The sequence below is a fragment of the Xyrauchen texanus genome, chromosome 4, assembly GCF_025860055.1.
Source record: "Xyrauchen texanus isolate HMW12.3.18 chromosome 4, RBS_HiC_50CHRs, whole genome shotgun sequence".
Taxonomy (NCBI): Eukaryota; Metazoa; Chordata; class Actinopteri; order Cypriniformes; family Catostomidae; genus Xyrauchen; species Xyrauchen texanus.
This window is the reverse complement of record NC_068279.1, coordinates 37,433,187-37,568,358: the sequence shown is the minus strand read 5'-3', so window position 1 is coordinate 37,568,358 and position 135,172 is coordinate 37,433,187. Positions and strand designations below refer to the sequence as shown.

Genomic DNA, 135,172 nt, shown 5'->3' with positions numbered 1-135,172 from the left:
CCCAATCCCACCATGCCCCATCAACATCCCAGTGGTCGTAAATGATATAGACACACACACACACAAATACATTAAAATACAATAAAAATATTTTAAAATATAAATACAAAATAAATAAAAAATAATAAATCGCACATCCATAAATGACATACTCCCGCCCCATTTCTCCACGAACAAGCTATACTTCCCCATTCTTCTAAACGACCCCTCTTCTTCTTCCCAACTCCAAGCACCACTCCTGAAAAGAGGGTGCTCCAGCCAATATCCAACCCCTTAAAATTATCTGTCTGGCGGTCATGACACTGGTTAAGACCCAACTCTTTATGTGTCTATTTTCAATATCGATGACCACTCCATCGCCCCAAAATACAGAGTCTGGGGCAAAATTATACCAGAGTGCCCAATACATCGCACACCAAACTTTGAACCTTCAACCAAAACTCCTGGATTTTAACACACCCCCAAAAGTCATGGGTTATGTCTTCATCCTCTGATTGGCATCGCCAGCATGTGGATGTGTCTTTAAGACCAAGCTTATACAATCTAGAGGGGGTCCAATAGAACCAATGTAAAATCTTGAATTGCTTTTGCTTCTCTAGATGCAGCATTGAGGTTTTTTTTTTTTTAGAATTCTAGCCTACTGTCCCTCCTCCAATTCCAAGTTTACATATTTCTCACATGATCTCTTGAGAGTGATTGATGCTCTGTCCCCCAGACTCTGAATACACAGGGAGTAATACACTGATGCCTCATGACCTTTTCCAAAAGTATCAAAGTATCTGCTGCTTTATGGGGTGTAGGCTATTTCCAAAAATAGTGCAGAGCAAGTGGCGCAGCTGTAGATACCTAAAAAACTGAGATTTGTGGATCATAAAATGTTGAACAAAATTTTCAAAGGATCTCTACACACTACTCTCATATACATCACCGAGACAATCCACTCTGACCAGCAGAAAGGAGACTTATTAACAAGTTATATGGTTTTCAGACAAAAGCTCGAGGCAACATTTAGATACATATCCGAATTAAACACTCTGGACACATTTGTCCATACCGAGTGCAAATGTGAGATAACAGGGTGTAATTTAACTTCTCCGGTTAGATTGATATAAAGGCTTTGCAATGGCAAAATAGGAGCAAGAACGTCCTGTTCAATACAAAACCAGGGAGGGGTTCTGTGACGAGGCAGGTGAGGAATGAGGATCTAAATGCAGCTTTTAATGAAACAAAGATAAACAAAGAACTCAGAATAAAATGAAACAAAACACAGGGAACCAGAATGTGACAACACATGTGAAGATTGACAAATAAACCAGCTAAAATATACAAGGAAAACAAGGAACACCTGGGGAAACAATCAGGGAATGAGGGAAACCTGGGGAGACAATCAGGGTAAACCAATAATTAAATAAATCTACAAAAGACTACAAAACAAACACAGGAAACAGGAACGAGGAACAAAACAAGAATTTCAACATAGAAGTCTAGACAAAAACAGGGAATACATGACACAGCCCCCCTTTAAGGTGTGAAGCGATTCCAGACACTTCACAAAAATAAAAAATTGTCCATGGGATGTGAGGGGAAGGGGGAAACAGGCAGTTCAGGGGGCACAATGGGTAAGGGGAGCAGAGGAACAAGGCAAAGTCAGAGAGGATTGAGACCAAGGTGGAGCCAGAGGGATGGAGAACAAGGGCGACACTTCAGGCTCGGAGGACCAAGCTGGAGCCAGAGGTTCAGAGGTGGAACTGGAGACCAAACAGGCCAGATCATATCAGGCAGATGGCCAGGAGACCAAGGTGACAAGAGCAGGTAAGGAGGAAGGCCATGAGACCAAGGATATCAGAGCAGATTATGTGGGCGGCCAGGAGACCAGAGCAGATCACCTGGACAGCCAGGAGGCCAAGGAGACCAGAGCAGATCAGGCAAATACTAGGAGACCAAGGAAACTAGAGTAGATCAGGCTCCGATATGTTCTCAGATTGCTTGAAACAAGAGAGGGGTACATCTATAGGGAGTGACAGTAGCAGGTAGTTACATTTTGGAATACAATTCATTTTAATAACATTAACCTTCCCAATTATCGATAAATGTAACGGAGCCCACCTGCCCACATCACTCAAAAACCTTTTTATTAAAGGGTCAAAATTAACTGTAACAGAATGCATAATAATTGCAGCAATATGAATTGGATCTAGAAAATCCAACCTTTTAATCCTGGAATTCATCAATGTCATAAATTAAAAGACTAAAGGCTGTAACAGTCTTAGCTGTTACCCTTGTATTTTGTATCATACTCATCACTAGGGGGCTTGAGCGCTAAAACCCCAGGTATTTAATCTGGTAGTATGATAGAAGAAGTCAGTTTGTTTGGAAGAGGGAAGCATGGGATTATCCTTGCACCTCCAGCAAAACTCAATGGAGTCTTGGTTGAGAAACTTTGTTTCCAGTTCAATCATGTAAGTTTGTTTCTTCTTGTGTTGTTTATTTGTTTTCACTTGATGTATATAGTTTATCTGTGAGCTCCCTAGCTAATGGTAGATTCTTTTTCTAGATGGACTCTTTAAATCTTGTTTTATATTTTGTCATCTTGAAACTTTATATGTAGTTGCAAAGGCAATACATATGTGGATATCAAGTGGTTTCTCCCCAATGGATTGTTCTCACTGCATTGCCTTGTGGATTATCAAATATCCAGAGTACAAGGATTTAACTCTGTGAACTATCTTGTTTTTTTATTTTATTTGAAAAGCACTTGAAGGGTGATTTTCTATTTTTTGTATGAGTGGATTTTCTTCAACATCAAAGGGATTTGGACATAATCCTAAACATTGACCATTTCAATCTTTCATTGTAGTGATTCCATACTTACCTAAAGAATCACTCATCTACAACTTGAACTGATCTGATGAGCCTTTTTTTGTTTTTATTGTCATTGCCATTCTTTTTCTATTGGTTACTTTACATTACAGACCGTATTTTGATATATTGTTTTGACTGTACTGGTTTCATATTCAATTCATTCTCTTTCTCATGTACATGCATTGTTCTGTTTATTTCTTCTGATTTACCCAAAACCACAATTCATATAAAGGTATAAAAGTTATTTCTTGTCTTTTAGTGTTTGTGACAACACACTGGAAAATATAATAAGATATAGCTGCGTGCCACTATTGTGGCTGGTGGTTATAAGGCACCAACAAGTCTCACATCTGGCCAGTAAAACTAACAAAGGGACTTGTGCAGATCGCACATGACTTGAACCTCTTGAGAACCAGCTTCCCTTGTGAGATCCTCATTTCAGTCCCAGATTTAACACTATAAAATTTACACCATACCTAGCCTTGCTAGATAATTCTGAAAATGACTCTATGACCTATGATCTCAAATTAATGATTATAGCAGATGAACCTTTTAAAATATGTGTAGTGATTGGTAATCACTTCTAACTAACAAATCGATGATTATAATCTTTAAATGGTAAACTTTTGTATGGTAACTTCAAGGTTCAACTGGATATTATACCCTGACAATCAGGTTTCTCATATTGTGTAATGTATTATCCATGTTACTAATGTACTGTATGATTTGTAACCAGGGATTTTCATGTTTTGTTACATACAATGTATAATATTCATGAAAGAATGTCATATTTAGTATGTATATGCTTGCTTGTTTACGTAGAGAATGTTGATGACAATGACTGTCATGTCTTTTGTACCGTTTCCAAGATATAACATTTAATGATTAAACATGCACTATTTTTGAGCAGGAGTTTGTAAGAATCCTTCACAAAGGATCATAAATCTTCTTTTGAAAAGGACAGCCAAGTCGACCATGTGACTCTGGAAATTCACTTCTGATTGGCTCAGGACAACTTTTGGGGTTCGGACAATTTCAGTTCAAAACTTTCCTACCCAAGGAAGAACCTCTTCTTCTGCTTCTCTTGATCTTCCTCTTCTGCTGAACTTCGCTCCTGCAACGCTCTATTTGGAAGCATCTCTTGCTGCTACCATGTCCTCAGTACCATGTAGAGTCAAAGGAAATCTCGGGACACCAAAAGTCCAGAGGAAGCCTCTCACTCTCTGCTCTACATTTCATACACCCAACGGGAGTTGCGAGTCCTCCTTGCAGAAGAACATGCTTCATCTGGACAATAACTATCCACGATCATAACAGAGTCTAAAACATTGGTGGAACGAGCTTTTGACAAAGAGGCAAAGAACCAAGCAACACAAAGAACATAATGCAAGGAAACGCAACGACACTCAAGTACATCTCCAATACTTTTGCTCAAAGTGCTGGTGTATTAGTTAAATACTTTGGGTAATTCGATTACAAATCGATTTAGACTCAAAGAAGGATAAATGGTTCTTAATGTATTGTCAAAAGACTAAAGTAAATTTTCTCTGTATTGATAATTTACTTCACATTCTGTCACTACTCACCAACCTGTTTCATGTTGTATGTGTTAGATTAGTTTTATGTTTAGAGTAGCATTAAAGTTTGTCTGTATTCAAAGATAATTTGACAGTGGTATATTTTTATAAATAATCTCATACCTGTTTTTAAAAGATTTAGCTTCAAAGCTGTACCTAAATGTGTAATATTATTTTCAATAATTCATGAGAATAATATTACTCCAATAAGTCAATTAATCATAATTCCTTTCTAAAGCTAATTCCTTCCAATATAAATTGTGAGAGGATAAAACGAGACGTTGCGTTTTAATGATGGATAATTCTATTCAGACAAATAATCTAGTCATTTGTCATTTATCTAATTTATAATGGTTGTTGAATGCGACTAATGCCATTATAAATGTCCTTACATAATAATTTAGAATAAGGACAGTTTAATTTAATTCCTAGCTCACACATACCGTTCCTACATATAATGGTGGAGGTACGCGGGCACTTTAATCCATACCGATTACATTTATACCACCAAATGTTCTACATAAATCAGACAAATTTGCCTGGAATAAAATACCCAAAGACTTATTGCACTGTTTGTGCTACTGGATGGTGCTTGGCTGGACAGCCGTCACTGGGCAGTATGCCATCTGTGACAAAGCCTTGGATTTAGACCCATTGACTCTCTATCCAGAGAATTTAGAAAAGGAATTAATAATTCTGTGGAGGCAAGGCATAAATCTAGTAGGGTCTGAGATGAATAATATATTATCATCTGCATAAAGCAGAAGTTATGCACCATACCTCCCACCATCACCCCTGGAAACTGTTTCCCCTGGATCATCCTCCTTTCTTATTGCAGCTGCTAATGGTTCCAGGGCAAGATAGAACAATAATGGAGAAAGAGGGCAGAGTAAAATACGGCGGGAAAAAATGGCGGACTGTTTGTAGATCACTTAGGGGAAGATCTATGAAAATAGGGTGGAGTCCGTCACCAGTCGTGGGTGAGGCCCGAAACCATTTATTTTGACACTGTTTTTGATTAACAGAAATATAAGAAAAAGGAGTGGGTGGACTTTTAACATTGTAGGGTGGTTGTGTACGCACACTGCCGATTCACATTTATGTACAAACACCATGTAAAAGTGAATTTTGCATAATAGGTCACCTTTAATCTGTTTGAGATGTTTGAATTGTAGATGCTTACTTATCAGTGTAATGACTTCCCTACTATTACTTAAGCAAGAACTAAAGTAAACATGCACACTCATATCTTAACACATTTTTCAGCTTCCTGCAGGGAAAGATGCATTTCTTGAAGCAACTCTATATCATATTTCTTGTTTAAGATGGGATGCCCCAGCCCATTCACATTCCACGTGGAGAGACACAGTCCACTCATATTAACATTTTACATTTTGACATATTTGAAAAAATAGATTGTGTGTCAAAAACAAGATTATAAAGACCACATTCCAACATTAGTGCAACAACCAAACCCTGAACTTTCCCCTGAAGCAAACAAACAGAAAAAAGAAAAACGTACACATTAACCCCGTGCATGACAATGCCAACTGGCGTCCATCCCTCTAAACTCAAACAGTCCATGTACGCCTACGAGAGCCCCAGCAACAACTTTGCCTTGAATTGCTCATAAATAATAGATTAATGAAGAAATAAATAAAAGACACAAACACACACATGATGGTCATTACTGTCCGCAAACGATCTCAATCTGTCACACCACCATCCGCAGTCGGCCTTTATCCCTCTCAGAGGCTTAATTAGCCTGATAAGAGACAGGGTGTGCAGAATCACCACCCTGCCCTGCCCTCCACCTTGTCACAGGCCTGTTATGTCGAGCAGACTCAGGTAGAGCTCGTCTAGGAATTTCACCTTCCTCATGCTCAGGAATTCCAACAATTCGGATGTTGTTTCATTGATTACGATTCTCTAGGTTTTCCCAAACGCATTTCAAATCTCCTTTTGGACGCTATCGGATTATCAGCTAATTTCCTCTTCGATGATTCCAAATAATCGATTATTTCTCAAAGTTCCCGATTCTTGTAACCAACTCCAACACAGAGTGTATCGAATCTCACCGGTTTATGATGCAAAAAGTATTAAAAGCTAGCAAAGTGCGCAGACTTTATCGCTCACACATCCGACCCCCGCATGGCACCATGCGACTCCCTGCATGCCAAGTATTAAGATATTTCTTAAAAAAATTAAAAGACTGGAAGAAAATTTAGACTTTTCTCAAAGACTTCCTCAGTAACATTGCTTTGTTTAGTTAAAGTGAATTTGTCTGTTCAATTAAAGCAAACAATTTTTGTTGAGAGAACTACTAATTTCTTGTTCAGACAATGATCATTTTATCGCCATTTAATTTACTTATACTTGCCTCTGAAGAGAGGTATGTCATGCAAGGAAAGGCAGTATGTGACAAAAGCACACAAATGACCTCAACCCCTGAACAAACAAACCTCAATAACAGAGACAATCAACAAACCTCATTCAGTTTGTTCAAGACTAATTCCTTACATCACCACACAACAATTGACAAAATGTGGCAATAAAAAACTAACAATAACACCAAAAATAAAGTCAGCAAAAAACAAAAATAAGACTATAACACTAACCACATAATTTGATTAATGTTGCAATGCTGGAAACTCACAAATCAGCAATATTGTTCATTTTTAAAAATGAAATTGTTTGTTTAAACAAGTCTGTTGCTATTTGGGACAACATTTGGGGGAATTTTGTTGGTCTAATATGTCTTTTTGTGTAGATGCAAATAATTCACATTTCATAGTATTTTTGACTAAAAAAAAAAAAAAAAAAGCTGGATAAAATGCTATTATTTTTTTTACATTGCAGTCAGAAAAACTAATACAGAGTGTGTCTGGTTATTGTGGTTAAATGTCCTAAATGTTTAGGAATGTAACCGTGGGTGGTGCTAGGGGTGGGCTACCAGAGCTTTAGCCCCAAATGATTTTAGTAAAGCTACAAAGGTCTTGTCATCGATATGGATGTCAAAAGTAGCAGTACTTTGTTCGAAACTAAAATACATTTCAATGTTGCAAATTTTATAAAAGTAATTATACCAGTCGTTCTACTACATTGGTAACTGCAAATACCGACTTATTGCTTTCCAGCACTCGTGACTCATGGTTGTGGCTGTGTGAGTCAATGGTCAAAATATGAGATAATTGAAACTCTGTAAAGAGTATTATTTTGCAATATTTAATCAACGAATGGCCCCATATGTATCCAGAGAGGTCAGGGCTAAGCCCTGAATATCCACTGACCCTAGAGCCACCACTGAATGTTACTTCCATCAAAGAAGAAGTAATTCAAGTCTTAATTTTGGCCCTAGAGCTATTAAGTAGTTGCATTGTTTAGAGCTGCTGAAAGATGTTCAAATTAAGATGCATAAATAAAAAATAAATGAGGAATGAAACAAGGCTAAAATAAACAAAAATGCATGAGCTGTTTTTTGTGGATATTTCCCTTTGGACATCAGACATACAGTATACTGTATATTCTGATCACAGACTAAATAAAAGAAATTGGTTCCAATGGGGCTAAACTTGAATCTAATACAAAACAAGCCTCTATTGTTCATCTGGGTTTTTACTGACTAGTTCACCATCAAAATCACTTAAACAGAAGATTATCTTTTCACTTTGCAAAATGCTCTCTTAGTCTTCATTGGATTGTACCTAAACTCTGTCATGAAACCAACCATAAGTCATTCTGTAACTTGGGGACATTGGGTTTAACAGCAGTTGAGAAAATTTATCTGATGGGGTTAGTGCACAAAACCACAGATGTGTTTATCAAAGTCAAAGGAAGTGGGCGTCTTCATAAGAACAGAGCTTGTGCTAACCACTTCCTGTTGAGATGGGAAACTTCTTATGGCGATAGAAAGGCATACAGTAAACACGTCAAACAAAAGGTATCAAAAGGGAAATGTTTCAAAAGAATAATTATGTAATAATTGCCCCTTTCATTAAATTAACCTGACACATATCAGGAGTAAGAAGATCCTGTAGGCCTGACAAACATTCTTGCAGTGACAGTCAATAATGATTGTGTCTTCTGAATGCCAATAAAAGGGTCACTAGACAGAATATTTACCATGAACTGAAATATATTATATGTTGTGCCTGTTGCCAACATTCTGATTTGGTGGTTGTGGGGATATTAATGTTTTGCATCTTAAATGGCAATATGTGCTTGTAATGAATGTGTAATAACACTAATGTTCAGTTATCCATCCACTATGTGTACATCTTCAGGAAGAAAGTATTTTATCTGTTAAAACTGGTTTGCACTGTTTTGACAGAAGAGAGAGCTTTCATGAATCTATAGATGGGAAACTAATGTCTCGATGGGATCATCAGAAACAGTCATTGAAATGTGTAATTTGGCCATCAAATTTTGTGATAATGGATAAGAGGTGGCAAAAATGTATAAATGACTCATTATTTTCCCATAGTGGGAGATTATGTTGGGGCAGGTTAGACTGTGTTTTAAAGTCACAATCTATAGTTGCGATTACAATCACAGTGACAGTCGATAACCAGAATAAGAAGCATGTGTGTTTAGAAGCTGAAACAACAATAAGTTTTGTATTTGACAGTCCCTGAAGTACAGAGTGACTTATCAAATATGCATGTGCAAAGGAACGTAGATTGAAAGGCCTGTCTTTGCATTGACAACAGTGTCCTCTGCTGGCATCAGGCATCTACAGGCAAAATCTGCAACATTTTGCTTTACTGCAAACATTTCAAAAATAATTAAATAAGGCACCAAAACATTACGATAAACATCTCAGCTGAGCTGAGCAGACATCAGCGTAATGGTAAATGGGGAAAAAAACGTCGAAAAAAATCAATCAATCAATACATATATATAAGATTAAATACAATACATTTTATGTAAAGGTAATTCCAAAGCATTCCAATAAATAAAAGAATAAAGTGTCATTCTTCTTCTTCATAGACCTCAATGAACTAAAAACATATGTACTTCATTAAAAAAATATATAATATTGAAAACTGATTGGGGCTTCGTAAATATTGCTTTGTTAGCAAAGAATGTATAATTATGCAATTGTAGTCCTTGTCTTTGTTTCCCCATGATAATCCCAAACAGTATGAGTTTATACTGTAGGACAGGCATCTCAATATAAACCTAAATCCACTCCAAAACATTCTTTATAACAACCTGAACATTTCAACATGAATATACAGTATATTTAGCCTACTGTATATACGTTCCGTTGTTTCAATGTCATTAGCACAGGAAGAACAATTGCTTTGCTCAAAATTAAAAACGTAACTGTAAAAATTCATCAGAAGGGTACAGTTTTGGCAAAAATATTGGTACCCTTGGTATATATGAGCAAAGAATGAGCAAACTTTCGTTCAAAACGTAACCTTCAATTGAAGTATAACAATTGAAACAGGGGAAATATCTAATTATTAAATAAATATTTTTCTCCAAAACGCATTGTCCACAATTATTGGCACCCTTTTATTCAATATTTTTTGCAACCTCTCTTTGCCTATGAGGTTGAAGAACACCTGGCAACAGATCTGAGACCAGTCGTCCATACAAAATCTCTTCAGATCTTTCAAATTCAGAGGTCCATGTTGGTGGTCTCCCCTTTTCAGTCCACCCCTCTATGGGGTTCAGGTCAGGGGACTGGGATGAACCTTGATTTTGTGGTCAGTGAACCAGTTTGTTTTGGATCATTGTCTTGCTGGAAGATCCAATCAGGGCCCATTGTAAGCTTTCTGTCAGAGGCAGCCTGGTTTTTATTTTTTATCTATTGGTATATGATAGAGTTTGTGATGCCATCTGAACAAGATGTCTAGGACCTCTAGCAGAAAGGCCCACAACATTAAAGATCCAGCACCACATTTAAACATGGGCATTGGGTAATGCTTCATCTCTGTGTGCAACAAACCCATTTCTGGTGTTTACTGCCAAAAATGTCTTTCTTTTTTATTATCTGACCATAAAACCTGGTCACATTTGAAGTTCCAGTAGTGTCTGGCAAACTGAAGATGCATGCATTTGTTGCTGGATGAGAGCAAAGGTTTTTTTCTTGAAACCCTCCCAAACAACTTGTATGGTGATGTATGTGGTCTGACTTTTTTAGACTTTCTGAAACTAAGACCCAACTAATTGCTGCAATTCTCCAGCTGTGATCCTGGGACATTGGCCACTTGAACATCCTCCTCACTGTGTGTGGAGACAATATAGACACACGTCATTTTCCAGGCTGATTCTTAAGATCTCCAGTTGATTGGAACATGTTAATTATTGCCCTGATGGTGGAAATGGGCATTTACAATGCTTTGGCTATTTTCTTAGCCACTTCCCATTTTGTGAATCTCTTTCCTTCTTTTCTTTTCTTTTTCTTTTTTATTGAATAATATAATGTACAAACAACATGGCAACAATCATACATCACTGCAATATAACAATGAGATCATGTGTAAAAGTGTATTACGTGAATAAATTTTTTTTTAAATAAAACCAAAAAGTTAGGGTTTGTTTTTCAAATCATATTCTTCTATTCTATCAAAATGTTTTTTGTTTTATTTGCATTTTTACTTTTCATCATTATAAGGGCATTTGTATAAGAAAGATACATGTTAAGAAATACAGAAAACCTGGGTTTCAATTTCAAATATTTAGATTTGTGTATATAAAATTTCCCAAAAATAAGGATGTTATTAAACAGAAAATTGCCTTTGTTGCTGTTCATAACAAGTCCAAAGACAATGTCCTTATGAGAGGAGACTCAAAGAAGAGGAAACTTTGGGTAAAGCCACTCATGAATATCAAGCCACAAAGCATCTTCATACATACAATGGAAAAAAAAATGATCAGTAGTTTCAATATTATCACAAAATACACAATTACAAGTTTCAATTCCAAATCTTTTTCGTACAAATTCACTGGAAGAATAAACATCATTTACATTTTGAAATGGATTTCCTTAGCTTTGGAGTTAATGGGATTTTTAAATCATTTGTAACCTGTAAATTGTTTCTTTTGAGAAAATCTGTGAAATCAAATTTCTTTAAATTATAATAGGGAATAAAATGTTATCAAACATATTTCTGATAGTTTTGTTTTGAAATGTAGTTTCTTTGAAATCGTAGCCTCCAATTAAAAGTGATTGGAGACACAGGGTGATGGGATTAGAATTTGAAAAGAATCCTTTGATTAGACATATAATAGAGTTGAGGATAGCTTTATTTTAAATGTATTTTGATTACAGGTTATATAATAACCTGTAATCAATAAGACAAACATTTAAGACTAAAATTCTCATATGATATAAAACATCCTCTGCTATTGACTAAATGAAGCACCGACCAGAAACCTTTCTCCATCCAGTCTCATCTATTATTCCATATTTTGGCCTTATGTGGCATGCAATTATGATTTTATAAATGCTCCAAGGAAGTGAGCTTTCACAAAGAACAGTTTCACAGGTGATATAATGGCATTAGATGTGAAGTCCAGAGCAAAGTGCTATTAAAAAACTTCTAGGTGAAGGAGATGTAAACGACATTACTAGGTTATTTCCGGGCTGCAGTTTTGTTTTACGGCGCTTAATTCAGTGGATTTTTCGGTGCTGTAGTGTCGATGTGATGCTGCAGTGTCTTATGCAGCACACATTAAACTTAATTTTTTTAAATGTGTTATTGTTATTGCATAGTGCATTCCAAAGAGATAATGTTATGCCACTCTTTTGCAGTACAAGTCTGGGCAAAACCAAAACAACACTGTTGCTATCAAAAATGTAAGTGAATCATTGAGAAGACGTTCAGCAGACTGCAGTATTTTGCTACAGGTATTGTCTGGTTTGTTATCATACTTCAGTACCTTATAACAGTTACAGTAACTAGCTTGTTTGCAGATTAAAGTGGGACACAGAACTTACTCAACAAGCCATGTGATAAGATGTGCAGATTGACGGTCTCAGAAGCTGAGGCAACTGAGATTTGTCCTCCGCCACCCGGATTAAGAGTCACTATGCCACCACGAGGATTTAGAGCGCATTGGGAATTGAGCCTTCCAAATTGGGGAGGAAAAAAGGCAAGTTTAATACAACCTTTTAAGTCGGGGAACAAGTCGGTTAAGAGCTAATGAGTAATCATGGCAATAATCATGACTAGTCAAATAATCATTCTAATAACCGTTAGATTAATCGATTATCAAAATAATCGTTAGTTGCAGCCCTAATTCCTAGACTAATTAACCTTTAAGAATCACACTGTGGCAGTGGGGGCGTGGTCAAGCGCCCGTCCGGGAGAGAAAAGCGGTAAGGGCGCTTACACCTGAGCTAAATTATGTCTAACACCTGTCTCTAATTTCAGTGAGCATGGGGAGAGCGCCAGAAAAGGCAACCAGTGGGCCTCCAAGAGAGAGAGAGACTGACGACAGAACTACTGTGTGTGTATTTGAATAGCGCCTGTCTTTGTTAAAGTGCTGTGTGCACGTCTAAGTGTGGAAAATAAAGAACCTCACCTCCGAGCAAGTGCTGCAAGTGTCATCCCTTGGAGGAAATCCTTTACACACACTTATTCTCAAGCTTTAAGAATTGGTCTCAGCTCCTAAATTTTTTAAGAGTGCTAGAGAGGGGGAGTCACGTGACGCCATGTAGATATTGATATTGCTAATGGCTTTAATGATTTCTTTATATCGGTTGGTTCTGATCTAGCATCTAACATTAATGATTCGAATATACATCCATGTTCTTTAATCAAAGGTCAATATTCTCCATTTTATAATTTTGACCCACCAACTGTTCAAGAGGTTCGGAATATTATTTTATCACTTAAAAATGCAGCCCATGGTCATGACGGCATTAAAAGTGTTCTTATTAAAGAGACAATTGACTACATTATTAAACCTCTCACTCATATTCTCTCACTGTCTCTGAGAACTGGAATTGTCCCTCAGAATTTGAAAGTTGCTAGGGTTATACCAATTTTCAAGACCGGTGACTCCAAGGAACTTAGTAATTATAGGCCAATATCAATTCTCCCGTGTATATCGAAAATCTTAGAAAGACTTGTCTATTCGAGATTATTTAATCACCTGGATGCCAATAATATTTTATACAAACATCAATATGGTTTTCGGAAGCGACACTCTACTGAGCATGCCCTTATTCAACTTGTGAATTATATTTCTTCAGCTCTTGATAATAAAAAAATTGCTCTTGGAGTCTTCCTGGACTTGAGTAAGGCATTTGATACGGTCAGTCACAATATTTTGATTGCCAAACTTAGTAGATACGGAGTGGAGGATATTGCCTTGAGATGGTTTAGAAGCTACTTAGCTAATAGAGAGCAATATGTTTACCTGGAAGGCTATACCTCAATGAAGTCACAAATTATGATTGGGGTCCTTCAAGGATCAATTTTGGGGCCTCTTTTATTTTTAATTTATATTAATGATATGGCTACGACTTGTACCAAACTCCTCCCAGTTCTATTCGCAGATGATACAAATCTTGTAGCTTCTCACCAAGACTTCAATACTTTAATAAAAATGGTCAATGAGGAACTATCATATATTATGGAATGGTTTCAATGGAACAAACTTACTCTTAATATAAAAAAATGCAACTTTATGATTTTTTGTAATATTAACAAACATTACCCTATAGAATTATCTAAGATCTTTATTAACAATACTCAAATCGAATTGGTTCAGCATACCAGATTTTTGGGAGTCATAATAGATAGTGGTCTTAATTGGTCTAACCACATCAACTTTGTATCTAAGAGGTCAGCTAAAATGTTGGGTATATTGAGGAGGGTTTGTCCTTTAGTTCATTCTTCAGCATTTCTAACCTTATATTATAGTTTTTTGTTTCCATTCATTAATTATTAAAATATTGTCTGGGCAGCTACCTACCTGAAGAAATTAATAGTCATACAGAAGAAATATCTCAGATTTATTTCTCATTCAAATAGATATGCACCCTCGGCACCCCTTTATAATACATTTAAAGTTCTCCCTATTGATAAGGTAAATATTTATCAAACATGTTTACTTATGCATAAGTTTATATATAGGAAACAAGTTCTACCAGACTCTTTTCAGAGTTTGTTTATCCCTATCTCACATGTACACTCATTTCAAACTAGACATAGCAATAATAATTTAGTCTTACCATACACACGAACTACAAGACATCAATTTAATATTTCTTTTAGAGGTCCTAAGCTCTGGAGTGATTTAAGTCCATCGTTGCGATCAATGTCCTCTTATTCAGCTTTTAAAAAGCATTTGAAGAGACAACTATTGCTAGCTTGACGCCTTTTATGTAGTTTTTTCTAGTTATTGTTTGCTTGTATTGAATTGCTTTCTATCGTTTGTTGTTTGTTTTTTTATTGTGTGTTTTGTTTTTTGTTTTTTTCTTCTTTTTTTGATGTTTAGTCTGCATGTCTTATGAGTTAATAGGAGTAGGAGTGGAACTCTGTACAAGTCTTCGTTCCCTCCTTGCATTGTTCTGTACTTGTACTAAACATGCTAAACAAATAAACTAAACTAAACTAAGCCATGCGAGGAGCGGACGTGTGAACGCGAGCGCTGCACACTTTGCTAGTTTTAATATTATTTCTGTCAGTAACCGGTGAGATTCGATACACCCTGATTCTTAACTGTTCAAAGAAGACAATATGTCAAAGAATTCAAAATCCTCAGGCTCTGGAGATATTAAAAGACACTTACGTGCTGAAGCTGATTCCCTCAGTGGCAGACCGAAAGCCCCGGCCTCAATTCAGACAGTAGACTGATAGAAATCCAGCGTTAATTGATGAATGTGTCAGCAATGCTGACGAACGTTGTTGCAGACTTGGAGGATTTAGCTGTAAAGCGTCGATCAATCACTTCCATGGTTGTTTACAAGAGTTGTGGATGTCGAGAGATGGATTGATTTATCTGGAGTCATCGGAAAGGGAATTAGCTGCTAACATGCTAGTGACCAAGGGAGATTTGGAACGTGCTTTGGAAAAATTGGAAGACCTTGAATCCGATCCGTAATCGGCGAAACAACGTCCGAATTGTTGGAATTCCTGAGCATGAAGAAGATATGGTGAAATTCATAGACGGGCTCTTCCTGAGTCTGCTTGACATAGGCTATAAGCTGGAAATCGAGGGAGCTCACAGGGTCCCGGCTCAGAGATCCGCAGAGGGAGACAGGCCTCGATCAATTCTGGGCAAATTCGTGGCCTTGTGTTATGCAAGGCGAGGAGAAAAGGAAACCTCTCTTGGAAAACCCACACCATTTTCTTGTTCCCAGACATTGCTTATTCGACGAGAGATATGTGAAAGTTTCAGGGAATGCAAAGATCTCTTACATCAACAGAAGATCACTTTTGCTCTGATGGTTCCACTAGCGGCTGAAGCTTGTTTTGTGGAGACACACATCTTCAAGACAATTAAGTGGATGAATCCACACATTTTTCTGGATTACAGGGCACCTGTAATGTCGAGCAGACTCGGGAGGAGCTCATCTAGGAATTTCACCATATCTCTGCCCTCCTCGTGCTCTGGAATTCCAACATCTGAGGCTGTATCACATATATACTCTATAGACCAGTGATTGTGTGCACATGTATAACATGCATGAATGAAGTGATATTCTCGTTTCAGACACTGAAGACTAAATATTTCAGCAATAGACCAGGACCAACCCCTGGACCTCAGCTTCCCAGGCGAAACTCTTCAGCAGAGGCTCTGAAGGAGAAAGAATATCTGTTGATAGGAATCAAAAGAAAACGTAACCACTTTATTATTATTTTTATTTATTGCCGCCTACTGCATTCCTGTGATTTTAGCGACATGTACTGTAAGCATTTCAGCTGTGTTGCGAACTTCCGACGATTTGCTAACTTCAACCACATGCCATCATTCAAAAATAAATAAATAAATGCTTGCAGCACCTTTTAAAATGTTTACAATTCTGAGAAGTTTTGAAAGGATGAAGAAGGTCTATACAGAATAGAGGACTATCTTAGTCCATTCGTCAAATAAATGGCCACACTACGAACATTTAAATGTGAACATGCAGTTACCTCTGGAGTCAAAAAATGTGTTCTGATCAGAAAGTGAAGGAACAGATTGGCCTTACAACTTTAACTGGAGAGTTCAAAGATCACAGAAAGCAAAACTCATGAATTTCTCTAAGAGCACTGCATTATTAAGGGCCAAATGACTCCAAATGACATCATTAAATAAATATTTAAATACACAATGAAATTGTAAAAAAAAAAAATATAAAAAAAAAAGTTATATATACTGTATATATATATATATATATATATATATATATATATATATATATATATATATATATATATATATATATAATTATTAAATGTATAATTAAATCACAAAATAATCAATAAGTAAATGCCCTTTATATATCATTTTAGCATATATTTGGTAACCCTGAAAATTAAAAGACATGTAGCTTGCGCTTAAATGCAAAATTACGTTCACGTCAGGGTATAGACCTAGCGTATGCGCTTAGGTGTATTTTGGGGGAATCCCAGAGTTTGAGGTAAGAGGGAAAAGCCCACTATTTCGGTGCAATTCCCTTGCAGATCGTTACAGAAAGTGAAGGAAATACAGCAACAGCTCTGTAATATATGTAAATGAAGCTAATCAACAGAGAATAAAATAGCAAAGTCTTCATCAGATGCCATGTTTGTTATTTACACAAGAGTTGCGGGGAAATAACTTTGCTGTGAAGAAAGCTGCTTACTGACTGAGCCGCATGTATACGGAAGTAAAGAGGAAGCCGCTTCCACAGCTCATGTAAACGTATATGCAGATTTTGAACCTTAAAGGGATAGTTCACCCAAAGTGTGTGTCTTTTAATTTTCAAGGATAAGGTTATCGGCACATCACTCAATGACAGTGTGAGTCTAAGTCTATTTCTTTGGACTTTCAGATTAGTGAGCTTATGTTTTCTTTAGTTTTTTTCACAGATTTATTTTAAACAAAGAAATTGTTAAAAACTATTGCATTATTTCATTGTTGTTGAGTGACAGTGACTTGCCAATAGTTTTAAGAATGAAAGGAAAATTAAAAAACACGAAGCTCATGCATAAATAAAAAATCAACCCAAAGATAAAGCTAAAATCAAAATAGACACAAACTAGTGCTAAAATAAAATACAGGGATACATATTTATATATTTAGTGATTTAATAATTTTGTATATTTATGCATTTTTTGATTCTTAAATATTTATGTAATTATTAAATTAAGTAATTGAGTAATTGTTACAGTTTCATTATGCATTTAATGAAAAATTAAATTATTTGTTTAATGTATATATTATATTTATTAAATGCATTATATTATTTAGAGTAATTTGGCCCTCTTTACTGCAGGGGCCTAAATGGCTTAAGCTTGAATCTTGTGGTATTTGATTTAAGTAGTCAAGCCACAGTTTACAACTCCCACAAAATTAAAAACTGTACATGCACAGAACTGATTACTGACTTGCACTCTTTTATTTTGCACCACGACAACACAGAGTACACTACAGCAAGCTCATGTTACTATGTTGCAATTGATGCATATATATTTGATCTTTTTCCTTCTTCCATTTCTCAGGCACCCTTAAAAATAAGTTGCTGTTCTGAGTGGTATGGGTGGTGTTTTCTACCACTGGTGCTGCTGTGGTCCTCCATGAATTGCAAATGCTCTCTGATCAACAGCATATTTAACAGAGTTACAGAATTGAGTGTATGTATTTATGTATCTCATTGTAGAATTGTCATTTCATTTTTTTAAGTACTTAAAATAAATTCAGTTATAGAGAGCCGTAGATTTGCCTGTTGTTTTATTTTGCACATCATCATATTAGCATGCACTAAACAAGTCATCTTGATAGTGCATAGACAATACATAATGTGCCCTTTTTATACAGGCAATTAGCTCGCAGGAATTTGTATGTAATGTATTGTATTTTCAGGCAGTTTGATTTGTTGTGAGGACATCCAATTGTCCTGAGAGAGGTGCTGTTTCCACATTTTTGTCAGCAGCTTCTCTCAGGCAGTTCAAGGTTTGTCAGTGAGCTTCCTATGCTTCACAAACATGTCACATAACACATGCACAACATTGAAATAACGAAATAAGTTTAAGTAATAATGTACAGATACTTTATTGAGCCCAGTCAATTGCTCATAGAAACTGATGTTCTCTGCAATGCTTTTCACATGGTATCGGACACAAGTTGTAGGAGAGGCATTCATTTGCTGTGTCATCCAACCAAATCTCCACCTATCAACCAATGTACAACATGTAATAAAACAAGCTAAACCACATTTTCTAAATAGCAATTGTATGTTCTTTTCAGATTTCCATACTGGTGAAAAACAAAAGCCTGAATTAAAGTATATATGTCCCTGTATCGTGGAAAGACGATACTGGGGCTATAATATTGGATTTAGTATCTTCCTGATGCATCATCTTTGTGGACAAGGCACAAGGGAAATTTGAAACCCAGCATCATGACGACAACGGAAGTGACATGCAGTGAGCGTTTATTGGATTTCGAAGTGATATCAATACGAAGTGTCCTGAAACATGTATCATGCATTCTTGTAGCCCAACACAGCTTTGCGAAAGATTGATCTATTCCACCAGCTCCGCCATCGACCGAAGCATCTCTCAGACTGTATTGCATATTTTTTAATATCAAACATAGAAATAAAGGTAATAATATAGAGAGACTTCTCTTGTATTGTATAAACCAGAAACATGTACATGAGACTGTGTGGCCTACATGGCTATGCTATGGGAAATACACATGTGCTGTCCTTACTTATCTAAAAAGTACACTCAGCAATATAGTATTTAGTATGGTACACAGTGAAGAAAGCTTTCCCCAGACACTGGATTGTACAGCCAATAGCCAATTTATCTTATTATGCTTAGACTGTTATCTATTTACTTAAAATATATACTTTCATAATAAATGTGTTTAAAAGTTATTTAAAAAAAAAAAAAAAAAAGCTAATCATTAAGATTCCACCATTAAAAGAAAAGTCAGATGGTCTGTAAATAATGGTGGCAAACAGAGGCAGATGGGGAAGTGAGCCCATTGGTTAAGAAAACATACATTTATAAAAATGATAGTCTGGTACTGGGAAGTCAGATGAACAGCTGTTTCACTCAATAACTACCTTTACATCTGGAACCACTGACTTCGAGAGTTTTCTTGCATAGAGGGAAAGAGACTCCACAACAACTGCTGCTCGCGCACGTCTATTGTGAGATCAGCGGCGCGCGCACGTGGCAGATCGGGGCGCGCGAGAGGAGAGGATACACGCGAAGCGCTCTCTCGTTTACGAACCACAAGTACAACATTTTAACTGGATCAGATTGTGTAAAGGAGGATTTATCCCGCTGCCAGAATGTGTACCCCGTGTTGTGTGTCTCAGGTGAGTGATGCATTTGAATGTTAACTGTACATTATGTAAACACGTCAACATCTTTTTCTATTAAGAACCGAGGAGCGCGCTGAGTGATTCACAGGATATTAATGTTCCCCCGTCCGTTACTGTAGTGTTGCTGAAAGACTGTAGACACGAAAGCGAATGTTGTCATCACTAAAACTGACCATCTCCTCTGGGTCAGACTAGAAATGTCCCTGACTGTCCTTGTTTTTAACTGATCTGTATAAGTAAACTCAATAAATCAAAGCAGGCAATATTGCAAACTGGATCAAGAAATATAGGAACTTAAAGGTCCAGGTTCAATAGAAGTTTAGCTCAATCAACATCATTTGTGGCATAATGTTGATTAGGCCTACCACACAAATTAATTTCGACTTATTTTGTTAGTCATTATCAATGTAAGTCAATGGGGCCATTCAATAAACATTATAAACACAACACACAAGTATACATTTCAAAGTATAGCTACGAGAAGTAAACATACGTTATCATGATTTTAACGTGTGTTACAATCATGAATTTACTGGCGTTACAGCATTAGTCGGGTTAAAAGGTTTTATAAGCGTTCTAAATAAAAAATGACGTTGAAATATTGAGTATAACTGTACACAGATAAGGTTAGTTATAAATTTGATCACACTCAAATCACGTTAACATATATAATATGTGTGTCTTGTGACTATACTTTTAAACAGTGTGTATTTTAAAGGGTAACTAAACCCTAAACCAACTTTTTTTAGTTAATGATCTGTAAGAATGGGGCTTTATTAGTACTGGTCATTGATTCAAGTAATTTTTTTGACATTTGTGTATAAAGTGTTTTAATTCTACAATATATGGTGTAAAAACGTCTGAGTGCTGCCCTCTTCAGGTTGAACGGTGGCTACTGCAGTTGAATTTTCCTATTGGCTGTTTGCGGTACTTCATGACATAACCGGTGACAGCTGACGTAAGCAGGTTCCAGCTCACCACGCCCTTGGTACGAGCTACCACGCCCATGGCAGTATAAAAACCATCTCGTTTCGTCAAAACCACTGTAGCGAGTCAGGAGTTGGAATTGCGAGTATTGAAAATGATCAGGATAGAGTATTTTAGCATCTATTTAGCATAGCATTTATATAGTTATTTAGATTATTTAGTGTAGTCTAGGTAGTTAATTAGCATATTTGTTAGTGTAGTATTGTTAGAAGCATAGTTAGTTAGTAGCATAGTATTGCGTCCGTTAGGATAGCTTCAAGTTAGCGTAGATTATCTGTATTTAGTACAGTGGTCAGGATGGTACATAGGTGTAGTGTTTCTGGTTGCAACAGCACTGCTGGACTGTATAGCTTTCCAGCAGACTTGGAAATTAGGCACCAGTGGTTCCATGTCCTTGGCCTGGAAGACCACGAGTTCCTGCCTAGAGCTGTAGGAGTGTGCAAACTGCATTTTACGCGGGATTGCTTCTCCAACGCAATGGAGGTGGAAATGGGCTTCTCCAAACAGCTTGCTCTGAAAAGCGACGCAGTGCCAAACGCTGCTCCTCCTGCATGGACTCCACCACCGCAGCGGCGTCTTGAGGTGAGTGATCATATATGTTTGAATCACAATTTATGGTTAGGCTAAAGTTAATCCTCTGGGGTAGACAAACGCGCCGGCGCATTTGCTGGATTTTTTCACATAGCGGCAAAATATGAATATGCCAACAGAGCGCGCGTTATTGACATCAACTCGATAAAACTCATCAGATTCATGTACATGTCCTCTTGCGACCGTGTGAGGAATAATAATAACATAATAGTAATACTCCTGGAGAAAATTACCACTCCAGTCACTCTCCATTTTAGAGTCTGACAGCAGCTGTCAATTAATCCGTCACTACGGGTCTCAGGTGCACGCCCCCCCGCTCAGCCCAGCCCTCGTTTCGTCCCCTCTATCCCCGCTGGTGTCTGCCCACTTTTCCAGCATTTTTCAAATATTGCTAGTGGGTGGAGTCAGACTCTGAGCAGGGGTTTAGTTACCCTTTAATGTTTATGGACTGCCCCTATTCACTCCCATTGCAAGTGCTTCACTGTAACAGCGATTTGTGGTTATTTTTTAATAAACAAGGGACAAATCAAAATAATTTTTTGGTTACATTATGCTCAAATGCTGTTGATTGAGCTCAACTTGTATTAAATATTACTTTTAGGGCTGGACGAAAAGGAAGAACAGTGTAATTGGAAACAATGTCTGTTTACATGCACTTAATAAAGAGGTTTATTCCAGGGTTTTTTGCAGAAAGCAAAAATCTTGTTTAAGGGAATATGTGCCGTTTAAGGGAAAATGAGAATTCGGTTTAACACACCTGGGGAACAAATTATCAATTAACCAAGTCAGTATTGCGTAAACAATTTAACATTTCTTGTAGTACAGTGGGTAAAGCACATACACTATAAACTATACCCGTTTATACCGACCAATTTAAATTATTGACCATCCCTCACGTCTGGGTGTAGACCTACAGTATGTGGTCCAGTGTATTGCGGGAATACCAGAGTTTGAGGTAAGAGGGAAAAGCCCACTATTTCAGTACAATTCCCTTGCAGAACGTTACAGAAAGTGAAGGAAACACAGCAACAGCTCTGTAATATATGTAAATGAAGCTAATCAACAGAGAATAAAATAGCAAAGTCTTCATCAGATGCCATGTTTGTTATTTTACACAAGAGTTGCGGGGAAATAACTTTGCTGTGAAGAAAGCTGCTTACTGACTGAGCCGCATGTATATGGGAGTAAAGAGAAAGCCGCTAACACAGCTCATGTAAACGTATATGCAGATTTTGAACCATAAAGGGATAGTCCACCCGAAAATGACAAATCTCTGATTGTTTACTCACCCTCATAATATACTAGGTGTGTGTGACTTTCTTTCTTCACCAGAACACATTTGAAGAAAAATATAAAAATATCTCAGCTCAGTAGGTAGTTAAAATGCTAGTTAATGGTGATCCGATTTTTGAAGCTCTGAAAATCACAGGCATTCTTCTTAAATGTCATCCATACAACACCAGCTGTCTTCTAAAGCGATACGATTGCATTTGATGTGAAAAACATAAATGTTTAAGAACTTTTTTTTTTACTGTTTTTAAAGGCCAGCTCTGTGTTGTAGCCCTTTTGTATGTGGGGAGGTCTACGGGTGGTCTTTTCATTTCCTGGTTGGATGGATGTGGCCACTTGTTTGCATAAGATTAGCAGTGGAAAGAGAGAGCTTGGTGTCAGTGTTGCAGCATCAATAGTGTTGTCTCATTAGCACTAAGCTTGTCAGCAGCTAGTGGCCCCTCAAACGTGTGGCTTCAGTTGGGTATTGGTATTGCACTGCATATTCTCTGTGTTTGTTGACTAATTGCTACCATTAGAAAACCTGCTTTGTTTAACTGTTGATTGCAGTTTGACAGTAATTTGTTCTCCCTGTACGCCACTGACAACACAACATTATATATTAACATTTGTAGATTTTGTTCCAACAGGCCTTTACTGGACAACAAAATATCAAATCTACATTCACTTAATTGGTACAAATATACTGATACTATTATAATGGAAAATCGATGAAAGTGTCAAAACATAATTCATTTACCGGAACTGTCCATTAGCACAGATTGTCATAAAGCCGTTACACATTCCTGCTATTGTTTTCATTCATCATTTGTGATTAATACAGCTTGGTATTGGTCAAACTTGTTGTCACCTCTTGTTTGCTTATAGTGTTGTAGTTATATTGTACATGTGTTTGTCTATTAAGAACTCTTCTGCTTTTCTTTCCCATTTGTGAATTACTGCCGCTGATCTGTCCATTCTAGAAGAAGGGACATTGTTTCTCATTATCGCTTACTGTTGGTAATTAATTAAGTGGCATAACATTCTTGAACAGACCTTGAGCCACATCCCTGTGCTTACCTTGAAGTAACCTTGTTTGTAAGATTTGATTTGTCTAGAAACCCACATGAGTAAAAGCTCTCAGAGCTGCATCAACTCAGCATGTGTCTCCAATGTTGCTTATTTTGTTACTGTCTGTAAGTTTAGCGTGTTCTGCTGATAATGATATCTACGGTGGTGGGAAAGGCAGATAACCAATTAATCACCTGCTAGTTTTTAAATCTACCAGTCTGTGACGGGAGATGAGGCTGGGCATCCTCATGGCACATCACATACGCTTGATCGTGGGTGTGTGTGTGTGTGTGTCACAGGATGTACAAAGGTGGGGGACTCACGTGAGCAGTACCCCAGCTGTGAGTGTGTGACCAAGAGAATGAGGAAGCCAATCGTTTTTTTGAAAATGAAAGTGTTGGAGCCCCTTCGGCATGTGGCAAATCATAACAAAAGGGAACAAAAGATTCTCCTCCTGGCCCTCCATAGGGGGATGGAGTGGTCTGTGTACCACCTCCTGGTTTACAGCGGGTCTCCTCACCCCTGGGTCACCCGTCCCAGGGACGCTTCAAATCCCTCCTAAGGTTCTTGGCGTCAGACCGAGGAACGGGGGTGTCAACTTCCTGCAGGAGGCACTGCACTGAGGCCGAGTCGTTGGCTAGGGCTGTGGCGGAGCCGATGTTGCTGGCAAAGGTGGACTCCCTCGACGACGAGGAGATGAGGTATGCGACCTCGGTGGCCTGTATGGGGAATCATGCAGGGGCAGAATGTACTGGATGGCCTCCATCTACTTCTTGACTGCCAAAGTCCTCGACAGTGTTGCCGAACATGCCACCTTGAGAGATGGGGGAATCGAGAAAGCAAACCTTGTCGGCATCCCTTATCTCTGCAAGGTTCAGCCACAAGTGGCGCTCCTGGAACACCATAGTGGACATCGCCTGCCCGAGAGCCCACGCCGCAACCTTCAACCGAGATCGGTCGCCGAGTGCAGCTCCTGCATCAATCCTGGGTCAGGAGTACCCAAGTGCAGCTCTTTCAGTGCCTTGGCCTGGTGGACTTGTAGGAGAGCCATGGCATGCAAGGTGGAGGTGGCCTGTCCAGCAGTACTGTAAGCCTTGGCCATCAGGGCCATTCTTACAAGCCTTGGACAGGAGCCTTGGACGATTCTGCTTGGTAGTGGCGTTTTGCAGGCAAAGGTGCACTGCAATCGCCTGCTCCACCTGAGGAACCTTCGTGTACCCCCTGGCCACCCCACCATCAAGGGTAGTGAGAGCAGAGGAACTTGTGGGACGGGACTGGGCAGTAAAAGGTGCCCACCATGACTTTGTGAGCTTCTCATGCACTTCTGGGAAGAAAGGAACTGCAGCAGAGCGCAACTGTGTGCGGCAGTCTGAGCCCAGGAACCAGTCGTCCAGCTGCAAACGCTCAGGGCAGGGTGGAGGGTTCCACTCCAACCCGATGCTTGTGGCTGCCCGGGCAAGAATGGCCGTCAGCTCCACATCGGCCTCTGTCTGGGTGAATGCACCAGATGGTGGGAGACTGGCTGAGTCCTCAGCATCAGACTGTAACAGCCCTCTCTCTGATGCTGTGATCGATACCTCATCCTCCTCTTGAGCCCCAAACAGTACATTAAGCCTGCCCTGGGGTGAGCCACCTGACTTGTCCATGAACTTTGCAAGTGGGAACGAGCGTGCTGGGGAATGGGAGATCTGTGGGGATTCACCCGGCAGAAATGCTCCCATTGAAGCCCCCAAATTGGACCAGGGTGGGGAGCGGCTGGAGTGGGTTTCTCTCTATGAAAGAAAAAATGCTGCGATTGCAATGTCCCATGGTAATGTTCTCATAGTGAGAACATGAACCATCCTTGTGAGAAAGTGATCGTGACCATCAGAGGCAGAGAGATAACGGCCGCACCCAGGAACTGCACATTAATGGAAAGGCATCTTTTCTCTTTTAGTGTGGCTGCTGAAGTACCCAGGGACTTTCTCTGCACTTATCTGTGAGGAAAGGGGAGAACCCACTGTAATGCACCATTTATTCAACAGCCCTTTACACTCTTGTAGAGGTGAATGGAAAGCCAGTGGATTATACAAACTGATCGGCTCCGAAGAACAAACCTGAATGAGTGGATGCAAGCCATCTCCTTTTATGAATTCTCATTGGCCTTTTCTCAAATATCAGAGGTGTTTGGGGCTCCCAAGTTCGACCCTTAGTTTCACTACATCGACAGAACTTCGAGTGAGTGGCATATAGCGAACCTGCTTTATGTGGGCACAGTACCATTTAAACAGAGGGAAAATTAAAAAGTATTTTCTGCCATCTTCTGTTAAAATGAGAGCTGTAATTGAGTGCAGTCTGTGACTGACTGATTTTCAGAAACCATTTGCTTACCACAGATTGTTTTTCTCACTTTAAAGCTTATTGTACGTGTTAAGTTTCATGCTAAATAATAAAGTCTTAAGTAAAACAAAATATATTACTCTTCAGTAATGATCCGACCATCCATATAGAGTTCATGTCTCAGTGTTTTAGGCGGTCTCAAAGGGGCTGTGATTGACGCTCTCCACACAAGCTCCATGTCAAATGTGATCTGAATTTTCTTTTCTTTTCCACCATCATAACTTTATTTCACACAGATGTGGAATGAGAATAACAACAACACTCAACTACTCACTGAAAATCTAAATGCTACTGCTTTCCTCAAAAAATAAGCTTTAAAAGTTTAAACTGGGCCACAAATGGCACATCAAATTATATAAACTACAACAGAAATGTCTATTGCAGGGTACATTTTTAAATTCAATGAAAACACTTAATCATAGGCTCCTGGCAGAAGACAATGGGATTAACTAGAGATGTAATTGCTACCATGAAACCATAGAGATGATGAAATCATTTTAATTATGCAAAATATAATAAAAGGTACTGTGTGTGTATAAAACGTGTGACTGGAGAGTGAACCACATGAAAATTCGGCTTGCATTCAGATGCTTTCATCAGGTGATGTCAGATGGTCTACCTAACTCACGTTAAAATTTCAGAATAATGATTGCAGTTTGCTCTAACAAGGTATTCAATATTCACCGCTCATTGTATGAAATTCAGGATGACAGTCTTTCTCTTCTGACGGTCTTTATTCATTCATAACTTCAGACTTCGGCACCACTCGTTCTTTCCACCCAGCACCGGACTCCACGGACCGCACACACCTTTTCCAACATACTAATGTTGTTTTCTCAGGCACATGCATAGTCCTTTTTACTCATTCTATGATTTGCTCGACCAAAACACATTTTTCAGTCCGACTTGACATTAACTGTACACATTTAAATGTTTACTGTGAATAAATATGTTTCAGTTTAATAGAAAACTTTCAGCTGCAATCACAATTATTTCTGTTTTGGGGCAATTATTTTCTTGTCTTTTATTGAGCCTACATTTCATTATTAACTTTCTAAATTTACCAAAATATATATATATATATATATATATATATATATATATATATATATATATTTTTTTTTTTTTTTTTTACAGTGAAACCACAACCAGATACCAGTATATTTGACTGTGATCATTCAACTGTTTTACCTACTATTAATGTTTGTATTGTACTACACTTGTCAATTTAAGTGGAGAAATTTGTGAAATGTCTGATATGAGTTTAATGGAAGTCTTAATTATTTTTTTTATATATTGCACAGCCTCTGTTGATAATGCAAATAAAATGTAATACTACTATTGTACATTTATACACTACACAGACTAACACTGTAAACTAAAAACATGAAACGAGGATTCAATAATGATGGGGATAAAATATACTTCATTAAAATTGAAAATAATATGCAGAAATATGCAGCATAACAATGACAATAATATGTTTTGTTTAATCATTTCTTTAACAGTAAAATTATAATAGATAGATGGTTACAAACAAAATAATATATACATTACTATGTTATGAAATTGGCACATTTTAAATAAATTGAGGTGATAATATATTGTAAACAGACAGACTGTCTGCTAAAAGGAATATTTTCTGCCCCTGGGGCAAAACTGGGGCAAAATAAATGACAAAACAGTGGCACACACACACTTAGAGAACCTGGAAACTTCAGCACTGTTATAAAATACTCAGAAGTCATGAATATTTGTAAACATGTTACAGTAACATCTCCAGACAATGTAGATACATTGCGATCAGTTAACACATGAGTATTGTTCGATGCATACAAGCATGGCAAGCTATATAAGCTTTTACAACCTTGCCAGACAACATATTCAAACATACTAGAATCTAGCAAGAAAAAAACGCCAAACAGGTAACAGATCTGAACTGTTTGACAGTGACTGACCAAACAGCATGGTTTCCAGGAACACGTGACAGCCGCTTGTACTTCTATCCTATGTTTACGGACATGACGTAATGATATAAATATGAACGAAATAAGCCTGCTATTTCGTGCCAAATCTGGCCGGACGGCGCTAAGTACAAATCATTTTTGTTGGCTTACCTTAGTGAATTGCATAGGAAAAAAAAGAGAAAGCATCTCTATTGAAAATACTAAACCAGTACACTTTAAATCAACTTAATGTTTGAGCTGAGAACATAATTATATTGCATAAAGTCCTAATGAAATTCAGCACAGTCATCAAAATGTGATATGATCACATTGTTTTTTTTTTGTTTGTTTGTTTTTTCTTTCCCTTTTTCTCCCCAATCCCCATTGCTCTCATGGTGACATAGTGACTCGCCTCAATCTGGGTTGCAGAGGACGAATCTCGGTTACCTCCGCATCTGAGACCATCAACCCACGTATCTTATTGCGTGGCTTGTTTAGCGCGTTACCACGGAGATGTAGCACGTGTGGTAGCTTCACGCTATTCTCACAACTCACTACACGCCTCACCGAGAGCGAGAACCACACATTATAGCGACCACGAGGAGGTTTACTCATGTGGCTCTACCACCCTTGCAACTGGACTAATTTGGTTGCATAGGAGACCTGGCTGGAGTCACTCAGCATGCCCTGGATTCAAACTCACAATACTCAATTCTTGCTGAGCTACCAGGCCCCCTATATGATCACATTCTTATGAAATGTTCAAATGGATTCAGACTTCTAACAGATGGTGTTCACTTCACTCAGCATTATTTTACTGCTTGCTCAATTAACTTAATTAAAATAGGTTAATGTAACACATTTCTTTAGCATTTGGTATCAACTTAATTTCATTGCGTACAATCCATATACGTTTATGTAATCCAATTTTGTTGGGACTATGCAAATACAATTTATTGCATCAATATATGGCTGAAACTGAGCAGGGGATTTCCATTTCCCAGCATGCATTGCATTAGACTAAACTGGGAGAAAACATTTTAAAAATAAAGTGTTATATTAATGTATTTTTATGCAAAATGAGAAAAGTAGCAGACATTACATTGTTTTATATTATGTTATTTTGGAATTTAGAGGAGTTTCTGTCATGTTGGATATTTTTGGAGGTTACCATTGTGGAGAAGAGTGCTGCTAATGATTAATTTCGAGGTTGGTTATACCACTACTGAAATATCAGTGTATTGCTTTTCTCATAAAGCAAATTTTGAGGGATCATTCCAAATCAGTCATTATACTGACTGACTTGGGATCTGTAAACCCTCAGCAATGCCATTGTCATGCAGTACAAAGTGATATAATATGTGTCTGATGTAGTTAGCAACAAGCTGCACATTCCATAGACTTATTTGAACAGATCAATTTTAAGTTATGTGAACTCATTCATTTATGTTTAAGTATTTGAGCAAAGCCTACATTTTAATATAATGTTAAGGCAACTCAATTTCATTGTGTGGAACCAATGTCCACAATTTAAGTTAAACCAATGAAAAAATATGAAATCAGTGTGGGGTAAGTTAATGATATTGTTTTGAACACTGTTTTTTAATGTACTCAATCAATGGCAATTTGTTAATTTTTACCAAAAAATATTTTGTAGTGCAAATTTAAAATAGACTTATTGAATTTCAAAAATGTTTCTTATTCTTTACTTACTGTGATAGGCACATAGAGGCTATAAGTGTCCAAAATGAGTAAAATCTCAAATGCGTGTTTATTGTGCAACCAAAATCCCAGTAATAACCAGAAAAATATAACACATGGCTTTAAACTATAAACAAGCCTGAAATATATTTTGAAATGCATGTGCTTCCAGCTCACACAAACACAAAAGGGAAACAAAACAAGCACTCTTGCAATAATCTACAATTTATTACAATAGAAACACTTTAAAGTAAACATTATCAAATGGGCTATAGATACTGTATGAGCATTAATTAATCAACAGTAGGTCATCAGTGATCACTTGTCAATAGGTCCGGTAATATAAAAACAATCAACAAACTCAACAATCAATAAAGGTTGTTTAAATAAACATTTAATAATATCAATGCTTCATGTGTCTTTTTTATACAATTTCATAATAATTGTGAATTAGTAACTTAATCTAAATGCGCCACATGTAAATATTTACCAAATTAATTAAGCTTTTTGTAGGCTGTAATATATAAAATTTGGCCACAGAAGAACACAGAGGAATTAAGGGAGAAAAAAAAACTATCGGCTATTATCTGCAAAAATCAAGAGCAATTCCAAAAAGCGGCTGTCGCACAGATTAATCATTAAATATATACAGTTGACCTTTAATGTAAATGCTTTAATCCGGATTAAATTGTACCAGTACTTTTTCTGTGAAGTTGGTCTAACAAACCTAGATAATCCAGCTCGGCTTCATCCAGTATGTATACATGTTATTTGGAGGACTATTGGCTAAGGTGCTGTGTGTATGCTCTGAAAGACAGACAACATCAACAAACATCCATCCTTGAAAATATTTGATTACCCATTGTGCATGTATATGGTATAATAGATTATAACTGTGCATTTAAACATACTGAGTTGTTGTGACTGCAGTGGACTGATGAAACGCCATGAAACTTGTAAATGGCTGAAGAAGTTTCTGCTCTTCAATCACAGTAGGCTAAAAATATTTCTACCCATGTTTTGTCCTTCTACATGGGCCTGTGTGTGTGTGTGTGTGTGTGTGTGTGTGTGTGTGTGTGTGTGTGTGTGTGTGTGTGTGTGTTTACTGCTTAACTAAATGTTTTTTTCTTTTCCCTACACTGTTGGTAGGTCCGGTGGTAGCCGTGTGCGGCCAACAGCTGATACACTTCCTGAGAGACTTTTTTGTTTCGCTCATCGCTAACGAGTGGACCGTCTGTACCTTGTTTATCGACCATGGCGTGGTTTTGTGCACAGCCATTTCTTTTTTCACATTTCGAAAGTCACGTGAACAAATTATACTGTTATCGCTGTTGCTAACTTTAAAACTAGTGGGTTGATGTCACGTGTCAGAAATCCAGTGACGCTGGTAGTGACGATTCTGTCTGACCAATCAGTGATCTGCAGGATTTTGACGTCACATTTAGTATCGGCTAGGATCGCTTGGAACCTCGACCGAGGTGGTATTAAAAAAAGTATCAGGTACCAGGTACTATCCACAGTGGAAAAGCCCAAAGAAGCGAGCAGAGTCGAGTTGAGTCGAGCTGTATCGTGCAGTGGAAAAGACCCTTTTGTGGGCAACAATGAGACATTCTCACCCTTGTGAATTTCACACGCATCTCTTTCACTCTCTATGGCTTCTGCCTTTACCATCTAAGAGGGCATTTACTCTTGTCCCTTGAGCCTTTGGATTGCTCTGTATTTGGGACTGAAAGAGCTATCAAGCAATTGCATACAACTCATCCCCATCCATCAATTTAGCATTTTCATCTTTTAAGACCAATTTTAGAAGAGAAGGTTTGACTCTTAAGTTACTATGGGTACTCTCGATGCACCAGACAAAAGAGCTCTTTTTTATATACCCTTCAAACATTGAAGTAATACATTTTTGTCCAAGCTGTTCCATTGCCTGGCTAACAGACTCACAAAGCTGCTATTCCATCCATCCATCCATCCATCTTCAACCGCTTATCCGAAGTCGGGTCGCGGGGGCAGCTGCTCCAGCAGGGGGCCCCAAACTTCCCTATCCCGAGCCACATTAACCAACTCTGACTGGGGGACCCCGAGGCGTTCCCAGGCCAGTGTGGAGATGTAATCTCTCCACCTAGTCCTGGGTCTTCCCCGAGGCCTCCTCCCAGCTGGACGTGCCTGAAACACCTCCCTAGGGAGGCGGCCAGGGGGCACCCTTACCAGATGCCCAAACCACCTCAACTGACTCCTTTCAACGCAAAGGAGCAGTGACTCTACTCCGAGCTCCTCACGGATGACTGAGCTCCTCACCCTATCTCTAAGGGAGAAGCCCGCCACCCTTCTGAGGAAGCCCATTTTGGCCGCTTGTACTCGCGACCTAGTTCTTTCGGTCATGACCCAACCTTCATGACCATAGGTGAGGGTAGGAACAAAAATTGACCGGTAGATCGAGAGCTTTGCCTTTCGGCTCAGCTCTCTTTTCGTGATAACGGTGCGATAGAGCGAGTGCAATACCGCCCCGCTGCCCCGATTCTCCGGCCAACCTCCCGCTCCATTGTCCCTCACTGCGTGAACAAGACCCTGAGGTACTTGAACTCCTTCACATGGGGCAAAACCTCATTCCCTACCTGGAGTACGCACTCCATCGGTTTCCTGCTGAGAACCATGGCCTCAGATTTAGAGGTGCTAATCCTCATCCCAGCTGCTTCACACTCGACTGCCAAGCTGATCCAGTGAGAGCTGAAGGTCACGGACCGATGATGACATGAAGACAACATCATCTGCAAAAAGCAGCGATGAGATCCCCAGCCCACCGAACCGCACACCTTCCCCACCCGACTACGCCTCGATATCCTGTCCATGAATATCACAAACTAGGATTGGTGACAAAGCGCAGCCTTGGCGGAGACCAACCCCACATGGAATGAACTCGACTTCGTGCCGAGGACCCGGACACAGCTCTCGCTTTGGACGTACAGGGATTGGATCAGCCCTAAGAAGGGATCCCCCACCCCGTACTCCAGCAGCACCTCCCACAGTATCTCCCGGGGACCCGGTCATACGCCTTCTCCAGATCCACAAAACACATGTAGACCAGATGGGCATACTCCCAGGCCCCTCCAGGATCCTTGCGAGAGTAAAGATCTGGTCCGTCGCTCCACGGCCAGGACCGAAAACCGCATTGTTCCTCTTCAATCCGAGGTTCAACAATCGGCCGAACCCTCCTCTCCAGCACCTTGGAGTAAACTTTACCAGGGAGGCTGAGAAGTGTGATACCCCTGTAGTTGGCACACACTCTCTGATTCCCCTTTTGAAGAGGGAACCACCACCCTGTTCTGCCACTCCTTAGGCACTGTCCCAGATTTCCACGCTAATGTTGAAGAGGCGTGTCATCCATGACACCCCTCCACATCCAAAGCTTTCAGCATTTCTGGTCGGATCTCATCAATCCCCGGGCTTTGCCACTGCGGAGTTGTTTGACTACCTCAGTGACCTCCCCAGGGAAATAGAATCTGATCCCCATCATCCTCCGGCTCTGCCTCTACCATAGAGGGCGTGTTGGGATTTAGGAGTTCTTCAAAGTGTTCCTTCCACCGCCCAATAACCTCCTCAGTTGAGGTCAACAGCGTCCCATCTTTGCTGTATACAGCTTGAATGGTTCCTCGTTTCCCCCTCCTAAGGTGGCGGACGGTTTTCCAGAAGCACTTTGGTGTGGACCGAAAGTCCTTCTCCATGGCTTCTCCGAACTTTTCCCACACCCACTGCTTTGCCTCCCTCACGGCCGAGGCCGCAGCCCTTCGGGCCTGTCGGTACCTTGCAACTGCCTCCGGAGACCTCCGGGACAACAAATCCCGGAAGGCCTCTTTCTTCAGTCGGACGGCTTCCCTGACCACCAGTGTCCACCATGGTGTTCGAGGATTACCACCCCTTGCGGCACCTAAAACCTTGAGGCCGCAGCTTTCCACCACGGCTTCGGCAATGGAAGCTTTGAACATTGCCCACTCCGGTTCAATGTCCCCAACCTCCGCAGGGATGCCTGTAAAGCTCCGCCAGAGGTGTGAGTTGAAGATCTCGCGGACAGGGATCTCCTCCAAATGTTCCCAGTTCACCCGCACTACTCGCTTGGGCTTCCCAGGTCTGTCCAGAGTCTTTCCCCACCCCCTGACCCAACTCACCACCAGATGGTGATCGGTTGACAGCTCTGCCCCTCTCTTTACCCGAGTGTCCAAAACATATGGCCTCAGATCCGACGACACGATTACAAAATCGATCATCGACCTTCGGCCTAGGGTGCTCTGGTACCACGTACACTTATGAGCATCCTTATGTTCGAACATGGTGTTTGTTATAGATAATCCATGACTAGCACAGAAGTCTAATAACAAACATCCACTTGAGTTCAGATCAGGGAGGCCGTTCCTCCCAATCACGCCTTTCCAGGTGTCCCTGTCATTTCCCACGTGTGCGTTGAAGTCACTCAGCATCACTATGGAGTCCCCTACTGGGGCCCTATTCAGGACTCCATTCAGGGTCTCCAAGAAGGCCGAATACTCTGAACTGCTGTTCGGTGCATATGCACAGACAACGGTCAGAGTTTTCCCCCACAACCCGTGAGGCGTAGGGAGGCGACCCTCTCGATCCACCGGGTAAACTCCAATGTAGTGGCGCCAGCCGGGGACTCGTGAGTATCCCCACACCCGCTCGTCGCCTCACACCCTGGGAAACTCCAGAGAAGAATAGAGTCCATCCCCTATCCAGGAGTACGGATCCAGAGCCAAAACTGTGCGTCGATGTAAGCCCCACCAGATCCAACTGGTAACGCTCCACCTCCCTCACTAGTTCGGCTCCTTCCCCCAGTGAGGTGACATTCCACGTCCCCAGAGCAAGCCTTTGCTGCCCGGGTCTGGTCCGTCGTGGCCCATGGCCTTCACTGCCGCCCATATGACAGCGCACCCGACTCCTGCGGTTCCTCCAATGGGTGGTGGGCCCAAGGGATGTAGAGGGGGGTTCCACGTCACTTCTTCGGGCTGTGCCCGGCCGGGCTCCGTGACAAGCCCGGCCACCAGGCGCTCGCCGACGAGCCCTCCATCTGGGCCTGGCTCCAGACGGGGGCCCCGGGCTTCCTCCGGGCAGGGTAACTCCTCCTCTTACCGTTTTATCCATGAGTCATTTGTGAACCATTCTTAGTCTGGCCCCTCACCTGAGACCACTTTGCCTTGGTACACTTTGCCACCAGCTGCTATTCATGACAATTAATTGCCTTCTTAGTTTTGCTACTGATGGTACTTGAGCTAAGTGAGAAGACTTAGACTTATCAGTCTTAATGGTGTCTAAATTTGTTTGGGCTGGTAAGTGTCTTATCAAGTCACCTGATCAGTACTTGAGTTTGTAATTTCCCCAAAAGTCCATGTCTTCGTGGGCTTTCTGAATTTCAGTCTCTTATTGCTTAACTTGGATAGACTGACTAGTGACTGCAGTTTTTATTTTTGTTTTTTTTAATCAACTGAAAATAACTGTTTAACACCAAACCGTTATCTAAAAGGCAGCATGTACTTTATCTGGTTTTGGTCTTCCTTTCAGCTAGGTGTTTTAGCTCAGAGGATCAAAAATCCTAAATCCATTGCGGATTGCACAGGAACTCATTGTTCCTCCAACTTGGGGATAGTATTTTCAAAGAAACTCCTCCTCAACTAAAATTCTGAAGTGCTTGGGAAATTCTTGACCTTAAGTGTGAGGAAAACAATGTCCAGGTTATTGTCCTTTAATTATGTGTCACCTTTCACCCAGACCCCTGCTGGTTGCAGGGGTGCATAAGAAAAGGGTTCATTGTAGGGGGATGAGAACTGTCTCCGGAGCAGGAGATGTGGGGGTTGGTTTGTTTGCGAGTGGATGCTAACTCACTTTACTAATGTTGACCACTGTTTGGAAATCCATGGTGCTGTGGAGGAATGGGGTTTGGGTTGGGTTGGGGTCTGCAGGCTGACCACCTGTTGTCTGGGAAGGGGGATACATCTTCAGGCTGGCTCCTACAAGCGTTCCAACAAGTGTTTAGATGGCTGAAATTAAGTATATAAAGTATATTAAATAGTGTATAGAATATATATATATATATATATATAATTTCTATGTTAATTTCAACAAATCACACTATAATGAAATTATTAAATTCTTTCTAATTATTTACAATTTATGGCATTAAGATGAAGTAAAAAATAAATAAATATATAGATACCTGGTCTAGGTATTTATCCATTAGATATACAGCACCTCTCTTTTGATTATACACATGAACATTGACAAAGGCTTATTTTTTACACTGATGTTGAAGTGTGTTTATGTATGTGTTTGAGATCATTTGACATTCTTCACTTGAGAATTGTTTTTGTTTTTTTTAAGTCTAAATGGGTCAAGAATAACAGGAGGGTTAAGATTGTTTTATACATTAAAAGCTTGTTATAATCATTATTTGTCATATCAAATATTTTTGTTGTGATTTGTCTCATAAAGACATAAATGGAATCTAGAAACCTACATAAGCTTACATTTTACAAAACATCTTAGAGGAACATATTTAACAAAGACTTTAAAGGGATAGTTCACCCTCAGTTACCTTTGAACTTGAGAAAAGGCCAATGAGAAATTGGCAGACAGAATTTGCATGTCCCTCCCCTGGACATACGGTTATAAAAGGAGGGAATCGTGAGTCTGTCCATTCAGATTTTTTCTTCGGAGCCGAGCGGTTGTGTGTTCAGCAAGCTGGTGTTCCACTACCGTTTCACTTGCCTCTAAGAGCATTGCTGTTGGATCCTACGGTGCATTACCTGTGGCTTTCTCCCTTCTCTGCATGCCAGTGAAGTCCACACCCCTGAGCGCTTCGTCATTGTTTCCTTAAAGAGCAAATAGACCTGTAAAAGAGTACATTTCCTCTAAAAGAGTATACACATTGGCGTTGAACATCTTTTTAAAGACGCGTCTTTTTAAAGATGTCTTTCTGCCTTTTTATAATTCCTGGGTGTGGAAGATATCTCTCCGCTTCTCACAGTCATAAGAGCTGCTTCGCGTGGCTGGGCTGCGATCACAAGCAGGGAGCGTTTTATGAATGGTTCATGTTCTCATTGAGAGTACATAACCATTTCTACGTTGCAGTCGTTGCTTTCTTTCCTCCGAGGAAAGAAAAAAAAAAAGCCACTTCAGCCGTCACCCGCTCCATGCTTCCTTCCTGGCTGACGTTGAAGGCGATTTGGGGAGTGCAGCGGGCTCAGTTTCGCCAGGTAAATCCCCACGAAGCACCCGCCCCCGCACGCTCGTTTGCTTCCATCTGGGTCCGACGCAAGACCTGCTCGCCCCACGGCCATTCTTCCCCCCCTGGTTCCTTTCTTCCCAGAGGTTCATGACGAGTCGACGAAGCCATAGAAGGCACCTTTTACTGCCTGAAACCGGTTTCCTTGCTCCTTCGCTCTCACTACCCTCGACGGCAGAGCGGCCCCTCACGCATGCCGTCTCCACCCTGCATGCCATGGCCCATGGCCCTCCTGTAAGTCCACCAGGCCAAGGCACTTAAAGATCTGCACTTGCCCCTCCTCCTGTCCTTTTCTGGAAGAGAAGGGGGAATACTCGGGGGTTCCCGTTACTCGCGCGAATGCTAGTTTAAACACGAATTTAATCCAGCATTCAAAGCAATGCATGGCAAATAATTTTTGCACGTTGTATGTGAATGCACCATAAGTTCGCTCAGACAAGGCACAGTGGTTCCACTGCGGTGGTTCCAGAGGCTCCTGGGGCATATGACATCCTCAGCGGTGGCCGTGCCGCTCGGGTTGATGCGTATGAGGCCGCTTCAGACTCGAGTCCTGAGATGGGCATGGTGCTGCGGCAGAATTTATCATTCGAGTAAGCATTGCCTCAAGTTTTTAAGTAATTATTCAAGTAAACAGTCGTTTATAAAGAACAAATAAATTAATAGCAATGTTTTCTCATTTTCCCAGGAATATTGTTGTTTGAATACTGTTAAAAACATAAATAGACAGTGGAAGATCTGTTAACCTGCTTTTACTGCCATACACACATTCAATATTTTGGCACATAACTTACTGTTTTGTCCCATCTGTTTATGTTGACTTAAAACATAACTGACAGTTTGGCCAAAATGTGCATTGAGCCATTCATGCTTATAGCCACATCAATGAAAAGCAAATACGCATGAGTGTTGGCATGTCAGTCAGACAGTGCACGCATGCACGTGTTCACAACTGAGTTAGTACTCTGTACTATTGGTATTGCAGAACAGCTGGTGTTGTTACAATTTCTTTTAAATAATTTTTTATATCGACTTAATTTTAAATACTGGTACTTTTGACATCACTCCATTCTACCAAATTTCTATTTGATTATCAATGTATATGTATTTTCAGACAGATTTGACCTTTTATCAGTTATAGGCACATTGTAATGTATTTATGATAGACCATTAAAAGCATGTCATGTCAACCATGCCATTACCTTTCTTTCATGTTCATCTGCTTGCACTGCAAACAGAAGACGAAAAAGATAAAAGGATTCCCACAGATGTTTTACAGATTCTACAATCACTCAATCTGATCTCATTGCCTTATGTTATGTCTGAACCTTGAGTCATGTGTTTTGAGCTGCTTCATAGCAACAGCCCAGCTCTACTATTGCTTCTAGCCAATAGGAATGAGCTGTTTTTGTGGCTAAAGGTGAAAAGAGCCAATAAGATTTTCTTTTTCCCCCCAATGCATTTCCTAAGCTTAACAATATGTTAAACTTTTATATTTATTTATCTTAGTTGTAATTGTTACGTTACTTGTACATGTAGTGTTTTGCACATACTTATTTTATACTGATGAACGTGTATAGATATAAATTTGCAAATGTGTTTAAGCTATTTTTAAATCATCATAATGGTTTGTGAACTGTTGTAATTGGCCTGTCTTTAAATATTAAAAGCCAGAATGTTTCCATCTCTCTCTTGTGTTGTTCTCCTGCAGCTGGCCTGCTGCTGCGGCTCGGATGCATGCTCCCTGTGCTGTGGCTGCTGTCCGAAGATCAAACAGTCCACGTCGACGCGCTGTATGTACGCCCTCTTCTTCATGTTGATCACGGTGACCTGTGTCATCATGATGTCTCCCACTGTGGAGAAGGGAATGCGAGATCATGTGAGTCTTTGTTTAGAGCTTCTCCATTTGCATTTATCAGTATCAGGTTCCCTAATATGCAGAGATCATTAAAGCTGCCCTCAGGTAAGCACTAGTGGGTAAGATCATTTACATCAGGGGAGCTCAGACATGCCCCTGAAGATCTGCCTTCCTTCATCTACTAGATGCTTGCCATTTTGCAGATGTCTTTAAACAGTTTAGGAAACTTGTTTGGAAACAGTCATGACACAATTAATCTTTAGGAGGTAAATGCATAGGGCTGTCATGATTATGATATTTGGCTGACAATTAATTGTCAAACAAATAATAGCTATGATGATTAATTGTCTCTTTAAGGGCTTTCACGATTAATTGTCAAATAAATTGTAAAATTTTTAAGGTGTGCTTTTTTCTGCATGCGTGCTTCATATACATTTAGAAGTCAGTTTTACTTTAAATATATAAATTAAATCATAAAATAGGGATTTGATTTTATTTCCTTTTAAGGCTTTACAAACTTGTGAATTACATTAAAAATTTTGTTTTAAATATAAAATATTTCTGAATACTTAAAATATGTCTCTCTTTTTGGTCAACTTTAGTTTTGGTCAGTTTTAAACTGTTGCTTTTTTATTTTACATTATATATAATATATTATATATAATAAATATATTTACATTATATAATATTTTATTTTATTATATATATAAAAAATGTTTGTATATATGTATGTATATATATATATATATATATATATATATATATATATATATATATACATACACACATATATGTTAATGTATAATATTGTATTATATTATGCAATAGTAAAATATTTCTGTTATAGTTTCCTCACGTTCACACGTTATTTTAATAATGCTGATTAAGCACACAAACCCTTATTTGTCATGAAGCAAAACCTTTGAGATTTAGTTTAATCATCTCATCACTCCACAGAAATAGAGTAATTGTGCATCTCCTTTGTGTCACTGCGTGTATGAACCAGGAACATTTGCCATTACACGATCATTTAAAGTGAAACCGGAACGCTTTGCGTTCACTATCATTTATATTTTTGCGGGAGTTGGTGCGAGCACCACGCACATCAGAACAGTTCACGCCCTCTTCCATACAGAAGCTGTTTGACGTCCGTAGTGCGGCTCTGTGACGCTCTGAGTTCAACTGAAGGACACACAAATGTGCCGTTCATGGCATTTATATAGTATATTCACTTAAAAATTCCCTGATCACTTTAAAATGTGATTGGAATTAGAATGCCCAATTTGATCTTATTTGAGATAACTGCGGTTAGATCAAATAACTGCAATCAGACGGTTGTTTATTAATCGTGACAGGCCTACAAATATGCATTTAATAGTTACAGTCTTTCTCTTCTGGTAAAATGGACCAAGAATATTGATGACTCACCTTGCACTTCACAGATTTTCCTCCAATCAAATGCTCTTTAGAATGAGAATGTCCCCCTAACACACCTGTAGCCGACTAGCAAGGAGATGTAATTAAACCCTGTTGGCTTTTTAAAAATAGGACCTTTGATATTTCAAGACCAACATCCCGATTTTATTACCCAAGGTTTTAAACCACTGGACCTTACCACACTTGTTACCAAAATCTGTTTCTTTTGTTTTTATTTTCCTCACTCAAAGAAAAAAATATGTTCCTTACCTAGTAGAAGAATATTATGTCTTCTGTTACACTGAAAAATCTTTTTAAAACCACAGATGACAGTACAATTATTTGTTGTGACAGTATTCAAGCCACTCCTTCATTAAAGAAAAGTCTTATTGAGGCATCAAGAGAGGGTTTATATACGGTCAGCCCATGCTAATATAAAAAAACCCACACAAGAGCTACTCAACGTCAAAGCATTTAAAGAATGTAAAAAAAATTATAAATGGTCCATTGTAACATTTAGCACAGCAATTGTTATACACAGTATTTTCTCTTTCAGTGAAGTTGAATGTTAGCCTATTTTGTTTACCAAAACAGTAACTGAAAATGGTTCAAATGCACTTAAACGCACTGGGCGTGTAACATGAGCCCAACCTTTCTTTTTGTTCGCGGCAACTCTTATGAGGCCTTACTGTGTAAATGCCATGAGTATAAAACAACCAAAGCACTGAAAAAGAACAGCCCAGTTACAAAAGCGGTGCCTCTTGGTGAGCCACAAAAGAAATGCCACTCAGGTGTCCAAGCCATGAAGATTTACAGCTGCAACTGAAGGTTTTTTCAAATAGCTGCAGCCAAATTTAAGAGAGACCATAAAATCACCTTCCTTGTGGTCTTTCATGGTTACAGCACAGGAACAGAGCAAATGAGAGACAGTCAGTTTCCTGTACCAAATACATTTTCTTGCACTGTTGGCACATGAACAGCTAAATAACAGTGTTTTTAATATTATAGTAGCAGTGACAACATGATAGGTATTGCAGAGTGGCATTATATAGACCATGTGGAACCTAAACACATTTTAGGAATTGCCCTTTAGTTTGTACCAGCTTGCTCTTCACTAACCACAAAGCAGAACTATAAATATTTCAACCCTTTTGACTTTTTATATGCAGAAGACAATGTGCACCAACTACTGTATAACTCATACTCAGCATTCAAATACGGTAGTATTTTGTGTTGTATTCTGTTGAATCAAGAAAACAAAATCAAAGACATCATTATTTATACATTTTCAGTTTTTTTGTTTGCATTATCAAATGTCTGTGGATGGTAGCTTATCTTCTTCCTTCCATAACACTGTACCATTGTACTGCCACAGTACCTTTTTAAAAGTCATGATAACAGCTCTTTTATCAATATATTTTAGATCCATTCAGTGTTTTTGCAGATATTTTTTAAACTGAGCTTTATGGCTTTTTCCACTTATGTAAAAGCCATCAGTCTTTGATGGAAAACAATGTTATTAAAAAGTGTCTAGTTTATTGTTTAACCTTTCCCAGCTTAAAGGATTAGTTCATTGAAAAATAAAAATGTTGTCATCATTTATGCACCCTCATGTCATTCCAAACTTGTATGATTTTCTTTCTATGCAGGGCACAAAAGGGGATGCTTTAATCAATATATCGGTCCATCTTTTAAATACAATTGCAGTGGATAGTGCCTTACTTTAAAGTTTTAAAAAGTTCCAAGAATTTTCATAAAAGTTGTCTATTCAATTTGTGTGTCATATTCCAAGTCTTCTGAAGGCATACAATAGGTTTTGGTGAGAAACACCTTGAATTTAAGTCCTTTTTCAGTAAAAAACTTGACATCAGTTTCACATTCTTAAAGTGGATGAAAGATGCTATTTCACAGTGATTCGCGAGTTACGTTGTTTAGCACTAAAAATAATGCTTGCACGAGCACGTATAGATGATAAGCTATTTGCATGCTTATTTCTGTGAAAACTGTTTACAATGAGCGCGTTTACATGCATGTTCTTACACTGATTTTGCATAATAAGCCAACCATGTTTGTGTGGTCACGTAAACGCTTTCAATGGCTTTTCTTTATCGGTGTATGGTAATAAATAGCTTACGAATAAAACAATCTTTGCCAATTACCCCGTTTTCGTGTTGCACGTAAACACCTTAACCAACATTACTAGCTTATCCCATGTTTGGGAAACCTGTTTGAAATCTGTCATTATATTTGAAAATGTCATTATATTCGCTAAACCATTTTGGCTGGTAGCCCAGAAATCACACTCTTCACTTATAAAGAACAAAAACAACTCAAACGGATGTTTCTGAGGTATTTGTTGAATTAAAGCTGAGCTCCAGATGGTTTCAGTTAACTTTAGCTCCAAGGCCACTGTGAGTATTCTGTTACTCAAAATGTATATTCATTCCTCAATTGTTTTTTGTACTATTCACAGATTCCATTCTACTCTGAAATGTGCAATCAGCTCAATGCAGGGGAGAACTGCAGCACTCTAGTGGGCTATTCAGCAGTGTACAAAGTCTGTTTCGGCATGGCCTGCTTTTTCTTATTATTTGCTGTGTTCACTATTCGGGTGCAATCCAGCACAGGATGCCGGGCAGCTGTTCACAACGGGTAAGTGATCCACCCACTTTTGAAGTGGTATTTAATCTGGAAACATTGCTTGTTCCTCCCCTGCTTTGCTCCTGGCCCCTCCTGGCCCAGGTTCACAGGACATATAGGGACCACCATATATTGTTTTACCCACTGCACCCATCTGTATAGAGACAGAGCGCAACGTGTCATAATCTGACGCCCACCGGGGGAACAATCCAACCTTCTCCATTGACTTTGCATTGCGAGAGGCTGACTCCTTGTCATTTATGGCATATAACAAAAGACAAAAAAATGCCTAGAAGCTGCTGTGTGACAAGGTGTACAGCAAACAAGTGAAAAAAAAAAATTGGGCGTGGCCTAAATACGCTCTGTCTCTATGGCGCTCCTAGTGCCCATTATTCACCTACAACAAATGCACCAAATTGAGTATTAATTTAAAGCTCATTTTAGAGGAAATGGCACTTTTAGGAGAGCTATACCCCTATGAATGGAATGGTTTAGGCCCAGATGAGAGCTCTTCATGTTGCAATAATCAGATCTTTGTGTTGTATGCAAATGCAGGAAAAGGGAAGAGAGTGGCTTAATTCAGTGTTATAGAAATTTACAGACTCAAATCCCTAAATAAAACCATCAGTTGGAACTTCCACTCATTTAGAAACCACCCCATGATGAAATACCATCAAGGGTAAACAGGAAATCCTAAACAAGATAGAAAGGAGCTGGGTTTGGGGTTCAAACAGCCAAATTCCCAGAACAAAAAATGCGTTGGGACTATAAGACTGTGCTGATACAAAGCAGAAATTGCAATACTTTTTCTCACAGTATTGTACCAATTATTTACTGATAAGATTAGATCCTTGGATCAGAATTTGTATTTATTTATTTGTGCATTATTATCATGTCCTTCAGTTTAATAATGAAGAAGCAGTTTGTCTAAATACGTGTAAACTTTGAAACCAGAGTTTCTTAGTGCAGTCAGTTTAATTTCTATGAGGCGTAGATTAACTTTCTCTTTCTCTGACATGGCGAGTCTCTATCCCACAGTTTATCTGTCTCTCATGAACACGCCAGTGCAGTTTTAATCACAACTATTATAGGTCGACCGATAGTGGATTTTACCCATACCAATAACTAAGTTGGGCAGTACCTGCCGATAACCGATTAATCAACCGATAGTTTTTAAAATTGATTCTGAATGAAAAAACAACACTTCGAAATAAATAGTGCTGAACTTTATTACAAAAATAAACAGTACTGACTGAACCATGAAAATGTATTGTACTTAAATTAAGTAAATACATAAATATTAATTTATATATATCTATATATATATATATATATATATATGTGAACTAAAATTAACATTTTAAAGTTAGCCGATTTTTAAATTGACGTTGATTCCTTAGTCCACATGAGGGCGCAATAAATACATAAACCACACAGCACCATTATATTATTGCATAGAACATTCTTATACTGGCTGTTAAAAAAAAGAGCAGTTCATTTTCAACGAATGTGCATTAAATAAATAAAAAGTTAAAGTTGGTCCATATTCTTAAATATGAAGTCAAAAGTAAAATAAATTTGGGGGGCGCTTCAATAGACAGTTCACATGGTGTTACACTTGCACTGATTCCTACTACTCCTTACTCAAGCTATAAAAATAGCGAGATACCACATTGTTTTTTATTCATTACAGTTGTATGTAGAGTAGCAATATTCACAGATAGCAGTGGCTCAGACTATGAGCCCAGGCCAGGGGCTGTTCAAACAGATGGAACACAACAGACTAGAACTGAACGCGAGTATCTTGAGACACATATTTCCAGTTTCCAGTGTAGTCTCACATGTCAAAACAAACACCACAAGGCATCAGTGAAGTGATAGTTTTGATTTCGCCTATAGAGGGCACTCTCATATTGTATAATGACAGAGGACACTTCCTAGCCTCTCCAGCACTGGACTCAATGGGGAAACTGTCAGTGTGGATTTTTACTGATAACCAATAGTTTGAGAAATCTGTTATTGTGCTCATTAATCAGCAAAACTGTTATATCAGTCAACCTCTAACAACGATATTGTAATACATTGCAATGTATTGGATTGTGACATTTGTATCAAGATATGGATTGCATCATTTGGTAGTTGCCAATGCCCAGCCCAAGGCAGAACTGTCAACATAGTTTTATTCAAAATATGTTTTTAAATTATATTTATTCAAACAAAATTTGAATATATTGTATTGTAATGCCAAGCTTCCAGTTTGTTAGTTTTATGTTAGCTGAGACATTTGCCTTCAAATGGTGTGCCAAATCACTGGGTTGTATTTAAATGTATGCTTCTTGTCTCTTTAATTTATGTTTTCTACTCTTGCTTTGCAGATTCTGGTTCTTTAAATTTGTGGCTTTGCTGGCCTGCTGTGCAGGAGGATTTTTTCTCCCAAATGAGGAGAAATTTTTAGAAGGTAACACATCGTCTGTTTTCCCATATTTGTTCTGTTTTTGTCTTCCTGTCGTAACATTTTTAAGCTATGGTTTTGTGCGCCCTAACCAGGCCTGTTAGGACTTCTTATTGTGATATTTTTTTGAGAGAATTGAGATGCAGGACAGTTTTATTATTTCTACTTTAAAGCGGTATCTTCTCTTATATGTCCAAGAGAAACAGAATTGATTACAGTGGGGTTTTCAAACTCTCTCAAAATAATCTTCCGCTGGCTGAAACTGTGGTCAAAATGCACTGTATCAACAACCTCATCACACCAAGCATATTAAAAAATTACCCAAAAAGAACAATTCTCTCATCATTTACACACCTTCATGCCATCCCAGATTTGTATGCCTTACTTTCTTCTGCTGAACACAAATTAAGAATTTTTTTAATATCTCAGGTCTGTAAGTCTATACAGTGCAAGTAAATGATGACCAGAACTTTTAAGTAGAGGTCTGCATTCCCGTGGAACTCCCATAGGACCCACGTGACCCAATTCGATTTCTTGTGATACAGGATTACATTTCCGAATTGATGGCGGGAGCGGACAGTACTTACATGAGATGTGGACAGGAGTGGGCGGTCAGAGAATAGCCTGAAACATCCGATGTGGATCTCTTTTTCTATTTTATTAATTAATGAATAGAAAAAAAAATAAAAAACGATAATAGTTGGAGTTTATAACAAAAAATAAATGTGTTAAATTATCCAATATTAAGAGTAGGCAGCCAGGTAGTCAATGGGGATTTAATAGAAGTGTAGAGCACAGCACACATTGTGACATCAAAGCATGTGAAACTTGAACTAGAAAATAGTAAATTTAGTGTTAAGAAAAAGTCAAATTAGTGTCATTTTCACACATCATCTGAAAATAGCAATAACAAAAAAATTAAATGTTCTTTGTATACACTTGTTGTCTATTTGTATGGCTTTTGGTATGTGAGGAAATCAAAGGCGGGGTTGTGGGAATGGGAGCGGTCGGGAAGAAAATCAGTGCGGGCAGAGAGCGAGTGAACATTGATTTAAATTCAGCTGGAGATTTCGGGTGCGGGATAGAAACTTGCAGGAGCGTGATAGAAAAAACATTCCCATGCAGACCTCTACTTTGCTCCAAAAAGGCAGCATAAAAGTAATCCATAAGACTCCAGTTGTTTAATCCATGTCTTCAGAAGTGATATGATTATGGTGTGGGTGAGAAACAGATCAATATTTAAGACCTTTTTTCTATCAATTTTCATTTCTGCCCAGTAGGTGGCAATATGCATGAAAAATGTGAATCACTAAAAACAAAAGAAGTACTTTTAGGAGAGAAGAGTAGAGAGGGCTGGTGAAAGTGGAGATTTATAGTAAAAAAGTTTCTCACCCACACCATAATCATATCACTTCTAAAGACATGGATTTAACCTCTGGAGTCATATGGAATACATTTATGCTGCCCTTACGTGCATTTTGGACCTTCTGAGTTCTGGTCACCAATAACTTGCATTGAATGGACCAACAAAGTTGTGTGTTTTCTGCAGAAGAAAGAAAGTCATACACATCTGGGATGCATGAGTGTTAGTAAATGATGAGAGAATTTTCATTTTAGGGTGAACTATCCCTTAAAGAGGAATGTTTCGCCAGTTCTGCAGTGTCACTTACATTATGCTCATAACATTTTATTTATTATGAATATCATATGTCTAGTATAGATGTTATAATTGTAGAAATGTCTGTTAAAAAAATACTGTGGCAGTACCAAGGTTCAGTGATGGTATCAGAACGTAATACTTCAATAAATAAGATACAGTTGTATTCAGATGTGAATTCAGAATATACACTTAGGTTGAAGACATTAAAACACATTTTTTAACCACTCCACAGATTTAATATTAGCAAACTATAGTTTTGGCAAGTCGTTTAGGCATTATGTGCATACATGCATGTGCATGACATGAGTAATTTTTCCAACAATTGATTACAGACAGATTGTTCCACTTTTAATTAACTATATCACAATTCCAATGGGTCAGAAGTTTACATACACTATGTTAACTGTACCTTTAATGGCACAAATGGCAGTACACATAGACGCAGCAGTTCAGTGCTTTCCTTTTCAAGGCAAGTGTTGCAGGGGATCCAGCACATCACCAGTTACAAATCCGAAAACCTCTCAGTTGCGGTCGATGGTCCTTCACTGGCAGAGGAGTTGAACCACTGCATTGCTCGCTTCAAGGTGAAGCAACCGGAGGCCACATCACATCCACCGGTTCACAGCAGCCACATCCTTACTGTGTAAAAGCAAGAGGTGAGATGCATACTGAGGGCGGTGAAAGCTGCGGGACCTGATGCCATTTCGGGATGGGTGTTGATGGATTGTGCGGACCAGCTGGCTGGGGTCTTTAACTGGTCCCTATCCCAGTCCAACATCCCACCCTGCCTGAAGTCCTCTATCATAGTTACACTGCCAAATAAGACCAACATCATCTGCCTGAATGATTACCGTCCAGTGGCACTTACTTCCATCCTGATAAAGTGCTTCGAGAAACTGGTCTGGATTTACATAATCTCAAACCTCCCACCCACGCTTGACACACACCGGTTTGCTTACAGAGCTAACAGGTCCACAGAGGATGCCATAGCTACAAATCTCCACACTGCCCTGACCCACCTAGAGCAGCGGGGGAGCTACACTTGGTTGCTCTTTGTGGACTTTATCTCTGCATTTAACACCATATCCCTCACAGATTGATAAACTGGTAAACCTGGGACTACCTCACTCAATCTGCCTTTGGATTAAGGACTTCCTGTCAGATCGCTCCCAGAGGGTGGCCCCACATCTCCTCAGCCCTCAGTCTCAGCACTGGCTCCCCAAAGGCGTGTGTGCTGAGACCCCTACTCTACACCCTGTACACAAATGACTGCACCCCGCCCACTCCAGCAACAGCATCATTAAATTTGAGGCTGAGACCACCGTAGTGGGGCTCATGTCTGGGGGGGATGAGTCCGCTTATCGGGACGTGGTAGAGTGGCTGTCTGTACGGATAACAACCTGGTCCTCAATACCACCAAAACCAAGGAGCTGATAATAGACTACAGGAAAAATAAAATGGACATTCAGCCCCTTTTTATCAGCAGGGAATGTATGGAGAGGGTCCCGGATTTCCGGTTCCTGGGCGTGCACATAGAGGAGGACCTAACCTGGAGCACTAACACCACAGTGCTGGTAAAGAAATCACAGCAGAGACTTTACTTCCTGAGGATCCTTAGGAAGAACCACCTCACCCAAAAAGTGCTTCTGTCCTTCTAACTCTGCTCCATAGAGAGCATACTGACTTATTGTATCTCTGTGTGGTTTGCCAGCTGCATAGAAATAGAGAGGAAAGCGAGACCTACAAACCTGACTCAGTTACACCAGTTCTGTCTAGAGGAATGGACCAAAATTCCAGCTACTTATTTTGAGAAGCTTGTGGAAGGCTACCCAAAACATTTGACCCAAGTTAAACAATTTAAAGGCAATGCTACCAAATACTATCAATGTGTATGTAAACTTCGGACCCACTGGGAATGTAATGAAAGAAATAAAAGATTAAATAAATCATTCTCTCTGCTATTATTCTGACATTTCACATTCTTAAATTAAAGTAGTGATCCTACCTGACCTAATACAGGGAATTTTTTCTATGATTAAAAGTCAGGAATTGTGAAAAAATTTGTTTAAATGTATTTGTTTAAGGTGTATGTAAACTTCTGACTTCAACTGTAAATGAATAAAATAAAATGCAATGGTGCCATCTTTTCTTAGTGAAAAGGAGTGGTGGTGGTATAGTGGTCTAAGCACATAACTGGTAATCTGGTAATCAGAATGACGTTGGTTCAAAGCCACCACCATTGTGTCCTTGAGCAAGACACTTAACTCCAGGTTGCTCCAGGGGGATTGTCCCTGTAATAAGCGCACTGTAAGTCGCTTTGGATAAAAGCGTCTGCCAAATGCATAAATAAATGTAAATGTCAGATGTCCCATACCACAGAAGTTTAAAATTCATTGTGCCTTTTGAATGAAGGTCAACATGACAGGGGGGGTTCCTGTATAGTCATTTTGTATTTTAACTGAAATCAAAAGGAGTGACACATTGAATGGTGCATGTTTTATTTGATGTGTTGTTGGTGTTGTGGCTCCTGGCAGTGAACTTCTCATTAGCAGAAAACATTGTATTGCCATATCAGAGGAAAGACAGTGACTCATGTCTCTTTCTCTGTGTCACAGTCTGGCGTTATGTGGGAGCCGCTGGAGGTTTTCTCTTCATCCTTATTCAGCTAATGCTGCTCGTACAGTTTGCCCACAGATGGAATCAAAACTGGTGAGTTTTGTCCAAAAACTGTCCATTTCTGTCACTCCTTCCATTCGCACAGTAGAAAACGTATCAGGCACTTGGATAAATTCTCAGATACTTTCCATCATCATGTCCAACTGTTTTTTTGTAACTTGAATCCCCACAACTGGAAATCATTAGTTCTGGGAATGGAGACTATAGCGTAATCAGGCCGCCTCTAATTTCCACTGTCAGCGAAGGTTACGTAGTTGCCAGACAGGGTGGTCTGACTCTGAACATTGTTCTACTAAAACAAAAATCCAAGGACTTTTTAATACAAAGTTGAAAGATTTAGGTGAAAGTGTTAGCACATATGCAGCTCATTTTAGTCACTGCCGCTGTGGTGGACAAGGTGTGAAGTACAAACTGCATGGATATTTGGAGCATTCAGTGAGCTGATATACTAGTTACTCTATAAATTTACCACAGTCTCCAGTTTCAAAAACGTGCTTTACGGTATTCAGTACCATTCTAATTCTAAGAATGAAAGTGCTTATGTTTTAGTGGGAGTTTTCAAAACATAAAGCCTTCCAACTTTAAGACTGGGTCATAGCACTGATTTTCTCCATATTTTCTCTTCATCTTGCACAGAGCTCTCTCAAGGGTGTGTTCATAAATAATGTGTGTTGCGGTGGTAGAGCATGGCCTTGTGTAGTGCTATTGACATTATAGGGAGGACAAAGAGACATTAAGAAAGATGTTGTTGGCTGCTCTCCAGACTGAGACAGGAAATCCCATCATAGTTTCCACTCTACTCTCAGTAAAAAAAAATAGGAACTTAATAGATGAGCAGAAACAGTTCCTATAAAAATAGAAATAGGAACTAAATAGAAGAGCAGAAACAGGTGAGCTAATCACACTGGAATAAGTGTGTAAATGTAGGAGAGTCTGTAATGCAAGCATTACAATTTATAGTTTTTCAAGCGATGCGTTGTAGTAAATATTTCAAAATCATAACATGGCAGTGTGTGAGTAATAGTGCAAAGAAATGTATGTTTATTAAGTCATAAACAGCCATTGTACTAGTGATTTGTGTGATAGTGTAACACAATTTTGCAATCTTTACATTCAATGTGTCAAAGTTGTTGTTTATACAGTGTGTGTTTGTGTGTGTGTGTGTGTGTGTGTGTGTGTGTGTGTGTGTGTGTGTGTGTGTGTGTGTGTGTGTGTGTGCGTGTTTTTGTGATTTACGAGGACAATTTTGTAAGTTACAAACTGGTAATTACAAGGTTATTATGCTATAAATGTGATTTATGAGGACATTTCTAGTGTCCCCATAATTCAAATCGCTTAAAAATCATACTAAACAATGTTTTATTGAAAATGTAAAAATGCAGAAGGTTTTCTGTGAGGGTTAGGTTTAGGGGTAGGGTTAGGTTTAGGGGATAGAATATAAAGTTTGTACAGTATAAAAGTCATTATGCTATGGAAAGTCCTCATAATGATAGGTAGACCAACATGTGTGTGTGTGTGTGTGTGTGCGTGTGTGTGTGTGTGCTTTATAACAATTAGCTTTAAATTAAACAATAGAAGTCTATGGTATGTCCTCATTTAGCTAGATACACGTGTGTTTTGAAATGAAGCAGACACTGGATGGTTCACCAGACAACCCACACCTTCATGTATCTTCACCGCTCACTCAGACTTGTTAGTCAAGCACTGATATGGTACCAACACTTTAGCTTGTTAACTTATCATTAAACAGTCCCTTGGGCCTCTGGGTTCAAGAACCTTTGTAAAGGGTCACAACAGTAATAAGCAAAGGACAATGTTTGCAACTCCCCACATACCCAAAACTTTTCACAAAAAAGTTTTTTGGTTTAAATCAATAATATAAACATATATATATTATTTGTTCACTTTCTGGTTGTCAAACTTTGTGGAACAATTAAATAGTTAAAGGGTTCATTAAAAAATGAAAATTCTCTCATCATTTACTCACCCTTATGTAATTTCAAACTCCTATGACTTTCTTTCTTCTGGGGAACACAAACAAAGATATTTTGAAGGATGTATGATGTGTTTATCTCCATACAATGCAAGTCAATTGGTCCAACATTTTCATACTCCATAAAGGCTGCATTAAAGTAATGCATACTCCAGTGGTTAAATCCATGTCTTCTGAAGCGATAACATTATTGGAGATAATGGCGATCATTGTGCACTTCAATTTTAAGGAATATACAGTATAAATGCTGTGAACGGCGCATTTGTGTGTCTGAGAGTAGCTTGTGAAGATTATCTGCTTTGGAAGCACATGTGCCATCTGCGGAGGTTTGTGCTATACTCCCACGTAAATATAAACAAGGATTTTGATAGAGAACAGAAAGCACTCTGGTTTCACTATTTCACTATTGTGGAATGAAAGATATTCTTTATCATTGCTGGTTCATCCACACAGTGAAAATAATGACATGCAGTGAGTCAGTGATACTGAGGATAAGATGCCTGAATACTCTTTCTGTAGAGATGATATAATGAAGAAACACAGAATCTTAAAGGTCTTCCTTCATGTAAAATAAGACCTTGTGGGTTTAATCAGAGAACCTTAAAATAATGAGTAAAAGACTTGAGAATAGAATTATTTATGTAATATAATATAATAATAAATGAATAAATGTGAAATTGACTAAGACTAAAGTTGACCAAAAAGAGAGACTTATTTTAAGTATTTGTGAATATTTTAATATTTTTTACTATTATTATATTTATTATTATTATTTTACTATAATATTTATTATACTATTATTTTTCATGTCATTAATACATTATTTAAGCCTATTTTATTATATGAATGCAAGTTATATGAATAAATGACTAAAAGTGTATTAAGCACACATACATACAAATTTTTATGGCAATTAATTGTCATAATTTGGAAAGCCCTAAAACAGACAATGAATTGTCATTATCGCAATTATGTGTTTGACAATTATTCTTCAGCTAGATTTCATAATCATGACAGCCCTTAAAGAGTGCTTACATTTTAAGTTTAATTGAATGAAAGTTTCTCACCCAAATTGTAACGCTATTGTAGCACTTCAGAACACATGGATTAAACCACATGAGTTGTAGGGATTAATTTTATGTTGCTTTGATGTCCTTTTTGGTGCTTGAAAGTGTTGTACCCCAATGATTTGTATTGTATGGACAAAAACGCATCTTGTATCCTTCAAAAAATATTTGTGTTCTGCAGAAAAAGTCATAAGAGTTTGAGACTGCATATGGGTGAGTAAATGATGAGAAAATAATAATTTTGGGGTGAAATTCTCAGCCTGGTCTCATGAACATTACGTCACTGTGACAAGATTTTTGCAAAAACTAAGTTATTCATTCATTACATGTTTGGCTGCAGTTTCCAGTGAAATGTCCAGTGGGGGGCGCCAAAAGAAATTATGACGTAATCAGAAGCGGTTAAATGGTGGCTTAAATTAGTAAAGCTGTTAGGAATATTTTTGGAATATCGTGGTGGTCCCAAAATTCCCTGGTCCCTCTAATTTATGTCTCATGTGCCCGGTCAGGTTACAGCCTTGAGTCTGTGCCTCTGAAGTCTTCCGGAAGGGAGGAGAAAGAACAACAACACACAGAGTGTCTATATTCAATCTGCTCAGAGTTTATTACAGCAAGCATAATATTTATACCTTTCATAGAACAAAGAACAACCAATAGAAAAGTGACAGCAAGGCTCGCATGCTCAAGGACAAGAAATTGTTGATACGGAATAGTACAGGAACAAAATCATATACGGCAGTCCTAGATATTTGTTTGTCTATAACTGAGATATTTTGCTCACGAAAAAGGAGTTTGTGCTCGTTGGAGCACAGACCATTCCAAAAGAGAAACTAACAGCATCTATGGAAGGTCATGGACTCTTCGGGCGTGTGGTGTGCTTCTGTGGTTAGCACACATACATACAGAGTTAGATATCAAACTAAACACAGCATGTACAATTTATGTTTCTCAATAAAGCGTACCTCCCTTACCTAAAACTTTAACCTAAACATAACCAATAGTGATCTAAAATAAAATGAGAGTTACACAAAACAGACAAAAAGACAAACCAATTCCTAAACCTATGTCCAAAATAATGTCCAAAAACAAAGCGAGAAATGATAAGCGCATTTTCTGAACCAAACATGTCATTTTGTGTTGCTTCTATGACACATTCGTATCACATGTTATCTTGTGTGTTTGGCTGGGCTTGAACCGTGGTCTTCTGAGGTTGAAGTCCTATAATTTAATCAGGTGAGCTAATCACACTGGATTAATGTGTGTAAATGTAGGTGAGTTTTTCAAATGATGCGTTGTAGTATGTGAGTAATTCTGCAAAAAAAAGAAAATTTTATAAAGTCATAATTAGCCATTGTACTAGACAGTTGTTGTTGCGCCTCTAGTGTTAATTTCACTAGGAAACTGAAGCTAAATGTAGAACGCAGCACATAAATAATAAGACAAAATATACAATGATTTATTTTCAGGTGCCACTTGGTGTAATGTTTTAGTTGGAGTCTAAAATTCACACATTTGAAATGCAGTAAAAGTGTATAAAGTTTTATTTGAGACATTTAGTAGCAATTAAACCATATAGGTTTTTATTCTAGTTTGGTCTCAAGAGTTATATCCAATTTCAGATTTACCAACCCCTTAACATCACAAAAAAAATTGTATTGGTTGTGTAAGCTGTCAGTCAGATGACCCCTTCTGGCCTAATTAGGTGATTCTTGTCAGATCAGGCTAAAATATGGACCAGACTTTATTTTAATAGTCAAAAGTCTGGCTACACAAGACTATCCCTACCTGGATCTGAGATCTAGATCTGCAAAAATGTCTACATTTGTAAAGCATTTGTCTTAAACTGCCCCTCTGTGTCCGCAGGAGCTCAGGAGCCAAGTATAATAAAATGTGGTATGCAGCACTGGCTCTGGTCACACTGGTGCTGTTCTCTGTGGCAGTGGGAGCCATGGTGTTCATGATCATATTCTACACGCACCCAGAGGCCTGCTTCCTCAACAAGCTCTTTCTGGGAGTCAACTGCGGCCTCTGTTTCATCGTGTCTCTGCTGGCCATCTCGCCCTGCATTCAGACCTGTGAGTTTACAGAGCTGAAGTTCATTCCTCACTGACCTACTTTTTGTACTAACAAGCAGATGTTTGCTTGATGTCAGGCAAACAAGTTTAATCACTGTGCCGTGAGCAAACACTGAGATTTGATGAGCAGTGATTTGTTCTACAATAGGTGATCATGGATTCATGCAAAAAAATTAAAAAGCCAGGTGTTTCGAACAAGTCAGTATTGTTACCGTTTAAAAATGTATGTTGTAACAGGGTTCACAAGATGGGCAAGGAGGAGGCGGTAACCGGCAGAACAGTCAACATGGCTTTAATGACATAAATCAACTTAAACAAACATAAACACACAGACACACACACAGTGGCCGCATGTGTCTCTCTCGAACTGGCGCCTCTGGCTTGTCTTTACCCCCTCGCGGCTGATTAGGACAATTCAGCATGGTGCGTGCATCCTCGCGGCCCAGCCATGCCCTCCTCCTCATCACATATGTAAAGTGATGTGATTTTCTGTCTTTAACTGACGGTGATGGGGTTCATTCTAGAATTCTCTGAAACAACATGCTGTCTTCCCATTTGATCATGCTGGTTGAGACCTTATGTGGAAAAATTCTTGGGTTTAAAACAAGTAAGGGGCAAGGCATTCTGCAGCGTTTAAGAGCAAAACTGTTTTACTCATATTTTGATAAGAACCTATGTTAATTCTTCCATACAAAATGTTTGTTATTTGAGCTGTTAAGTCGTTCTTTTAGTTGTTAAATGGTCTGCACTTATATAGCTCAGCTTATTTTCTAAGCTCAGAGGTTACCAAAGCGCTTTACACTGTGTCCCAATCACCCATTCACACACACATTCATACACCAATGGCGGCAGAGCTGCCATGCAAGGCACTAACCTGCCATTGGGAGCAACTTGGGGTTCAGTGTCTTGCCCAAGGACACTTCAGCATGTGGAGTCATGTGGGCCGGGATTCAAACCACCAACCCTGCGATTAGCAGCCGACCCGCTCTACCACCTGAGCCACAGCCGCCCCAGACTGTTAGACTACTGTTTTACCAGACTGATCTCGCAGTGAAATCAAAACAGTAGGTTGAGTTTTCCAAAGCTGTAATAGGCACGTGTGATCTCCATTTTCCGGTTAAATGTCCACAGAGGGGCTTCAAAAGCGAGTTGTGAAGCAAGTTGTTTTCAGCTGTACAGGCTGTAATACAGTGAAGAGGAATGCATATTTTAGAAACTGAATCCCCAAACCTAAACATCAGTGGAGTAAACATGTAATGTTAGAGGAAAAAATGCAACCTCCGAAACGAAATTAAAACGTGATTATTTCCTGGTTTCAACGTGGGATCCGAACCCTGGTCTCCCACACTGCTTGTGCAACATGCTTCGTATTGTCTCACAGGGAAAGGTAAACACACTGGAGCCGATGCAAAAATGGCTTATAGGAGATGCCGTTTGTCATTGAGTCGATATAATGTGGCAGATCCTAGGGTACTGGAATTCTCGGAAACAACATGCCGACTTCCCGTGTGATCATGCTTGATATACTACCATTATTTCTTTACCAATACAGACATAATGGATTTATCTCTTTGTAAATAGTCTCTTTATGGTATCCTTGTGCATATCAAGCAAAAATAACAGTCTTTACTGGCTTGACATCGTCATTACAGTAGACTAATGATTGGATATAAATGGATATAAGCATTGTAACTATACATTTGAAACTGTATTTTAACGTTCCCTGTGCAATGCCTTGCCCCATATACTTCTATTTTAACTGCACTGCTTTTTTTTTTTTTTTTTTTTTTTTTTTTTACAATCTGAAGGATGAATCAAAATTGTTTTTCGTGGAATTGTTTTATGGTGTCCTTAGATTAGGTTGAACAAATTCCTTTAACCCCTCCTTGTCCTTTTGTCTTTTAGACTTTTGACACAGATTTTCAGCAACTTTACATTCTTGTTGCCCTCCACACATGTGATTTGAAGATGCCAATGTAAAATGAACAATGACATGTTTTTATAAACAAAGATACAAAAATTTAACAAACATGGTCTTGTGGGTCCATTTGACCCGGTTAACAATAGAACTATGGAGAAAGCAGTATTATGCCTGAATAATAATGCTGGTATAATAATAGTAACAATAGTACACTCTTATAATCATAATTACATAGCCACAAACACAAAACCAGAGAATTCATCATTCACACTATGTAAAAATAATGGAAGTCAAAGGAAAGTCCCACCATCATAGAAACAGTGGGGGTGGGGGTGGGTGGGGGGTGCATTGTGATTGATGAACTGTGATTTACCTTGTCATGGCCAATTGTACCTGGTAAGTACTGTGGGGAAACATCAATGTCAGTGACAAGGAAGGGGTTAAGAAGAAATGTTGAGATTTGAAATCTGCATGTGGTGCTATTTACTAACAAAATCTGGTGTTTCCTCCTCCTACAGTCCAGCCCACCTCGGATCTGCTGCAGCCTGCGGTCATCACCGTCTACGTCATGTACCTCACTTTCTCAGCCCTCGCCAGCAAACCCATCGAAAGTGAGTGTCTCTCACTCTAACACTTAATCACGCAGTGGTTTCTCTCCACTTCAGTCTTTCACACTGTCTCTATCCTGGGTGTGTTCCTGAGTGTGGTCTGTGGGGCCTCTTAGGGTGTGTTCACACTTGGCAGGTTTGGTTCGATTAAAACAAACTGTGGTGTGATTGCTCTGTTAGTGCGGTTCTTTTGAACAAGTGTGAATGCTGTCACCCAAACTTGGTGTGCACTAAACAAGCGAACCGAAACTCAGTCCACTTCCAAATGAACTCTGGTGCGGTTCGATTGATATACGAACACAACATGGACCATCTAAATGGACCAAAAACAGGAAGTTATTTGCCTAATACTGACCTCAAGCATACCTGGTTCTTGTCATCATAGAAGCTATGTTTCCCATTACAGTTCGGTACTGGAGTCGGAACTGCCCGTTAGCTGTCATTGCAGCATATCTTCATTATACGGAGGAATTCCTGGCGTTATTTTGACTCCTTTACACATTTTATTAACTCTTCGTTTGTACTCAGCTGGTAAAAATACCACCATATATACATCCAGAAAGCGCATTTCGGCAGCATTTTTTTGGATGTTCGGTAAATTCCATAAAAAAATATACGTCAAAAAAGCAGTACAATCAGGTCATGACTTTTCACTGATGCCTTTGGTTTTGTATCGTTAGGTTCGGAGTTAAAAATGCCAGCGTGAACGCTAAATGAACCAGGACTAAATGTATAATTTTCATTTATGGTCCGGACCAAGAAAACCAAACTACAAGTGTGAACACACCCTTACAGTTTGTGTTTCGAAAGAATTGTAAACTCAGGCTACTTCATTGCATTAAATCCATGACACTGATTAACACCCCTAACCTACACCCTTATGAAAAACTGTCCTGTGCTCTCTCTCTTTCTTTCAGCCGTGGCCAATGTCACTGTCTGCATCTTTCCCTTCAACTCGGGTCTGAAAAGTGACACTAACATAGTGACTGGTGTCGGAACGGCTATACTGTTTGGCTGCATACTCTACTCTTGGTAGGAGCAATACAAATTTGGTTTATGGACTTCATATGGACTTCATATGGACTTTGGTTTATGAAAGCAGTAGTTCACCCAAAAATGACAATACTGTGATCATTTACTCCTTCAATAACTCACCTTCATGTCGTTCCAAACCCATATGACTTTCATGAGTCACATAAGGAGATTTTTGATCAAAGCTTTCATATCTCATATTGCAAAATACCTCCATGGGTTTGGAACAACATGAATGTGAGTAAATGTTCACAGAATTTATTTTTTGTGCACTATCCTTTCAAAGAAGCTCAGATATTCTTGCTGTAGGTTCAAATCCCTATAACATGTTATTTAAATTGGTGATCCCAAAAAAAGATCTGTGCAGCAATGTAAACATGTAATTATCTGGCTTGACAAGATGTTCATTTAGATTTAAAAGCAGGTAGTGTGGTAGGAAAGGGAGTGAAGATTAGAAGCTTGCAAACAGTACTGTGAAGAAATGGCCTCACATGTGTTTCTCATTAACTGCAAACATCTCCTCCAAGGCCATATTTGCACACATATGTGATTCACTGTGATGTGCATTAGTTGCCAGCTTTGTGATTTACTGTGGTGCCTTGAGTCAAAATTATTTTGCCATATATTCAGTAACTTCAAGCTCAAAAATGTGACTTGTTTTTTTTTTTACTCTTGCTGAGTTCTAGGAATTGTTCTGCCTTTACAGTTTATGATTAAAAAAAGAATGCTGCCCCATGCTTTTTCATGCCTTTTGAGTTCAACTAAAAATACTCTTTCTCTGCAGCTTGATCTCCACCACCAAGAGGAGCTCTGCAGCTTTGCGAGTGTACAGAAACGATATGCCAGAAAATGAGGTGGAGACTTGCTATGACTTTTCAGACTTTGCATTTAACTAAATATTCTTTCCAGCCAAATAGTCAATCACTTGTGTTTGCTTCTTTTCAGAGAGCACGCTGCTGTTTCTGCTGGACTGATGAAACCGGTATCAATATTTTTATTTTTACCTGTCTATATCAATGCCTTTTAGGTGTTTGTGTGCGTGTGTGTGTGTGTGTGTGTGTGTGTGTGTATGTATGTGTGTGTTGTAGAACCAGGGGTGTCAACCAGGGTCTTTAAATGTATTATGGGGGGGTCTATGGAAGATTTATTAAACATAATTTATAACAAATTAATTAATCTGTTAAGCATCATATGAGTGTTATTTAATGTACTTAAAGTTCTGAGAAAATCTAGCTTTATATTTTGTGGGTCCCTGGGTTTGCTGAGAGTCTGAGTGGGGGCCCTAGGTGTGAAGTAATTGAAAACACAATTTTACAAGAAACAAGTGATGAACACAACACCTAAATTATATAATAATCAGAGAGTAAGACATAAGGAAAGTAGCTCAACAGGTAGAGCCTGTCACTATCAGTGCTGAGGTCATGGTTTCAATTCTCAAGGAATGCAATTATTTCCTAGGTATTCCGATGATATGTGTATCTTGAATCCAGTGGATAAAAATGTTTACTAAATGCAGAATTCCTAATGTAATGCAAATGGAAATGCAGAAAAGGGTAAACAGAGCCTCCTGGTGGTCAAAACAAAGTACTACAGTTTTCTCGTAGTAACATTTGTCCCCCTTTCAGACAATTATGATGATGAAAAGACAGCAGGAGGACAGAACGTGATGTATGACGAGAAAGAGGGCACTATCTACAGCTACTGCTATTTCCATTTTGTCTTCTTCCTCGGCTCCCTCTATGTCATGATGACCGTAACAAACTGGTTTCAGTAAGTCTATACACATTGTTTCACCTAATTAAAAGTTAACTTTTTAAGACACTGTTTGTGTTATATGAACAGGTATGACTTCAGCATATACTCTTTTTTAATGCAAGTGAATGTTTCCCTCTCAGGGAAACTCATGTCTAATGTCTGTTTTAGATTTATTTACTGTGAGAGGTTTCTGTTACTCAGATGAAGCTTTGTCAAAAGTAATCATCAAGAATTGATTTTAATTAAGTAAAGGCATTATATGTGTACTATGTACACTGTGTATTATATAAGGTATTATATGGAACAACAAGAAAAATGTGTTGCTGATATAAATCATAAAAAGTCAGTTTGTTTGTTTTTAATTGGCCGATTTTGATTCTTCAGAGATATATGAACAATTTAAAGTTAAAATATGAAAACTGGTATAACATTTGAAGTCAAATTTGAATAAGAAGTTTTTTTTTAATTATTTTACATAGGATGGTCAGAGGTCACCATGCAATATGTATAATGGACACATCATCTTGTCTCTGTGCAGTTATGATAATGCAAAGATCGAGAGGCTGCTGGAGGGGAGCTGGTCTGTGTTCTGGATCAAGATGGCATCCTGTTGGGTCTGTCTCTTTCTGTACATGTCGACCCTGGTGGCCCCTATGCTCTGCCCAAAGAGATTTGTAGCCTAAAAACCTTTGATCCAATACCACCACTGTCCAGTTACTACTACTGTGTGTGTGTGTGTGTGTGTGTGTGTGTGTGTGTGTGTGTGTGTGTGTGTGTGTGTGTGTGTGTGTGTGTGTGTGTGTGTATTTTTATTTTGTTTTTGTAATTTGATATTTCATTTTTTATTTGTTTAGTATTTTCAAGCAAAAGCTTTGAATGCCTCAAAGTCACTTGTATTTTTGGTTTTGATCACTGTCTGATTGAACTTTGATACAGAAATCATGTTGAGGTTGTTAAAGTGTTGGTGTAGAGTTCTTTTATTTTCACCCTCAGAACGGTACTAAAACAAAAGCGTTACTCAGGCTCACACATCACCAGAATGTTTCTTTGCTTGTCACAGTTTTGTCTTATGGTAGCTGAAGAATTCTATGCAAATCAACAAACCATCTGTGATTTTTCACTCCACTGCATATTTGTCTGCTTTTTTGTAATGTTTTTGTGTTGTGTAAGGCGCTGTTGTGTTTTAACATGAAGGTGTTTCAGTAAACAAGGTAAAGGCCTCTCATGTGGCTAAATATACCTATTAAAAGGTCAGAGTGCTATTTCCTTGCATGGCCACAAGTGTCAAGATGGCTGGACTCGTGGAAACATTGTTAGAAGTCGAGGTGCACAGTGTGTTCCGATTTCTATGTGTAAAGCGCACAACACCAGCTTAGAAATGAATAGTATTAATGGTTATACCTATACATACTGTTTATATGTATAATCATCAGCAGATCATGTATAATCAAAGGTTTTGCACAACATTTGCCTGTTTCCCAAAAGTCCTACACAGTCACCAAGCCCCAAGTCTTTGTTACAATTGCAAAGGAAATGGTGCTTTAGACTTTGGCTGTCCTATTATTTTTTTAGATTAGATTAGATTCAAGCTCATGCACTAGGCTTGCAAGAATGCCATTTGTCAAAAAAGAAAAATCTAAAAGAACACATTTATACCATATTTTATACTTACAAAGCATTTTACAGTATACTGCTAAGAACATATGTTTAATCTTGAAGTCAGAGGCTTTTGTTGATATAAATGCGTGCCTATAGTTTTTGTATTGATTATTGGTCATTATAAAATCTTTATTTGCAGTGTTCAGTTTACATTACATTATGTTATAAGAGCTGTCTGGGTTTTCTCTTATTACATGTAATCTAGCATTCCTGATGCTCTCCCCAGTAGATGACATTATTGTCTGCATTACTGTCTATGAAGGACAGATTCTAGAACTGGAATTGTTTGACATTGTAAGGTTATTCCTGTGTAGCAGTTGTAAATGTCTTGGCAGGCTTACTGTGAGATAGGATTGTGTAATTGACCAAACAACACAAGAACCAAAATCCCATTAGGGTTTTGAATGTGTTGTACAATTGGTGCAGGTATCTTTTTAATTTGTGTAAATATATAAGAACTACAGTATCTGTTAGATTCTTTTTTTAAGAATTGGCCAAGTTTGTAACAATCGAAATGAGCAAAGGATTTGTGATTGCCTTAAATGCTACAACTGCATAAAGCTATTGACATAGTATTTTTCATTAAAAGAAGTCAAATGTTTGTCAACAAACTATAAGCTCTGTTCTCTGTTTATCAGATTACATGTTTTCAGTAATATTGTAATTACATGGCAAAGTCTTTAATTTGTCATTTTTTTGTGAGGGTTAGGTTTAGGGTTAGGGGATGGAATCTATAGTACAGTATAAAAATAATTATATCTATGGAGAGTCCTCATAAGGGTGGGTGTGGGTGTGTGTGTGTGTGTGTGTGTGTGTGTGTTTTCAATATTGCTTTATTGTTTTCTAGATATGCTCATACTATTGGAAATATTTGTTATCTTGCACTTTTTTGTTCTCGCTAATTTTGCATGAATACATCTTATCCCAAAAATATGTACAGTAAGTTAACAAAGTACTTTCCTCATTGATATTCCTTATTTTTGTTTTATTTTCATTGTTCCCATCAATTCAACACATTCCATAGTCATATGAGCATATGAACTATAATGGGACCATGTTCTTTGTAGTGTTTTTATTGGTATTGCCGGTTCTTTAAATAAAAAGAAAAATTGATCAAATGGTGCATTTTCCTCCTGAAAAAAAAAGATTTTATTGGGTGTTTATGTCTATGCAAATTGAGTAAAATTTTTAATTGTCCATTTAAAAGGAAACAGCACTAATAAAACTTACTCTCTCCCCCTACTTCAGACATCCATTATCTAATAAAACATATTTACTTTGCAAATGAATGTTACCCTATTGTGCTTAATGCAGGAATAGGATAGGAGTAAATACAGCATACAGCAGCTATAAGAAGAAAGAAATACTAGAAGAAATAGAATGCAAATGTCAGTAAATGTTCCAGGTTTTAATGGAGAAAGGTTTATGTATTTGTACAAGCTCTGATTGTGCTTTTGTTTCTTCTTAGTTTAGTTTCTTTACAGCCGGGTTCTATACTCATTAAAGTCTTCAGGGATTGTGTCTGTAAATGTTAAAAGATGTACATAAATTAATATATGCACTGAAATAACTTCAAGTTAATTGCTCCTCAAACATTTAAAGGGATAGTTCACCCAAAAACTAAAACCTGTACTACTTAAATTTTTCTGTGGAACACCAAATGTAAAGTTTAGTAGAATGTCTGAGCTGTTCATTTTCATGCAATGAAAGTGGATGGGAGCTTTAAGGCTCCAAAATTGACAAAAAGCATCATAAATGTACAGTATGTCCAAATGATTCATGCACTATATTCCAAGTCTTACGAAGCCTTATGATAGCATTGTGTGTGGAACAGACTAACATTGTTGCTTTATTCACTGAAAACATTTCTTGACAGCCATGGTCACCATTTACTTTCACTTTATTTATTTATTTGGGATTCCCAAAAGTCCTCTTGGTTGCGTTGTGACTCAACTCAATCCGGGTAGCGGAGGACGAATCTCAGTTGCCTCCGCGTCTGAGACCATCAATCCGCGCATCTTATCATGTGGCTTGCAGCGCGTGTGGAGACTTCACGCTATTCTCCACGGCATCCATGCAACACACCATACGCCCCACCGAGAGTGACAACCACATTTTAGCGACCACGAGGCGGTGACTACCCTCCCTAGCAACCGGGCCAATTTGGTTCCTTAGTTGACCTGGCTAGAGTCACTCGGCACTCCCTGGATTCGAACTTGTGATTCCAGGGGTGGTAGTCAGCGTCTTTACTCGCTGAGCTACCTAGGAACAAATAGAACCTTTTGTGTGCCAAGGAATAAAAAAAGTCATGGGTTTGGAACAAGGGTGATTCAATTATGACAGTATTTTCATTTTTGGGTGAACAATTCTTTTAAGAAGCGTACTCACCGTTACAGCGATATCTCAGGTTGGACCATATGATGTTTTCCTGTGAAAAGCAGAACACCCCAAGACGGCCGCCTCTCATACTGGTGTCAATAACAACCCCAGAGTCCGCAACCAAATCAGTACCTTCATAGAACTTTACCCTGTGACATAAAACAAGAACTTAACTCTCTTTGCAAACTCATGCAAATTCAGTTAAAGGCATAGTTCAACAAACAAACATTTAATTCACCCTCGTGCCAACCCAGATGTGACTTTATTTCTTCTTAAGAACCCAAATGGAGATTTTTGGTTGGTCAATAGAATGGAATGATTGGGGACCAAAACTTTGAAGCTCCAAAAAGCACATAAAGGTAATCCATAAGACTCCAATGGGTTAATCCAATGTCTTCTGAAGTGATCCAATTAGTTTTGGGTGAGAAAAGACCAAAATATACCTTATTTTTCACTATAAATCTCAATGAAACATCAGCAGTCTCCTTGGCGATCATGATTTCAAGCTTTATTAAACTTGCAAGTGCTCTGTGCATGCGTCAAGTACTAGGAAGTGTAACTGAGCTTGAAATCATGATTGTTCATAGAGACTGCAATGGCAATATGTACAGTGAAAAAGGAGTTTCATTTTGGTCAAAACCGATTGGATTCCTTTAGAAGAGTTCTTACTTTTATGAAGACGTTATGTGCTTTTTGGAGCTTAAAATGTTGTTACCCATTCACTTGCATTGTATGGACCTACAGAGCTGAAATCTTCTAATAATCTTTATTTTTGTTCTGCAGAAGAAAGTCAAACACATCTGGGATGGTATTCAGGTTAATGAGAGATTTTTCATTTTTGGGTGAACTATCCCTTTAAGTGTGATGTTTCCAGTGTTTATGCCTTTGTGATAAGCACTTTAGGTCTATAACCTGATGTATCCCTCCTGAGGTCTGTGCTTCAGATTCCAGCGGTAAGACACCTTGTCCTTCCAGCCCACATTACGAGGGTCTTTCCACAGCAAGCGCACCTGGTCATTTGTGTTTCCAGTGTGCCATAGAGAATTCCTCAGGAACTCACCAGGTCCTGTTGTAGATTTAACAACCTAGAAATGCACACAGACAAAAACAATGTTCCCACAAATATGGAAATTCTGTAATCATTAACTCATCCTCATGTCGTTACAAACCCGTATGTTTTTCAATCTGTTGTGGAACACAATAGGAAACATTAAGTAGAATTTTGGTTACTGACAGCCTCAGTCCCCATTTACTTTCATTGTATTAGAAAAAAAACAGCATCAACATTCTTCCAAATTTCTCCTTTTGTGTACAACCCCAATTCCAAAAAAGTTGGTATGGTAAGAAAAATGCAAATAAAAACAAAAAGGAGTGATTTGTCAAATTTTTTAAATTTACTAAATTGAAAGCACTACAACTACAAATTATATTATGTTTTACCATGTGATTTTTTTTTTTTAATGTACAGTAATTTCAAATCAGATGATTGCAACATACTCTAAAAAAGTTAAGATGGCCAATTTAAGACTAATAACAATTTGACGAGTTGAAATAACAAGGCGATTTGAAACAGGAGATGTTAAACAGGTTAGGCAATCTTGTCATAGTTGTAATGAAGGTTAAGGATGAGGCGGGAACCGGCTGAACAGTCAAAATAATATTCAATTTAATCAAAAAGACACACAACACAAACACTCATGGCAGCTGCATGTAGCTCTCTTTCTCTCCTGAACTGCCGCATTCCACCACATTTATCCCTCTCCCCGGCTGATTAGCCCAATTGTGGGCCGGGCATGCATAGTCACGACCCGGCTCCACCCTCCTCCTCGTCACACTCCTCCCTTCTTTGCCTCAGGCCGGAATCGTGACGTAAATCCCCCTATCCCCTGCTTTCAGGGGAGGGGGGAGTTGCCTTACTGGCTGCGCCTGCCGGCAGGCTTTTTCCCCGATTCGCTAGGGCTGGGGAGGGGGACAAGGGAGGGGAGAAACTAAACAAAAAAAACAGAGGGAAAGGGCAACTGCGTCGCCTGGTCCTCGATCACTCCTCAACACTCTGGCGGATTGAACGCCCCTCCGCATTTTGGCAGCCAGTAGGGAACAGCGAGCCCCTCCTCCCCTCATGGATGGCGGCCATTCCTTTGTCCCCCCGGCGGATGGCCGTGATTGGTCTTTTGAGTGGATGGCAGTGGTGAGGACTCCACGACAGCGCATCCCTCCTCCTTACCAGGCTTTGGCACCAATATAACAAGGTTAAGGTTGGGAAAAGAGGAGGCGGGAACCGGCTGAACCATCAAATTTATATTTAATTAAACAAAAAGACACACAACATAAACACACTCATGGAAGCTGCATGTGACTCTCTTTGGGACAGTGGCGTCACTCTCCGGCCCCACCCTCCTCCTCATCACACTAGTATATAAGGATCCTCCAAAAACAGCATAGTCCTTCAAGAGCAAGGGTCATTCGAAATTTTTCAATTTGCCAACAGATGTTTCAGTAAATAATCCAGCACTTTGGGAACAATGTTCCCCTAAGACAAATTGGAAGGATTTGGGGTATTTCACACTCTACAGTGCACAATATAGTTAAAAGATTCCAGGAATCTGTTAAGTAAATGATGACCCTTTAATTAAGTGTGTGTATTAAGTTTAATTTAATGATTCATTTAATAGTGACTTACAGTGAGGGAAAAAATATTTGATCCCCTGCTGATATTGTACGTTTGCCCACTGACAAACAAATGATCAGTCTATAATTTTAATGGAGGGTTAATTTGAACAATGAGAGACAGAATAACAACAAAAAAATCCAGAAAAACGCATGTCAAAAATTTTATAAATTGAATTGCATTTTAATGAGGAAATAAGTATTCGACCCCTCTGCAAATCATGACTTAGTACTTGGTGGCAAAACCCTTGTTGGCAATCACAGAGGTCAGACGTTTCTTGTAGTTGCCCACCAGGTTTGCACACATCTCAGGAGGGATTTTGTCCCACTCCTCTTTGCAGATCTTCTCCAAGGTTTCGAGGCTGACGTTTGGCAACTCGAACCTTCAGCTCCCTCCACAGATTTTCTATGGGATTAAGGTCTGGAGACTGGCTAGGCCACTCCAGGACCTCAATGTGCTTCTTCTTGAGCCACTCCTTTGTTGCCTTGGCCGAGTGTTTTGGGTCATTGTCATGCTGGAACGCATGCACGACCCATTTTCAATGCCCTGGCTGAGGGAAGGAGGTTCTCACCCAAGATTTGATGGTACATGGCCCCGTCCATCGTCCCTTTGATGCAGTGGAGTTGTCCTGTCCCCTTAGCAGAAAAACACCCCCAAAGCATATTGTTTCCACCTCCATGTTTGACGATGGGGATGGTGTTCTTGGGGTCATAGGCAGCATTCCTCCTCCTCCAAAGACGGCGAGTTGAGTTGATGCCAAAGAGCTCGATTTTGGTCTCATCTGACCATAACACTTTCACCCAGTTCTCCTCTGAATCATTCAGATGTTCATTGGTCAAACTTCAGACTGGCCTGTACATGTGCTTTCTTGAGCAGGGGGACCTTGTGGGCGCTGCAGGATTTCAGTCCTTCACGGCGTAGTGTGTTACCAATTGTTTTCTTGGTGACTATGGTCCCAGCTGCCTTGAGATCATTGACAAGATCCTCCTGTGTAGTTCTGGGCTGATTCCTCACCATTCTCATGATCATTGCAACTTCATGTGATGAGATCTTGCATGGAGCCCCTGACCGAGGGAGATTGACAGTTCTTTTGTGTTTCTTCCATTTACGAATAATCGCACCAACTGTTGTCACCTCACCAAGCTGCTTAGCGATGGTCTTGTAGCCCATTCCAGCCTTGTGTAGATCTACAATCTTGTCCCTGACATCCTTGGACAGCTCTTTGGTCTTGGCCATGGTGGAGAGTTTGGAATCTGATTGGTTGATTGCTTCTGTGAACAGGTAACACTCCCTTGAAGAGTGTGCTCCTAATCTCAGCTCGTTACCTGTATAAAAGACACCTGTGAGCCAGAAATCTCTGATTGAGAGGGGGTCGAATACTTATTTCCCTCATTAAAATGCATTCAATTTATAAAATTTTTGACATGCGTTTTTCTGGATTTGTTTGTTGTTATTCTGTCTTTCTGAGGGCTCAGGAGAGAAGCTATAATGATAAAAGCACACACTGAACAACTAATAGAGATGAAGTGTGCTGAGACCTTAAGTTGAATGCCAGGCTCAGCCACAGCTCTAAAGGGTACCGCCTGCCAGTATGTCTGCTCTGTCTGCTTCCACATCACCACATAGAAGCTGGAGGAATCCTGGTAACCAAAGATGAAGCCAGCGTAGTCATCATCGGTAACTGTATTCACATGGAATGTGCCCTCAAAATCCACACCACTGAATGCTGTGTATCCTGAAGGGAGCAATGACTAAGTATCATGATTTGTTCCATATTTTGAATTAAAACTGAATATTAATACTATTAACACATTTTTGATTAGTCCAGAGATGGAAAATGAGTCTGAGTCATGTTACACTTAAGTCACAAATATGTTTATTGATTTTTCATGATGGTCCAAACTGATTCGTTTTTTTGCTGATTTGATGATGACACATCTGTATAGTCATGCAGTTCACCAACAAAACCTAGCTAAAGCTGGATGACTAAGGACAAGTCTTGCTGTTTAAGGGAATAGTTCACCTAAATAGTTCATCATTTACTCACACTCATGCCATCCCAGATGAGTATGACTTTCTTTTTAGTTGAGCGAGCTCACAGAGTCCCGGATCGTAGATCCACGGAGGGAGACAGGCCCTGACCAATTCTGGCAAAGTTTCTGAGATCATACAATAAAGATCACATGTTATACGAGGCGATGAGTTAAGGAAAGCTTTCTTGGAAGAACCACAGCATTTTCTTGTTCCCATATTTTGCGAATTTGGTTCTGCTAGCAGCTGGAGCTTGTTCTGTGGAGGAACACACCTTCGGGACAGTTATGTGGAAGAATCTACAAGTTTTTTGTGTTTATTCTGCTTATTTTCTGGAGTTTGTTTGATAGACAATTTTTTTGCTCTGTAATTCTGTCTTACTAAATCTGTATAGAAACACCAGATTTGAGCAATCCAATGGCAAAGTTGTCGCGGGGACTCTCGTAGGCGTACATGGACTGTTTGAGTTTAGAGGGATGGATGCCAGTTGGCGCTGTCATGCCTGGGGTTAACAAGCACATTTTTCTTTTTTCTATTTGTTTGGTTTGGCGGGAAGTTTGGGGTTTGATTGTTACACTAATGTGGAATGTGGTCTTTATAATATTGTTTTTGACACAATAAATTTTTTCTAATATGTCAAATTTTAATATGAGTGGATTGTCGCTCTCCTCGTGGAATGTGAATGGGTTGGGGCACCTCATAAAAAGAAGGATGGTTATTTATTTTCTTTAACATAACAAATATGATATAGTGTTCCTTCAAGAAACGCAAAATTAGGATGGGGTGGATATATTATCTTTTGTGCTGGCACAATTAAGAGCAGGGTAGTCATTACACTGATAAGCAAGCATCTACAATTTAAATGTCTCATACAGATTAAAGATAAATTAGGAAGTGTCATTATTGTTTCAGAAGAAATTCAGGGGCTGATGATCAGGGCTTTTTTATAGATCTTGATGGGATGTTGCAAGCCGTTGGCGCCCCTCATGATATAATATTGGGAGGAGACTTTAATCTTTTGATGGACTCCTTGAGTCCTTGATCATACTGAAGCAAAAGTGTGCAAGGCATCTAGAGCAACATTGACACTTCACATGATGTGTAAATGTGGATGTGGATACTTTTGAACACATCTGGGACTATACATTTTTTCATCATTCCATAAGATTTTATATATATATTTAAGTCCCTCATTTCATCTGTTGCTGATTGCTCAATTGGAAACATTTTAGTCTCAGATCACACCCTGGTGAGTTTAGAGGTGTTGCCACATATGGAGAAAAATAAATCATATAGTTTGCACTTTAATGTATCCCTTTTGCAAGATCCTGAATTTCAACTAATGTTAAAGGCTGAAATTAATGTTTTTATGGAGACTAACTGGTCCTCATTCATCAAAAATATGAAGCACGAGAACTTGTGGAGTAGGAAGGGAATATTAAAAGTGCCGAGGCAGAGCCGAAGCACCGAATGTCATCTGATGGCCTCAGAGAATTGACCCGATTGAAATAAAGACATAATACTATTTTGTGGTGGAAGGTGGAGTTTTGGCTATTCAGGGCAAGACAGTCATACTTTGAGTTGGGAGACAAAGCAGGAAAACTTCTAGCTAGATATATAAAGCAGAGAGAGTCATTTTCTACCATTCCCTACCATTCCCTCAGTGAAATCTGCAGGTGGGGAAATATTTACCTTGGCCATTGACATTAATAATGCTTTTAAAGAATTTCATCTTGATCTTTATAGTTCTACATCTTCATCTACTGATGAAGGTATTAGGAACTTTGTGGAACCATTAGAACACCCGAAAAGGTGTTTGATATGGTAGAATGGGATTATCTTTTTAAGATTTTGGAAATATACAGGTTCAGTAATACTTTTTTGGATGGATTAAGTTACTTTATAGACACCCGGTAGTGAAAGTACAAAAAAATGAATTAATTTCAGATTATTTTACTCTGGATAGGGGACCTCTGACAGGGTTGCCCTCTTTCCAGATTATTGTTCTGTCTTGCCCTGGAACCATTAGCAGCCGTGATAAGAAAGGAAGATGATTTTCCAGGGGTGGTGGCGGGAGGTATGGTGCATAAGCTTTTGCTTTATGCAGATGATATTTTATTATTCGTCTCTGACCCCATTTGATCTATGTCTTTCCTCCATAGAATTATTAATTCCTTTTCTAAATTCTCGGGATACAGAGTCAATTGGTCTAAATCCGAAGCTTTGGCTCTGACAGCGTACTGCCCAGGAACGGATTTCCAGCCAGGTGCCTTCCAATGGCCCAAACAGGCCATTAAGTATTTGGGCATTTTATTCCCAGCAAATTTGTTTGATTTAGTTAGAGTTCATTTTGACCTCTTAATAAAAAAACGTTTTTGAGCAATGTGGGCAGGTTGGCTTCATTATATTCATCTATGATTGGCAAGGTTAATGTTATTAAAATTAATTGTATTCCACAATTTATCTACCTGCTACAGTATCTCCAAAGGGATGTCCCCCACTCTTATTTAATGCAATTTGATAGCATAGTGAAGTCCTTCTTTTGGAATGGTAAGCATCCCAGATTACATTTCAATAAGCTACATAGGATTGAAAATGGTGGGCTATGCCTACAAAATATTTTGTTTTATTATTATACATTTGGTCTCAGACATTTGACCCATTGGTTGCTTCCACCTGAGAGAGCCACTCCCTGGTTTTATATTGAACTGGAAGTTCTTGCTCCTATTTTGCCTTTGCAAAGTTTTTCTATCAAACTAATCAGAGGAGTTAAGTTACACTCCATTATCTTGCATTTGCACTCAGTTTTTAATTTGGACATTTATTTAAATGTTGCCTCAAGCATATGGCTGAACCCTAAATTATGTATCAATAAGTCCCCTTTCTGCTGGTCAGAGTGGATTGTGAGGGGGGTTACTACACTAGGCGACCTGTATGAGAGTGGAGTGTTGAGATCTTTTGAGAATTCGGTTGAACATTTTGGGATTCCCAGATCTCAGTTTTATAGGTATTTACAGCTGTGCCACCTGCTTTATATTGTTTTTGGGAGTAGCACACACCCCCTAAAGTGGCAGATACTCTCTGAGAGGTGATAAATGCTTTTGGAAAAGGTCATGAGGTATTACTCCCTGCTAAGAGTTTAGAGATGCAAGGGTTCGCCTTATGCAATTCAAGATTTTACATTGATTCTAATGGATCCCCACTAGATTGTATAGGTTTGGTCTTAAAGACACACCCACCTGCTGGTGATGCCAATCAGAAATTGGAGACATAACCCATGTCTTTTGGAGGTTTGTTAAGATCCACGATTTTTTATTGAAGGTTCAGAGTTGTTTGTGGATGTTTTGGGCAGTCAAATTTTACTTTGCCCCAGACTTTGTATTTTGGGCAATTATAGGGTGGGGATGGTGATTGGGGAGGGATATTAGTGGGGGTTAAATGTTGATTCGGTGGGTATGTGTTGTGCTTTTCTGTGTTGTGCGTGTGTTTTTTTTCTTTTTTTTTTATAAAAAAAAGAGTTAATTACAAAAGAAATTACCTTGGGCCCGATGGGTGATAAAAACGACCAATGCCCCCAAGGAGGGCCCACAAGATCCAAGTTATACCACTAGATGTCAAGATTTTCCCTGAAAAATTACTTTATTTTAGGGTTGTCATACAGGTTTCAAACAACACGAAGGTGAGTAAATTATGAAAGAATTTTTAATTTTGGGTGAACTATTCCTTTAAGAAGAATGGAGGGTAATCCGTCCACCATCATCCCAAGGCCAAGATGCAACAAACCCCTTTAAGGCCCCATAAGGGCATTATTACTTTCAATTTTCTTAAGGGGGTTGTTGCTAAAGCAACATATTCTGGTGAACATCTATATTTTTATTGAATTTTTATCTTATTTATGAATAGTTTTAGGGGTGGGTCAAACAAGCAGACTTACCAACAGCTAGTCCTGGGTCACTGTTCATGGTTTGGACAATCTCCATACCCTGATTAAGAACAACCCAGTTGGGGTCGATCTGAGCATCGCCCTCTGGATCCAGAACCACAGTCTGATAGGCCCTGAAATCTGTCAGAGTAACCTCTGCATTCTCAGGACATGTGTCAATCCTGTCAATCACGTGATCTTGGTCAAAGTCTCCAGTGCAGGCATCACCCACCCCATCATCTGTCAAAGAGGAAGAGAACAAGAATTTGTCCTGATTAATCTAATCGACTGTTTTGCCATTGGATGGAGTGCAGAATAGATTTGTATAGCACATTGTGCTACAGTGGCCCAGGAAGTATTTTGACACTTAAATAACACTTAAAATGTATTAGTGTCGTTGGTATTAGATACAAACTAAATGGTATTTATTTTAAAGAACATTAGCTAGGCACTTTATTCAGAAAAAAAAAACATTACACAACTATAAGTGTGTTTGGTTTTAAATGAAAGAACAAAAAACGTTTTTGGACACTTTCTGGTTGTCAAACTTAGTGGAAAATGTAATGTGATGTGAGTTAATGTGATGAACTACATTTGTGGTTACTCTTCTAAGACACCTGTGCCAACTTCAAGGTGCACTCAGTAACTTTTGTGTTCGTGTCATCTTGGACTTGTCAGTGACACCTAGTGGTGTGGATGCAGCATAATTCAAAATCAATAGTTTCAGTTACAGATGCCATTGTAGAAATTCACTATTCACAATCAGCCATGATCAATTTAATCCAAGAGTGAAAGTGTTCAATAAAAAGATGGTTACTGAGATTAAGCGAGTAGGATTCAGCTGGTCATGTGATTTTAAAATGGCAGCCCCCATGAGTGCGCCCCTCCCCCATGTAGACTAAAACAGCTTTTATAAGGTTACTGATATGACTAGAGTTCTCAACTCATTTGAGTTGTAATTATTTTATTAATGTGTTTCAAAATGACAATTCATTTCATTAAGAGTAAATGTTTTTTAATTGGGCAAAAAATTACTGAGCACCTTTTGTTTGCATATGCCACTTCCTTGATGTTTTGTTATAATGCACTGCAATTTGTAAATTTTAAGTGTGGCTTAAGATTCAAAATATTTTGGGGGGCCACTTTACACTACAGGGTTGAACAAAACAGTAGCTTTTTAAAATAAAGGCCAGAAACATTCTACTGATATGGCATCCTACTATGCATTCCAGCTATAGTCTATTTGTATATCACAGAAAAATCAACACTAAAGATGTGTGGTGCATACCGTTTTCATCTGTCTGGTCTGTGTTAGCCACCAGTCTACAGTTATCTTTATCATCCGAGATGCCATCGTTATCATCGTCATCATCACACTCGTCCCCGAGCCCATCCTTATCAGTGTCCAACTGAGAGCTGTTAATGTCGTTGGGGCAGTTGTCTTTGGTGTTCTGGTGACCATCTCCATCACTGAAACAAACAAAACAGAAAATAAAATAAATGTAAACCCATATACCCATTTAATATTGAACAAGGAAAAAACATAGCAAACTCAATTATTACCTGTCAATGTTTGTGTCACAAGTGTCTCCCACAAGATCATTGTCAACATCAGACTGATTGAGAAGATAGAAAAGACTTTCTTTAAAAAGTCAAAAATTAATTATACAAAATACATAAAATAGAAAAATACACTTAAACCAAAAATAACATGGTATTATTTTAAGTACCTTGGATTAACATGTAAATACCATGATACATAAAAATTGTAATCATTGAGTACCATGGTATACCTATATTAAAGTACAATGATATTACCATTTAAAAAAGGAGTGACTATTTGCACCCAGAGTTAAATAGCACCTGCCACAAAACATGGCTATTTGCACCCCAATTGTCAGGGGAAACATACATTTACAACAAACTACCTTTATATTGCAGCTCCAGTGGTGAGGAGCATAATGCTGGTGCAAATGTGCATTTTCATGCTACCGACTCAGGTTCGAATCTGCATTTTGTCCCACTCTTTTTCCTATTCTGTTTCCTGTCTTCAGTATTTTCTTTAATACTACTACTATAATAAATAAAAAATAATATAAAGGTAGATTTCCTCGCAGGGATTTGGTAATGTGAAGTTGGGGGAGTTGAGGGAAGCATTTGATCTGGCAGGCCAGGTTTGTCGATCGCATGCGCTCCCTTCCTCATCCGGTGTCTTATATCTTTCTCCCGCAGCTCGGCATCAGTCGTGTGTAGATTCTATAACTCATCTTGCAAAAGTCTTGGGACACTAACCCGTTTAAAAATTAACCATAGTTTTATTATATACCAAACATCATGTACTATACCAAAGTTTTATTATAGTAATATTATATTGACCATGTTTTTTTCTGGTGGAAACCATAGGTTAGATGCAACTGACTATGGTTTTACTATAAAAATATGGTCTTAATATAGTTACCATGTTTCATTTTGTGTTTACTATGATTTTAATACAAAATACCATGGTGATACTATGGTTACTGAAGTAAAAGCATGGTTACGTTTAGTAATGGAAGGTTACCGTAATGTAGGATTATCCACGAACAAAGCATCAAATGAACACAACAACACATTCCACAGATCAGGGAGATCCCCCACCAAGCCATTAGAGAGTCATAAAAACAAATCTATGGTGCCTAAATTGATGGAGACCGTCTCTCCCATGCCTGCTTAATCTCAAACTAGGGATTGTAATGACAGGGCTGACCAATAAAGAAGATCCTTCTTTGTTCCACAAACTTAAACCCTCAGCATGACCTTCTGAACTTCCACACAGAGCTAAAGAAGGTTTTCTTTGAAAGGTTTCCTTTGGGTATCCTCATGAGATCCTCACCCCAGTCCCAGTACTTGTGATTTAACCCTATAAAATATACACCATACCTAGCCTTGCTAGATAATTCTGAAAATGACTTTATGACCTATGATCACAAATTAATGATTATAGCTGATGTACCTTTTAAAATATGTGTAGTGATTTGTAATCACTTATAACTGACAAATTGATGATTATAATATTTAATCTTGTATGATTCATCTCATTCTACTAAGACAACGTGTAATGTATTATCCATGTTGTAAAACCAATTAATTAACCAGTATGATTTGTAATCAGGGATTTTCATGTTTTGTTACTTACACGTATAATATTCATGAAAGAATGTCATTTTTAGTATGTAAATGCTTGCTTGTTTACATAGAGAATGTTGATGATAACAAATGTCAAGTCTCTTGTACTGCTGTCAATATATAAAAGTTCATGATTAAACATTCACTATTTTTGAGCAGGAGTTTGTAAGAATCCTCCACAAAGGATCGTAAATCAACTTTGGAAATGGACAGACCAGTTGACCATGTGACTCTGAAAGGCCACTTCTGATTGGCTCAGGACACCTTTGGGGTTCGGCCAATTTCAGTTCAAACTTTCCTACCCAAAGAAGAAATTTTCCTCTCCTGCTGAACTTCTCTCTTGTAACACTCTCTTTTGAACCGTCGCTTGTTCTCTCCTCTTTGGCTATCTTGCTCTTTCCAGATCCTCCGTGCCATGTTGAGTCCAAGGAAAACTTGGGACACCAAAAGTCCAGAGGAAGCCTCTCACTCTCTGCTCAATGGTTCACACACCCAACAGGAGTCGCTATTCCTCCTTGCAGAAGGCCTTGCTTCATCCAGAAAATAACTATCTACGATCATAACAGAGTCTGAAACATCAACTTAACGAACTTTCGACAAAGAGCAAAAGAACCAAGCAACACAAAGAACACAATGCAAGAAAACGCAACGACACGCAAGCACATCTCCAGACTTTTGCTCAAAGTGCTGATGTATTAGTTTGTGTAATCCGATTGCATATCAATTCAATGCAATAAAGTTTGTCTGTATTCAAAGATAATTTGACTGTGGTATATTTTGATAAATAATCTCATCCCTGATTTTAAAAGATTTAGTTTCAAAGCTGTACCTAAATATGTGTAATAATATTTTCAAAAGCCATGAGAATAATATTACTCCAATAAGATAATTAATCATAACTCCTTATTAAATCAAATTCCTTACCATAGAAATTGTGAGCGGATAAAACGAGACATTGTATTACGATTTTAATGGTGGAGACTTTTATTCAGACAAATAATAGAGTTATTTGTAATTTATCTGATTTATAATGGTTGTCGAATGCTACTAATTCCATTATAAATTTCCATACATAATAATGTAGAATAAGGACAGTATAATTTAATTCCTAGCTCACACATACCGTTCCTACATATAATGGTGGAGAATTGTGGCACTTTATCCATATCATGTACACTACCAAATTCTCTATAGTAAGGATCAGGGGTAGGGTTTGGCGTAGGGTGTCTGTGTGTGCAAATAATATTTGCCACTTATTGCACTGGGGTAGAAATAGCATCTACCTTTATTTGCACCATTGTGCAAACAGCATCTGCCATAATACGCTCACAATTCCCCAGCAAACACAGATTGTTTCCCTAGCATTAGTAAATGTTTTCCAATTAGTTAGTATTTTTGAGAGGTTGTATGTCCAAACTTTCAATGAATGTGCTATTTAGGTTTGGGTTTTTTCATCATAACAATAAACTAACATTCCCAGAATGTTCTGGCAATCAGTTATTACTAGTTGGATCACACTCCTAATTAACACACTTTAATTTATACTCAAAGTACTCAATGAATTCAATGACATCGGTAAGGAAGTTGTTTGGCACCTGATTGGGGTTTGCAACCTCAGGACAGCTGTCACATACATCACCCACACCATCGTTATCTTTGTCCTTCTGGTCAGTGTTGGGAACTCTCTGACAGTTATCCAGAATGTTCTTCAAACCTATATAAAGGTGCATCAATTACCTGGTGGCATTCATTGATTCATCAGTAGGGTATTAGTTCCAGTGTATAAAAAAACAAACCATCAGTTAAGTTAAGGAAAGAATCATACTAGGATTAACAGAGGAGCAATGTTTAAAATGTCATTGAATGGAGCAAAATCCATCAGGAGAATTGTACTGAGGTGTTGTGGAGTACTGCGATATCTTCATATGGTTTTGTTGGATTATGTCACAAGGTGGCAGTGTTTCGGAAAGACATCTGTGGAATAGTTTCCACACGTAAGCAGCTCTTGGATCCGCTTCTTGGTGGAAATGTGGTTGAAGGAGACATGAGCAAGCCTTAAATTATCAAGTCAGTTGTCTGGATTTCAGCCTTCATGAACAGACCATAAATGTCAAACGCCGCCTGGTCTCACTTTTACACTTTTCAGATTGGAACAAATAATTGTCTATATGAAAGAAAATTATCAGTGTGGTGCCTTAGATGCTGTTAATACCGCTATAGGTCACGTCAGTTTTACATGACATGAGCATGAAAAAGAGGTCTCTAATTTGAGCTTTAAAAAAACAGAAGCTTCTGTTTTTCCTCATAAAAATGACCTAAGTGCAGGAAAATTTCCATAAAAAAAAAAACAGGCCTGAAGGATGAAAATAACATTTTAAAGCATAAAACCCCATGACTGTGAATTACTTGGCCACATAGCAGCCAAATGGCACGTGGAGTGCCAGCAGAGATTGGAAAAATGGGAGGGAAGTGTGGAGATACTCATTACCATAAGATTCATGAATTAATTAAATTACCATCTCCATCGATGTCATCATCACAGGCATCTCCCAGTCCATCCTTGTCTGTGTCACGCTGGTCTGGGTTCTCCACATGTATGCAGTTATCACAAGCGTCACCATGGAGATCTTTATCACTGTTTTTCTGATCTATGTTAGATGTCAACCAGCAGTTGTCCTGCGAATACATAGATATTATGTGTGGTTCTCTAATCTGGTTGAACAACTGGCGTGCCAAGAGTGTTGATATTTCTTATAACAGCTAGGAACGTTTTACTGTTTGTATCATTGTTTGCAGCATTTCAGGCTAATTTTGTTGGAGAAGCAAAAATAACTGTCCATATTGTGTCTGAAGGCCTCTGTACACTTCCTACAATATTGAAGAATGAAGAGGTGTGACATCATTAAGTATAAAATATGGATCCAAATCTGTTGTTATTTTTGTTGTTGTTTCTGTGGTTTGTAACAGCTGGCCAGTGACAACTTTCAGGAAAACCTCTTACCGGCTGCTTAACATGTTCTAACTGCCATTGGTCCATGTTATCATTAAGTGTGACCTAATTTGGAAACATTTCTAGTAATTATTATGGTGAATACTTGAAAATGGACATTATATATAATATAGAAATATAAACCATAGCAAGATCTTGCTTTATTAATGCCTACTTTCGCTATTGTATAGCTTTTAAAGTCCTGCGTGTATTCTTATTTCCTGTGTAGGGCACCAAACCCGGTCGCGGAACACTCACTGTGTCTGAAACCGTCCACTATGTAGTGCACTATTTCGAGTGTCTGCCGTTTTGTAGAAGTGTATGACTGAGTTCTGAGTGAGCCACTCGTTCCCAACTTTTGTTCACTTATTCTTACCCACAATGAACTCTAATTTAGAGTGTACATTTGATGTACACTCGACAATGGTTATTTGCCCACAATCCATGACGGGGAAGACGTACGAGCTGGGAGTTTACTGCTCCTCCTGCAATGTTTTATTTCATGCTGAATGTATTAAATTACTTTTTGGCAAATCATTACTTGATTAAAATAACATAACATACAGAGAGACAAAACATGAATATACATTTTAAAATACTCTCTTTATTTGATCAAATGGGCTTACTTTTTATATTAACACACAGTATATATTAAAAATGACAAACAGAATGAAGATTTATTGTATTAATATATTATTTAATAAGAATAACAAGTAAGGCCCATGTATTTTAAAAGTGCATATGTGACATTGTTTCTGCGACAGCCCCAGAGCTCTGACACTCGGTGTATATGTCAGCATCCGAATTCACTCACGCATTTCGTTCAGTCACTGCTGAGATATAGTGCACTAAATGCCTTTCACTATATAGTAAATAGGGAATGAGTGTACGATTTCAGACACAGCCACTCTCTTCGAGATATGATCGCCTCACACCCACACACCTCTCACACGCGTGCCTTGTGCACATGCAGAAACGCTGTCTGTTCGCGCTCCAGTTGTCAATTACGTGAACGGCAGAGCAAAAGGCATTTACACTTAAATTGGATATTTACATGGATTCATATAGTTAATCCACCCGAGGTAGCTGCAATAGTTTCCAGTAAATGCGTAAATACTGCTCATGATATATGGGACGTGGCACAAAGTTCACTGATATACTGCTGCATGGATTTAAAAATGTACACTTAAAAACTGATGTCATAAGAGCCCTGCAAATTACCATCACATTACACAGAAAAGCCAGTGTTAGCATTAGAGCTAAAACTAACCTCTGTGTGCTGCCTTAAAAGTGCTTGTAAGATCGACAACAAGTGTTTGAAATGGGTACTGCTGTCCAAATTCAAATTATTGGAGAGTTGTCTGCGCAGCCCCAGACTCGAAGCTCATGCGGGTTGCCAGAATGTTGACACGCAAATTAGCTAACTCAGCATTCGTTTTAAAGGATTTCTGGGCTTTAAGCTGTCTCTATCTTCCAAAGGCATCTCCGATATTTATCCTCTTTTTACTACGCATCATGGTGTTTTTTAGATGGATGGTGAGGCTTCCATGGCTGCAGCACACAGTGTTGTTTGTCAGCAAACTTGTTCAAATCTGGCAACCCGGCGGTGTTGAAATACTATTGGTGAGTGGGCAGTGGGAGGGATCACACAGGCCAAAACATAAACAGAAATTCCAGCCCAGAATGGAAACTTTAAAGTAGAATTTACTGGCTGGAACATTGTTGTTGGAAAAGCCAGTATTTCAACTTAGCATTTTTTCAAATTCTCTAATGACATATTATGGTCATTTTATGATTTAATACAGTAAAAATATTACACATAGCACCTTCAAGTTGGAGCAGTGATTTTAATCTTGAAATATCTGTTGTCTTGGTGTTAAATGAAGGCATTGCGTGAGCAAAGAATGTGTTTCACTTTGAAGAGTTTGATGCTGCAGCATTGATGACTTGAGTGACAGTCTGTGACAGTGCGTGCAGCTGTGTGAACATTCACTCTCTTAAAAGTCTCATTCAGTAATCTGTCAATAAATTACACATTAACTAAAATTAAAACCAGTATTGTAATGACATGAATGCCACCTATTGTAAAGAAGTAAAGGTAAAACTAATTATTTTAAATTTACTTGAGTGAGAGTAAAAAGTACCCACTTTTAAACCTACTCTAAAAGTAATTTTTTTTCAAAAACGTACTCAAGAAAATGTAACGGAATAAATGCAGCATGTTACTACCATCTCTGCATGAAGTCATTGATAAAACATTTTAATGTCATAGTAGTTGATGTTTTACATGTCCTCTTGAGGGTCCTCAAATTGAAACGTATCTCTAGATACCTCCCCCAGCAGAGTGGCGGTGTTAGAATGTTCACAAACAGTATGTTGTTCGTAGCTCAGCTATTTCAATCTTATTTTTATTCTCTACGAAGAAGCACTTTGCTGTGAGTGTGCTGGGGCCTTTTAAGTTGCTTGATATTAAACTTCTTGTTTATAGCAAAATAAAATAAACTTGAGGTTCCTACGACTTAATCGGCCATGCTGATATTCAGTACAACAGCACTCTTGCTGATCATGTTGCTTCTGTACCTGATCATTGATGATGCCATCACTATCTGCATCCTCATCACAAGCATCTCCTTTTCCATCTCTGTCTGCATCTTCTTGGCCCGAGTTGGGAACAAATACACAGTTATCCTGAAACAAAAAGTAAGATGCATTAAATATCTGTATTTCAATTATAAAACTCTATACAAGTATACAAAACAGGTCACATGGATATCACCTTCTTGCAGTTTGCATCTCTGCATTGAAGTTTTCCATCTGGATAGGCGTCAATGTCCGTGTCCTTTCCACAGACGTACCCATTTCCTGCCCAGCCAATGGCGCACTAAAACCAACAAGATAAAACTTGTTAACTGTAACCTAAGTTAAACATGTAAATGTGTAATTTCTCCCATAGCGTTTTAGAAAAACACTTATCACTTATTAGACCAACCTAATTAGCAATGTATTCTTTTTTTTTTTTTCAGAAGATTTATTCAAAATCCACCTGGCTCAGAAATCTAGTTTGAATGGGAATGACGCTTCTGACAGGATCGCCCTATCTGTGCATTCAACAGAATACTTCAAAACTTTTGGCAGCTAAAGGTTTTCTTGAACTGCAGTGAAACCATTTTTATTAAGCAAAATATCTTTGTGAATGCTGATTAATGTCATACTGCACAGTTAATGCTCCCGTCTCTCTCCATCACACACTCTGCATTGATGTCACAAGGATTTGGCTGCCCGTTACCACACAGCCTGTCCATTATAGGAGCAGGGCCAGGGCCAATCCCTTTGCAACCAGTTCTCTGGTCACCCATGAATCCAGTCTTGCAGTTCCCACAGTGGAATGCACCCTACAAGAATGCAAAAATGTAAAGATACATACTACTGTATATGTACTCTGACCATTTAAATTAGTATTGCATTTTATTGTATTTCATATATAAAGCAATGTTGAAATTGGTATAGGTTTAGGGTCAGGATCAGGGCTACTGTAGGGTAAGACTTGGGGTAACCTCAGCAGAATGCTGGATAGGCACTCTATTGAGGGATCTTACCATTGTGTTATGGCAGTATGAATTGGGTGTGCAACCACCATTATCCACCTGGCACTCATCAATATCACTACAGATCTGAAAAAAAAGGGATGGAGTCGGTGTTAATTGCTATATGGCGCTGAAAGCACTATCAAAATAAGCACTGTGGTATTACATATTTTTGGGGGTAGAAACATGAAAGGTGACCCAATTTGGGCCTGATCAGGTGAGTGGTAGATTCTCTGAGGTACCTTAGAGTACCATGTAAACACCATAGTATATGAATATGGTAATTATTCAGTACCATGGTACAGTATACAGTACATCAAAGTACCATTGTGTAACTATCTGATACCATCAAATTACCATGTTGTGTAAGGGAGTGCTTCTCACAATGTTACAATAATGGAGACTACATACTGTAAAAATATGAATAACCATTTGTACATGTAATAGTGATAAATAACCCCCTATCAAACAATAAATTGTGGAATTGGCCCAAATACACACTTGCTTGTTTGACTGAGCATAGTCAATGCCCACGCCCTGGATCTCTGGACCAGTGAACCCTCGAGGACAATTCTCACATCTGAAACCTGGCGCAGTGTTAATGCACCGGACACCAGCGAAACATGGGTTGAAATGGCACTGCAATTGAACAAATCATTGTATATTAACATTGTATATAAACCAATATTAAAGGGGTCATGACATACTCTTTTTTTATGTATTATCTTCCCTGAGGTCCATTTATTATGCCAGTAAAGTTTTTTGCACCAAAATCCTGGCCATCTGTCTGAAACGCTCGGTTTAAAGCTATCTGGCCTTTTAAGACTTCAATCTAAATGCCCACTGATCTGATTGACTAACTTATGCAGTACCTCAAATACAGCCATATTTGAAACTCAATCGAAAAGAAAATGAACAAACTTTACATTATAATTTATAAAACTACATTTCAGGGTTAACAGATAACGTACACCCAACACATTTAATCTGAATGTACAGTATCAAAATGTTCACTCAAGCACAGCAACTACCATACTGTAAAGACATTTGAAACAACATAGTGTTTAACTGCCACATCTTTCAATAACAGTTAACATTTGCTAAGCTTGAATCATATTGTGACTGGTTCAGAGGCAATCCACGCTGATCTGAGCTGAAAACAAACAATCCATGCTGAAATGTTCTGAATACGTGAACGTAATACAGTCCATGGTGATGTTGAGTGCTTCAACAGGCCTAAGCAGAGACGCTGGTCTTCACATCTCACATATTCTATGTTTTTTACAGTCATTGGCAACAGCAGAATGAGATGTTTTTAAAAGTTGTACTTCTACTGCTCTTAAAGCATGGCGTACATAGAAACGAATAAAGACGTCCATCTAGTGCGTGTGTACAAAAGACTAACAACTAGAAATAGCACAGATGTGTGCAAAACAGTCCAGAACTCCTTCAAAACAGTGCAACAGCAAACAGCAAGATGAAACAGAATGGAGGCTTTAGGTTTTTTTAACCAAAGACAATACAAATAAATCAATATCTGAAGTGTAACCTCATCAACATCATCACATTGGACTCCATCTCCAGTGTAGCCCTCAGGACAGGGTGCACACTCCACGCCATCAGCTGTTTCAATACACATGTCTGGCTTAAAACAGACCCCTGGTCCACACTTGGCCCCCTGTTTATCTTGCGGTCCTCCTGCTCCGCTATGTCCTATTGCATTTGAATATGAAAAGAAAAGTTACTTGTTTGATAATTTCAGCATCCTCATTAAAAGCTTCAACTAATTGCTCAATAAAGCACGGACACAATTTTTAGAATAATTGTAAATATTTTTGCATGATTGCTCTAAGCTTTATATTACTGTAACTCTTAGTTATTGAATGGTTATAGTAACTCTTAAGAAGAATCTTACCATTGCATGGAACACACTCCAAGATAGTCTTTTTCAGGTCAACGGTCTCTTTGGTCTGTTTTGACAACACATGGTCATTATAATTCTCAGAATAAATAAATTAATAAATTAATAGTTAATCCGAATCTACATGTATTTTCAGACCCATTTCACTTTCTTTTCTCACACAAAGCTAACATATCACTTCAGAATATGGAACATTGGAATATAGATCATATGGATCATATGGATGGTGCTTTTATATCCTTTATGAAGGTGTATATCTACAGTCTCATTCATTGTTAGTGCATGAAAAAGATGAACAGTAAAAATTTTACATTTCTCCTTTTGTGCTCCATGGAACAATGAAAGTGGGTGAGTAAACTGTGACATCATTTTCAGTTTGTGATGATCTATTGTTTCAAAGTCTGCTTCAAAGTCAACATTACCTGCTGATCAACCTTCTCTTTCAGTTCTTGGATCATCCGCATAAGCTCAAACATTGGACCAGCTTCCATCTTTGAGGTTGTACCTGCATAAATGTAATTACCTCTGGGGTATTTTCCATATGAGCACAACAAATACTGCATCAATAACATGACTATTGACAAAAAGGCCAGAGCAGAAAGAGAAACAACAGCCTCACCAAGTAACTGCAACGATTCCCGATGATCTTTGTATTCTATATGTTCATTCTGTGCACTCGGCTCTAGGGTGTTACAGTCCTGAAGCTCCACAACGTTTACAATAGACTCATCGAGCACGAGTTTGAGGTCTGACAGCTTATTCTGTAACATGGGTACACGTTTATTCATCAGTCCATTTATTATACTGGAAATCTATGCATACAGAGGGCATACATTAATTTTCTTAATTCAAAACTAAAAGTGTGCAGTTGCCAAAAGTGAGTGGAACGTGTCCATAATTAGTGCTATAAACTACAACTTTGGTGACTCTGCCAGGGCACCTGAGTGAAATTGAGGGGAACTGACTTCATACATCCCCATAAAATGACCTTAGTGCCTTTAGTTGCTTAAAAGCAATTGGAAAAATAGCAAAGAAAAGTGAAGTTAGTTTTGAAAAAAAAAAGAAATAAAATAAGCAGCATTTGTTTGAAGATGCCACTTGCCTTGCTTCGATATTTGGTAATCTGTTGAAATTCCATTCATATAGTAAATAAATAAATTACATTCATAAAATGTGACATAAAGCATTAGATCAGCCAAAAATGAAAATTCTATCATAATTTACACGCCCTAAAGATGTTCCAAGCCTGTGTGACAATTTGTCTTCTGTGGAACACAGAAGCAGATGTGAGGCAGAATGACAAACTCAGTCATCATTCACTTTCATTATATGGAGATGCAATAAAAAGATGCAATGAAAGTGAATGGTAACTGAGACTAACATACTGGCATACAAACCTCTCCTTTTAGGTTCCACAAAAGAGAGAATATCATACGGATTGGAACAACATGGGAGTGAGAAAAATGATGACAGAATTTAAATTTTTTGGTGAATTAAAGGGATAGTTCAACCAAAAATGAAAACTCTCTCATAATTTACAGCAGAATAAAAAAAAGCTGATTTTTTTTAGAAAAATATCGCAGCTCTGTAGGTCCATACAATCAAGTGAATGGTGATCAGACATTTGTAGCTCTAAAAATCACATAAAGGAAACATATAAGTAATCAAAAAGACTCCAGTGGTTAAATCCATGTCTTCAGAAGCGATATGATAAGTGTGAGTGAGAAACAGATCAAAGTGTAAGTCCTTTTTTCATCCAAATCTCCACTTTAACTTTCACTTTCAGATGTAAAAGTGAAAGTGGAAATTTAGATGAAAAAAGGACTTATGTTTTGATCTGTTTCTCACCCACAGCCATTACATCACTTTTGAAGATATGGATTTAACCACTGGAGTCTTTTTGATTACTTTATGTTTCCTTAATGTGATTTTTGGAGTTCTGATCACCATTCACTTGCATTGTATGGACCTTAAATATTCTTCTAACAATCTTTATTCTTGTTCAGCAGAAGAAAGAAAGTCACACACATCTGGGATATAACGAGGGTTAGTAAATGATAAGAGTATTTTCATTTTTGTGTAAACTATTCCTTTAACCCTTTGAGTACAAAAGTGTCTCAATATTTTTTGGGGCCACTGCATATAAAGATACACTTATTAGACTAATTATGATAATTTTTCAGCTGTTTTGCTTTACCTGGGCTGAGGTTGGCAGAGTCTTCAATGTCACCCGATTTGGGCCTGGGGGCAGTGATTTGAAGGCCAATGGCACGTCCTGCACTCTGTCTACCAGTGTGCAGTCCACATAGAGTGCTGTGGTGGGGGTGCCTTGCTGCAGTCCACTGAAGTGGAGAAATATGTGGTGTTCTTGACCATCGGCCAGTGACACATTAGCAAAATGGGTTGCTCCCGGCTTTCCATTGTTTTTCAGGTATTTCATAGTGACTATCAGAGAAAGAGATGCAAAGTGACAATCAGAGAAAGTGATTGAGAGAGATCTGGTGTACATGAGTAGTTGACATGAATTTTTTATGCAAACAATTATTATGATCATAATAATTAATTTAAACTTTTACAAATAAATGTATAACACTGCAGGACCATTTAAAATGAAATATGAAGGCAAAATGTTTATTAACAATGGTGAAAAAATTAGCCTGGCACAGTAACAGCATATACACTTTACTTATACATTCATATAAATTAAAATCATGTAATGCATCTATTTCCCCTTGTCATATTCTTAACTTGAGACACCAGACTGACATTGAATATGGACCATTGTGATCTCTGATCAAACAAACCTTTGTTGAATTTCCCCTGCACACTGAAGTCAAAATAGTCAGTATTATCTGCAGCATTAAAGATGCGGAAGACCCGTGTTGGAGCTCTGTTCTGCAGCTGTAATGTTGCAAGGATAAAAACGTCCATATTTTTTGCCTGTATTCCCCCTTGCAGAAGCTCAGGTAAGCAATCCGGTGACACCAGGAGATCATAAACTGCAAAGTTGACATGTTCACTAGCATTTTTATCAAACAGATTAGCTTCAGGTACTGACTTCAGATTTTGGTGCATTTATTATACATGACAATGAACTGCAGTTCATCTGTTTGCCTTAAGAAAGACGCATATGAAAGCAACTAAAAAGGTCATTGACAGATTATACTTGAAACTCCATTTTATGCTGGGGGATTTCCAGAGAACTTTTGAAATGTGTGGAGTGATTATTGTGTTTTCCAAAACTTACATATTGTCCTTTTAATCAGAAATGAGAGTTTCTACGCTTTCATCCACATTTCAACAAAACTGAAGATATACAGTATACAATACAGTATTACACTTTTGAGAAAACTTTGAGTGTAAGTAATCAATGCAAAATGTTTAAAGTCAGCATATGTCAAATAAAATCAATGCTGCATATATTCAAAATATGTGCTATTTTTTTTTACAGCCAACTGCTAATACTGTCAGATCAAAGGACTTACCAATTCCTTGAGCCTTCACTGTGATAAGAAACTGTAAACTGATTATAATTCTGTTCCACACACCCATTGTGGATACTTTTTTGTTGTATCACAAATCCAGCAAGTGTTCCAGCACAAACTTTTCTGCTATGACCTCTGATTCAGTCTTAGAGCAGTAGTCGTCAAATCAGAATTGCTTTCCCTGGACTTAACTGCAGCCCTGCAGACAAAAGAGAACCAGACTGGTACTCAAGTGATTTATGCTTTGCAGATGTCTCTCTCTATATAACGTGTGACCAAGCACCTCCTCCACAATGCTTCCTTTCTTTTACCAGAAAGTGGACACATTACTGAAAGAATGTCAGATGTGCATCCCAAAACCTTGCCAAAGAACTCTGTTAATGATGGTAAATGATTAGTGAATGATTGGTTTGATATTTGGTCAGTGCTCCAGTCAACTTGATGTGTCTGATTAAAGGTCCCACTTAATATTCTGTTGTAAATAATCAAATTAAAATATTTCCTAACAGGAATGATTCTATCCTTATTTTTAAATTATTATTATTATTATTAATTTAAAAATAAGTTAGTTATTATTAACTCTTGAAAGTTGCAACTGTTGATTTTTACACAGAAATAATCAGGCGAACGTACCATAAGAAAACTATCTATGCTGAAAGCACTCACAAAAAAAGTACTGAGTATAACTTGTTTTTGGTGGCAGAAATATGCAATAAAACTGTCCTGTCGGCACAACGTTTACAGAAATATTCTGACTTGACATGTCCCTGCTGAGTCTTGCCAGTTGTAGTGTTATGACAGTCGAGTTATGGAAAATACTGTAAATTAAACCTACAGCTTTTCTATGAATGAAAGAGTTTAACTAGTAATACTTAACAATAAGGTTCCATTTAAGAACATTTAATATGAATAGTTAATATGAATTAGCAATGAACAATACTTTGACAGAATTTGTTAATCTTAGTTGATGTCAATTTCAACATATACTAATACACTTTTTAAATCAAAGTTGTATTTGATAACATTAGTTAATGCACAATGAACTACCATGAACTAGCAATGAACAATTGCATGTTTATTAACTAACATTAACAAAGATCAATAAATGCTGTACATAAATATTGATGATTGTGACGAGGTGGTGTGGTCAGGCCATGATGACGCATGCCTGGCACTGAGTTGAATAATCAGTGGGAGAGAGATAAGGGGTGCCGGAGATGCCAGTTCAAGAGACAACTGGCATTGCATTTTATGTTATGTTTGAGTTCCGTGTTATTATAGTTTTATGTTGACTGTTGAGTTAAAAAAAACAGCACCATCACTATTTGACAAAGTATTTTTTGATCACATCTAGACAGGCCCCATTTCCAGCAGCATCACTCCAACACCTTATCCTTGAGTAATCATGCTAAATTACTAATTTGGTTATAGAAAATCACTTGCCATTATATCAAACATAGTTGAAAACTATTTGATTCGTTAAATGAAGTTTAACATTGTCTTTGTGTTTGTTTTTGAGTTGCCACATTATGCAATAGACTGGCATGTCTTAAGGTCAATATTAGGGCAAAAATGGCAAAAAAGAGAAAGCTTTCTCTAGAAACTCATCAGTCAATCATTGTTTTGAGGAATGAAGGCTATACAATGCTTGAAATTGTCAAAAAAAACTTAATATTTCATACAAAGGTGTACTCTACTGTCTTCAAAGAACAACTGACTCTAACAAGGACAGAAAGAGATGTGAAAGGTCAGATGTTCAACTAAACAAAAGGATAAGTACATCAGAGTCTCTCGTTTGAGAAATAGATGCCTCACATGTCCTCAGCTGACAGCTTCATTGAATTCTATCCGCTCAACACCAGTTTCATGTCCAACAGTAAAGAGGAGACTCAGTGATGCAGCCTTATGGAAAGAATTGCAAAGAAAAAGCCACTTTTGAAACAGAAAATCAAAAAGGAAAGGTTAGAGTGGGCAAAGAAACACAGACATTGGACAACAGATAATTGGAAACTAGTGTTATGGATCTTAACCCCATTGAGCTTTTGTGGGATCAGCTAGTACGTAAGGTGCGTGAGAAGTGCCCGACAAGACAGACACATCTATGGCAAGTGCTACAGGAAGTGTGGGGTGAAATGTCACCTGAATATCTGGACAAACTGACAGCTAGAATGCCAAGGATCTGCAAAGCTGTCATTGCTGCATGTGGAGGATTCTGAAAATTTGTTTCAAATTGTAATAGTAATTTTTCATGTTATTATTGTCCTGACTATACATTGTGATCAGCTGAATGCCACTTTAACAAAAGTACCAATTTCTTTCCATAAAAGCTAAATAGGATTCCAATCTTTTGGCCGCCAGTGTAAATTAAGATATCAGTAAATAATTATGTACATTCAGACATTCAGTTACATTTATCTTGAATATTCTCATTCAGCATGAATATTCTCATTGTAACACATATAATTAGGTAAAATAATTTTTGAGAGAAGGCCATAATGATATCAATAATACCACATTCTGATACATTGAATTTGCCTTCAATATGTGCATGTCTGGGGTGTTGTAAAGACTTCAGTAAAGCTCTTAGAGAGAGAAAAGAAAGCATGCAACATTTAAGCAACTATCTTTCACTAACAAGCATTATTTTTGTAACATACAGTATAGGTTCAAAAACTGCCAATGCCATCTCACAACTACTCTTTTCGTGAAAAATAAATTATCTAATCCATAGCAGAAGTTGCTTATCTAAACTCGACAGAAAAAATACAACTAACTGTGATGTAATAACTCTTCTATATGTGCCCCTCTCTTTCTGTACATATGTAACACACACACACACACACCATGAGAGTTGAATAATTTAGATTAAAACTGAATGATAATCCAATCTTTTCTAAAGAAATGTGAAGAATGTAAACATATGTGAGTCCATAAAATTGTCTCTAAATGCACACATATTTAGACTACATCTTCTAATGGACGTTGTTTACTGAAGCCTGGCAATGATACAAATATGAGAGCTTGCTTGTGTGTTTTTATTTCATGCTTATGTCCATAACTCTCATTTTGATTTTGCATGTCAGATGTGTATTACACTTACTGTAAAACTGATATCATAAAACAGTGGTGAAATATCAAATCTGAAGATTACGCCTTTCTAATGATGTATAGTTTGTTGCAATTAAATAAGAACTGCGAATTACACTGGCAAGCTTTTCATGAGAAGGGATAGTGCAGTAAATATTACAGATTCTGTACCAGTCAGCACTGTCATGCTTCTTCTCCTCTTTCTTTTCTTTTGTCATTCTAGTCTGCTAAGTATTGCCAATCATTGGTTTCAAGTGTCGTTGCAGTGATCTCCCAGCTTGGGGCCCCAGGCAATTGCCTGACTTGCCTGTCCCGTGAGTCAGCCTCTGTTTAGGTATGCCTTCATATCATCGGTGGATGCTGAGACAGTGGGATCCTAGGAGGAGGGCTGTCTGCGGCTGTGTCAAGATGGTAAACCCATGGCACCCAAAGTCTCACGAGAAACCACTAAATCAAACCCAAAACCCAAACTATGTATTAGTAATTGAGATACAAAGGTTAGGTTAAAGGTTGGATTTAGTGGTATGGATCCGGTTTAGGAGAAGGGGTAGGTGTGGGGTATCTGTGGGACTCCAAATAAATACAATAAACACAGTAGGCACGTTCGAGATGAGCAAAATCTGTACAGCACTGATCACCGGTGATCACCAGTGATGAGGTACATGCCAGTTAGAAGAGTGTGGTCCGACTTGCTCTGATGTCATGCTGACATATGCCAAAAAACTGTATAAATTATATGTGAATATTCCCAACATTCTGAAAATCTCTGTATGGGATATGTGATTGGTATCATATTTCTGAAATATCTCAAATACGTCTTTTTGTTAAACTAAAAGTGGATGGAAAGACACGTCTAATGGGGGGAATTAAATAACAGGTACATTGAGTGTCTCGTTCATCATATTTAATTTAATTTAAAAGCAACAGAATTTAAATTGCATCCACTTTATTAACAACAAAGCACTTGAATCACCAAGAGAGCAGCCATCTACTTTCAAAGCGAGGTGTATGGCATCTCGAATATTCCAAAGGTTGCATGCGACTCTCGCAAGACTTCGGGAAATCAGGATGTTACCTTAGGCTTGTTTGAAATGGCAGAGGTTGTACTTCCTTTACCAGCTGAGGAAATTCAACCTGCACAGGAGCTGCTTACACAGTTCTACTCAAGAGTCTGTCCTGTGTACATCTATAACTGTCTGGTTTGGTTCAGCCACCAAATCAGACAGAAAGAAACTACAACGGACAGTCAGGACTGCTGAGAGGATTAATGGTGCCCCACTGCCCACCCTCAAAGACTTTAAAATTAAACAGCCTCAGGACTCTCCCATAGTACAATAATGTAAATACCTACCCCATGTACATATGTAAATTCACATATTTAATTCAATAACTGTACATACCTCTACCTTGCACATAAATTACAACTTGCACCTGTACATACGCCATTCTGTTACATGGCCTATTATTTGTATGTCTATTTATGCTTGAACCTTGTTTTATATTCTGTCTCACTGTAATGTTCTCTGTGTCCTTGTTTCTCCTATCACAACAATAAATAAATTTTTTTAAAATCCTTGTGTACCTGAGAAGACTTGGCAATACATCTCATTCTGATTCTGATATTTCTGAATAATGATACAATCACATATTCCATACAGAGATTGCACTGTTAGAGTGTTGGGAATATTAACAGATAATTTATACACATAAAACTTGATATTAGAGCTAAAAAAAAAAAAAAAAAATAGACCGACATGACGTCACAGCAAGTCGGACAGATTTCTAACCGGCATGCACCTACCGGTGATCGGTTCTTCGAACTGGCTCATCTCAAACGAGACTATAAGTATTCTCAATCATGCAAACAAACATGGAGGAGCCCATAGAGCTGATCTGCTGGGGCGGCGACTGGGATCTGCCGTCTGTCCACACAGACTCCCTCATCGTGCTGGTAAATATAGGCTGCTTTAAAGGCTTGTATAAAGGCTTAAAAGACACTACATTTCTTCAGTAATGTCTTTGTATTTTTGAGACGTGTCCTTTGATCCGGATAGCTACAGCTAGCAGTCTCTTTGGTTAATAAAAGTCTTATAGCTAAAGACAATACTGTTATGCAAAAAGCAATTCAGTTGCATTGCATTGGTTTGACTGGTTGATAATGTAAACAAATATGTATTGCACAGCTTGCCGGTTTTATATGTCCTGAAGGTCAGAGGAACTGCTGAATTGATGTGATGGTATGGGCACTTTTTGCACGCGTTTCACTAGTTACTTCTACTTATAGACTCATAGATCATATGCGTGCTTGTGTTTTGTGCAGCTTTTAGTTGCAGCTGGCTTAAGTCGCCGATAACCCTTATATGCATAATAAAAGTCCTAGTGGCATTATTGATTTTTTTTATTATCAATATTTACACTCCTTTAAATGCATCAACTGTTCTCCTGATATGTTCTTAATGCTCTCCTATAGGCGTATGCAAAATTTGCAGGTGCAAATCTTACAGTAAAGTATATTGACTGGACATGGAGGACTATAACAGGTGAGTAAGGAATGTATGTAAATGTATGATGAAAGTGTGCTATGTAACCACAAGCATCCATGCCAATGTTATGTTGTTGTGAATGCCTGACGTTGCTGAAGTGCATACGTTAAGTAGGTATATGGGCACATATAGAATAGCCTCTTTGATAGTTAATCTGCAGCTGTCGAGCTGTCATATATTTCAACCCTCCACAGCATCAGTGCCACAACTACTCTATGAGGAATCTACTGTCACAGAACCAACACAAATTCTAAACTTCCTGAGAAAACAGGTAATCAATATCTACTGTTTATATAAATAGTTCCTTTATGTCGTTATTACTTCTATTTATATAAATATTTCCTGTATGTCGTTATTACAACATATTATGTGGTAAAACAACCTATTTTCTAGTAAAAACAAGATATATTGTAAATCATAGGCGTAGATTTAGGTAGGGGTGATGGGGACATGCCCCTATCAACTTTCAGAAAATTAAAAAATATCCGACTAACTTTTGGGCAATTTTACCACTTAAAAATACTTTAACTTTATAATATGTTTTAATTTTAATGACTATTAAAAAATCTCAGTATCATTTTTCATGTGTAAATTAATTCCAACATCTTCTGAAGCAGTGTATAAAAGGTGTTGTCACGTGGCACCTGTTACTTTTCAGGATGCACCAATCACAGTCATTTGTGATTACTTACTATCTTGACTACAATCCTTGAAACTGATTGATTTTAACAAGGATACTTTACATGTAGAATTGAAAGACTAAGTCAAAATACATCCTGAGATTTTTGTCTGGAGATTCTGCTTTTACAGGCAGTAAGCACCCGTAAAAGAAGACACCTTTGAATTTGAGTGACTTTGGGAGGTAAGGGGGTGGATTAGAGGTGTAGAATTTTTAAATAAAGTATAAAGTATTACTGCACAGACAACTGATTGCCATCCCAAATTAAGTATTTAATGGTGGCCAGTTGGGCTGCATGATATTTTTTTTACTGAATACAAATTAACTTATGATATCAATGCATTCATCAGTAAAGTTTATAAAAGATAAATAGAAAATATTAGGCACGTGTCTAGTACGCATCTAGTATTTTGAACATTGGATAAGAACATTAGTGTAGAAAGGAAAACAAAGTTTTGTCTATAAAATTAATTTGTCTAAAAATGTCCTGTATAAAATAATGGAAATAAAACTGAACCTTCAAAATAGTGCTAGTAAAAAACAGGCTAATATTTAATAAGGTGGTGTAGAAGAATAGAAATGGAAATTATAATTGTTATATGAGGAAATAGATGCATTCAAAAGATTTTGAATAATGTCTTCCTTCCAGTATGTCCTACCAACTTTTAAACCAAACCTACACCATTGTCGTAAATACAAAATTTTCTAGTAAAATTATTTTGTTGTAAAAATGAAACTGATCTAGCTAAAACAATACATCTTCTACTAGTAATAATGTGATTAGAAAAGTGAAAATTGTGTTGTAAAAATTATGTCCTTTGTAATTTTAACTACATGTATTTGACGTGCCAATTAATTGACAGCTATTTAATGATAATGAGCACTGTGGAGTAAGGAGCTGCTGACTGTTAAACGGAGCTAGCGTTCTCCACGTGGCACCTGTGAGAGGGTGAAACACAGAAACAAGCAGGCAGAGGAGACTGTCATGATCCTGCCACAATGTGAATAAACAAAGACAAAAAGTGTCAGGGTCATGACAGTACACTTGCTGCTCAGTATGGGTTAAAGACTTAATATCTTTAAATAATGTACAATGTTAGATGTTCTTTAAAGGTGCACTCAGTAACTTTTTTCTCATGTCTTCTTGAACTTACAGTGACACCTAGTGGTGTGGATGCAGCATCATTCAAAATAAACAGTTTTCAGTTTCAGATGCCATTGTAGAAATTCACTATTCCAAGAGTGAAAGTGTCCAATAACAAGATGGTTACTGAGATTAAGCAAGTAGTATTCAGCTGGTCATGTGATCCTGGTCCATGCGCTCCTGCCCCATATAGACTAAAACAGCCTTCATAAGGTTACTGATATGACTAGAGTCCTCATCTCATGTGAGTGTTCATGATTTTTTACATATGTTTCAAAATTACTATTCATTTCTTTAGGAGTACAACCTTTTTAATGGGATAAAATTTACGGAGTGTATCTTTAAAGCATAAATGATTGAACTGTTAATAAATTAACTAAACTATTCAAATTGCTTGATGGTTTAAAGTGAGGATTAAGTATAAAAAGATCAGTTCAATTAACTATGCTATGATGCTACACTGTTCCTGTAGGTTGATTTTATTTGCAGTTAATACATACTAAGTAGTGTACTATGGACATAAGTGAATAAAGCACATGAATAAGCAGTAAATTAATTGTCATGTCAAAATCATCTAGTTAAAATAACAATGAATGTAATTTTTACAACATAATAGTTGTTTTTATCCTGTTATTACTTGTTTTTACCAGATCAGATTTTGTTTTTTGGCACAAATCTGGCTCCATAGATAATGTGACCTGGGCATGATTTTGTTAGACCCTAATTGAAAATGTGTCCCTTAATCCACACAGAGATTCAATGCTGACTATGAGTTGACCGCTAAACAAGGAGCAGACACAATGGCTTATATTGCACTGCTGGAAGAAAAACTGCGGCCAGCTCTGGTAGGTGCATCTGCATACATTTATTTATTTTTTAATATAATTTCTGGTATACTATGCACAATGTTTGTAATGTAAAATATAGTTTTTATGAATTAAGTTTTGAATTATGTATTTGCTGTTTATTGTAAGCTGCACACGTTCTGGGTGGATGCAGAGAACTATGGTAACCTGACCCGGCCCTGGTTTTCATCACATTCTCCATTCCCTCTCAACTTCTTTGTGCCGGGTCGGCAGGCTAGCTTGGCTCTGTCCCGTATTTTACTGACCAAAGGAGAGTCGCCATTGCTTAACATCACAGAGGTAGAGGGAAAGGTATGATGGTATGAGGTATGATTTGATAAACTGCCAACAGTTTCATGCATGACATTGAATTCATCTACAATGTTTTTCAATGTCATGGTAATATAAAGTGTATCAAGGGTTGTCTGAGAAATGTCTGCGGTTTAATAGATATAAAACAGTTTAACTTGCTCTGGAAAAGAGTGTTTGTTCTCCTGAACACAGTGTAGAAACCAGATGGTCATGATATGTGGTCAATTGACACAAAGAATGTGCTATTGTAGTTATGTCATATTTCATAATAATCAATGCAATGATCATATGGTTAGTAAGAGAATTGATTTTCAGATCTACACTGAAGCCAAAGAGGGTCTGAATTTGCTCTCCCACAGACTTGGAAACTCCAACTACTTCTTTGGAAACACGTGAGAAAAAATTATGAGATTTGTATTAAACTTTCTAGAGGTCATGGTTTATTTTTCATGTATTATTTTTAGTATTATTATTTACAATTGTATGATCTAATTTGTATTGGCATTTTTTCACCTGTTGTCTAAGAGTGATTTATTAGTTAATGCAAAAGGGGCTGGTGAAAAAAGTTTGGTATGATTGGGTAAAATTTGGTATGATTTTTTTTTTTATTACATTTTCATTTTGTTTGAAGTGTAATTTTCATTTAGAAATATTCTTTGGTTTAATTATGTTGTATTTCAATAAATGTTTTTTTGTTTCTTCAAAATCGGTTGAAGTGAAGTGTGTGCTGAACAATCACAGTTAGTACTAGCAATGATTTGTGTCACCTAGATGAAAATTCTTAATAATATTACATCCTGACAAGAATCACATTTTCTATGCATATAAATGGCGTATGTCACCGAAATAATGGGGCGGTCAAATTTATTGCGAACAATCCATTTACTTCTTATGAATGTGCTGACTTTGTATCAGTGGTGCTTGATATGGAATGGACTTTATAATAGATAACACAGATGCTGCAATAATTGGAAGATGAACCTCAGAATTAAATTGCACTCATGACTTAAATCATAGCGCTGTGCTTAGCCTTTTTAACAAGTCAGTTCACTCTGCGACCATCTTCGGAAGGCTCCTGGGCAGCTTTTTTTTGTGTTGTGCAGTGATATACACAGTTGCTAGGTGAACAGTTATTTCACATTATAGTTTATATAATTCATCCATCAACAGAACTGTGTTAACTGTAAATGTAATCTTTTTTGTGTGTCATTCATTGTGTTATCCATCTCCCAGACCTAAAAGCCTGGACGCGTTTGTGTTTGGTCACATTGCCCCCATCCTTAAAGCCCCTCTGCCCAGCGGGCAGCTTCAGAAGCACCTGAACCAGCTTGATAATCTCTGCCAGTTCTGCAACACCATCCTTAAAAATTACTTCACTGATGCCACATCTGACAAGAGAATGGACGGTAAGCAGTAACAACACTGTCACAACTGCTGTAGTCCATTATTAATAATAAAAATATAAAGTATTGTGCCTGCTTTTTGCTCTTTCACTATCTTTATCTCTAACTTTTTATTAGTTTATCTCCATCTCTATTTATGAAATCTGTTTGCTGTTGAATCGGATAGAATTACATAATTTAAAGGGATAGTTCTCTCAAAAATAATTTACTCAGCCTCATGACTGTGGAACACCAAAGAAAAGGTTAAGCAGAATGTCCGAGCATAAAATGAAAGTGGATACGGATTAGGGTTTGAGTTCCAAAAAGGACAAAAAAGCACCATAAAAGCATAATAGAAGTGGTCCATACGAAATGTGCACTATATCCCATGTCTTCTGAAGCCATATGATAGCTTTGTGTGAGGAACAGACTGAAATATAAGTTGTTATTCACTGAGAATCATGCCTTAAATCTTGCTTGACAGCTGTGGTCCCTGTTCACTTTCATTATATGGAGAGCAAAAAAAGCAGCTAGGACATTATTCTATAAGTACTCCTTTTGTGTTCAACAGATAAGAGTAAGTCATATGAGTTTAGAACGACATGATGCTGAGTAAATGATGACTGAATTTTACATTTTAGGAGAACTATCCCTTTAACTACACTTCAATGATTCATCACCTTTCCATTGCTTTCAATCTGAGACATTTTGTGTAAAGCGAAAGCTAAAAGAGTAATAACAGCATCATCTTGGGGCTTGAGGCTATTTTAAGTGATTTGCTACAATATGTCTCTTTGGCTGCATTCTGAATCTGCACTAACATTTCTCCCATGTGCAAGAAAACATCTGCTTCTCTTTAGAATCAGTGTCTGTCTTTTCTCTTTCTTTACTCTTTCATTAGGCACACCGATGGCTTCCCATGATCCAGTTGATGCAAACCTACAGAAACTGACACAGCTTGTTAACAAAGAGTCCAACCTTATTGAAAAGGTCTTGGCAAAATCTGCCTATTTGCTCCTTAGTTTAATGTCATTGGAAATGAAATGTCATATCTATCTCATAACTGAATTGCAAAATGTACACTACAGCTGTGTGTGATTTTAGCGTTCTGAAGCTTTCACGTGACTGAACCGTTTAATTAGGCACATCCCAAAACCTGCCTTCCAAAGATAATTTTGAGACCAAAACCGATCAAAAGAGCAGCATTGTTTGTTCAATCAAATTCAACAGTGGCACAATAGCTCCCTCAACTGGCAAACATTATGAATCATGGTCTCAGTGATCCGCTTCAAATACAACACTATGAGAACAAGGAAAATAAATGATTGACAATTGAAAAGCATCAATGTCTGCGGACACATTTTTATTTGCTGTTAACAAAAAAAACTAAAAAGTACAGCTGACACAGAGAGAGGTGAGATATCTCAGGACACTTATTTCATTCATATCTTATGATAAGGGAAAGAAAATTCCATGAAAAAATCACTTACAGAACCTTTAACTGAATGTATGTTTCTCATGATCTTAAAAACTTTTTTTTTTTTAAAGGCTGACGCTTGAATGCTTGGAATTAGTTTTGTAGTGTAATAATTATGAGGCTTATAATAATTTCTTTACAACATTTTTTTTTCATGGATGTGTAGGAGCAAATTGGTTGTTTGAGAGTGCGCAGAGCTGTAGTTTTGGCAGTTTGTGGCTAAATGTGGATAAAAGGGATAATAATGGGTGAGCAGGTCTGTCCAGACTTTGGTAGTGTAACATGGAATCTGGAATCAATATAATTAAAAGGCTGTTTGCACCTGCATCTAAAAATTCAGTTCTTGGTCTTCTTAAATGTATTTTGTTTTTACCACTGGTTGTCCTGTGGGTCTAAGTGTTGTTACTGTGATGTGTGTTTATGTAACAGATGGATGACAACCTTCGCAGCAGTCCCCAGCACAGACCGCACAGACATGAGGCCAAACACTCAGCCCTTGCCAGTGAGAGGAACTCCACCCCTGCCTGAACCCCATCCCCGCCCTTTAAGCACTGACTTGTGCATTATTTATTCACCAGGAAGGAGGATTGCATTGGAAAGTATTTCCAAAGCTACTTCCATTATATAAAAACTCTAATGGGCTGATGAGTTCATAATAAATTAATGCTAGTTTTTGTTGTTGCTGAAATGTGGGCCAGATGCTTGTCTTCTGTGGCTTCAGTAATTGATTTCACAACACACAACAATCATGGACTCCATAAAGGGCTAGTTAAATGGGGATTCTCTGTATTTAAAAACCATTAGCACATGTGGTATCTACATATCATTAAAAGGGAAATGAACACTGCTTAATATAAGCATAATAGAAGCATTGAGTTGACAATTTAGATTGTTGAGAAACTGTTGACAGTTGAGATGCTGACTTATAAAAGACCAGTCGCCTCCAGTTAAACACTGCGTTTCATTTGAATTATTATTCAGTATAAGCTTTGCACAATCAGGATGCTAATAATAATAATAGAAGTCTAAATGTATTTATATATATATTCATATAAGTTCTCATTTAAATGCACATGGCATGCACGCTGCTGTATTAAACAAATGTCCTCATTGTGCTTCATTACAGCATAACTGATTTAATTCCACCATTCCATATTTTGCACTGAGCGCATTCTTGATTGCGTGATTTTACACTTCTTTTTTTTTTACTTTTAGTGCAAAAGATCACTTCACACAATGTATTTGTGTGTGTGTGTGTGTACTGTGTATACATTTATTATTCATAGTCCTCTGGAGATTTGTTTTTTACATGAAAGGAAGGCCTTAAATGTCCATTGCAGTGCCATGCCCTCACTTGATTCATTTGTAGGTGTGTCTTAAGAAACTGTATATTTCATAATGTATCAATGTACAGCAATGTTCAAATATATTTACATTTGCAATAAAATAAAGTTCTTTGATATTTTTTTTTTTAATTAATATTATTAAAAGGGGAAGAACACATTTAACTTAAAAGCTGTTTAGTTAGTTTAGCTTCATCCCCACCATTTCTTAAACATTCGCATTGAGTGGATAGTAGATACAGTACATCTTAACATATCTTGACTTTATAACTAGTTCATGATTTAAAAAAAAAAAATGCACAACTTTCCATGTAGCTCCAATTTTACAGTAACGGAGAGACAGCTGTAAGACTTCTTGTATGGATGTCACATGGAAGCTATTACAACTCACCACTTCCCAAAATTCACATTCCCTCAACTGAATGGAAAGGACAGTGCTCAGTAGTTGGCTTTCCTTTCAGACTTTCGCAGTTACTCAGTACAAAACATAGCTGTACTTCCTGTGCCCAAGAAAGCATACATTTCTATGTATCTGTCACCTTTTTTAAACTGGACTTTTACTGGCATAGTTGACAGCACACAGTCAGTTCCTCCAGACTCCCAAGTAATCACTTGATTGGTGATTGAGGGAAACTTGGGCACACGAGGTCTTTTTGTCTTGTGTTCTATTAAATTTTTTATTTGACAAGCTATCTCTGCTGTCTTGCTTAATGTATCGAATATCTGGGTGTCTCTGAGAGCATTCTTTAAATTATTTTCTCTTCCTGCATGTCTTGCTAAGATGGCCTAGTGTTAAGCATCCAAAACAAGCCTTTTGACTTCACAATTTCCACACACATATGTGACTGTTCTTTAATCTTGTTGCATGACTCAAGAACATGACTCTCTTTCAGTTTGACTTGCACTCTTGATTTTCCACAGAGAAAGACTCCGTCTAATTCTTCTATTTCTTTGTAACACCATGAATTGTGAGCCCGAGTTGAACGCAAGTAACATCCAGTAGTCCAGTAACTTCTTTTAAGAACATTTATTAAAAATAAAAAAATTAACCAGAAAGAATGTTACAAGGCCTCACTTCAAACTCACATCTTCAAACTAAAAGTCCTAGCGAGATGTCACAACATTATGCAACGTAATTGTTGCTATTATAAGTATACGGTTGAAATGTTAAAATATTCTATTATACATTGTTCTTACTAATTATATTCACATCTATATAAAGAAAAAATGTACTGTAAATATTTATATCTTAGTAATTTGTGGCTCTTACATTTGCTGTGCATCATAATGTCACTTACATCTTTCACGATCCACGTGCCAACCACTTCTGGGTGCATTTATGTGGAATTTTCACTGTCGTAAAAATTAATAGATCTCAATAACAGCATAATTTGAACTGGTGGGTATGCCAATGAGAAAGAAGCTGTTTGTAGCCTATAGCAGGGGAGTGCAAGTTTTTTGGTACAGAGGCCACATCGGCCTTTAAGTAGTACATGGGTGTGAGCGCAACAAGCTGACTCACTAGTTTAGGACTTCAAAGTTCTTTTGTACTCAACACAAAACGTCAGTAAATAAAAGTCTTGAATCCAAAGTTCTTCGTTTGACTGTTTAATTATGAATTTCAAAACATAAAATATAAAAACTTAGGATCTTTACTTTTCTTAATAATTAACTGTAGTTCCGTGTAGGTCAAAAGACTGTGTTGCTCCAAAGTCCAGTGGCTTCTGACTGTTTCGCAGGATTCTATTTCTTTCATACTAAATCTAACAACCAATCAAATTACATTATACTAGATCACTGGTAAACTGTTTACATTCAAATTTCTACGTTCCATATGCAACACAGGTTTTCTCAGGTTTTACAAAATAAACTCAAAATATTATTACTTCCATAGAAATGGCTTCAACATAACCCGGTCCCTAATTGACTAGGCTTTAACATATCAATTATCAGCTTAAACTTAAACTGAAGCCATTTACACTCCTACATCTAACACTTTCTCAATTCCTTTTAGCAAGAATCTACTTCTCTTAACAGGGAAGTATTTAAAGTAAACATTAACTAGAAAGCGGGGCGGCACGGTGGTGCAGCGGTTAGCACTGTCGCCTCACAGCAAGAAGGTTGTGGGTTCAAACCCTGGTTGCCCCGGCCTTTCTGTGTGGAGTTTGCATGTTCTCCCCGTGCGTGGGTTCTCTCCGGGTACTCCGGCTTCCTCCCACCATCCAAAAGACATGCAGGCTAGGTTAATTGGTGTCTCCAAAAAATTGCCCTAGGTGTGAGTGTGAGTGTATGTCTGTCTATGTGTGGCCCTGCGATGGACTGGCAACCTGTCCAGGGTGTCCCCCGCCTTTCGCCCAATGTTAGCTGGGATAGGCTCCAGCCCCCCGCGACCCTGTACACAGGATAAGCGGTTGACGATGGATGGATGGATGGATTAACTAGAAAGCATTAACAACTAAATACTTTCACAGACTATTCAAACTGGTAATTTCTATTTTATTCAAGTCTTTCTCTTCTATCTTCAGTCTTCTCCCTGCAATAAACAAAGTTTAGTTATGGGTCTTTGAATGATGCTGGTCTTCGTCCGAACTTCAGCACTTCGGACAACGCCTTTGGAGTCGGGTATCACCTTCATGATTCTGCCTAACATCCAGGAGTTTCTTGGAAGGAATGAATCTGCGACGAGGACAACATCTCCAACCTTGAAACTTCTCTTCAATCCAAGCCATTTTTGCCGTTCTTGCAGAAGCGGTAGGTATTCGTGAGTCCACCTTCGCCAGAACAGGTCCGCCATATATTGTATTTGTCTCCAGCGCCGGCGGGCATAAACATCATCCTTAGCGAACACACCAGGTGGAAAACTAGGCTGTGTTTTCAGCGTGAGCAGATGATTTGGTGTCAGCGGTTCAAGGTCATTGGGGTGATCTGTGTTCGTGGTTAAGGGTCTCCCATTGATGATGCTTTCAACTTCGCATAGGAGAGTGTGTAATCCTTCATCTTCTAAGAGCTGTTGCTTCACAACAGAGCTCAGTACTTTTCTCACTGTGCGGATTTGACGCTCCCAAATACCGCCGTGGTGGGACGCAGCAGGCGGGTTGAAAATCCATTGCACACCCTTTCTCATCATGACTTCATTGATACGAAACTGATCCAGCTCTGACAATGCCTCACGCAACTCTCGTTCAGCACCGACAAAGTTTGTGCCATTGTCGGAACGAATGATTGACACTTGGCCTCTTCTTGCTTGAAAACGCCGTATGGCATTAATACATGAATCGTGTCAAGAGAATGGGCTACTTCTATATGCACTGCCCTGACAGTTAAACATGTGAAGAGCACTCCATAACGCTTAACTTTTGCATGTCCTCTTCTGACCTCAAAAGGTCCAAAATAATCCACACCCGTGTTGGTGAAGGGTGGTTTGTCAGGGAGCAAACGGTCTTGTGGCAGATCTGCCATTTTCTGCTCTCCTGCCTTTGCATGCAGTCTTCTGCAGAGGTTGCACTCTGAAATCACTTTTCTTGCTGCTGCATTGGCTCTTGGTATCCAATACCGTTGTCGCAATATGGCTAAGACGTGGTTCTTACCTCCATGTCCACACTCTTGATGGATGTGGTGGAGAATGAGGTGAGCTATTCTGTGCCGTTTATGCAGAATGGCAGGATGCTTGGCCTCCTCAGGCATCGCCGTTCTGTTCAAACGTCCTCCTACTCTCAACACATCATCTTGCAAGTATGGATCCAGTTTGAATATACAACTGTTCTTTTTCACACGGGAGCCTCCCGGCTGCAAGGCTTGTATCTCCTCCGTGTAAGCTTGTCTCTGACTGTATTTAACCAGTTCAATTTCAGCTCTGGATATATCTTCCACGGTAAGTATTCTTTTTTCCAGGTTCTTTTTGCACATTAACACTTGCTGTTCAACTATAAACCTGCACTTCTCTGGATCATTCTCATTCTGCTGTATGTTCTGCTCAAACTCTTTTCTTTTCTCGCTCAGGTGCTGCAACGTCCTTCTTAAGTGCAAAATCCAGGCTGCCGCCTTTTTCAGCTTATGCCAACCTGAGTAATACTCAACAAGCTGGTTGAATGGATCTGTGCACTCGTTTGAGTTTGTGCATGACACTGCAGTGGATGTCTTCACCTCAACATCATCTTCAGTCAGGTAAGTACACTGTTAAGCTTGTTCCGGTCATTCAACTTCATTTCGCACTAGGCCCCTGAAACCAGCTTTTACTTTCCATGAAGCTCTGAATCTTCAAACCTCTTGAAGCCTGATCTGCTGGGTTTTGTGAGGTATTGACATACTTCCACTGAGAAGATGTAGTCGCTTCTCTAATGAAAGAGACACGGTTTGCCACAAAGGTCTTGAAACGTAGGGCATCGTTTTCAATGTACTTTAGTACTGTTGTACTATCCGTCCAGAAGACTGACTCCAACAGGGGAACTTCAAGTTCTTCTTTCAACATCCGATCGATCTTGACTGCAACCGTCGCTGCTGTCAACTCCATTCTCGGGATCGTGATCTGTTTAAGTGGAGCGACTCTGGACTTTCCCATCAAGAATGCTACATGTTTCTCACCCCGGTAATTTGTCAGCAAAAGATACGACACAACGCCATATCCATCTTGACTAGCATCTGAGAAATTGTGGATTTGAGCAGCATTTGTGGGACCAAATGCAAGGGGTTTGAAACATCTGTTCAGACTGAGTTCTGAAAGCTTGTCTAAGTCTGTCAGCCACTTCATCCATGTCCGGCATGACTTTTCATGGATCTCTTCATCCCAACCTTTCTTCTCTTGGCAGAGATCTCTTAAAATGAGCTTGACAGGTAGTAGGAGTGGTGCCAAAAAACCCACTGGGTCATACACTGAGCTGACTACAGATAATATGCCTCGTCTTGTGCATGGCTTGTTCGGCAGATTTATTTTGAACTTGAAGCTGTCAGAACTTGTGCACCACTGTATGCCTAATGCCCGTTCCACTGGTAACTCATCATGCTCCAAATCAAGATCTTTGACTTCAGCCACTCGTTCGTGATCAGGAATGGAACCCAGCAGGGTTCTGCTGTTGCTGACCCACTTGGTCAAATGGAAACCACCACTGGCACACAACGTCATCAGCTCCCTCACAAGAGCAACGGCTTTGTCTTCTGTGGCTACCGACTTCAAACAGTCGTCCACATAGAAGTTCTTGAGGACTGTCTGTGTGGCTTCTGGGGTACTCTTTGATGCTGCATCCTCTGCTGTTCTTCTCAATGCATATGACGCACAACTAGGGGATGATGTAGCACCGAACAGATGCACACACATTCTGTACTCTACTGCTTCCACATTCAGATTACTGCCTGGCCACCAGAGAAAGCGTAGCATATCTGTGTCCGTGTCTGGAATCCACACCTGGTAAAACATGGACTCGATATCTGCCATCATGGCAACAGGCTCCTGTCTGAATCTCAGCAACACTCCGATGAGGGTGTTAGTTAAGTCAGGCCCTTGCAACAACTGGTCATTTAGGGACACACCTTGGTAAGTTGCCCCACAGTCAAAAACGACTCTGAGTTTCCTCTTTTTTGGATGGTACACCCCATGGTGTGGAATGAACCATAATCTTCCATCACTGCGAGTCAACTGTTCTTCTGGAACCCTTACTGCGTAGCCTTTTTCCAGTATGTTGTCCATAAAAGCCTTGTACTCATGAAAGAAGTCTGTATTCCTACTGAACTTCCTCTTCAAAGAGTTAAGCCTCTGTTCTGCAATACCACGGTTGCATGGCATCTTCACCTTGTCATCCTTCAATGGCAACTTGATGCGGAAGTGACCATCCACGAGCTGGGCTGATGCTGTCACCGTATGCTTGAACTGCTTGTCATGTTGAGACTGTTCTCGTCTGTCGTCACATCTTCTTTCTGGAAAATCTGCATTGTAGTGCTTCATCGGCATGTCATCAAGGCTTATCACAGAAATAAGGTTGAAAAGGAAACTTTGTCTTTTGCCATCATCTGATTCTTTCTCTTGGCATCTGCTAATTGGCCCATTGACGACCCAACCAAGAGCTGTCTTCACAGCGTATGGTCCGTCGTTCTGGCTATTAATGATCTCCCACGGCTCCATGGCTTTATACGCGTTGACACCGATGAGCAGACCAACTTCTGCTTCAAGTTTTGGGAGATGGACTCGACTCAGGTAAGACCACCTCTCCAAATCTTTCTTCTGTGGGATGTTGGCCTTTTTTGCAGGTATATCTGGCTGAGTATACACATTGGGCAGCTGAATGTAATCTTGCTCTTCTATACCACACACCTCCAGATCGTTAAGGTCATAGCTAATCACTTTCTGTTCTTGCGCTATAGTGCGAAGCAGGAATTCTGTCTTTCTGCCTCGCATATTCAACTTCTTCGCCAAGTCTTCAGTGCAGAAAGTCGCTGTACTTCCTTGATCCAGGAAAGCATAGGTATTAATTATGTTTGTGTCTTTCTTGTGTTTTATCTGCACAGGTACGATGGGAAGAATACACTCACTGTTCCCGGCCCCAGTATGGTCACCTCTTCTGCACCCTGCAGACACGAGGGCACTTGTGACTTCACTTGTGCTTTGTGAGCTGTCATTCGCACTGTTGTTCTTTGATGAAGCATCTTCCTTAACAACGTGCAAGATAGCTGGGTGCTTGAATGAACAATCTGGACAAGAGGCCCTTTTTTTACAGTCCTTGGACATATGACCTGCCGTCAGACACCCAAAACAAAGGCCGTTCATTTTCAAGAACTGAATTCTTTCTTTCAGAGGCTGTTCTCGAATCTTGTTGCATGCATTCAGTGCATGGTTCTTCTGGCAGTAAAGACAGGGACTTTGAAAGACACTTGCTGACTTGACTGCAAAAGGTTTCTTCTCAGGTTGACTTTTATTAACATTATTTTCGATAGCAGACATATTCACAGCAAAGCTGCTTCTTTTAGACTCACTTTTTCTAATGCTTGTTTGCTTTTTTGAGTTGTTCTGATTACTTGAAGTAGAGTCCAAGATATCTCCAAACAGCGGGTCATTGGCAACCTTTGCTTGTTTGTACACAAATTCCACTAAATCAGGAAACCTGGCTCTTTTCCTTGTTTTTTCTTGAATGTCATAAGCATAACTTCTCCATCTTTCTTTCAGTTTGAATGGAAGTTTGGATAAAATGGACTTCATGTTGGTAGGATTGTTCATTTCATCCATGTAGTCGACATCATTTACTGTGTTACAACATCCAACTAAAAACAAAGCAAAAGCATTCAATCCTTTTCTGTCTTCTGGCCTTATCTGAGGCCATTCCATAGCCTTCTTGATATAAGCTGTAGCAATGGTCATTTCATCTCCGTAGTGACGATCAAGTAGTTTTCTGGCTTCTTTGTAAGCTCTGTCGGGTCTCGTGCTCACAGCTCCTTATGAGATCAAGTGGCTCCCCGCTCGTGAACTGTTCAAGGTAGTACAGCCGGTCTTGATGACTGTCTGTTTTACTGTCGATAGCATGCTCGAATGCCCTTATAAAAGATCTGTAAGTCAGAGGATCTCCTGTAAACGTGGATATGTCTCTTTGAGGCAGTTGAGACAAACTCTGTTGTTTAATGAGCATCTCGGTGACTTCGTTTTGACGCTGTAGCACTTCATGCAGGCTATCTGTAGAAGAATCAGTGTGATCATGATTAAGATGTGGCGTGATGCTTACAGCATCAAACCTTGATGATGACTTTCTTCTAACTGAAACACCAACTTGAGTGGCTGGCTTTGGGTTGAATGTAAGGGATGGCTTACCAGCTCCACGACACGCATAATCAACTACATTGTGTTTTTCTTGTCTACGCATCAGGGGTTCAAATTTGGGTCCTGAAGGCGGCTCTAATAAATCATAGTTAGATTCATGAGCGTCTTCAAATTCTTCATACACCTTTAATTTGGCATCTGAAGCAGCAAGCTCAGTTTCAAGCTCCAATTGCTCTTTTCTAATTCTCAAGGGAATTTCTTCTTTTTCTATTGCTTCTCTCTTTTTCATTGCTGCAGCTCTTGCCAACAATGCTTCACGTTCAGCTTTAATTCTCAGCATTGCAGAATTAGTACTGGAAGTATGGCTTACCATGGAGTTAGCTTTGGATACACTGTCATGTGGCCTAATATCATCTTCCTCATCTTTTAAAACATCTGCAATCCATTTGTTTGTGTCTTCTATAAACTGCTTAAATTCCGAATATTTGTTCTCATAAGCATCTTGAACCGCTTTCTTGTCATCTTCATCTATTAACTCACACAACTCTTCATTAATCCGTTCATACTGTCTTAAGTATCTTTCAAACCGTAGCAATGCTTCATATTTAATGAAATTAACATTGTTTTCATTTTCCTTCAATTTGGCTAAATCATTCTTCTGTTTGGTTATTTGCGCCAACTTTCCCTTGCGTTCTCCTCTCAGCCTTTGTAGTTTCTCCTCTACAGCCTTTTCTGTGGGCTTTGGCGCCCTCTTTTGGTCAACACACGCAAGTGCGCTTTCATCTGCCATGTCGTTGTCACTTTAAAATATTCACACAAAACTGTCACAATTCCTGGTTCTGTTTCATTCCTACTGACCGCCAGAGGCAGTGCAAAGCACTAGTGGATAAATCGCTGCGCCAGCTAGATAGATCGAGAAAAATATAACAACAAAGTCACGTCATGACGCAGACCGAGACGCAAGGATATAACCCACAGTGACTCGGTGCCCAGCCTCTTTCGCTTTCTCGCTTTTGATAGGTCGTTGTTTTTCACGCTGTCCCGTGCAGCTTTCCTGAGTTGCGAGGATTCAGCCCTCTCAAGCTGTGACAGCGCTCTACACTATCATCAGGACGGATATCTTGGATTTTTCCCCATTACGTGAGTGTATACAATTATTGTGGTTGTGTCGGCGATACTCTGTGCTTCACGGTACTATCCGGTGGCTGGTTTCGACCGCGCTTAGGTTGCGTCCACCGCATACCTATAACGTTATGTCTGTTTTCACATCTTAGATTAATTGTATACTTGCCATTGTGCTTGTCATCGCATGCCTCGTGGTTCTATCCAAAGGCAGACTTGACTTTATGTACTTGTAAGAGCGTTTCATTATAGAATTTTCGGTGGGTGTTATTACAGTTATAAGTGCCTACGGTGCTAACCGAGGACGTGTTATTGACGGAGTCATGGATCATAGCTCTGTCATCTCCGTCTCAAGATGCAAGTTGTGTCCGAATACACTTCTTCCCGACGACGGACACGATCGTTGCCCATCATGTTTAGGCGCCAACATCTAAAGGAGGCCCTGACTGATCCGTGTTTGCAATGTAGTATGCTACCGATGTCAGAGAGACAGCTTCGCCTTGCTGAGTTAGACATTAATTCGCCTGTTTGCCTCGCGACAACAGCCGCGACAGCTCAAAAGCGTCGCAGCGTCAGCAGCGACCGGCGCTCCGCAGAGCAAAAAGAAATCTGTAATACAGATAGACACTTCAGAACACTTGTTATCGAAGACGATAGCGTCTCTCTCTTCAGAAATGATGGAGATGAAACGTCGTCTTCAGTCTCTACAACCCCCAATGTCGGCCCCACATACTGAGAAAACACCAGTGGATGAGAGTGATTTCCAACCCCCACATGCTATAGATTTTGACGCTCTCTCCATGAGCGCGTCTAATTCACATTTTCTTGATGGAGAATCGGTGGAACCTGACATACAACCCACCCTCCCAAACGATGTTTTTTCTAACCTATATGCTACAGGTGGCTCGAGCGGTGGGTCTGTACATTCATCGGGCGCAGGCCCATCTTCTCCAGATGATGTGTTATCTGTTCTGCAGATGGCAGTGGCTCGTTTGGGTCTTGACAAATCACCTGTCCAACCCATTCAAACCAATGTGTTCTTCAGACAAGCTGCTGATAGTAATGTTTTCACAATGCCACCGTGTAAGGATTTTGTGACAGAATTCTCCAGTGCACTTACCAGTCCCAATGTGCCTAAGAGGAGGTCAAAGACAGCCCGCACTCTTGCCACAATGGCTGAGGCTGACTCCATTGGGGTAGGACGGGCACCTGCAATTGAACAGCCAGTTGCAGCTTTGGTTGTATCACCAGATGAGGCTCTAAGAGGCAATGTACGCTGCCCAAGTGCACAATGCGGACGTACTGACACTTTCTTAAAGAAGGCATACGAGTCGGTAGCCTATATAACTCGAGCTGAGAATACTATCTGCCAGCTGCTCCTTGCCTGCAGCAACACATTAGAGTCAGCGAGCATTGACGCTTCTGCATCTCAATTCTTACAGACGGCTCTGTTGACTATGGGTCATGTGACTCGGGAACTTGAGACACTTTCAGCGACCCTCCTAACAGCCCGGCGTCAGGTATGGCTTGCTCAGGCAAAGCTACCTGAAGATTGTAAGAAGACACTGAGAGAACTGCCAATTGTACCAGGACATCTTTTTGGCCCCAATGTTTCTGAGGTATTGGAGAAGAGAATGAAGTTGTCAGAAGCCACACGACAACTGACTCAGGTTCCACGAGCACCACCTTTTAGAGTGCCTCTGACTCCGGCTCGCCCACACTATCTGGGCTCAGAGCATCGAGTGCGGCAGCCGGACATTTCTCAGCTTCAGGCTCCACGGCAGCATAGAGGTGCAGAGGAGGCTCAGGGACGTCGCCCGTTTCACCGTCACCAGCAGGGGAGACCACGTCAGCGCCCCCCCACGGGTCCTAAAGGCAGAGGCCAAAAACCCTGAAGCTATGGGGCCGGTGGTCGGTCGTTTCACTGTCCAGCATCTACATTACTGGGAAAATACAGTGTCCGACCCCTGGGTTCTGGCGACTTTGAGCAGAGGATACACTCTACAATTCCGACGCCGGCCTCCGAAGTTTTCAGGAATCTTTCCGACAGTTGTCAAAGATGTAACCAGTTCAATGGCCCTTTCCTTAGAAATTCATTCACTGTTACTGAAAGGAGCCATAGAAAAAGTTCTTCCCCTCAGTCAGAGGGACGGGTTTTACTCCACGTACTTCCTTGTTCCAAAGAAAGATGGAGGTTTTCGTCCAGTTCTGGACCTGAGACGCCTAAACGTGTTCTTGAAGTCTCTTCCTTTCCGAATGTTACGCACAGTCGACGTTCTTCGATCTGTGACGAAAGGAGACTGGTTCGTGAGTGTGGACTTGAAGGACGCTTACTTCCATGTTCCCGTTGCTCCCCACCACAGGAAGTTCCTAAGATTCAGCTTTCGGAATCAAGCCTATCAGTTCAGAGTTCTACTATTCGGTCTATCTCTGGCTCCTCGTGTTTTCACAAGATGCATGAGTGCGGCCCTGTCTCCTCTTTGGTCCAAGGGCATGAGGATTCTGCCCTATTTAGACGATTGGCTGCTCTGTGCCCCAACAAGACGGCATGCGTTACACAACACCAGGATTGTGCTGGAACATATCCAGAGGTTGGGCCTTACTGTGAACGGCACAAAGAGTCATCTGGTTCCAGTACAGACCATAACCTTCATAGGAATAACACTCAATTCAATCACAATGTCTGCCACATTGTCTCACGCACGAACAGACAATATTTGTCAGTTACTGACTCGTTTCGGTCAGGGGACAAAACTTACTTATGGTGTTCTTCTGCAACTAATGGGGATGTTAGCGGCCGCTGCACCGTGATCCCCTTGGGCTTGCTTCACCTCAGGCCTCTTCAGAGGTGGAGCAACAGCTTGGGGCTAGATCCAGCAAGACATCGCCATTGTATGATTGTCGTTTCGCCGGCCTGTGTCCGTGCATTGAAACCCTGGAAAAAGGTAACATTTCTAAAAGCCGGTGTGCCTCTAGGGGTGGTACCCTCTCGCCGGGAAGTGATCACGACAGATGCTTCACTAACAGGATGGGGGGCAACGTGGAACCAGAGGGGAATTGGTGGTCACTGGTCACCCAGGGAGGCCTTAGAACATATCAACATCCTGGAGTTGAAGGCAGTGTACTTAGCTCTACAACACTTCTTACCAAACCTGATGGGTCGTCATGTGCTTGTCCGGTCCGACAACACGTCGACGGTCTTTCATTTGAATCATCAGGGCGGCATCAGGTCTCTTGCATCTTTAATGCTAACTCGCAAGATCCTCACATGGTCTCAGGGCCGGCTGGCCTCATTAAGGGCAGTTCGTCTTCCGGGATTGGACAATCAAGTGGCAGATGCTCTGTCCAGGGATCTGCTGCTCCCGGGAGAATGGAGACTTCACCAGGATGTAGTGCAGTTGATTTGGCAACAGTTTGGCAAGGCAGAGGTCGACCTGTTTGCATCAGAAATGACCACTCATTGCCGCTTGTGGTTCGCGAGAACCGAGATGTCCAGCCCGTTGGGGCAGGATGCTTTAGCCCACAAATGGCCGAGTTGCCTATTGTATGCGTTCCCTCCATTTCCACTTCTGTGGGAAACATTACATCGTATATTCCTTTACAAGCACAGGGTGCTTTTAGTGGCACCTCGATGGCCATCCAGGCTATGGTTTCCTCTCCTTCTGAGTCTGTTGCAGGGCGAACCATGGCAGCTTCCCACCAGACGGGACCTTCTTTCTCAGATGAACGGCCGTGTTTGGCACCCAGATCCAACTCGTCTTCAGCTCTGGGTTTGGCCCTTGGGTCCAGATCACAGTTAATGGATTGTGAACCAGCAGTAGTGAACACTATCGGCAACGCTAGGGCTCCTTCAACACGACAGCTTTATGCTGCTCGTTGGAGGATATTTTCTTCTTGGTGTGGGGATCAAGGAATTGACCCAGTTCACTGTACTGTGCCGACAGTTCTGAGTTTCTTGCAGCATCTATTTGACAACAACAGGGCGGCCTCCACTTTAAAAGTTTATGTTGCTGCCATATCGGCTTATCACGACCCAGTTTGTGGTGCATCCCTTGGGTCTCATAACCTTGTTTGTAGTTTTCTAAAGGGAGCGAGGCGTTTGAAGCCTGTTCGTTCTACTCCCTTTCCTGTGTGGGACTTACCGCTTGTTCTAGAGTCCCTTTGTACATTACCATTTGAGCCGTTAGCTGTTGCAGATATTAAGTGGTTGTCCTTAAAAGTGTCTTTTTTGTTGGCCGTTGCTTCCACTAAACGCGTTGGTGAACTTCATGCCTTGTCAGTGAGCGATATGTGTTTACGCTGGTTACCAGAGGATTCTGGGGTCATTCTTCGGCCTAATCCAGCCTTTCTCCCTAAAGTTTTGTTACCACAATTTGTGAATCAGTCTATTCATCTGGCTGCTTTTCAGCTGCCTTCCAATCACACAGATATAGATGGGGGGTCTCATCTTCTGTGTCCTGTACGAGCTTTAAAGTGCTATGTTAAGTCTACCGCTTCTTTTAGACAAACGGATCAGTTATTTGTCTGTTATGGTGAGGTACGCAAGGGTGCACCTTTGTCCAAACAGAGGTTATCACGCTGGATTGTCGAGACGATAAAGTTGGCGTACAATAAATCTCATCTGCCTTTACCAGGGGGTGTTACTTGTCACTCCACGAGGGCCGTGTCTTCATCCTGGGCCACTTTACGGGAGTTTCCTTGGCAGATGTCTGCGAAGCTGCTACCTGGTCTTCTCCATGTACCTTCGCGAGGTTCTACAAGGTTAACGTGGCTGCTTCCCATGATGTGAGCTCTGCAGTCCTTCTGGAGCAACCCTGATGTTACAGGTGGGTGGCATTCCTCATGACTGTGTTGATATGCGTCATCCACTAGTGCTTTGCACTGCCTCTGGCGGTCAGTAGGAATGAAACAGAACGCTAGTTACGTATGTAACTGTGGTTCTGTGAATTCGGATGACCGCCAGAGTCCTCGTCACTCGGAATGCGCGAGAAAGCATTCTGAGGCTGGGCACCGAGTCGCTGTGGGTTATATCCTTGCGTCTCGGTCTGCGTCATGACGTGACTTTGTTGTTATATTTTTCTCGATCTATCTAGCTGGCGCAGCGATTTATCCACTAGTGCTTTGCACTGCCTCTGGCGGTCATCCGGAATTCACAGAACCACAGTTACATACGTAACTAGCGTATTGTCCACAGCTTCTACTCTTCTTAAGTATTCACAAACACTCATAAATAAAAGAGTCACTGTAGTGTAGGATTTCTTTAAGTAAAGCTCTATGACTTTTAGAACGAAATATCCAGTGAACACGTAGGCCTACTGTCACTTTTAGACGATGGTTAACGTTAACATCGTCAGGAGGCTAATAGAGTCAAGAAGAAAATATCAGACTTGTTTCAGGGAAAACTTAATTCGGCCGACGACTCACTCCTTTTCAGCCGTATTGGTCTATTGTCTTTGTTAGCAGCCGCTAGCAGATTTCCAAAGCTTGACTATGTCGAGCAGTCTTTTGACTTAGATGTGAGCGCAACAAGCTGACTCACTAGGATTCTATTTCTTTCATACTAAATCTAACAACCAATCAAATTACATTATACTGGATCACTGGTAAACTGTTTACATTCAAATTTCTACGTTCCATATGCAACACAGGTTTTCTCAGGTTTTACAAAATAAACTCAAAATATTATTACTTCCATAGAAATGGCTTCAACACATGGGGGCACCATTATTTTAAAGCATTTCTGGCCACACAATTGTAACAATATCACATTACACCAAGAACAGCTGTACATTTTTTACATTTAAGTTTTGTTTCACAATCATTTCAGACCTTCATGAGTACATATTAGAATAGAATGGAAAAATTCTTGACTATTCTAGAGCTTTAAGAGAAGATAAAGGAAACATAAACAATATACAAAATATTGTACTCTCTCATTTGCATCATCTTGCCCATTATTACAAAACGTGTCTTTTCGGAGGGAGAATTCAGCTATGAAAAGCCTGTTACCACTGCCAACATCTGTTTTATTTAAACAACCTAAGTGAAAGCTTGCAGCTTCCAAGATAAATACACTGACATTTAATATATTATAAAGTGACCCTGAAGTTTTATCAAATATAACAATAAAATGAGATTTAATATATAATTAAGGTAGTCAATTAAAAAAAATTAATTCATATCTTGTCACTCTAGCAAGCCAGATCACTGAGGTGTGAGTGATGTAAACTAGCAGTGCTTGACAAACTCTGGCACGTCCATGGTCATTTTCAGCTCACCCGGTTGCTCTAAGACAAGGGGCGGAGTGAAGGTGTGCTGAAAAGTGCCCAAGAGCTGCCCATTCTGGAATTCTTTTCAGAAAAGCCGACCCTGGCTGTATATTCCAACAGAGTGCCGATCCGTGGAGGTACGTCCATCACAAAGATGTCAGACTTCACACAGTCAAGAGCGGTTAATATACAAAACAATACAGTGCAGTGCAACCTGTTTAATCCCAGAGGGGCAATTTAGTTTTGGGAGTAGACAATGAATCACAGGGGTAAAGGTGAAGATTCAAGAGGAGATATGCTTGGACTGGTTGGGGTAAAAATATGACAATAAAACATGTAATGTCACCTTCATAATTGTACACCTGGGATTTTCTGAAGTACAGAAAAGTGAAGCACATGTCAGTTTTGTGTGCTGTGATAAATTAAAGAGAGTTTGGAAAAGCTTGCAGAGACATGGAAACATTTTGGGTCATTTAACTATGGACTTTTGAGATTGTTTAAAAGGGTTTAAAAGAGCCCTAACTTACAAAGTATTTTCATGGACCATATTGCGGCTAAAATGGCCTACCAAGTTGTTAAATAAAATGAAAATGAAAAACACTCTTTTTTGGGCTGGACACTTCATTTAAGGCCAACAATGTTCCTTGTCAAAATAAACATTATAGATGTAGGTACACAGTGTAAACACCAGGAGGAGCTGTTCTCCCCCAACGTGCTGGTTTGTGATGCTGTTGAATATGCAACGCAGATGCGGTACGCTTTGCACATGGAAACCTCATTCTCCCAGTAGTAATAGCCAAGTGAAGGCAGGAGCTCACCCATGACAGCTGGGCATTTGGGAAATTTCCAAATAGATGCCTTTACTGTAACTCATTGCATTTGCCGACCTCAATGTAACACCAATAAATCTGTGCTTAGGAACAAATAAAATAAGTGCAAAAACCCTAGTCTTATTCAATATTTTTGTGTTACACAATTGAACTGAGCAGCAAAATTGATATTGCGTAACATTTTACAATAAGATTCTATACTTAAATATTAATGCATTAGGTATCGTGAACTCCAGTGTTGGGTAAGTTACTCTAAAAAGTAGTTAATTACTAAACTAACCCTAACCCTGACATCTTCTACAGAGTAATTTACATTTACATTTATACATTTGGCAGACGCTTTTATCCAAATCGACTTACAGTGCACTTATTACAGGGACAATCCCGCCGGAGCAACCTGGAGTTAAGTGCCTTGCTCAAGGACACAATGGTGGTGGCTGTGGGGATCAAACCAGCAACTTTCTGATTAAAAGTGATGTGCTTTAGCCCACTACGCCACCACCACTCCATTAAATCTTCTAATTAGATAACTGTACTAATTACTCTGTCTGAAAAGTAATTGTATTATGTATTACTAATTACTTTCTAAAACCCTTATCAACCTCGACCAGATGAAAAATACATGGATAGACATAAAATTGTTCTTTTAATTCTTTCAAATAAAGCATATAAAATCAAATAAATTATTCATAAATTCACTATTGCTTTAACCAAACTTTACATAAGAATATATAACTTTTCCCTGTAATGTGAATGCAATATTGCTGATGAACAATCACTGCCGCTGCAGATTCATTATTGTCCACTTTAGACTCAGCTCTGTATACAGGTTTATGAAGAGGACAATGGCCTCTCATTTCAAAAACCTGTTATTGATATACGTTTGGAAAGTAACAGCCTTCTTATTGCAAGTTAAATCCAAGTTGATATTTAACTTTTTCAGAATCCAGGGTGGAATAGGGCAGAAATATGTCTGGCTTAATGTATCAAGATTAATATCCAAGTTTTCTAAATGAGGTTTGATGCGTATCCCAAAAGGTCTGATATAATTGGGTCTGACCTCATTCAAACGTAGATATTGGGGGTGGAAAAGTAAAAAGTAGGTTGGGTTGCACTGATTTGTTTTTAGCTTTAGTGCATATTGAAGCATCTTTTATAAAGAGATGGTTCACTGACTTCGGTATACAGACTCTGAACAGGAGAAGTCCTGAATGCTTCAAAAACAAGTCTCAATCCTTGATGATGCACTGTATCCAGTATTTGCCAGAAAGATTTTCTGGCAGAATCATAAACTTTACTTCCAATTGGGAATGAACCAGCATTCTGTATAGGCTTAAAGTACAGTGCAATCTGCACGACATTTAGTTTTTGCCTACCTTAATAATGTCCAAAGCTTTAAGACATCTTTTCCTTAAAGATTTTATATGTGGAATAGAAGTCATTTTGTATCAAAAAGGAGTCCTAAGAACTTGTTTTCCTTAGCAACTTTGATGGGCTCTCCATCCACGATCCATGATGCGTGGACCACAGAAGGCAAAAGTGAAGTTTTTGTTTTAGAAAATCTGAAACCATTTTCAACTGACCACACATTCAACTTATTTATGCATAACTGCAATTGTCTCTCAATTACATTCATGTTTCCCCCTGTAACATATGCAAACATCATCAACATAGAGGCTATACAATTTATTGGATCCAGTAACATTTAAAATACCATCGATTTTAATCATAAACAGAGTAGCAGAATGAATGCTACCCTGAGGCACTCCTTGCTCCTGTGTATGTACATTTGACACAGTAGTTCCTGTCTGGCCTCGAAACAATCTATTGGACAAGAATTTGTGAATAAATATGGGCAAATGTCCCCTGATCCCCATTTTATGCAGGTCTCTTAAAATGCCATATTTCCAGGTTGTGTCATATGCTTCTATTCTAAATCAAAATAAAGAGCTACTACATGTACTTTGTTAATAAAACCATCACGCACATATGATTCTAGTCTGATAAGATGGTCTAAAGTGCTCATTCCTCATCACACTAAAAGTCCCTTATCTAATGATCAGATTCCAGAATCCAGACAAGAGGGTTATTTACCATCCTCTCCATGGTTTTACACAACTTGTTAGAGCTAAAGGGCGGTAGTTCTTGGGGTCAGAATAAGTGTTGCCTGGTTTAGGTATAACTTTAGACTTATGCCAGGAAGATGGTATATTTCCTGATTTTCAAACATCACTGAGATTTTCCAGAAGAATAGATAATATACTTTGGGGCAGGTGCTTTAAAAATTGGTAATGAATTTGATCGGGCCCAACAGCAGTATCATGGCAACACTTTAAAGTGTATAAGAGCTTTTCCATAGAAAAAGGTAGGTTGTATAATTCCATATTGTTGGAGTAAAAATGTAATTTACCCATTTTTTGTTGTGCCCGTATTTTCTGGAAATCTGTGGTAATTCTCTATTGAATAATTTTCTATTGGTAATTTGCTATTTCATGTTTTAAAGTTAGTAGAGTACCTCGTTGATTAATGTGCTGTATTTGAAGCCTTTCATTTTCTGACTCACATTCCAGATCCTCTTTGTTGACGTATTTGTTGTCAAGCTTGATACAAACTGTCTCCAGCTCTTTTTCTTCAGCTCATTAATAAATCTACTTGCTGTGACTTGCAGATTTTTAAACTAGTAAGATGTTCTGTTGTTGGATGTTTATTGAAAATTCTTACTGCTTTTTTATGTGCATCAATAACCTTTTTACAGTTGTCATCAAACCATGGATTTTGCCTACAGAAAGGTTTTGTTGACATCTTTGGAATAGAATTACATGTAGAAATTAACATTAAAACTGAGATTAATAAATGCTGTAAAACTGTTGTTCATTGTTAGTTCATGTTAACTATTGCGATAACTAATGTTAACATATATAACCTGGTAAAGTACTACCACTTGTTTTCAGTATGTTCTGTTCTACTGACAGAATGTCTTTCACTCATTTTAATCATGTACTAATCCTTAGGCATAAAACAAAATGCAGTGTATTTCCAGTGATCATTTTAAAAGTGAAAATAAATGACTAAATGGAGTACTTACTAAATGACTGAGGACATTTTATTGTAGGTGTCCTGTGTTTCTGTCCTCTGAAACCTTCAGCACTGAGTGAGAAGTTTCTCGTACCTTACCTTAACAAAATTCAGCAAGACCAAACATACCCCAAACACAAACAGAATGAACATTATATTCAAAAGGATATACACTTTGTAATTCACCAGGGTCAGAAATTAAAAGTTTAAAATGGCAAAAAATAACTTATAAGATTGTCACAAATATTTTAAATGTGGAGTGAAACAACTTTTTTTTTATCTGTTATCTACAATTTGATACATTTACAGTAATAATATCTGGTCATTGGTTAAGACACCATAGTGACCAGTTGATTCAGTTAAAGTGTTTTACATTTGTTAGACAACAATATGCCCTCATAAATATAAAATGGCCCTGAAAATCAATTCTAGGAGACATTTATTGCCCCTTAATGAAAAAGATTATTTATGACACTGGAAATTACATTCAATATCAAACATCTTGTAAACAGTATCAACAAGGATCCACATGGTCATCTCATTATCGAATGATATATTATGACATGTTTCTGCAAACACGATCCTCTCGATCTCACACGGCATACACAAACATCATGCGAAGCAGAGGGGATTTACACTGCGAGTCACTGACCAGTTCTGAAGGGTAATCTCCCACTCGGCATGCTGGAGGCCTGTGTAGTTCACCGCCATCACCCACACTTTATAACACTTATCTGGTTCCAGCTCTTCTAGATTACAGTAGCTCTCCTTCACAGTCACCCGGTACTCCTCTGAGATTGCTGCAGATTCGATTACATTTAACACACTTTAACTGAATCATGCAGCCAGGATCTGAGCACCCCACTGACATACTTTTACATACTAATAACTCTGTTTATTCCTATAATATTATGACAAATTGGGATGCTTTTGTCCAATTCTATTACAAACAGGATACTTTTTCAGATTTGTTTAAATTGTTTTAAGTGCAAACCTCACAAAATTTAATTAGATTTACACTTATAACAAGTAAAACAAATCTGCCAATGGAACAAGAAAAAGTAGACATCTACATTCTCTGAATAAAAATCTTAGTATTTTATGCAATTTTGCTTTCTAGGTCATATTGGCCCTAAAAGGTATTTGGTCACACTTATACATGTAAATTCCATTGCTTTAGATAAACATTCAGCAAACCAAGTGCAAACAAATGATGCTAGACCTCTTCTCAGAACTAACTTCACTTTTGTGAGCCATTTTTGCAATAATCTAACTCACTGGTCCCAAAGTAATTTTTAGTGGATGTATGAAGTCAGTTGACCTCAAGTACAAATGGGTGTCCAGAGTGACCACAGGAGTAGTTCATCAGATTAACTATGGACAGGTTCCACAAACATTTGACAACCAGAAAGTGTACAAATACATGTTGTCTTAAATTTTGAGTAGTAAATCTACAGTATTGTTTTAGAATTTGAAACTTAAACTTCTTTTGTCAAACATTTTGCAGGAAAAGTGTGATTGCGCTATCTTTAAAATGTATGCCACTTGATTTTATAGTGCTGGGCAGTAACGGATTACATGTAATCTGGATAACATAATCAGATTACAAAAATCACTTGTAATTACATTTAACCAATTACATAAAATACTCATGATCAGACTACAGTTACTTTTATATAGATTACTTGATTACATAGTAACAAGGCAACTGCAGTAAATTGTTAATAATTAATTGATCAGCAATTAACCATCTCCATTAACACGCCATCTCTAAAGCCCAAAGTATACTTTGATTTTGACGTGGACACTAAGCGTCTGTGTACAGTCGAACATGAGCCTGTTAAACTATACTCCATTTGATGGTGCAAGTATATAGGTGCTGCACTGTCATGAATGGAAATAGCATCCCGGGAGCATTTCAAAGGTAACCGACTGTAGACTGACATGCTAGAAAGACATTGTCTTGTGTTACTTGGTGGAACTCAGTTTTAAAATATTCTGCTCATTTACAATATTCTTGCTGTTCAAAAGATAATATCTTGCACCTCACCTTTGGAATAGGTGATGGACTATCAGTAAGGGTTAAATGTGTTTAGATGAAAGCATTAACCTAGCAAAGTTGCTGTTGATTTTATAGTTTGCAATGTAGAATATTGTTTTATGAACTTAAAATGAACATGATGTCTCATTGTTTTGAATTATAAACTTTAGCAATGCATGTCATTGTTGTTAGATTTAATTAAATACTCCTTTTTTGTCTCTTTGTACTTTTATGTTAAAATTATTATCCTACTCAAATGCATGTGACAAAATAAAATAGAATAAGGTTGAAAGTAATCCAAAATTGATTAGATTACCCCAAACATTTTATCTATGAGATTACATTCCTGATTGCATTTTTTGGCATGAAATTTTTAATTCACAAGTAATCCACCCAGCACTGTTTGTTACATAATGCAATATCATTCATATAGTTTTAAGTGTGGCCTTTGTATATTGCCTTATGGAATTTTAGATATTTTTGCTGAAAAAACAAGATGAAAATACTGATTAAGAATATAATTTTTGTGCAGTTCAGACAGTAACAAACCCTGCTCTCCCCTCCCGTCTAACCTCCTTGTGGCTCTTCCATGCAATAGACTTGGAAGCAGTCGATCATGTCATCCTCATTGACTCTCCAGTATACAGTGACAGATGTACCGGTGGCAGAATTGGCCTCTTGAGGCTGAAGATGTGGTTTTTGAGGCACTACAAAATGAGTAATGATTTAAGTCAACACAATGTGAGGGATATTTATTTGCAAGCAATTATATTGGAGGCAAAGAGGCACCTGGAATGGCTTGTCTGTTTTTCTTCACATTGCCTGATTTGCCCTTGGCATAATCCTCAAACACCAGCAGACCTCACGGACCAAGCTCCAGTGACATAGTGGATTCCAAAGCTGTATTCAGCCTATTTACAAAAATAAACAGAAGGATCAGTGGAAGGAGACTGTAAAAAAATGTTTTTAAAAAATTTAAAATTTGTCACAATGGATCATTTTAAATTTCCAGGTTTGAAATGCTGAAGCAAACTAAAGATATGTACAGACCATAGCAAATATTATTCATATTTAACCACCCCCTAAAAAAAAACCCATTTGAAATGTGAAATACTGCAACAGTGTTTACAATGTTTGCATTATTGTAAGTTTTATCAAACACAAACTATAGGGATATACTGTATCTGTATATCTCTAAATGTACATTAAATAATTTAAAATCAAAAATCAAAATCCTGCTAATTGAGTCAATGTGTCATCACAGTTTGTGAAAAGGGTCCATACTTCCATGGTGATTAAACACTCCCATGCTGTAAATGTTTAATATAGTATTCATTTGTCTGCCACAAACCCTCAGTTGAAAGGCCTTTTAAACACCAAACTCAACAAGGCAATTATTTTCAACAAGTGGCTTTTTTGATTAATTTATGAAGCATACTATATTTGATAAGTTGTCATTTACATTCTAGTAAGCCACTAATGCAACACAAATTCAGGCCATTCAGTTACCTCATATTTATATCTTTAGATGACTGGCAAGGGGGGGAAATAGCTTCATTAGACTAACAAAGGCTCTTCCAGATACAGCTCATTGCTTCTCTTAACAAACCTTAGCTAAGCACTTTAAAAATGCTTCCTCTGCAAATATGGCCTTAGGCCTTGGAGGCAATCAATATATTAATACTAATCTTAATTTGTTGCCTACTTTGAGTGAGTAAATAAAACAATATTGAGGTGAGACTCACAGAAACAAATTTAAGAGGGTCTGTCTCTTCCATCTCCTTAGTTGTCATCTCCATAGTATCATTGGCTTTGTCAATATTCTCTTGGAAAGACACAATCTGGTCATACAGCTGCTCCAGCTTGGCTTTTTTCTCCTCCTCCATGGCATGAGACATCTCATTATACTGGTCCATGACCAGCTTCAGTGCCTCGTCATTGTGCTCCTTTATGATCTTCTCACAATCAATAAAGTTCTCCTGTGGGCCAGAAGAACATCTCAATCACAAGTGCACAGGGGTTACTTTAAACCTTTCTTGGCATAATAGGATCTCCAAGCTGACAGTGCACTACTGCAAGCACTAAAATGGCTCTATGGGTCTATGGGATTTTTATACAGCACTTTTATCATCCGCCAGGTGAAAATGATAAGTCCAATCACTCAGAAATGTGATCGGACACCTCTCCTCAACAAACTGTATAATTTGATCTATTTTATAATTGATCACATCAACAGTGTGGAACAAGTTAAGCACCAAAATGTAATACTTGGGTTGGGAATTTTTTCAAATCCCTAACCCTAATATGTATGAGCAATTGTAATAGTGCTCTTACATAGGGTTAGGAATTTGACAAACTATATTAACTAATTATTATACATTATGTCAAGCATTTTGTTTTTATTACAGTGCAGGTTCCATGTCACGCGTTTTAAATGTATTGTGAATACCTCCACAGTGTTGTACGCCAGCTCAAGCTCAGATACAAAGTCTTCATTTTCCTCTGATCTTCCTTGTAAAGCTGATATGCAGTCACTCAGCTGATACTTAAAACATTACCACTTTAGAAATTATATTAGATATACATCATGAAACACTTTGAGATGCATATGGTAAGTTCAGGGCCTAGTTTAACCTGCACACATTTCCAGCATAAATCTTTATTAATTAAGAACAAGTCTCTTTCATACTTGCAAATGACAAATCGTGCTGTAGTCCTCAGGAATACAACTACAGATAAACCATGGAAACAGCTGTATGCTCCCAGAGAGGGACATTTCTGCGTTGGCTATGCGTCAGTTCATTCTGACTCATCTGCTATGAATGCTGTTAATGGCCAATAAAAGAGAAATATGTCTCTCTGTATCTTTTGGATTTTTATGTAAACCATCAATTGTTTATTTTACCGCTGATTATGTATATTTTTATAATTTGGATATATTAGGTATTAGAAGAGTCCATCTGCATAAAACACTTGAGTAATCAGTGACTTCATCATTTAAGCTTTCCAGACAGGCCAGTTGAGAATGATCAAATGTCAAGTTGATGTCAGGAAATCATGTCCTAGCACTCTTTCCACTGATCAAATCACAGGGCTGCAAAACCAAAGAAAAGTACTGATATGCCAAACTATGAAATTGGTGACACATTACTCAATATTCAAACATTAGACTACTAAGTCACAGATTATAAAGATTTAATTCATGATATTAAATTAGAAATTAAAGAAAGAAAAAAATATATTTTTAATTCCTAACTGCATTTAATGGCCAAAAATTGTATATTTACCCATGTCCCAATATTTACCTGTGTTTGCATGCATGCTGTTACAGCATGATTTTTCCCCCATTATAAAAAAATGAACATTACTTAAATACACATTAAAAGTCACTTCAACACACCCTTGCACTGTTCATTATAGACAGACAGACTGACAGACAGACTGACAGACGGACTGACGGACGGACGGGCACGCAGTAAGACAGACAGACAGATAGATAGATAGATAGACTACTTATCTTTTTGCATGATTAGAAGAAAATTTACTTACCTTAATACTGTCCAAGCCCTCATCCAAAGAGGATGTCTCATGGTTTTGATGCTCAGAGTCACTCAGAAGTATTGGGCATCTACAAGGCAGAATGCATCCATTGGCTGAATTTCAATCTCCTCTCGAGGTTCACATTCTGACATCTAAATCCTCTACAAATTCAAAGCTTATTTCTAGAGTTTGATCTGATAGTTGAACTTGTTCCACTTTAACCTCAGCTATGACTTGTTCTGACTGTCTTGCCTCTTGTTCTGTGACCATCTCATAATCAAGTTCATCCACAATTTTCTGCTGCAATCTGGCTTGTAGCTAAAGGAAGAGAGGTCCTCTTGAGGGGCAAAACTTCACAATTGTGAGAAAATACCTTTCTTCCTTCTGAGGCTTCCATCTCTGCTTATATCCTCATAAAACTCTGGCTCTAAAGAAGAAACTCTCATTGCTTGTGGTTCCTCTTCTTCAACTGGTTAAGGAGGCTCTGGTATGTCCACTATATCTTCAATATGTGTGTCATAACTTACGTCCTACCTATACATTTGCTGTAGGCACAGGTGACATTCTATTCTCAATTTTTTTCCCACCAGTAGACGTTTCTATATCCGGGATTTCCTTGGTTAATAATGTATGGCCTGTGTACCCTTTTAGTTGGTATAGGTAATAGCCTCACTTTTGAAACATCTTCTGTGTCTTCTATTATGCTGTTCTTTATATCCATGCTTTCTATTTTAGTAGCTAATATTTCTGTCAAGCTATATGCTTGACTTGAACCAACCATTTCTTCCTTAGTCGTCTCTCTATTTTCAGCTACATCTCATCCTGAACAGTTTTTTTTTTTTTTTGTGGCTACAATATCCTGCTTTGATTCCTCTATAACATCTATCTTGATTTCTTCAAATTTTCCCTATTTACTTGTAACCTCAGTTTCAATCTCAGGTATATCAACATGTCCTTATTGCTTTTCAAGCCTTTGCTTAAGCAGTAGTGCCTCATTTGTAGGACTATTTGCACCCACTTCTACTTCTTCGTCTGTCTCATTTGCTGCACTGACTTAATTTTTCTTCAAACATTCATCCTCACTTGTAATCCTAGGTTTAGTCTGAAACTCAGTGATTGTTGTATCCATTTCACTTGGAAGTGATTGTTCTGAAGTTATATGCACTGATTCAGGCTCTGACTTTCTGATTTCTGTTAACACTTTTGCTGTTCCAATATGGTACTCCACCTCATGCAGCGAAGCATCACCAATTTTGTCAATTTCTTGCTCTAGTTTCTCTTTGGGTATCATTCCTTTATTTGCAATGTCACTCACTTTATCCTCAATAATAGCTAGTATTTCACCATATCTACACACCTTAGAGGTATATTCAAAGGATTCTGCAGAAAGTTCAGCTTCAGTAGCATGTGTTTTTGTAACTGTTTCAGACTCTTCTGAAGGTCCGACCTCTTTATTTACTTTGAAATGTTGAATTTCTTCAGCTTTGGTTTATGTTTCATTGAACAGGATTTCTTTGATGGTGATAACCTTCTGAGCAAATATTTCTGGTGTTTCTCCTTGTACTTTTTCAGGAATGTCTTTATCAACCTTCGCAGTTATGTTCCGCTCTAAAACGACTTTGCCTTTTATGGGTTTTTTTTTATGTTTTTTTCATCCTCTTCTTTGTCTTTCTTGGTAATAATACTTGTTTCCTGGATCTCAACAATTACATCAGTTGCTTCTTGATGTTTACCCATACAGTCCTCAAAACCATCAATTCTTTTAACTTCATGTAATACTTCAGTCTGAATTTTCTCTGAATCCTTTGTTACAGATCAAATGTCAAATGCATATTTAGGTTTAATTGCATCTTTATGTGCTAAAAACACCCAAGCACTTGAATATCAGCAGTCTGCTTTTTTGGCTTTTCCACTGTGCTCATCAATGATCTGTTCTTCATCTTTTTTTGTGAATTTGCTTTCTGGTTCAAGAACCTGAGCCAATTTTTAGGTAATATGTCATCAGGGACACCTTTTGTTTTGATTCTGTTCTTGGTAATGACAGTCACATCACATTGCTTATTAAATTCCACACCTTGTTTCACGAGCAAATCCTTTGATGTGACTGCTCCTCTAGTGGTGGTTTCCACTGGCGCACTATGCCCTGGTGAACAACACCTTGAAGACTTACAGTCCTCTTTGCTGATGTGTTCATTTTTATCCGTCTCACTTGATTGGCTGACAGTTACTTCATAATTTTTTCTTTTGCACATGCTAAACCTCCAGTGAGTTTACTTTGTGACCATGCTAGTCTCTCCCCTTCTTCCTCCTCTCTGGCATCAGGTACCTTGTCAACCATCGTAGTTTCATCCTTCAGAATGAATTTTAACAGATAACAATCTGCGCCATCAGAATCTGAATATTGCCTTTTAAAAGACCTTTCTGAAACTACACTCTCTGTATCTGAGAAGTCTTCTTCTCTCTTCCTGTCTCCTAATGCATCCTCATAATTTCTGAGTAGTGGAGGTACAGTGGGGAGGAACACAGGTGTGAGGACACATTCCTGACTTCCAAATAAGACTGACCCATTCTCTTTGAGAGTTTTAGAGCTTGCTTTTGCCCCATCCCGATCCTCGTGCCCTTGAGGAACTTCAGGCTCTGCATTGAAGCTACTTCTGTAGGACACTTCGTCAAGCATTTCTCCTAAAATTTCAACATCACTGATGATGACAAAAGATTCATCAAGAACTTCATCTGCTTCTGTGTCTTTCTGAATCACATGAGGTTCCTCTGGCTGGACAGTCACTTCTGGTATATGAATCTCTGTCAATGTAGTGCCATCACTAGGGGCTTGTACATCTAACAGTGTGAATTTCTCAAGATAGTCCAAATTAATTTCATCATTCTTGGGTTGTTCATCAGCAGAAATCTCAGGCGAATCCTTCAAGTTCTCAGTCTGTTTTATTTCTTGAATGTCTATCTCTATGTTCCAAGGACTGCTTGGAGCTAGAGCTTCATATTGCTGATACTTTTATCTTAGGCGTATCCTCCAAGTAGGATACATTTTCCACCAGTTAAGTGATTTCTTCCTCATCTACGGTTGGAAGCTTTGATGGCACAACTATATTAACTCTCTGATATCAAGTTAAAATAATCTTGATCCTTGTTTCAACTGAGTTATCATCCTCATGGTTTTCAAATCTGATGTTCGGAACAGATACCTCAGTCATTTCTGGTCTTTCCTCACCTACTCGACTTTTTGGCAGCCTGGAGCTTGGCTTTCTAAACCTGTCGCCCAGCTTGCCTCTGCTGCTTGTTCTTTTCCTCCTCTTGATTCTATCTTCATCCATTATGATCACAATATTACCCTGTTGGGATAAACAGCAGTCTACAGCAGTATTAAAAATAAAAGGTGAACAATATTTGATTTGCTTGAGGAAGGGTAAAACAATATTAAATATAGGAAAAAAAGACACACCCGTGGGAAACTACCTATTATGGAGTTCCTCAATCTCCTCTTATTCGTCGATATTGATAATTTCTGAACCCACGTCCTGCATTTCCTCCATGTCTGGCTCTGCCCCCTCACATTCCCGTTTTAACCCACAATCCCTTTTGATCATTGCTAAATTATTTTTAAATAAAAAACAGTCTTGGAGAGTGCTGCTTAGTTTTGGGATCATCTCGCTGAGTGCAATTCGCCTTGCTCAACGGCTGCTAGAAATAGATTTCAAAGATATTCCAGATCTCAAGACTGCGCTATTGGAAAAGCGTCACATTTGTCCTAGTTTTTTGTAACTCGACTGAAAGAAACACTATTAAATTTAATTACTACTGTTTACTATAACACAGGAACACATTGTGAACGATGAACTGAACAATAAAGCCTGCATGGAAATGTAACAGCACCATGTTGAAAAGGGAGAAGACTCTGTGTCAGTGTCCTTTGACTGGGCTAATTTTACTCTCCAGCTCCAACACACCCATACCATCGTACTCAAACTTACTATATGCTATGGGGGTAATTAAATTAAAATAAAATTAGGATGAAAAGCCATTAATGCATGCTGTTACAGTCAAACAAAAATCACATTTCCCTGCAGTTGAAAGTGTTATTGCATGCAAAGCAACTAAATGGCACAATGCAGAAACCTATCCGCTATAAGAGTTTCCAGCTGGCAGTGAAATCTCTGAAGCTATATACATTTTTTACCTCCAAATTGCTCACAGATATCATTTTGATTTTGCCATTTCTCTATTAGTATCGCATGTAATATATAGCAGAGCAAATTACCAACAACTGGAGAAATCTTAGATCAAAATTATAAGACATACAAAAGACAGTACAAACTATACAAAACAACAAATAGAAAACCAATCACCGAATATGTTCGTAAAAGTAGACATTTGTCAGAAAATGTGACTCATTTTTACAATTGAGTTTTTGAGGAAAAACAAATATGTCTACATGAAGATAAATAAAAAGCAAGATAGTCTGGCCATGATTTCATATATTTTTATTCTATTGCCATTTCATTTTTCAACCTCAATCAATTCACTCAATAAATAGTTAGTATGACCATCGACTGACAATAAATAGTTCCGCAAACTATGTACCATATGGGAAAAATATATTGCTTAGTCTATGGTGTTACACGTATCGTACCTCTCAAACATAGGCACTAATGCGGGGACACCCAGATTTAAATCCCTGTCAGATCAGTCGTGGTTTTGCCTAATTCGGCGAAACACATTTCAAAAGGTCCAGTGCACCACAAGGCAAGGAGTAAAGCATTTCTTCTCAGAATGCAGAAGAGGAAATTGAAGACCCATCCTGTATGATTATTCTTTACCATATTATTGTGTTTTTGAGGGTAGGCTATATGATGAAGTTGAGAGATTTTCTCATCTGCAGAACCTGATAAGACTGTAAAGTATATATATTAAAAAAAAGTTGCAATAGGCCTTATTTACAAATGAGATCAGGCCTCATTTATGTAAGGGATAATCCACGGCTAGCCATGCATTAAAGGATTTTAATGCACGATGTAGAGGCGAAGAACCACCCGACGCGAAGCCTCTACGTCGTGCATTAAAATCCTTTAATCCATGGCTAGCCGTGGATTATCCCGCTTATACCACGGTTATTTGCCAAGTTAAAAATAAGATAAAGCTGTAACTGATGTTAATTTTGTAATAATAATGTAATTTTTTAACAGACGCGTAAAAATGACGGTTATTTTCTTAAGTTACGGTTCGTTAGTTCTAGCACTCCGTCCACTTTAAATAAAGTAGAGCCATCGGATTGCTTTTATTTGAATGAATTATCACATTTATTTAAATTCATTATTAAAAGAGAGAGACAAAGAACTGAAAGAACTCCCCTCGTTGCTTAAGCATATAGCTAACTTAATGATTATTTAATGGATTTATTAAAATTATTTATGAATGACAGGCAACACTGACAGTGACAAGGCAATCTTTATTTGAAATAATCATGTCATTTTTTAAATGAATTATGTAGAGTGTGAAATAAAACCGGTGTCTCTAACCACGATTAGGCTACTATATAAAGACACATTACATTTATTGAAATGCATTAAATTAAATGAAAACAAAAAAATCAAACAGTTGGAAATTTCGATAGGGGATTGTTTTACTCATCATTATACTAATTGATGTTAAACTCCACATTTCCATTTATCGTGAAGTTAGACATGGAAAAGGGTAGGGTTATTTCAGTTTTAGGCTTGGAGGTGAAATTATGTTTCACTTTGCTTGTTGAGGTTCTAGATGTCAGTATGTCACTCCATGCCCTCCTCTCTGACAAAGATGGGGCCCAATATGACCGCAAACTCGCCTCGCATCGGTGGCCTGTCACTGACATGATCTGGCGACTTTCTAGTCCTGCATCAGAGAGTCGTCCAACGGCAGTGCTACGCAAACTATGGTTTGTGTACATTTGTGAGATAACTTCCACCTGAACAACAAGCATTTAAATTATACAATTTAGATTTGGAAAATAATATATACACAGTTTAAATTTATGGGCAAAAATGAAATATCTATTACCAAGCTCTTCACAAATACTTTTTAGCATATTGCCAAGGTAGTTGAGCCCCATCGGCTCCCTGGTGAACCACATTTCGGTGCTCTCGAGTTTGCACAGAGGGATGCGTCTCGGATGCAAATAGAACACTCCGGTATTTTCTGGACACTTTGACAGATATTTTTTAAAGCTGTCCACGGGACAAAGTGGGTCGCCGGGGCTCGCAAACATAAATCCTCGTAAATTTTCTCTATGTGGTGGGATCCTTGTAGTTTTTTGTCTCTGGGTTATGCGCCAGGGTCAGGTAGCCTACTCTTTCCCATTCTCGTCTTGCCGGAGAACGAAAGACTCTTTTGATAGGTTACGGTTTCCTTCTCTTCCCCTCCGTGCAAAACACAGCTGTATGTCAAACCAAACTTTTCTTACAAGTCCTGTGGGTGTGAAAGGGGAGAGTGCAGGTGCATTTCTAATTTTCTCCAAGTCAGACTCAGTAGGCCCTGATACGCGGATGATGAACGCTGGTGTCTTTTCCATTTTTCCTGTAGCGCTTTAAAACTGATTTAAAGATGGCATTGCTTGACTTGAAGTCTTTATCACTTATGATGTTGTATTTTGTAATGTGATGGTTTATACCTGCTCTGAGACACATCAAACTTGCAACACTGTATTCGTGTCCAGCGGTAGACTGAACAGAGGCATAAAACTCCCGCAATGTCTCATTTAAAAGAGAAGCAGAGTAGGTCTCGAAATCACAATTTTTCTGTCTTTGGCGCAAAAAGTCACTGAAAGTGTTAACTGGCCATTTAGTTGTCTTTTTCATACTGACCTCATCTTTGTCGTCTTCGATCTTATCTAGCTCTGTCGGTGTTAATTCTTTGTGCCGCTTTTTGTCATTCAACGTCTTCTCCAAGTCTTCTATTTCGTCTTGTGCCTGGGCCCATTTCTCAAAATTGCCATATTCACCATACAAATTAAACGATATGCAAAAATCATCCATTTAGCCTACCTAAATAAACGTTTTCATATGTTTCTCTCACTCTGTTTGCAAGTGTAACTGTGTTACTATGGTTACCGATGATTATAGTAGCGGATTAATTTCGACCTGTAATCAAACTGACTGGAACTACCTGTGCATTAAACGGTTTTACTGCACACCTTCCAGCCAATCAGAATCGAGTATTTAAACAGCCCGTGGTATAATGTTAATAAATGAACACTTTAGTTTTTTTTTTTTTTTTTTTTTAAAGTAACTACACATTCCAGCTGTTCTTCAGAAAATATTTCCCCATTCCTTATATCCTCTTCCTCTTCCAGGAAAAAGCTCTGTATGAGAACAAGCTTAAATAATAGTGCATACAAACTAATTATATTTAGAACTTAATTATATTTCCAAAAATACATTTTATATAAAAAAGAAAAGCATACAATTATTTTAATTGTTCTTGATAATCTCATAAAATTGATAATTCGTTTTCTACTGCAGGGAGTCCAATTCTTTTTTTTTTCCAGATTTCACACTGACAAATCTTCATAAAGCCACCTTATTGTTGTGAAACATTGGGATGCTTACATTAGCTACATCACTTGTCATGGAAGTTCTGTAGTACATTTTCACAAAATTAAATTTTAATGACATATAACATGGATTATGTTTATAATTTAAAGAGTCTTACACCTCTGTAAATTCTGCTTCAATGGCTTCAAACGTTACTTTCTCATGAACTGCTCTAGCTGTGTTAGTATGGTCAAATGGTTCTAAAACAAGATATAAACATTAATGTTATTGAGGACTGACAGATATTATTAAAACAAATCAAGTTTTTTTTTTCTTATGCTTCCCATAAATCAGATTCTTGTTGCATCTGATTACCTTCTACACAGGTTAACTTCTCCCTCCATTCTCTGCTGTTGGTCTTGGAGAGTTTTTGCTTCACACACAGAGATCACATACTTCTCCCATCTGTGGAAAAAACTATGAACTGAAAAATACATACAGATTAGTTTATTCAAAGTAGCATATGCACATATCCAATGTTCTGGGATTTAAAGTAGGCCATATGGATCACAGCCTGAAAAAGGTCCAAAGTTTCACCTGCTGTTGTCAATCTAGCAAAGTGACATGAAGCATGAGAATAGCAGGTTGGATACATTTAGGTTAAGCTTTGTTAGCAACACTGGAATCTATAGGTGAATCTAACCACTAGGGTTGCTCTGATACCAGAATGTTGGCTTCAGTGTGATACCAGCCCTGGTGCCTCGGTATGGATACTAAATTGATACTTAGGCAACAAATAAAAACCTCAGGTTTTTTGATGAAATTACACATTGATTAAAAGAAGTGCATAAAGTGTTAAAGCGTTTAAATTCGTCTGGATTTCATGTCAAATGTTTTAATGACATCTTATGATAAATACATGCAGCTTTAATCAAATGAAAATATAAGCATTAATTTAAAAAAAAAAAGTTTTATACTTTTTAACAAAAATATTTTTTGATAAAATAAAATGCTGCACATCAGAGCTTTACATTATTGATGAAAACATGCTGATATTCAGAACACTTGTGATAATGCTTATGGTTTTATAATATAACAATAATTATAATCATCAAAATACAACCGTTTCATATTATACTACTGTTATTATGAGTATTATTGCTACTTTTTGAATATTACATTTTTATACACTAATTATATTTTCCTGTCTTCAATTTTCAATTGGCATAGAGCTTTCATTTTAGCTGGACTGTTATTTTGACAGAAGTTTGAGTTCTTTCTTTTTTGAATTTTTTTGACAGATTAGTTATATTATATATTAGCTTCCCATTAATGCTGTTTTACTCCCATCTAGTTACTTAGTAGCTCCTCGTGGTGGCGCAGTTAATCACCTCGATCCGGGTGGTGGAGGACAAGTCCCGGATGTTGCCCCGGCCTGAGACGGCGGTGGGGGTATGTGGCATGGGGGGCGTGGTCACGTGTCTGTCTGCAGGCTAGGGAGAGTGGTAAGGCTCGTCAGCTGAGTTGTAATTACTCTAACACCTGTCTTTCATTATAGTGATGGCAGAGGGAGACCTGATAAGGTACGCCAGAACGTCAGAGTGGGACAGAGAGACCAGATAATGTTGGCTGCATGTACCTTTGCTGTGTGAAACCCCAATTACTTGTTTGTGTATTTTTGGCAATCAAGAGCCCTTTTTGTTTATGTTTTGTGTGATGCTAAAAGAGTAATAAAAAATATTCACATTTGACTGTTCTCTGTCTCCTGACCCACGAACTCAGAAACTATCACAGCTATATTCCATCACATTCATAATGATCCCTAAATTCTGGCCTGCTGATTGTTCCTAGAATATCAAAATCCACAAAAGGAGGTTGATAATTTTCCTATTTGGCTCCTAAACTATGGAATAGTCTCCCTAACACTGTTAGGGACGCACACAAACACACACTCAGCTCACTGGGTTTCTAAATACAATTCTGATTTAAATATTTATTTGTATTCACAATTTACAATCATATCTAATTAAACTATACAATGATGACTCAAATACTTTATTGATTTTACAGTTTTTTATTTTCTGTTAATGCATAATTTTCTGTAAATCTAC

General features: G+C 38.6%; 3 protein-coding genes and 1 pseudogene across 4 annotated transcripts; 2 read left to right on the top strand and 2 right to left on the bottom strand.

Annotated features, from left to right (window-relative positions):
* The first annotated feature begins 19,783 nt into the window (after positions 1–19,783).
* On the top strand, positions 19,784–61,021 carry LOC127637595 (serine incorporator 5). The gene is made up of 12 exons (XM_052118737.1): positions 19,784–19,926; positions 38,873–39,040; positions 42,909–43,087; positions 45,451–45,533; positions 49,803–49,896; positions 54,784–54,995; positions 57,435–57,527; positions 58,442–58,556; positions 59,341–59,410; positions 59,502–59,538; positions 60,182–60,326; positions 60,850–61,021. The coding sequence occupies exons 1-12, from the start codon at positions 19,900–19,902 to the stop codon at positions 60,992–60,994; spliced, it is 1,368 nt and encodes a 455-aa protein (XP_051974697.1). The 5' UTR covers positions 19,784–19,899; the 3' UTR covers positions 60,995–61,021.
* Positions 61,022–63,352: 2,331 nt separating this feature from the next.
* LOC127637584 (thrombospondin-4-B-like) lies at positions 63,353–88,361 on the bottom strand. Its single transcript, XM_052118726.1, has 21 exons — positions 88,115–88,361; positions 87,434–87,628; positions 86,827–87,074; positions 85,249–85,390; positions 85,052–85,134; positions 84,624–84,678; positions 84,258–84,421; positions 83,210–83,347; positions 82,721–82,795; positions 82,337–82,516; positions 81,901–82,005; positions 81,705–81,812; positions 78,652–78,811; positions 77,731–77,849; positions 74,534–74,586; positions 74,259–74,440; positions 72,983–73,210; positions 68,556–68,752; positions 65,262–65,434; positions 64,359–64,498; positions 63,353–63,492 (listed from the first exon to the last, which is right to left on the bottom strand). Exons 1-21 carry the CDS (start codon positions 88,179–88,181, stop codon positions 63,449–63,451), a joined length of 2,856 nt encoding a protein of 951 aa, XP_051974686.1. The 5' UTR covers positions 88,182–88,361; the 3' UTR covers positions 63,353–63,448.
* Positions 88,362–93,015: 4,654 nt separating this feature from the next.
* LOC127642909 (metaxin-3) lies at positions 93,016–100,993 on the top strand. 2 transcript variants are annotated; one of them, XM_052125351.1, is made up of 10 exons: positions 93,016–93,152; positions 93,385–93,438; positions 93,672–93,741; positions 93,939–94,015; positions 96,320–96,412; positions 96,542–96,724; positions 97,040–97,116; positions 97,958–98,130; positions 99,008–99,096; positions 100,013–100,993. In XM_052125351.1, the coding sequence occupies exons 2-10, from the start codon at positions 93,436–93,438 to the stop codon at positions 100,109–100,111; spliced, it is 864 nt and encodes a 287-aa protein (XP_051981311.1). In that variant the 5' UTR covers positions 93,016–93,152; positions 93,385–93,435; the 3' UTR covers positions 100,112–100,993. The 2 variants fall into 2 exon arrangements, with proteins under 2 accessions (XP_051981311.1, XP_051981310.1); XM_052125350.1 differs by lacking the exon at positions 93,385–93,438 and having other exon boundaries at positions 93,067–93,152.
* Positions 100,994–113,076: 12,083 nt separating this feature from the next.
* Positions 113,077–132,563, bottom strand: LOC127641310 (cardiomyopathy-associated protein 5-like; annotated as a pseudogene).
* Between the last annotated feature and the right edge of the window lie 2,609 nt (positions 132,564–135,172).

What these genes read in the sequence shown, in the direction of transcription:
- LOC127637584 (XM_052118726.1), bottom strand. Translation starts at nt 88,181, where the DNA reads ATGGGTGTGTGGAACAGAATTATAATCAGTTTACAGTTTCTTATCACA. An exon ending in ATGCTCAGTCAAACAAGCAA is followed by an intron (nt 82,796 to 83,209) that starts GTGTGTATTTGG and finishes CTTTTTTTTCAG; the next exon opens with ATCTGTAGTGATATTGATGA. An exon ending in ACGGGAGCATTAACTGTGCA is followed by an intron (nt 82,006 to 82,336) that starts GTATGACATTAA and finishes TGTTGGTTTTAG; the next exon opens with TGCGCCATTGGCTGGGCAGG.
- LOC127642909 (XM_052125350.1), top strand. Translation starts at nt 93,072, where the DNA reads ATGGAGGAGCCCATAGAGCTGATCTGCTGGGGCGGCGACTGGGATCTG. An exon ending in CAGACTCCCTCATCGTGCTG is followed by an intron (nt 93,153 to 93,671) that starts GTAAATATAGGC and finishes GCTCTCCTATAG; the next exon opens with GCGTATGCAAAATTTGCAGG. An exon ending in TCACAGAGGTAGAGGGAAAG is followed by an intron (nt 96,725 to 97,039) that starts GTATGATGGTAT and finishes ATTGATTTTCAG; the next exon opens with ATCTACACTGAAGCCAAAGA.
- LOC127637595 (XM_052118737.1), top strand. Translation starts at nt 19,900, where the DNA reads ATGTGTACCCCGTGTTGTGTGTCTCAG. An exon ending in CTCGCCCTGCATTCAGACCT is followed by an intron (nt 54,996 to 57,434) that starts GTGAGTTTACAG and finishes CTCCTCCTACAG; the next exon opens with TCCAGCCCACCTCGGATCTG. An exon ending in ACCGTAACAAACTGGTTTCA is followed by an intron (nt 60,327 to 60,849) that starts GTAAGTCTATAC and finishes GTCTCTGTGCAG; the next exon opens with TTATGATAATGCAAAGATCG.